The 120,717-nt window shown below is 36.8% G+C and overlaps 3 protein-coding genes across 6 annotated transcripts; 2 read left to right on the forward strand and 1 right to left on the reverse strand.

Moving 5' to 3' along the window:
* Positions 1-1,360: 1,360 nt before the first annotated feature.
* On the forward strand, positions 1,361-14,919 carry LOC117327738 (nucleoporin Nup43-like). 2 transcript variants are annotated; one of them, XM_033884861.1, is made up of 8 exons: positions 1,361-1,500; positions 3,201-3,344; positions 4,250-4,327; positions 4,820-4,982; positions 7,444-7,579; positions 8,651-8,802; positions 10,561-10,704; positions 12,267-14,919. In XM_033884861.1, exons 1-8 carry the CDS (start codon positions 1,381-1,383, stop codon positions 12,509-12,511), a joined length of 1,182 nt encoding a protein of 393 aa, XP_033740752.1. In that variant the 5' UTR covers positions 1,361-1,380; the 3' UTR covers positions 12,512-14,919. The 2 variants fall into 2 exon arrangements, with proteins under 2 accessions (XP_033740752.1, XP_033740754.1); XM_033884863.1 differs by having other exon boundaries at positions 10,561-10,698.
* Positions 14,920-26,776: 11,857 nt separating this feature from the next.
* Positions 26,777-74,485, forward strand: LOC117327739 (AT-rich interactive domain-containing protein 2-like). 2 transcript variants are annotated; one of them, XM_033884864.1, is made up of 21 exons: positions 26,777-27,286; positions 27,384-27,477; positions 48,111-48,208; positions 51,061-51,215; positions 51,522-51,740; positions 52,104-52,171; positions 52,632-52,701; positions 53,666-53,745; positions 54,540-54,616; positions 59,013-59,094; positions 59,849-59,942; positions 60,884-61,093; positions 61,376-61,525; positions 62,021-62,096; positions 62,787-62,924; positions 63,268-63,386; positions 66,474-70,323; positions 70,622-70,757; positions 71,151-71,327; positions 71,849-71,940; positions 73,441-74,485. In XM_033884864.1, exons 1-21 carry the CDS (start codon positions 27,195-27,197, stop codon positions 73,544-73,546), a joined length of 6,183 nt encoding a protein of 2,060 aa, XP_033740755.1. In that variant the 5' UTR covers positions 26,777-27,194; the 3' UTR covers positions 73,547-74,485. The 2 variants fall into 2 exon arrangements, with proteins under 2 accessions (XP_033740755.1, XP_033740756.1); XM_033884865.1 differs by having other exon boundaries at positions 26,778-27,286; positions 66,636-70,323.
* Positions 74,486-76,461: 1,976 nt separating this feature from the next.
* On the reverse strand, positions 76,462-96,933 carry LOC117327740. Of its 2 annotated transcripts, XM_033884867.1 has the most exons (5): positions 96,595-96,933; positions 88,994-89,053; positions 83,323-83,483; positions 80,878-81,113; positions 76,462-79,013 (listed from the first exon to the last, which is right to left on the reverse strand). In XM_033884867.1, exons 1-5 carry the CDS (start codon positions 96,674-96,676, stop codon positions 78,875-78,877), a joined length of 678 nt encoding a protein of 225 aa, XP_033740758.1. In that variant the 5' UTR covers positions 96,677-96,933; the 3' UTR covers positions 76,462-78,874. The 2 variants fall into 2 exon arrangements, with proteins under 2 accessions (XP_033740758.1, XP_033740757.1); XM_033884866.1 differs by lacking the exon at positions 96,595-96,933 and having other exon boundaries at positions 88,994-89,370.
* Positions 96,934-120,717: the final 23,784 nt, after the last annotated feature.

Genomic DNA, 120,717 nt, shown 5'->3' on the forward strand with positions numbered 1-120,717 from the left:
ATATATATGACAAATGTATTATTAATTTTGTCAATATCAGTCCATAGCCTATATCTACATCAGGAGACGGATTAATATAAGTACCAAGTACAGTACTTGTTTCTGTATCCTTATATTTGTATTATTTGTATGTACCATTGCTATAACCAAATAAAATACAGTTTAAACCAAACATTTAAATATACTCCCTCCCTATAAGGCACTGTTTTACTCTTTATTCGCTAATTTTAATATAAACATATCTTTGATATTACAATTGAGTCCTTAATATAAAAGAAATCAAACATATTTTCTGATTTCAAAAGAACGTGTCAAAAAACGATTCCTTATATAATGAGGGTGATAAAAAGGTGCCATATTACTATTTATTTAAATGTTTATATCATATTTTTTTTTTAATTTATTTTGATATCAAGAAATCGTTTTATTTATTTTTTTATCTATTTTTCTATATATGTCAAGAATTCGAATTCGTTGTTTTGATATCAGAAAATAAGGTAATCTTATAGGCCTATATCAAAGTTCGAATTTAAAAAAGAATATATTAAAAAAAATCTTGATATCAGAAAATAGGATTTATGATTTAAAGAAAAATGAATACACTGTAAAACGGTACTTCGTTACCACCTGTTTTCTAATATCATTTGATAATTATATTTTTATAAGAAGAATTCGATACTTTTCATAGATGTATATGTATCACATATATATATCATATGTCTCTGATTCTTCTATATCAAAAAGAAAGAATTCTTCTATATCAAAAGAAAGAATTCTTCTATATCAAAAAGAAAGAAAGAAAATATACGCTTGGATAATGTATAGTGTGGATTTATAAGAATAAGAAATGTAGCACATTTTCTAATATCAGAAAATGAATGCTTGAAATATAAAATAAAAATCATTCTGGTGTCGAAAAATCGTTAGGATTTTCTTATATAAAAACCGAATTCTTGTTTTCAAAAATTCTTGATATTAGAATTGTTTTAATCATTGCGGGAATCTTGAACTAAAATTGAATCACATGATAAGTTAAAAATCTGTCAGCGGAAGTTTTATAGTTAAATGGTTTTAATTTATTCACTAAGTTAATATACGGACTTAAAGAGTCTAGAGTCCTAGATCTATCAAGGATCTTACTAGGCTGTTAGCCTTAGATTATCATTGAAATAATCTTCTGATCTTAATCATAATATATTTTAGATGAGGTACAACACAAGTTGCAGTTTAATAATTCACTTCTCGTCTTCTGTAATATATATACACTATAATATAAACTTTACTGTCAAATACGACTCTTGAAAACTTTAGTTGTAGTTATCTCCCATATCAGACTTCTGTTGCATGCCCGGATGTTCCCGCCATGTGCAAAGATTCAAAATGGCGGACACGAGGGCAACATTCGTGTCTCACAAAATCAACAAAATACGATGGAGACAGCAGCAAAAACAGTCTCTTCAGGAATCAGATGTTTTTGCAAGCGGAAGTTGGGACGATGAAGTACGAATATTAAACTAGCATGCTAGTAATTCCATATTCCTAGCCGACATGTACATTTTGTTGACAGTCTTGAAACCGGTCTGCCGACAAGGCTTCTTTCGTTTTCTGGTCTTCCTCACGTGCTACATTGTATTATGAATTATCCTTATATCTAAGTAATATGGAGATAATAATCTTTAAGAACAGTTAAAATCCGATCGAATAAAACAACAGTCTCTTTTTTGTTAAGATATATGTATTTAAATGTAGATACTTTGACATAAAAATGCTAAAAATGAACAGGATCTTGATTTCCCCATTTGTATATAAATTCGTTCATTTTTATATGAACTATGTTATGTTAGACTTTCAAAGGTTGGTTTCAGTGAAATTTGCCGGAGACGATGTCCCAAAGCAAGAATGTGTATCGTCTCGAAAATGATTTTATTTTAGATAATCAGGTCTAGTCTAGTAGTTTCTTTTGTCCACAACACCAGACATTTCGACTGACAGAAGTCTGGTAGGAGGCAAGAGCACACCCCTGATATAGCAGGACATTTAAGATGACCGCCATGATGCAGCTAACTTCATTCACCCAGACACCAGTTTCATTCATAGAATTCTTCTGATCATTGAGTAAGAGATAAATGGTCTGATGTGTGTGTTGTCATATAAGGCCCCCCCCCCAAAAAAACTGTATTTCCACTAACGTGCAAAAAAACCCATGGTAGGTAGGTTGTTAATACTTTTTATTGTATTTGACTTCTTTTTTTGTATCTTAAATTTGATTACTGAATATGATGTTATATAATGCATAATGTAACATATAAATGTACATTTTATATTTAGATCGCTTCCCCCGATGATTGTTTTACATGATCTAAGTAATTAAAGACGCTTGAATCGCATGTATTTTAGTCAATAAAAACTACAGGGTCAGGTTACCGAAAAAAAAAGCTTTTTTTTTTAGGCCTAATTCAGAATTGATGGTGGTACATATATGCATGTATATAGCTTTTTCCCTGAACAGAAAGTTATGCACTGCACACATATATATATATATATATGCATCTTGGCACACAGTGGAGGCCGTCCAGTTAAATGACCATAGCTGTTGATAGGACGTTAAACAATACAAAAACAGAAAGTTGTATATGGAGACATAACTTTCATCATGAAAATCATGTTTCACTTTGTTAAACAGAATTTCTGGACTGAATTACAGCAGTATGGACGTTTGTGTATAATATGTGCATGGTCCAAAGATGAGAAATGAAATTCCAACAAAATAATCTGCCTTAAAATGTTTGCTGTCTTGTGAAAAATAATTGATCTTGTCATGTCATGTGATCAGAATTAATGGTTCTAACTGAAATTTGGACCCGTGTAACATTTACCTGGTGAAGTAGCCATCAGCCATAATATTATATGTGAGTGGTCTCTGTAGTTTTAAACTTTCGTGAGCAGTGTGACAGGATACTTTTTGTCGGATAGCATCTAAAGGTTCATTTTTTAATTTTTGAGACTGATCAAAAGGAAAGAAAAGATTGGTCAGCATTCACCTTTGATTTAAACTGTTGACGATATTTTATCTGTGAACCTTGTAATTTAGTTCTGATCAAACTAACCCTAATTTAATCATGACTGACATATATGTAGTATTGTAAGTAATGATACTTTGAACTTTCATTTTAATTGTTGTTTTTTTTATCTCCATGCAGCAAAATAAGGTATGTCTGTGGAAGGTTGAGAGACAGACGGCACAGAGTGGGGAGATGGATGATGGAGGAGGGACAGGCTATGTGGAGAGTGATCCAGTGATCCTGTGTGAGGCCCCACATAGAGGAGATGTCACCGGTTTAGAGGTCAGTAGCTTACTAATGCTATGGTAGGATATTTGTCTTGATGCAGTGAAAGAGATGTTGCTTTTTTGCTGTCATCCAAGCAAATATTTATTGAATTGAAGCTCATCCCCACTTCCAGGGCTTGAAATTAACTCTTTATAAATAGCAAAATGCCAGTTAAATTGCAGGAAAATGCAAGTAAAGATTTTGTCTACTCATACATTTTTGCTGGTATGTTTTCCTCTATAATCTGTTCATATACATGATGCACAAGCTTAAATAGTGAAAATATGAGTGGAAAATGCATGCCAAACATTAGAAATTGTGATTTTATGACGAATGAAATCTTTTCTATAAGTGGTCGTGATTCCTGTATTTTCTCTACTTATTAATCAAAACACTACTGCTATAAAGTTTGCTAGATAAATATTTTATTTTGCTGGTGAAAATTTTAGGCACTTGCACTGATTTGCTAGTGATGAAAATAGTCAATTTTGATCCATAACTTCCAACTTTTTGAATGTTACACTTTGTTGATATAGTAGGAGTAGGGGCAAATATTTTTTTCTATAAATACTTACCAGAAGCAGACATGCGTACACTTGTGCATTAATTAAGAAGTCCTGTTTTTATTGTTTGTTTGGTGCATTAATTAAGAAGTCCTGTTTTTATTGTTTGTTTGAAAGTATTTATGCTTTAGAAACTATGTTGTAATTTACAATGATGAAAAATAAAAATTTTGATGCAATTAGGAGAAATTTTAGTTTTGAAAATTGATTTAAGATAAACGGTCAAAAAGACAGTTAAATCAGGTTAGCAAAGCACATTGTCGCATGAAAATCACTTTGATTGGTTTTATGTAGATCGTAAATGTTATATAGTCCACAGAAAGTTTATGAATATTTGGTTTGATCTTTTGTTTCCAGTACATGGATCAAGAACATATTGTTGCATCTTCTTCAACTGGAACCATTACTATTTATAAACACCATACTAACTCACAGGTAAGTAGTCCTTCATGACAACATGTTCAAATGAACAGTTTATACTATTTCAGAAACATTTTCAACCTACACAGGACACTAAGTGACAATTTCTATAGGAGTTTGCTGGATAGGAAAGTGATATTTTGATGCTGTATTGACCAAAAGGTGTCCGAAATGTCAAAGAACTAATATAAGTATACATGGTTATTGTCAAATCTGAATATTCATGAAATAGCGTCATACAGCAAAACTTCCCTGGAATAGTTAAATAAAATAGATAAGATAGAACTTTAAATGCTTAAAGATAATTTTAATCTCAAGATTAACAAGAGTTTCTAATGTTTCTACAAAGTAAATGTCTTTAAAATTTAAACTTTTTAATTGAAACTTCCTATAACCTGCTATTGAAATACTGTTATTGGGAAAAATTATATTTGGTTTGCTTGACTGGTACTCATATTAAAAGACCAAACAAAAAGCTATGTGTTTGACAGATGTGTTTATTTTCAGACCCTAGGAGTGTCTCAACAATGGGAAAAAGTTCATAATCACTATGGACAGCTTTGTCCTTGTACATGTTTGGCCATCCGTGATGATGTGATTGTGTCGTCGGGAGAGGATGGACGTGTCAATATAATACAAGTGGGACACAAAACACCCAATAGAGTTATAGGTATGTGATATAGACAGACATAGTGGTACAATGACCCCAACATCCTATATTACCAATAATGACTTGAAGGTCAAATTCTGTATTCTATCCCAGTAAAGTAAACATTTCATAAGTAAATTGTGTAATAAACATAGAAAGACCAAGAAGCAAACCTACGCACATCAAGCTACATCCCCTGATAATAAACCGAAAAGCATTGGTTGGTTTATCAAATGCCAAGAAGTTCCACTGCCAATTCATGGGGAATTTTCACGTTAATCTTATTTTTTGTCAAAAAGACTCGCATTGACTGCAAATTCATGATAATTTAATTTTGCCCACTTCTTTTTCTTTGCCTTACAAGTATGTCTGATTGACTTCGGGCTATAGATGTGTGGTATTCATAATTGATTGCCAGCCCATGTTCTTCAAAGCAAACTAGTTTGCACATGCATGTATGTCATATTTTCTGCAGCTCATTTAAATAGAGAGTGGAGCACCTCATTGGAGATTCCACATAATCAGTGGGTAGTTTCCTCGTTTTGACTGCAATTATGAAAAACTACAGTATTAATTCTCACATTATATCATCATTACAGTATATATACTCTTATCATTCTGTCATAATTTTTATGTTGTAAAAACATAGAGGGGCTTTAAACAAAATTGAAACAAAGACTAAGTTTCAGGATAGCAAAAAGTTATTATCCTTTTGTATGATTAAACATATATGTACTTACAATCAAATTACAAGAGCCTATATGTACTTACCTAGCATGGTGGGCTGATGAGAAACAGCGTCTTGTATGGGTACAGGAATAAGTGTCTTATTGTAAGTTAAGGGACTGCAATAGCTCAGTCAGTTGGAGCACCAACAACATAGCAACCAGTCAACCACAAGAGAAAAAACACACACTGAATTGAGTATTAATTAATTGCCATTGAATTTAAACTAGGTTTAATTCAAATACAGTAAGTTTGTGTAATTCAAATTAGATCAGATTTTCAAAATGCCTTAATTTATTTGAAAAATAATAGTTTAATGTCTGGTAGGAGATGGTATCCAACCTTATTTAATCGGTTAAAAGCACTTTTTGATAGTCCAGTATCTGTGAAACAGGGCAGACTATAGGTTTCCTCACCTTCCGTCTGTCCGTTCACTCTGTTTTCTGCATTTTTCACAGGTCAAATTCAGGTTTCAGTGTTTTGGGTCAAGGACACCTACTTTTTTTAGGTCACCTGAGACAAAGTCAAGTTGCATAAACTTAATGGTATGCGCATATTGGCCCTGACTGATCCCTTAGACTGATGGGTCAAGCCAAAAAGTGTCAATCAAATTTACTGAAATATTTAAAAAAAAAAATCAGGTGACCGTTAAGGCCAATGGGCCTCTTGTTTAGAGGAGGGCTGTAGGGGACATGCAATACACAGCATGCTTGTTTAAACTGACACTTTACACACAATCTGCTTCAAGAACAATTCTTTAACCTGTTATGTTATTCACAATGAATTTTACATCCAAAACACAAACTATGAAAACTTGGCAAACTTCCGTACATGTATTTGCAAATCTACTCCAAGACTGTCCATATTGCTCCCTGACATATGGCATTGAAAGGTCCGGTGATTATAAAATCATATTGTGTTTTTTTTTAGGTCCCTCTGTTAAAATTATTTGTCAGTAGCACCTGACAGGAGACAAATTGAATGTTCCACCATAGGACATTTTTGCCACACCGGTATCTTTGAATTTTCACTGCCGCCTTGAAATGAGGGGTCATATAGTGTTATCTATGCCCGTCCTGTCCCATCCCCTCCCATGCAGATGCATTGTACCTAGCTTATATAGGGAACTGCTGATGTGATCTTCACCAAACTGTTTGAGGGTTGGTGGACAAGTAGCAGCGGCGGCATTTTATGTCAGAGACAGTTTCTAGTTCTTTGAATTACCTCCCCTGGACCAAGCACACTACTTCATTTTTAATAGCCAACTGGGAAGAAAAATGCATGTCAGTTTCCTGTTTTATTTCTTAATTTCCTTACATAATATGAAATGGCCAACTTATATTTGTTACTGAAAACAAAATACTTTTTAAAAAGTAATTATTCAGTATTTTTAACCCATGCACACATTTGAAATAAATGCTTCGTCAGCCACCCACAAAAACCTATTGACCATACCCAATAGGCATAGATAAATGCTATACCTAGGATCTTTGAATTTCTTATCTACCTGTGTGTTAGTCTCTCTCACACTGTATCTGTTTTCCCAATTTATAAATGTGACTGTATGACTTATCGTGACTAGAAGCTTAAATGACAAATTACCAGGGTAATTAGATAGAAAATACCAGGTATGATGCTCCCGATAAGCTAGTCTTTGTTATGAAGGTATTTAACTTGGTAATGATACCTTTTACTTTATAAATCAGGAGTTAATTTGACAGGACAAACTTTTACTTGTCTGATGTGATACTTGCAGATAAAGCAGATAGCAGCACTGTAAATAGTATTACCTTCCTGAAGCAGACAGAATTCATCACAGTCAATTCTACAGGACAACTGAAGATATTTGATCTAAGGACAAATTCTGATGAACCAACACAAACTCTTTCTGTGTAAGTAAAAATGATACAATTTGAGAGGTCTTTAATTTTTTTTCCCACAAAATATTCTAGGTTCGATTAAAATATCTACCTGACCCCGGGACTCCAAAATAAATCACTGTTGGATTTCCTTCCTGTAAGTTCTTTTGTTAAATGAATTCTATCGATGGTACTCCTCTACAAAACCTGAAGTCCTGGGGTGCTTTACTGGAATAGCCCTGATAGGACTTGCCTGATAATTGTTGTAAAAATATGATCACCTGAGATGTATTTTTTGATGCACGAAAATGTCTGTCTATTTAATTAAGTTTGAACTCCAGATAACTTAGATAGCATGCAAAAACAAGAGTGTACACGAGGATCCCCTTGGGTCCAAACATACTAGGGTAAATGTTTCACCCGTGGAATTCGTTTTCATTTGAATATATAGCTATAGGTATACTTTATTTTGAGATAACATGTATCAAATCAAGAAATAAGCCAGTTATAAAATGATGGCAGAACTAAATCTCTAGTCCAACTATGGAAGGCAGAGGGTAAAAGGGTAAAATATTGGGATGACATTTCCTAGCCTGTATAAGTGTTGGTGGCTTCTGTAGACGGGGTAACCCTGTAAATTTCTTAATAGATAATAACTTTTTGAGCCAACAAGTTTGTCGTTGAGTTTTGAAGCCTATTAGTTTTGAAGAAAACTTGAGAAAAGTATTTCCAAGCATATGTACTCTGATCTGACTTTGGTTGGCTTTCATAACATGTCTATCCAAACATAGCAGATTACAAATCTTCCTATGCTTATTGTGTTAGTTTGTATGGCCTGTGTGTGTTGATCTGTAAAACTAATTATATATAACCACAGATTACATTGGTAATGCTGACAATACTTTTCTTATGTTTATTACTTTCAAGTTTTATTCTTTTTAAATGTGGAAAGATAAACACTAAATATGTTGTATGGAACATAGGGAAAAGTGGAGCGATATCTTGAAAAGTAATGTAAACAAGCTAAACAGTAAAACAGATTAACAAAACTGGTTCACTCATACCTTATCACATTGTTGTATTTGACTTTCATCTCGATTACAGAACAGGGGAGTTAACTCCTCTCCAGTGTATAGACAAACACCCAAGTCAGGCTCACATAGTTGCAACAGGTGGACAGGATGGTGTGCTGGGAATGTGGGACCTGAGACACGACAAGTTCCCAGTCTCATTGATGGAGGCACACTCTGGGACAGGTATAAATATACCATACTGATACTTACCACACAAGTACATTGTTATCTAGGTAGTTTTAACCTAAATAATGAAACAATACCATGGAAAGGTAGACATCTTTCTCTTGGTTTTCTTCTTCTGTAAATAAGAAGAACCAATTAGTTGCCTTCTCATGATTTTATGCTAGATATGAAATTCAACATGGTCCCATTTCAATGAATAATTCATTTGGAAAATGTTAAAACTGCCAAAGTTATAAAAATCCACTAGCCCGACATCAGGAGCTACCAAATGTTCAGCTTTGGGCTTGTGAAAATTATTGCCATACTATTGAGGGGCTGGTGATTTGCGTATAACATTCTCAGCAGAAAGAGAACCATTCAATTCAATTCTATTTATGGGGGTGACCAAACACACTTGTTAATCTCTAAGCAATATACTTACAAATATAAATCTGAATAATATGGAGTCATTTGTGCGAAATTGATCATGCAAGACTTGTTATAATGATTATCATAGCTTTTTACATGTATGCTAAAAGTTCAAGCAGGCAGTATTTGTAGCATTAATTATTTAGAAAGTTAAACAGACCTTATTTGGTATGCTAAAAGTTCAAGCAGGCAGTATTTGTAGCATTAATTATTTAGAAAGTTAAACAGACCACCAAATAAGCAGTCTTTGTTACCAAATCAATGTTTTGATTGACATAAGAATGCTGGCTTAAAACTGAAGTCCATCTATCAAAAAGTCAGCAATAAAATAAAAGCCATGCTGGCAGCTGTATTTGTTATGATGCCTTCTTATACTTGATAAAGAATTCTTTTCTGCAGAATTCTTGTGTTATGACCGACCATTTGTATATATTCTATATGAAGAGTTGATATTCAATATGAAGAGCAGAACATTGCATTTGAATGTATGCCATATTCCCTATTTCTCTCGTGGTGAGAATGTTGGTTTTCCTATTATGAATTATAGAAGTTACCTCAGTATATGTATAACATCCCCCTTTATCAACCCTTTTAAAGTGAGACTAGTAGAATCTGTTATATGTATGTGTTCATGATCAGTTATTTATCTCCATTGAAGGCTGATATTCTTAAAGTAAATCTTGTTTCTTGTCAAAGTCAGTAGGGTGTTACAGTATATCTGTCCAGAACTGAAATGAATTGCTTTTGAACACATACTGGTAATAGAATCTTTTTCTCATGCATATACTCAACTGATTTCAAAATAAAACCTTTTGAATTATCATTTTCAAATTCTTTCCATTTGATGCAATTAACTCTATGGGGGAATAATCTTGGGTGTGGCATCCTAAAAATTTCCATCAATTGAAGTCAAGTTCCCACTCTCATAAAATATTTGCAGGCCAAAGGAAATCTTGTATGGAAAAAGGATTGTCTCCTGAGTCCTAATATTTTATCATCATATGCCACAAGTAATTAAAGACATTTGATTTCTCCCTAAACCAAGCAATATGTTGCAAGACCAGCAGAATTAAAAATGACAAAGTTTCTTCCTGCATACTTTTGGAATAGGATACTTTATTTATTATGCAATACAGATCCTTTGATTTATTAATCTTGGATCTTGGTAACTGGTGTAAAGTTCAAGACTACATACTGAGAAGTACCTGTGTTAGTAGGCATTTATATGTTTGCCAACAGACATCTCTATGATTTGAGTTATTAAAGTTTGCAGTTCATGATTGAAATTGTACCTTTTTTCGTGTTTAAAATATAAAAAGATAATAATAATATGTACACTTGTTTTAGTGTGGGAGGTGAGGTTCCACCCATCTGCACCCGACCACTTATTCACCTGTTCCGAGGATGGCTGTGTGTGGCACTGGGATGGCTCACAGGTCAATGCTACACCTATTGGCATGGTGGCAGGCATCAACCAGATAACAGGTACAGGTATGTTGTATCTGCCTTGCCAGGTCACTTGTAACTCACCTATCTGTTTTCAGAAAAGCCTGGTTTCCTCATGATATAAGAGAGTCACTCAGTTCAGCAATGTTTATGAGGTCACCTCAATTTTTTTTTATCTGTCTTCATCTGTCATCTTTTTAACAATTTCACATTTTTAGGTCACCTGAGACGAAGTGGTCTCTGGTGACCTATTCTAATCGCCTTTTGTCCGTCGTGCGTCTGTAAACAATTTACATTTTTGACGACTTCTCCAAAGTCACTGAACCAAATTCAATGGAATTTGGCGGGAAGCTTCTATGGCTTAAGCTCAATAAAAATTGTGAATTATATGGTCCTTTCCCCGAAATTGACTAAAACTTCAAACATCTTCTTCTCTACTCTCAGATATGTCGGAATCAAACACTCTTCATAGATGGAAGGATCTTAAGGTCCTTTACCAAAATTGTGAAATTGGTTTACCCTAGGGTCTCGCATTTGCCATTGGGGACTAAACTTTGTTACAGTTTATATAGCGAAATCACAATTTTGACTATCATTTGTTTGATTTCTATTGTTAACATTATCAGCATTAGATAACAGCTTGATGGTATGCAGATGTTGGCCTTGACTGACCCCTTGGGCTGATGGGTGGGACAAAAAACGGGCAGTTAAATTAACCTAAATATTTCAATACTCCGGTGACCGTTAAGGCCCATGGGCTGCCATCGGAAATAATGGGAATGGACAGTAGCTTGATGGTATGCCCATAAAGGCCCTGACTGACCCCAATGAGCTGATAGGTGGGGTCAAATTGACTAAAAATATATTAGAACTCGGGGCTCATGGGCCTTAAGTTTTTACTATTTTTATGATGGTGGGCTCACCTTACTTCCATGATCCATCATCTGCCTGTCTTCCGTCCATAAACAACCATTGCTATCACTATGTCTTAGGAAGTACTAGAAGGATATTTCTCAAACTTCACTTATTGGTTCCCCTTTGTCCGTAGTTGTGTCTATTCAATTGTGAGCTTGATTTGGAAAATAAAATGGCCAACAGGTGCCATTTGGATTTTGACATCTGAAGTTTGTTATCGATAGCGGATACTTCTAGGAAAGTAATTGAAATGTCACATGTAGGTTCCATTTGGTCCTTAGTTGTACCAATTCAGTTTGGAGTCTGATCAAGAAATCAAATTGGCCAACAAGCTGGAGTCGGATCAAGAAATCAAAATGGCCAATAGGCGCCATCTTGGATTTTGACAATTGAAGTTTATTATTGCTGTTTCTTGAAAAGCACTGGGGGATATTTCTCAAACTACACATTACTAAGTTCTTTGTAGATCTTCCTTAGATTTCATATGAAGGCTATTCTTGTTATCAGATTATTAAGAGGAAAAAAAGTTAAAAGTAGAGAATAGACCAGTCGTACATAGAACCATTAAAGATCATTCAATGGTGAGCACTGAGATCCCCCTGGGATCTCTTTTTATATATCTGTAAAACAATAATCATATTAATAACACCAAATTGTATTCTAGTTAAAAGCAGTAATTGTTTTTTGCACAGGTGCAGGATCCGGGGGAGGTAATTTATCAACACCACGACAGTTCCAGTATGGCGGTAACACAGCTGCTGCTGGTCTTTCTAATCCTTGGCTGGCCACTGACATTGCCAAAAACAAAATTGAGATCACCTCATTACTTGATCAAAAATCACTGCCTATAAACACTGTAGATGTGGCAGGACACACACTGCTGTGTGGCACAGATGGAGAGACAATATTCACAATGAATCTTGGCAGCCTTCGGTAACCTCGCGTGTGTTTAGAGTCCAGATAGGTTGATTCATGTGGAAAATTCCGGTGTAAAAGATGTGGATGAAGATGATAGTATTTGGCATGGATGGAGTGAATGGTAGACCTGAAAATATAAAGGTATCAAACAAATGTTTTGGTACCAGTCTTTGTTTGATACAGATCTATGGGTGCTTGGTGTCTGTTAATTTTCTTTTTTAATTTTTTATAGAAGATTGGACAGTGGTGCAGTCTGATCAGTTCACTAAGTAAAATGACATTTCTTTTAAATAACAATCAATTATTATGCCTTATATGAAGCCTAGAGAGATTAAGCATTCAGTAAATCCCACTAGACCACCACCTCTTGGTTGAGTTCAAAACCTACGTGGGGCAGTTGCCTGTAGACCAGTGGTGTTTCTCAGGGTACTCCAACTCCACCTCCAGAACCAGGGAGGTCTTTAAATGACCCTGGCTGTTAATAGGATGTTAAACCAAATTAACCAAACCAAACCACTAGAACAATTGTCAGGGGCTAGTGAATGTCAAACCTGACCATCTCACCAAAGGTAATCTAATGTTAATTGAAAAACAGAAATTTTGACATGTATTCAGAAATGTTTATCATTAATAGTAGCTATTGGGCAAGTTAGCATGTTCTAGAATGGTACATTTGTTTCGTCCATTTAAGACAAGTCTAGTACTTGCATCTCTTTATATTCATCGGTAAAAGAAATTTTAAGAGTTGATTTAAACTTTTGAGTGTCACAAGGAAATAGCATCTGATGTTTGGTTGTATTTACAGGGTTTATTTTAACTTGAGTGGCAGATGTGTGTTTTAGATAATACAAATGATTACATATAGGCTTAGTTGATTGTTTGTAATATTCATATTAAAAATCTGACATTTATCTTTACTTTTCAAAACTGGTTTCATTTTGGGAAGGTCTTCATCCATTGTAATGATTTTCTTTGTTTAATGTTGATTATGTGCAATATATTACCTGTCATTGTTATTGGTTACCTTTGTTATTGTTTATCAATGGAGAGGTAAACAGACATGACAATAAAAATCATTGTTTATCTTGTATGTGGTGCTTATCATATACACTGAACCTAATCTCACTGATTATTATTTGACAATCAAAGCATTTCCAGCAGGGAACATTTTATAAGGGTGCATTCCCAATGTCACACAATCTGCCAGGCTGTTCGTTTGGGTTTTCGTGTCCCTGGTGTACTCTGAAGCCAAAAGTTAATACTGTTTATATATTGGTGAAATTGGGTCTAAATTTAGAGGAAGATTTACTAATCTATTTAGCAAGCTTTTTGTTCTGCCACTTTTATCATATAAATGGATTTCATAAAATAGTTAAGAAATGGTTAGGTATTAATAAAATTGTTCAAAAATGGTGTAATATGTATTTATAATGTAATGGCGTTACTGAGAGCAATGTACTAGGTATGGGGAGTGTTAGTACTACCCTCGGTAAGTAGATGTATGTGGATGCTGATTAAGTTATGAAATTCTCAAAATGTTATTAATCTAATCAAAGTAACGCAGTTAAAAGTTTTTAATGATAATAAAAAAGGTGAGTGTCCATTAAAAGAATTGATCGAATATAGAGTTCTGGCCTGAAAAGGTTATGTATATCAGTAACATCATATGCATTAAAGCCCTACAGCAGTTTGATACTGAATAAAGTTCTATGTTTTACTTTTTAATGTAACCAGATCTAGGCAATTTACCCTCTATTTGAAGACCACGTATTTCAATATGCAAAATGGTGCCATTAAGACATTAGATTGTGTGTCATGTGGAAGTTTTCTCACCTACATGAAATACTGTAAAATCAGTTATTTTGAAGGTGCAAATTTTTTGCAGTTTGTTAAAAAATAAATTTAATTTGTTAATAGTTGAGATTGGTTTTTAAAGAAACCATGCAATCAGAATGTATTATGGTGCAGTAATGTCTACACAACATGATATACCAAACCACCTGTACATGTGCTTAGAACGCTGCATCAACAAACATCATCATGTAATCCTTATATACATTAACCAACAAAGTTGGCAGTAAATTTAATTTAAGAGATGACCAACATGCCATGTCACAGTAGAGCTGTACAAATCATAATGTATATGCATGCCACTAGGTTGATTTGAACATAGACTGGTTACAACGTTTTGTTTGTGAAAGATGTAATTTTGTGTATGCTCAGTAAGATATTTTTGTACTTTTCTGTGATGTGGTGAGAAACCTGGACTTGTTTGAGTGTGTGCAAATGGAATTGTTTGTGGGTATGACAAGAAATGTATTGAAATTCACATTATCAGGTCTTAATATTGTGTATGAAAGTATAGCTGTGCAACTTAACAGACTGCAAAGTTGTGCTGTAAATACAAGCATTTGAAACTGTTGGAGACACATTTGTTGGTTTTTTTTATCATTGTTTTTGAATGAATTTGTAAATTGTTTCTAGACATCCTGATATGTGGCTATAATATAAAAGTCTGAAGTGACCTGTCTTTTTTCCCCGAGCTGTCCATTGTAAACAATCAACATTTTCACTTCTCAATAACCAAAAGGCCCAGGGTCATGATATTGGGCCAGTAGCATAGTAGCATGAAGGGCTACAAGGTTTGTTCAAATGAAGGTCACAGGGGTAAAATGTATTTAAATCTTTTAAACAACTTCTATTGTGTTATGTTGTAAAAAAAAAAATTTGCACGACAGCCATTTTGTAACATGATTAAGCAATCATAGTTTTCCTGAATGACACCAATTTCAAACTTCTTCAGTTCCACCAGTGGGATTCAGCTCAAACTTACCAGAAATAATCCTGAGATGGTCCTGACCAAGTGTTATCATTTGGGTTGATCCAAAATCCAAGATGGCCGCCATGACCAACAGAGCCACTATACTCGCTACAGATAATGTATACTACAACAGGTCTTTGGAGTCAGATGGCCATTTAGGCCCATGGGCCTCTTGTATAACTGTTAGATTACAGCAGCAGGCAAAGTATAAATTTTGTCAGAGCTCCGGTCTATGGGCCTCTTGTTCTGCTTTTCTGTCCTCTTTGAAATATGAAGATCTATATGTCCAAGACATCCAGATTACCAAATGACATTAACGAACCCCTAAACAAAATGTGCTCACATGACAACATCATCTGTAGCAGTCCTCTTGAATGACCCAAGACGTCCAGATTTCAAAATAGCAACGACATTGTAGAATAAAGGTGTCCGTCGGGTATGATTTCCAATATCGGAGACTATAGGATAAATTTCAAGTAAAAAAAACATAGCCATTATACCTTGAATTGCCAAAGACATTAATATGCCACTAGAATGTCCGCTACTTACAGACAGCATTCCCAATATCAGTGAGAATATGTTAATGATTCCAATGTCGCTATCAGTTTTTTGCAACTCGGCCCATGTACTGATTTCAGATGCCGAAAAAATCCACATACCAAAGGGTATCAAAATAACCAAGACAAAATTACCACGGGAGTAATATTTCTAATGACTTTTTCTTTTATTTTTACAAGTTTTCAGACAATTAACATGCCTAGTAAGTAATACTTGGAGATGGCATGCAGTATTCATGTGTCAAAGGCATCAAATGTACCACTGGCCAACTATGCTCACTGAGCAGCATTTCCAGTAAGTCAAAATACCACCATTTTCAAGTTCAAAGCTTCCGTACATAACAGTAGAGGGCTTGTTCTGCTTTTTAGCAAACCTGCCTGGAGGGTTTTCAATAAAGATCTATGGATGCGAGTATAATGCATGTTAACACCATAGGTAATGTATATAGGCATGACAAGAGTCTGAGGTTCTTATGCACTAATATGTGGTTATCTGGCCAAAAGGAGCTGGACTATTCCAAATTATACGTTGAGGAATCGACGGGAAGTTGCTAAAGGTATGATATATTCTTGACTACAAGTTAGCAGTTATTTGCTAGTTAGGGTTTGGAATACCTGAAATCTATAATCTGCAATCAAAGACATATGTTTGTGTTTATTGTGTCAATAAAAAATCTATTGACGCATCTGCAGGTGACTTCTCAGACTTTGGTAATGCATCACTCTTTTGTGTATCTGATACAATTAGTAGCCATCTACAGAGGGTCCAGAACACTGCAGCACACCTGGTAACCAGAACTCGAAAAGAGGGAGCACATCGCAGCAGTGCTTTATTCAGTACATTGCCTATCTGTGATTCAGGTCACTGTGACGGGAGACGGAATCCTTGTTATTCATTCCAAACTTTGTACTTTATTGTAAGTGAAGCTTCAGAAAGATAGCAGCCACTTTGTGGAAAAGCTTGCTATCTACTACCAGGAAGTCGGAAAAAAAATTTAGAGTCCCATGCATGCAGACTTCATGTATTAATATTATTATATCATTGTTATGCACATTAGAGTATTTTTGAAAGTTAGATAGTGTGCAATATAAATCTTGAATGATACCCTTTTGTTGTATAATTTATTAACATTAAATGTTTAACTGTCCATTCTGTACATGGTTAGCATGTCTTTACTGTAACGGAAATATATTGGATAGCATTCTTGACAAATGAACATGTCAATTGATTTGAATACCTGTATTAAAATGAAGACCCCAAATGACAAAATTCAGCACAATAGTAAAAATAACAACCAAAACTGACATGTAAACAATACTGATGTTTAAACAATACTGATGTGTAAACAATGCTGACGTGTAAACAATACTGACGTGTAAACAGTACTTATTTGTAAACAATACTGATTTGTAAACAATACTGATGTGTTAACAATAATGATGTTTAAACAATACTGACGTGTAAACAGTACTGATGTGTAAACAATACTGATTTGTAAACAATACTGACGTGTAAACAATAATGACATGCTAACAATACTGACGTGTAAACAATACTGATGTGTAAACAATAAAGACATGTAGACAATACTGAACGTCGGAAAAAAAAATTGAGTCCATGTCATTGACGTGTAATTGAATATATACATACTGTGTTATGCAACATTGAGTATTTTTGAAACGTGTAGAACGTCTAGTGATAAAATCATTGAAAATGATAACATACTGGTGTAAAATTAACTGAATGTTAAACAGTACGATTGTATACATGTTAGCATGCTGATTGTAACACAGTACTAGTGTAACATCGATTGACAAATGAGAAACATCTGATTGTACAATAATGATGTAAATAAGACCGCGGAAATGAACAAAGATGTCACACGAATGTAAACAATATGAATAACAAACTGACGTGTAAACAATACTGACATGTAAACAATACTGATGTTTAAACAATACTGATGTGTAAACAATGCTGACGTGTAAACAGTTCTGACGTGTAAACAATACTGATTTGTAAACAATACTGACGTGTAAACAGTTCTAATGTGTTAACAATAATGATGTTTAAACAATACTGATGTGTAAACAGTTAACAATACTGACGTGTAAACAATACTGATGTGTAAACAATAGTGACGTGTAAACAATGCTGATGTGTAAACAATAAAGACATGTAGACAATACTGACGTGCAAACAATACTGACATTTAAACAGTTCTGACGTGTAAACAATACTGACGTGTAAACAATACTGATTTGTAAACAATAATGACATAAATAATACTGACATATAAACAATACTAACGTGTAAACAATACTGACGTGTAAACAGTTCTGACGTGTAAACAATACTGACGTGCAAACAATACTGAAGTGTAAACAATACTGAGGTTTAAACAATACTGACATGTAAACAATACTGACGTGTAAACAATACTGACATGTAAACAATACTGACGTGTAAACAGTACTAACGTGTAAACAATAATGACGTGTAAACAATACTGACGTGTAAACAATACTGACGTGTAAACAATACTGACGTGTAAACAGTTCTGACGTGTAAACAATACTGACGTGTAAACAATACTGATGTTTAAACAATACTGATGTGTAAACAATACTGACGTGTAAACAGTACTGACGTGTAAACAATACTGATTTGTAAACAATACTGACGTGTAAACATACTGAGTGTTAAACAATATGAGTGTAAACAATACTGACGTGTAAACAGTAACTGACGTGTAAACATACTGATGTGTAAACAATACTGACGTGTAAACAATACTGATGTAAACATAGATGTGTAAACAATATGACGTGTAAACAATACTGAGTGTAAAAAATACTGACTTAAACAATACTGACGTGTAAACAACTGACGTGTAAACAGTTCTGACGTGCTAACAATACTGACGTGTAAACAATACTGACGTGTAAACAATACTGACGTGTAAACAATACTGACGTGCTAAACAATACTGATGTGTAAACAATACTGATGTGTAAACAATACTGACGTGCAAACAATACTGACGTGTAAACAATACTGACATGTAAACAATACTGACGTGTAAACAGTACTAACGTGTAAACAATAATGACGTGTAAACAATACTGACGTGTAAACAGTTCTGATGTGTAAACAATACTGATGTGTAAACAATACTGATGTGTAAACAATACTGACGTGTAACAATGCTGAAGTGTAAACAATACTGACATGTAAACAATACTGCCGTGTAAACAATACTGACGTGTAAACAATACTGACGTGTAAACAATACTGACGTGTAAACAATACTAACGTGTAAACAATACTGACGTGTAAACAGTACTGACGTGTAAACAATACTGATTTGTAAACAATAATGACGTGCTAACAATACTGACGTGTAAACAATACTGATGTGTAAACAATAAAGACATGTAGACAATACTGACGTGCAAACAATACTGACATGTAAACAGTTCTGACGTGTAAACAATACTGACGTGTAAACAGTACTAATGTGTAAACAATACTGATTTGTAAACAATACTGATGTGTAAACAATAAAGACATGTAGACAGTACTGATGTGTAAACAGTACTAATGTGTAAACAATACTGATTTGTAAACAATGCTGATGTGTAAACAATAATGACGTGTAAATAATACTGACGTGTAAACAATACTGACGTGTAAACAATACTGACATGTAAACAATACTAATGTGTAAATGGGGCCGCGGTGGCCGAATGGTTAAGGTGTCCCGACACTGTATCACTAGCCCTCTACCTCTAGGTTGCGAGTTCGAAACCTACGTGGGGCAGTTCCCAGGTACTGACCGTACGCCGGTGGTTTTTCTCTGGGTACTCCGGCTTTCCTCCACCTCCAAAACCTGGCACGTCCTTAAATGACGCTGGCTGTTAATAGGACGTTAAAACCAAAAAAAAAAAAATGTGTAAACAATACTGATGTGTAAACAATACTGACGTGTAAACAATACTGATTTGTAAACAATACTGACGTGTAAACAATAATGACGTGCTAACAATACTGACGTGTAAACAATACTGATGTGTAAACAGTACTGACGTGTAAACAATAATGACGCTAACAATTCTGATGTGTAAACAATACTGATGTGTAAACAATAAAGACATGTAGACACTACTGATGTGTAAACAATATTGATGTGTAAACAATACTGACGTGTAAACAATATTGAAATATAAACAATACTGACGTACAAACAGTACTGACATGTAAACAATACTGATGTGTAAACAATACTGACGTGTAAACAATAATGACGTGTAAACAATACTGATGTGTAAACAATCCTGACGTAAACAATATTGAAATGTAAACAATACTGATGTGTAAACAATATTGACGTGTAAACAGTACTGACGTGCAAACAGTACTGATGTGTAAACAATCATGACGTGTAAACAATCACGACGTGCAAACAGTACTGACGTGTAAACAGTACTGACGTGTAAACAATACTGGCGTGTGTACTGATGTGTAAACAATAATGATGTGTAAACAATACTGGCGTGTAAACAATAATGTGTAAACAATGATGTTTAAACAATACTGACGTGTAAACAGTACTGATGTGTAAACAATACTGACGTGTTAACAATACTGATTTGTAAACAATACTGATGTGTAAACAATAATGACGTGCTAACAGTACTGACGTGTAAACAATACTGATGTGTAAACAATACTGACATGTAAACAATACCGTGTACTAAGTACTGACGTGTAAACAATACTGACATGTAAACAATACTGAAGTGTAAACAATACTGATGTGTAAACAAACCTGACGTGTAACAATACTGAAGTATAAACAATACTGAAGTGTAAACAATACTAACCTGTAAATAATACTGACATGTAAACAATACTGACGTAAATAATACTGACGTGTAAACAGTTCTGACGTGTAAACAATACTAACGTGTAAACAATACTGACGTGTTAACACTAATGATGTGTAAACAATAATGACGTAAATAATACTGACGTGTAAACAATACTAACGTGTAAACAATACTGACGTGTAAACAATACTAGCGTGTAAACAATACTGACGTGTAAACAGTTCTGACGTGTAAACAATACTGACGTGCAAACAATACTGACGTGTAAACAGTACTAACGTGTAAACAATACTGACGTGTAAACAATACTGACGTGTAAACAATACTGAGGTTTAAACAATACTGACGTGTAAACAATACTGACGTGTAAACAATACTGACATGTAAACAGTACTAACGTGTAAACAATAATGACGTGTAAACAGTTCTGACGTGTAAACAATACTGATGTGTAAACAATGCTGACGTGTAACAATGCTGAAGTGTAAACAATACTGACATGTAAACAATACTGTCGTGTAAACAATACTGAAGTGTAAACAATACTGACGTGTAAACAATACTGCCGTGTAAACAATACTAACGTGTAAACAATACTGACGTGTAAACAGTTCTGACGTGTAAACAGTACTGACGTGTAAACAATACTGATGTGTAAACAATACTGATGTGTAAACAATACTGACGTGTAAACAATACTGATGTGTAAACAATGCTGACGTGTAAACAATACTGATGTGTAAACAATCCTGACGTGTAAACAGTACTGACGTGTAAACAGTACTGCCGTGTAAACAATACTGACGTGTAAATAGTACTGCCGTGAAAACAATACTAATTTGTAAACAATACTAACGTGTAAACAATACTGACGTGTAAACAGTACTGACATGTAAACAATACTGACGTGTAAACAATACTGACGTGTAAACAATACTGACGTGTAAACAGTACTGACATGTAAACAATACTGACGTGTAAACAGTACTGATGTGACCCATGAACACATACAGGGAATATTAGGCGGTGTGTTCAGGAAGGGTAAGCGTCTTGTGTTATTCTATGTTAAGTAATTGTGTGATCTCGAAATAAGAACCGGAGTAATTCATACAGTACAAGAAATCTAAAGTAATTATTAAAATATCGCATCTTCATAAAGGCAGGATACCAGATATTTTGACACTTTTAGTTCACCATCGTGAGATGGTTGGCTGATCAAATCGCCAACCGTCCGAGACGGGTATCTCAAATCATATGTAGGTAACAAGTGGTCCGTAATTGTGCACGTTCAATTTTAGGATTGATCAGAACACAACATGACCCGACAGGCGGTCTTTGCAATTTTGACCGTTGAAGCCTGTTATAGCTACATGTACTACTCATTTTAAAGTTCTTCGTGAATCTTTATCAAACTCCAAATGCAGGTTTCCCTTGGTCCTTAGTTGTGCATGTTGAATATTGAGACTGGTTGCAGTAAAAAAAACAATAATCGAACTCGTGTAAAATGGCGAGTCTGTGGAAAGTGTCGGTTTACGTGACAATGAGTCATTCTATGTAAAGTTGATGGGTTATGTGACAATTAGTCAGTCTGTAAAGTTGCAGGTTACATGACACTTAGTCAGTCTGTAAAGTTAAAGGTTACGTGACGACATATTAGTCAGTCTGTGTAAAGTGGCGGGTTACGTGACAATTAGTCTGTGTAAAGTGACGGGTTACGTGACAATTAGTCAGTAAAGTGACGGGTTACTTGACAATTAGTCAGTCTGTGTAAAGTGGCGGGTTACGTGACAATTAGTCTGTGTAAAGTGGCGGGTTATGTGACAATTAGTCTGTGTAAAGTTGCAGGTTACGTGACAATTAGTCAGTCTGTGTAAAGTGGTGGGTTACGTGACAATTAGTCAGTCTGTGTAAAGTGGTGGGTTACGTGACAATTAGTCAGTCTGTGTAAAGAGGCGGGTTACGTGACAATTAGTCAGTCTGGGTAAAGTGGCGGGTTACGTGACAATTAGTCAGTCTGTGTAAAGTGGTGGGTTACGTGACAATTAGTCAGTCTGTGTAAAGTTGCAGGTTACATAACACTTAGTCAGTCTGTATAAAGTTGCAGGTTACGTGACAATTAGTCAGTCTGGGTAAAGTGGCGGGTTACGTGACAATTAGTCTGTGTAAAGTTGCAGGTTACATGACACTTAGTCAGTCTGTGTAAAGTGACGGGTTACGTGACAATTAGTCAGTCTGTAAAGTGGCGGGTTACGTGACAATTAGTCTGTGTAAAGTGGCGGGTTACGTGACAATTAGTCAGTCTGTGTAAAGTGGCGGGTTACGTGACAATTAGTCAGTCTGTGTAAAGTGACTGGTTACGTGACAATTAGTCTGTGTAAAGTGGCGGGTTACGTGACAATTAGTCAGTCTGTGTAAAGTGACGGGTTACGTGACAATGAGTCAGTCTGTAAAGTGACGGGTTACGTGACAATTAGTCAGTCTGTGTAAAGTGGCGGGTTACGTGACAATTAGTCAGTCTGTGTAAAGTGGCGGGTTACGTGACAATTAGTCTGTGTAAAGTGGCGGGTTATGTGACAATTTGTCAGACTGTAAAGTGGCGGGTTACGTAACAATTAGTCAGTCTGTGTAAAGTGGCGGGTTACGTAACAATTAGTCTGTGTAAAGTGGCGGGTTATGTGACAATTAGTCAGTCTGTAAAGTGACGGGTTACGTGACAATTAGTCAGTCTGTGTAAAGTGGCGGGTTACGTGACAATTAGTCAGTCTGTGTAAAGTTGCAGGTTACATGACAATTAGTCAGTCTGTGTAAAGTGACGGGTTACGTGACAATTAGTCAGTCTGTGTAAAGTGGCGGGTTACGTGACAATTAGTCAGTCTGTGTAAAGTGGCGGGTTACGTGACAATTAGTCAGTCTGTGTAAAGTTGCAGGTTACGTGACACTTAGTCAGTCTGTGTAAAGTGGCGGGTTACGTGACAATTAGTCAGTCTGTGTAAAGTGGCGGGTTACGTGACAATTAGTCAGTCTGTGTAAAGTGACGGGTTACGTGACAATTAGTCAGTCTGTGTAAAGTGGCGGGTTACGTGACAATTAGTCAGTCTGTGTAAAGTGGCGGGTTACGTGACAATTAGTCAGTCTGTGTAAAGTGACGGGTTACGTGACAATTAGTCAGTCTGTGTAAAGTGGCGGGTTACGTGACAATTAGTCTGTGTAAAGTGGCGGGTTACGTGACAATTAGTCAGTCTGTGTAAAGTGGCGGGTTACGTGACAATTAGTCAGTCTGTGTAAAGTGGTGGGTTACGTGACAATTAGTCAGTCTGTGTAAAGTGGTGGGTTACGTGACAATTAGTCAGTCTGTGTAAAGTGGTGGGTTACGTGACAATTAGACAGTCTGTGTAAAGTGACAGGGTACGTGACAATTAGTCTGTGTAAAGTTGCAGGTTACATGACAATTAGTCAGTCTGTTTAAAGTGGCGGGTTATGTGACAATTAGTCTGTGTAAAGTTGCAGGTTACATGACACTTAGTCAGTCTGTGTAAAGTGGCGGGTTACGTGACAATCAGTCAGTCTGTGTAAAGTGACGGGTTACGTGACAATTAGTCAGTCTGTAAAGTTGCAGGTTACATGACAATTAGTCAGTCTGTGTAAAGTGGCGAGTTACGTGACAATTAGTCAGTCTGTGTAAAGTTGCAGGTTACATAACACTTAGTCAGTCTGTGTAAAGTGACGGGTTACGTGACAATTCGACAGTCTGTGTAAAGTTGCAGGTTACATGACAATTAGTGGGCCTATATGTAAAATGGCGGGTTACGTGACAATTAGTCTATGTAAAGTGGCGGGGTACGTGCAAACTAGTGCGTCTTTGTAAAGTGTCGGCTTTCGTAGCGAGTCTGTAAAGTTTCGGGTTTCGTGAAGCGTGTGTAAATTGCAAAAATGACTTAAATGTTCAGAAATATTATTTGAATTTTATTGAAATGGCTCTAAAGGATGGCATGGCCCCAGACTGAATTGGTACTCAGCTATAATTGTCTTTTTTTTCTACAATAAATTGTTGGTTCAAAGTTTGTGTTATTTTCAGGTTGCGATCTTATGCAAGTGCTCCTAATAACTTTAAAAGGTAACTTAAAATGAGAGCCGCAATCCAAAAAGTTTTCTAGATGGTACTCTGAAAAGATTTAGTCTACATGGTCGTGTGTGATACGAACCGAGCAGACGAGAGCTGGGTCTCGACTAGCACGAGGGACCCAAGGTGTACTTAAAGTGTGGCTCTGTCAATGGACACAGTGTGACTGCCTCTCCGTGCATACGTATCGGGGACTTTTCAGCTGAGAATCAATGAAAACCCAGAAAGCCAGGATACTGACGGTGGGCGTTTTCAAGTGTGCGATACAAAAATATACGGCCACGTGGAAAAGTGGATACACCGCTATCGAACCACGTGGATCGAATGTTTAGCTCCTGTGCTGGCAAACAGAAAGTAGGGTTTGTTGTTGTCTCCGAGTTGTAGGCTGAGGTATCGACACGGTTATGCGCGGCCTCGGAGTTAACTGTTGGTCCAATGGTTGGACTTACATCGTCGTTTTGCTGAGGAACAGTTGGCAATATCGGAAGCTGCTGGGCGGACGTCTTGGATGCTGGAGTATGCGAATTTTTATAAAATGGGTTTTTTCTTCATGGTGGGACACATACATTTCATTTTATTACCTATTGTCAGTGTTGTATGAGTTCAACATTTTGCTCTTCCATGCAGTCACCCTGGGACGATTAGATTCCCAAATTAATCGAAGTATGGAGGAGTAGAAGCCGCGAACTTCTCACTGTAAGTACCATTTTCAAATAGACAATTAATTATTGATTATGGAAAGTTAAGACTATTTTAATTCATTGTCCTACATTTTAATCAGAAATGGATAATAGTAGAGTTGGTATTAATGTTATAGCAGAAAACAAAATAGTGCCATATATATATACTTAGTCAATCTGCATATATTCAAATAAAGGTATGCAGAGATTCTACAAGTTTACCTCGAGATTTAGAGTTATGGATTTGTATTTTTTTTTTATTATTATTATTATTTTCTTTTATTGTTATTATGCATATTATGATTTTCCTTTTCGACTCCAGCATCAAAAAACCCAAGGTGATGAATGAGCGATGCTATATAAACCAGGAATAATAAATAAGCTTTTACTGACACAACTATCTATATAACGGCCTACATACATGTAGGGGTCAGCATCTGGACTGTGGATCGCCAAATATAGGGAAGATTGCTTCTATACAACACAACGTTTTCGTGGCCATCATTAACCCAAAACCCCATTTTCTCCATGAAATGACGATCGAAAATTAGCCTTGGACCGCATGTTCACTTTGCCTAAATATCCCGGTTAAACCGGCAATTTGTAATATTCCGCCTTGTCAGTCGATCAATAACTCATTATCGGTATTGTATGATAGATTCGATCAATAATAAATCTGAGTCTTTGTGTGCTACATCCTTTGTTTTCATTCTCGACAATGTACTCCCTCGCACCTGTATCATGTGACGCAGGTACGGCAGTTACACAGGTAAACTGTGGCCACGAGTTATCGTTCCTGGCTACAGAGTGAACAAAGAAGACCGACAAACATCCTTTCGGCGTATATTGCACGCTACAATTTCATCAGTAACTCTTTCTATGACACTGAATTAACACGCTCCATTATTTTGTAATGGCAATGTGCCTTATTTCCTGCAATATCGCTAAATTCATATAGTACTATTTTTCCTATTGTGCGAGTTGAAGGACAACAATGGCGATGCGGCAAGATCAAAAGAAATGTTGCTAAATGATGGCAAATAACCATTCCTATAACTCATTCACCCAAGAAAGTTAAATACTTTTTATTCAGAAATAAATTGGCATTTGCAATATCGATATATATAGTGAAAACGATTCGCTAATTTCATCCAAAACCACGTCATCCGCGTGCTCTCGTTGTGTTCCAGTGGCCGCCATATTGAATAACTATACCGAGGCAATGCTTCATTATGCAGACCCCTCTAGAGAGCAATGCTGGTTAGGCATGATCATTATGTTTTTTGTTACGATTTTCCTTGATTTTATGCACGTATGGTCAACTATGAAGCCTCAAGGTTGAGCTACGGACTGCTATTTAGGGAGTTATACTCCTTAACTATCATCGGGAGTCATTACAAGACCTCGATCTTCGTTCTGAAGATTATTCTGGGTGTATTTTAATGTTGTGTTAGCGGTGTCATTGCAGCCGACTCGGATGTGGATTCCCCAAATTATCGAGGATTTTCCGTTCGTCTGACCACCCTTGTGCTGTGTTTCCGTGTACGCTGTGGTCACAGAACGATTGTTATCGTTTGTTTGGAGCGCATGGGGTTTATTTAGTTTCTGTTTGGTTCGCGTTTGCTGATATTATGGCTGGGATTTTGAACAAAGACCCGTTCACTTACCAGCAAGAACAAAATGACTTTCTGAAGGAACTCAAACAATTCCACTGCAATCGAGGGTACGTATTTTCATCTATTTCCCACAATATTGTCCTTTTTATTTGATATCATTTTGTTAAATGATTCTTACGATGTGTCATTTGTTATATCTTGCAGAACCCCAATAACAAGAATCCCTCGAATAGGTGGAAAAGAAGTCGACCTGTATTTGCTTTACCGACGAGTGATCGGCTTCGGTGGATGGCGAAAGGTAAACTCACCAGTGTGTTTGAATTTACCTCCGTTCTGAGTCGTTTATATATCAATTGCAGCCACGCGCGTCTCTTGTTGTTGTTGTACTATCTGCATGATAATATTCTCGATAGAATTATGTGTGACAGGGTCAGTTTTAGTGGGGTTTACGGATTTCGCTTTTTATCAAAGATGGCTTCCATTGCTTGGAAGGGGAGGGGCTGTTGTTTTCTTCATAAATGGCAGATTTTCATTTCTGTTATATTTTATGTTATTCATTGTTTTGTTGTCATTTTTTACAGTTTGTAGTGATATTGAAGTGATTGTTTGTAATGATTGTGACGCACTTGATAATAATATCAAATGTAAACAGTAAATATAGCTAGATGTTTGACCTGATTTTGAATTTATGCAATTAAATGAATTATTAGAATCTCAAACGTTCATAAAAATGTTCTTGTGCTATTCTCTTTGGTGAAAAAGCAAAATACTGTCACTTCACTATGCTATGTGGAAAAGGACCACATATATATTAAAGTAATGTCCAATCCAAACTAATAAATTTAATGGGAAGTTTCTTAAAACTTAGGCTATATTTTTTGTAAAATAAATCAAACTGATTGGTAGATTTATCAAATGCATCCATGTTCTTAATTTTTGTTGAAATAACTTACTAATTTATTTGACATATGAAATTTTCTATGTTTACTTTACTTGTTTTAAAATATATAAAGGATATTGAATGGTTTTCCGTATAATATTACATAAATTTCACGAGTATGACAGAATATTGATATTTTCACGAGTGCGAAGCACGAGTGTGAAAAATCGAAATATTCTATCATAATGTGAAGTATATGTTATATTAAAATGGGAAACCTTTCAATTTTCTTTTTATTGCATTTTATATACTAACTTCAAAACAAAATTAAAAACATCGAAAAATTAATAGTGTCAAGAAGTGCAGGAATCAGTAACATAATTCATGACATCATCTCTTTGTGACGTTACTCCACGTAACTTGACAGCTCCATTTTGAAAGGACTGATCAACGCAATTTAAGTGTTTTCTAGTGTTAACGGAGAATATGCGTGAATAGCTAACGTCAAGTGAGTATTTTGTCAAAAACTAGTCTTGATTATTTCAGAAATACAGCAAAATAACCAATTGATCCATCTTCACTTTGATTTGAAAAATCGGCAAGTTTCAATGAGGTGAATACAAAGGTTCGCTCTGATTGGTCAAAAACGAAAAATGCATATTTTCACTGCCCATCGTGGCAGTTAAAATATCAGTTTATTAGTTTGCTGAATTTCTATATTTCACTGGCAAAAATGCAATAAAAGCATTTTTCTGTCTGTACACAGTATAGTGACATGGAATATCTCATCTGTTGCAAATCTGTAATCGATTATCATAAGTTGATCATCCATACCATTAATTGATTATCATTTGCAAATCCATATTAAGATTATCATTTACAAATCTGTTTTAAAATTGACGATCAATTTTAATTGGAAAGGCTTTGTGACGTACAGTAAAACTCGGATAAGTCGAAGTCGACGGGACCAAGCAAAATATTCGACTTATCCGATGGTTCGACTTATCCGTGTTTGTATACGGTGACAAAATACCCGACTATCATCGGTTGTATGCAGAACAAGTGCTTGCATAACATAGTCAAAAATAAGCAATAAATAATAACAAAGAAATTAATTAATGGTACATGATAACAATTATTCCTTTATCTAATAAACAATATTGTGTACAGTTATAATTACAGATCAAAACAAAGTTCATGCCTAAAACTCATCTTTGACATAGACACACGATCGATTTACACACGGAAGTCATATAATGACAACATAATATTCTATGAAAACGTTACATACACTATAAGATTATAAATGTATATCTTGTACTCGTATTATTTATGTTAAAATCCATTTACATGTATATTGTTCTACAATTTAAACAATAAACAGTCCGGGAAAATTGATCGACCGTACACGTGCTGATTTTGTATCAAAGGTGAAGGCCGCGGTCAGTGTTTATCGGCTGCATAGCATTGCCACAATCTTTTGAACAGAGTAAAAACATCCCGCATATCATTGTTACTATTGGATCTTCGTATTCAGAATTTAGGCATATATAAATAAATCAATGACATACAGGTATTTTTTCTTTGTATTTTTCGATGGAAGATAATGTAGTTTATCGTTTACTTTTTCCTTATTTTTTTCGGCGGTCATGTGTATCAAAACAGTAAACAGAACACATATTGGTTTGTAGACTAAAACGTGCACATTTTATTCTTAGTTATGTATACCTGAGCGTTTTACTTCACCTGTGCACCTGTATAAACAATGGGATGGTGTGGGACCGACAGCCGGAAACTAACAATAGGCTCTGGTAACACCGTTACGGGTGATCGGTTACACTCGGTCATTGAGACGAGGCCAGCAAATTTTACCTGAGACGGTATGACGCCTCGATGTTCGACACAAAAATGGAAATTTTGGTATAGTTTAGAAGGAAGGGACCACAAAATATATTCGACACAACCGCGGTATTCGATTCAACAGTGTTCAAATCATCCGTGCTTAATTTACTAAGATAAAGAAGGGAAAAAATCGTGACCGAACGAAATGTTCGACTCATCCGATGTATTCGATTCAACCGTGTTCGACACAAGTGAGTTTTACTGTACTGAATTTTTTACTTGTCTAATAAGGTTACATACTTAAGCGGCTTATGAAATTTACTTGTTGTAATCCAAGAACAACCTGATTATTGATTACATATGAAAAAAAATCACAATTGAATACATTAGTTGATGTAAAAAGTAGTGTTGGGAATCGGTTGAAGACAACTTACTAATTATCGATTATGTAATCGGTTGGGACGGTTGCTATTAAATAGTCCAACATAAGTTACAACTTAAATGAATGAAAGTTACAACAGTGAACAGTCATTCTTTCTGTCAACATTCGCTAAAAATGCATAGCAGAAAAACAACTGAGCTATGTTTCAGACTCAATTCAGAGAACCCGGAGCAAAAGTGAAATTGACTTCAATTCGCGGAACACCGATTGTAAAACGAAACTAGTTTCGTGCACTTAGTCTTACCGTTGTTGGCATATGACCGTCTGCACAGTTTGCATATCGCCTTCTTCATATCCAGATTTTCTTTGGTTGGCCCCCCTTCTCTTATTTTATAGAACCCGAAATGGGTCCAAACCCGCGACCGGGCTTTGCTGCCTGGATAGGGATAGATTGGGACAACCGCATCCATTTTATTTTACAGCGGAAGTACCTTCGGAAGGTTACACGTTCGGAACATTTTTGTTACTTTCGTTTTCAATGTACCAAATCTACCACCGATGGACCAAAACCAACTACGTTACAACCGTTTCATAATAAGGAATTCACAATAGTTTTCAATTAAGAAAAACAGTTCTATAACTGTTAATAACGTATTTCTTTTTGGGATATGATGTGTTATATTCACTTGATAATAATAGTACATGTAGTTATGTATGAGTTACCTCCCGTCCTATATAATCGATTGTTAGCATTCATAATCAATAGTCGCTACCAGGACAAGAAACAATCAATTATCGATTATAATCGATAATCGTTCCAACACTAGTAAAAAGGAACAATATTTTTTTTTATTTTAAAAAGCATTTTTTCATGATTATCTGAGATTAATGACATACGGTAAGAACATTGACTACGGTAAGAACATTGACTTCTTAAAATGTAGTTTTTCCAAATGTCCAATTGGTCTGACTATTAATCAATACTATTGTAATAGGAATGAGTAATTAATTTACCCTACCCGTGTCGGGCTTCGAACTAGCAACCTTTCGCTCTCAAGGCAAACGTCCTACCGCCAGGCTAAAGGGAAATTCCTGCTCGTCTGAGCTAGTAATTATATAAGGTGACCTTACACTCTCTACTTTTGCACTACTCCCTCCTTTACAAAGTCTTCACCCCAGAAGACAACCCCAACCCAGGTTCTTTATCTCCAAGGAAGCCTCGAGCTTGAGCTCTCAATCTCCAATAGCTTTTGCTTGGAGTGGTCAATGGCACCAAATCTGTAACAGGAAGAAATAATGAAAAATACCCTACCTGTCAGTGTGCCAGGCTTCAAACTAGCGACCTTTCACTCTCAAACATATCCTACCACTAGCTAGGCTGAAGGGAAATTCCCACTAGTCTGAGCTAGTAATTAAGGTGACCTTAAGCTTATACTCTCTACTTTTACACTAGTATCCTGATACTGAAGTAAATTGAGGATCCTTATCAAGAGTCTTGAAATATCGTTGGAATTTGTTTGGATTAAAATAATTGTATAACCAAGGATATAATATAATTGCGCCAACATAATTATTTGCCAAGTTTGAATTACTATTATACTGATTGTTTGCAGCAAAGTTTGAGATACCAGACAGGGTCTTACCTCAGTGTTTAATGCTGTAATCTATTGTTTGTCAATCTCATTAAAAATTTTGTTTGGACATTTGCACAGAACACAACAAAACTATTAAGTTGCCATGGTAAATAGAGTGGAGGCCTGATTTGTCAAAATTAAGTCATCAAGTAGAGATGAAACGGCACACTGCAGTAAAGTTGAACCGCAGTATTTTTCTTCCAGTTTGGTATGGTATAGTAGGACAAGAAAAACCCCAGGTCAGATAGCCCAGGGCCATTAGATTTGGTTTTGGTTAAATAAATATAATTAATGAATACTTTGCCGATCGGCAAATGCAAAATTTCTCGTAATTTTTACTTATTCCTTAGAGCAATTCAAGATACTACTGAATCACTTTAATTGGACCATGAAGTTTCACATTTGGGCCAGTGACACTTTTTTTTGTATACATAGTCACTTCAAACTACAGTACGTCATGCAATGTGGGTGGTAAGTTTCATCATGCCCTGGCCATGGTATATCCAAAGTGTAATAATTAAGTGAGTTTCTGATTGGCCTACGGTTTGAATGATACCCAATCGCAAGCGGCCTTAAACTGACCCTGTGTTCTGTTGGGGAAGACGGAATCAGACGAAACAGTTTGGAAAGATGGTTCAGCTCCAAACAGTTCTGTCGTGTGTACACATGGAAAAAGCATTGGTTTTAGAGTATTCTAGATATGACATTGTCAGAGAATCACACAGTCGACACATTGTAAGATAATAAATCGGCTGACCACTGTTAGAGAATCACAGTCAACATAACATAAGATAATAAATCGGCTGACCACTGTTAGAGAATCACACAGTCGACACATTGTAAGATAATAAATCTGCTGACCACTGTTAGAGAATCACACAGTCAACACATTGTAAGATAATAAATCGGCTGACCACTATTAGAGAATCACACAGTCGACACATTGTAAGATAATAAATCGGCTGACCACTGTTAGAGAATCACACAGTCGACACATTGTAAGATGATAAATCTGCTGACCACTGTTAGAGAATCACAGATTCACACAGTCAACATAATGTACGATAATAAATCGGCTGACTGGAGTTATAGGCTGCTATATATAGCTACAGCCGAATATGTTTTACAGACATAAACATTTGATTCGGAAACAAAGCATTGGTGCTTGCCCAACTTTAATCTGAAGGGTTCTGGTGTTAATTATACAGTTCTAAAAACTACCTTATGGCTATATATAGCAAGATCATCAGAAAATTCGGACTAGCAAACTTGTGAAACAAAATCGTAACCTCAAGTAACAAGATTTATATATTTTGCTCTATGCTGCTATTGTGTGTTATTCAATACACCTGGAGCATGAAATAAGTTGACAGTGCTCAAAAAGCCTCCATAGTGGATTAGTAGCAATAGTAAAATATTTTCCTGCATACTAAAGGACAGAAGACCCAGTTTACACTGCACTGATCATGAATGCATACCAAACAGTGCTGAAGGTGTAATGATTCACCCCAATAATCTAGCAATTGGCCTGGTAGGTAAAGGATTTTAGGAATGGCAAGTACAACTGCTGTATATATGATAACTGCCATCATCAAAATTGATCAGACCTCTTCATAGTTGGCAGGTTCAGGATTAGCACCTACATGTGGTGTTGTGTAGTTATCAAGAATTTCTTTTGTTAGATGTGCTGTGAATTGGTCAATATTTCAAATTGATTAAAGTCTTGCCATCATATGATTGAATATCGCTTGAAATCAAAAAAGAGTTGATATAACATGTAATCTTATCATAATGTTGAACTTCTCATCAAAATTGCCCAGTTTTTCAGCTAATAAATATATAGTATTTGTCAAACATTTCACTGATGCTAATAGGGCTGTGTATCGCAGCTGGGTGGGTAGCGAATTCGTATCCAGATACATGGGTCACAATATGATACGTATCACGATATATGAGAAACTGATGACCTATATCTGGTATTCCATTCATGTTTTTTGTGGCATTTCCAGAATATTTTGAGTCTTTGTCTACATATTCGTTAACAAAAAAAACATACGCTATGTCTGTTTCCCACAAACCATTCTTGAATTTTGATATGAGTTTAAAAGAACTCCAACAGTCGGCTTTAATTTATAGGCCACAGGAACAGCCTTGTCAGCCATGTTGTTTACTACAAAACGTAAGCTAACATTGGTCAAGGGAGATAACTACAAATTTTCAGGTATTGCGATACAAATTTAAAATCAAGGATAGACAATGCAATGCACCGATGCACCATTCTGCGATTCAAAGCATCGGTGAATCGTTACACCACTAGATGGTATTAAAGCATCCATGAATTACATGGCTACAAAACATCTTTAGTACTTAATTAATCTTTTCTTAGCATTTCAATTTTAGCAGATTTTTGTTTTCAATTAATCTCTTTCAAACTTTTGTGGATTTATATGGTGACATGTTGTGTTGACTTTTACTAAGCGGATACTTGTAATGTATTTGTGGAGTTTACATATTGCACAAAAAGTTAAAGGTGAAAACCTTTAGAACAACCTATTACAGTATTTCATAACTCAATGTATTGTCATCCATTGCACGCCAAACATGCTAAATATGCCACTTCTGGAAGTTCACAACAGGATTTCCCCGCACTTGAATTCACCTGCTCTGCAGAAAGCTAAAGGACATAGAATTGTACCTGGTGCTGATGAGATGAAACCTACCAATAGATGAAATCATACTCATAGGCTTTAAAACACTATAGAATGGCATGATTTGTAAGAGTCAACTAAATTTGGGACCTTTTTTCTCCTTTTTCTAAGCAACTTTCTTCTTTCTAATGCCTCCTTGATCCTGCTTCACATTTGGCCTTTATATTTGTGTCATGAATGGGACAGACCATGCGAAGCATTTTTGGAGTTGGTCTGACAACTGATTCACCCATTGTCAGTATAATGAGACTGGGCAGGGCATCAAATAGACCTTTGAGAATATGTTTTGACTCCCCAAAATGGCATTTGACTCTTTGGATTGAAGGGGCAGACGTCTATTTGACTTTTCTTAAATTTCGCTTAAACTATCTTTGCTTGTTTTTGTTCTCATCTTTGCTTTCCTGCTGAGGTTTTAAGGCATCTTACCAATCATTCTTTTTGCTCTTGCACCTCTTGATCCTCCTGAGGTTCCGTCTGTCATTCTGCTATCCTCAAGCTCCAGAAGAACCTCCAGAGGGTAAATTTTGACTGTTGGTTGATTCATGATCCGGGAATTTGAACTTGTGCGTTTTACCACAGATAGCCATATGCCATATACTAAATCTACAACAGCAATTTTTCATGACATCAGGCGATCTTTGTGGATCATCATCAACCTGAACAATATCTCCGGATCCCCCTTTAATCACTATGTACACATTAATATCATAGTCATTATACTGCCTGTTGCATGGCGAAATTCTTGTAAGAAAGTAGGGTATTCCCTGCTGTTATTGTTTCCAAAAAGGTTCTATTAGCTGGAATCTTCTGTCTCCTTGTTGAGAGTTTCATGGACGTCCATGATCATGTTGTTATTGCTGTCATTTCTTTAGAGATTCTTTGGAGTGTGACTGAACCGCAATATTTTCTTTCGGTTCGGTACATGGTATAGCATCGGTAAATTACGGTACATGTGTCATGAGCGGTAAATTTTTATATGGGTGTCTATTTCACTTTATGCTGGCGGAAGGTAGACCGACCACATATATAAAAGCTGGTTTCTGATTGGTCAAGCAAATTTGATGAGTCCCAATTTGCTGATTCTCTGGCTTCTTTTTGATCTTCTGTATAAAATCATTTTGGTTTCCGATAAAGGATGTGATGGCAGCTACTTGAAGAATATGTTTTACAGATATTCCACATCAGCTGTTCATCTATTTGTATTTTAGGTTTATTTAAAATAAACTAAACTGAAAAAGCAAAGCTGAACTGTCAACACGTACACTTTACCGTTATACGTACCTAACTGTGCTGAAAGTGTACCATTTCACCCCTAGTGAGTATTGGTGAAAGTTTTCTAACATCTGTGCTGATATATGTTAGTGAAAAACTCTGTATGACCATCACTATCAAGTCGTAATTCACATACACAATGTCGGGTCTGAGTACCTTAGCAAACAATATTTCATAAAGCCAATGAGTCTCTCCCACAGTGCGACATACCTTGGTGCTCTCTTTGAAATAAAATTACATTTTCTATAATTACCTAGTGAATGATGGATGAGTTTTGAATCTATCAGTTTCCTTGTTTCTTCAGCAGAATTAATAACATCATTAAGTTGTCCATGGTTTTCTGCTTATGAAACATCGGAAGGCCATGAGAACAATTTCTGGGTGTACTGCTCGTGTGTTCGCTCACATATAGAGACAAAAAATGTTCTTGTTCTGTTCATTGTTTCACATATAAATTGCACAAGTAAAATGTTTGCCCATGACAGTTAGTGGCTTTCCATGAAACACAAACAGCAATGGGGAGGAAATGTCAAACCAAGCACCTCTTAGCTTTCCATGAAACACAAACAGCAATGGGGAGGAAACGTCGAACCAAACACCTCGGGGTTTTCACCTGAGGTTAACGTTATCACTCTAGCTCTAACCAACTGGGCTATCTTGGTCCTGTTGTCGTAGTAAAGAATTTGTTGTACCTTTGTTGTCGTAATCAAGTTATTTTCGGACCTTTGTTGGAATGCATGTTTTGTCTAGGAGTGTCCATGATCAGAAGTCTGCGGGTAATGTCTCGCAAGTGACAATTGCATGATATTCGCAACAAGTTGAGCAATTGCCACTGTGATGAAGGCCTTGTATTCTGCCCCTTGGCAAAAGCTTAGTGTTTTGCTCCTTATTGAGATATACAAGAGTTAATAAAGTTGGTAGTTATGTTCCTGAATATAATGCTAAGCATTTTGGGAGTGGGACTGACAACTGATTCACCTGTCGTCAGTATAATGTGACAGGGCAGGCCATCCAGTAGACCCTTAAGCAGATGGTTTTGACTCCCTAAAATGAGATTTGACTCTTGGTATTGAAGGGACAGTCTATTTGACTGATGTTTTAACCCTACAGATTTCTGAGAAATAGTGATTTCACTTCTGAAATTGCTAAAAATATCATCATGATCATTCATCATTTCCCTACGTATGATAGGTGTTACCATACTGGTTGTCTCTCTTAATGCCAAATATTTGATTTATATAATGATATTAAAAAGAGGTCCTTCCTCTGTCATCTTGTTTACATTATCATTGTATATAATGAATAAATAAGAGCATGGATTGAAATAGGAACAATTTTTAGCAAATACTGCTCTAACAAATTTTCATTTCTAAAATATTTTATTTATATCAAAGAGAGCCAAGCTTCATTCAACAGGTACAATTAAGGAAACTTTGAAAGTGTCTTGTCATCTTTAATTGGGAGTTCACCAAGGATCAGCCCTTGGATCATCACTTTTTGCCATACTCATATGCAACTGATCGACCAGATACTGTAAATTCAGATGATCTTCAGAATAATAAGACAGGGGATGAAATTAAAATTCCTGAAAAAGATAAGTAGTAATTTTGATAATTTATTTAGGTGAATAGCTATAGGTGTGAAATGCATGAAATGTATTGAAATAGGGATCCAGCATACATTGGAAACATCAATTTTCCTGGTGCAGAAATGTTGTATAGTGGTGAGTTTTCCCCAGTTGCATGAAATTTGTCGGAAATATTTCTGATCATTGAAACATTCCATCTGATATTGATTGGGGTGTAGCATGACGTGATGTTAACAGATTTAGTAGAGAGTGGAAGACTATACATGTGATATCGCTATACATACCATCATGCTGGTATAAATGTAACTTAGGTAGAAGGTTTGGCCCCAATGGGTTGCTTCAATAAAGGCCTATATCATGACTGTCAGTCGGGAAGTATTGTCAAGTCTACTAACTTTCATCATAGCTATACAGTGAATCTACAGGGACCTGTTTTATTGCTAGACTTCCAATGAAGTTGAAATCTAATTCAATGTATTTTTTTTATATGACATTTGGTTCTTGTTAGTTGCTGCATCAAGTAAACTTGACTGAGGTAAGTTTGGTTTGTGCTGACTTGATGTATTTTTCAGTTTAAGATATGGGCCACTTAATTTCTAAAATTTGCCTTTTTGTTGCTCAAAATTGGTTTCAAAAATGGTAAATTTTCTTCCAAAACACTTAATTTCTAAAATTTGCCTTTTAATCCTGTTTTGGAAGAAAATTTACCCTTTTTGAAACCAATTTTGAGCAACAAAAAGGCAAATTTTAGAAATTAAGTAAAATATAATTTCCCAGTTTGACCCATCATCAGCCAACAGTGAGAGAGTTAACGAAAGTTACTTATTAATAGTGTTATTCAATATGATACAGTACAGAGTATATTATACACACATTATAAATAAGTCTCCAGATAAGGTATCGTTGATGAACCTGTACACAGTAAACAATCGAAAAATTCACCCGGATAGTAGCTAATATCAAGGTATACTGTGATACCTAAAGATGTATCTAGTAAAATAATGTTCATGTCGACGTCCTTACTTGCTTTCACAAGTTCACTAGAACAAATAATTAAAACTATTGGATTGTCAGCTGGGAGCAATATCTACATATGATAGCCTAATTTAAAATGTGTAGTTGATTATATAATGCAAAGATTGATAAGGGAAAAAATGGATACCAGCTGGTGAAAACCTAGATTTTTAATTGTTATATGTATGTATGGCAAAGTAAATGAATAATGTAATTATTAAATGGCATCAGTCTCAACCAAGACAACCAAGAAATGTGCATCTGCATTAATACAGTACAAATATCGGTTAGTATGATGAATGCCTTGGCATAAAAATGAAAAAATGTCTTGACCTAGATAATTATACAATTAATTGAAATTAATGTTCATAATAACGTTGTACTTCCACATCAGTGTCCCATGTACCCATGATATGTTGTACAATTGCACACCGGTTCATGTGAATATGATGTGATGAAAATGATGTAAAATCAATATAAATGTTGTCATGGCTGGAGAATTTCTGATGCATTTTTTGCAGACATGTAATAAATGTGTTTTTGTCTCTACATTGTGTATTAGGGCCAAATATTGGTATCTCTAATTCTCTCTCCAATATACAGAGAAGTATGATAGTACTATCATTATGAAGTGATTGTGTTACAGCTGTGCAACACGATAGAAATGACTAATGTGGAACTCCTTTCAGGATTGAAGGTTCGGTGTGAGTCCTAATTGATTCTCAGATGAAGCACACCTTGACAAAGAAACAAGATTTTGTTCAAAGAATATATTTCAGATGCTTACATTAAAAAATTCCTTTCAATCCGAAACAATGATAGTATGCATACGTCACTTGCATGATTGTGTGCATATTGGTGGAAATATATAACTTCCAGAAAGTAGAAAACAAAGCACTGGTTACAAGATAACAACCATTTTCGAATATCATAAAATGTAAGACAATTAACCGTGTTTAAATTCAGTCGGATTCATTTTATGGAAACAGAAAATAACCAAACAGTGGATATAATTTGGTGTTAAATGGCTACAAATTTTGGCCTAAGTTACGTTTTCTTACCCACGGTTCCTGGCAGAGTAAGTGAATCGTCTTGGCTGTTTTGTCTGTAGTAAGCACACACACACACTTCTAGGTTAAAGGAAGTAAACCGTCAAGTGTAGTGGTGAGAAAAAAAATGGCACATCTGCCAAAATCAATTGAACGTGCCTGGCATGGAATCAATTTGCTTAGATCCACATATGTTGCGGGTCTGTGTAGCTATCAAAGCATGTGCATATCTGATACATGTTTGACGGCAGTAAAGCTGGTAAGATGTGCACTGGAATTGATGCTTTATTAACACTGCTTCTGTTGGGTCTGTAGAGTCGTTATCTTGACATTTAGTCGGCTGTACAGACTTTTGTTTTGGTTTTGGAGGTAGAGCATTCTGCTGTAAACTCTGTTTATTGGTTAAACTACTGTACATTGATTTACTGTGATATGGATGTATTAGCCTTGGCTTGTAGTATTTTACATATGTATTATTCAGGTTAAACGAAATTCTTTATAGATGGCAAAGTTCATTTCAGTCTTGGTAGTTATAGGATATCTTGTATAGGCACCTGATACAATGTCCATATGGCATACAATGTTTAGTTGGTTTCAAATTCTCAATCATCAAGTATGCGCTGACCCTTTCATGATCTTTACCAATATGAATTTAAGTGTAGTATTTGGAATTTAAAGTCACATTTCACTTATTGGTAAAAGAGTAGCTGTACATGTGTGTGCATACAGACTTATAACAGAATGTGGTAGCAGACTAGTAATGGATGCCAGGGAAAACACATACAATTAATTATAACAGTTTGATCTTTAATTAAAAATTGATCCCCACCATGGCCTTCATATACTGTACATGTGTGTGCATACAGACTTATTATAACAGAATGTGGTAGCAGACTAGTAATGGATGCCAGGGAAAACACATACATTTAACAGTTTGATCTATAATTAAAAATTGATCCCCACCATGGCCTTCATATACTGTAGTATAGCTATAGTACATACATAAATGGTTCTTGTGTCTCAATTCTTTACTTTGGCTATACCAGCTGTACTAAAATGCCGGAGTTGGATCGTTTTTTTTTGTATTTTTAGTTTAATGCATTCTTGGCAATGTGTTGTATACTGTGGAATTATTCAGCTGTTGTAGTGAATCCACATAATCTTGTTTATTGCATGTGCAACTACGATTGTTCCCAACACGACTGGCAGCTTACCTGTCAATGTGCAAGTGTAATTATCTATTTTATTCCTGCACATTTATTTCCTCTGGCAGAGTTTCAATGAACTTGGATCAGTGATATTAAAGGCTGTTTTCAAAGCATACGAGAAATTAATTGGTACTTGATAAGTCAAAAACTTGATTGTTGGCATACTGCCAGAGTATACATTCTCTCCTTAAACAGCTAAGTATCACTACCTAGACAACTCCAAAGGACCGGGTAGACATATTCTTCTGGGGCAACTATCATAGCTACTGGTCAGTCTATGCCTTCTATCGTAAAGGATACTCCAAATATAGGTATTTTTTGTCTCCCATACAGTTCATTGTTGTCTCCCGAAAACAACATATTAATAACTATGTCATTCCACAGTGGGATCACTTGTATAGACTTGTCTCTGCTTTAGGGATGACTGTCAAAGAAATTTCATGGAACACTTGGTAATTGCTTCCAGTTCACTAGCTACTAAAGAAATTGATGGAATATACTGGTATATACATATGTTATGGCGTACATCTAAAATAAATCTGTGGTTGTCATAGTAACTGTGATGTAAAATTGGTTAAGTGATCTCTGCCAGTGAAATTAAATTGTAGCATCTTATTCTGTGGCATGCATTAGTTCGTGTTGAAGAAGGAATATCGTTTGTCTGTGCCATACCGATACAATTGATAATGAGTGGGATGCTCTCCAATTCCATTATATTCATTTCAGCTTTCATTGTGCAACTCAAAAAGATAGCATTTGTTTTGTTTCACTGATGAGAGTTATACAAGCTACTAAATGCCATGACCTCATCTGATATGGTAAAGAAATAAGAAACTTTTGGAATTTTTTTTTTTTATATACCAGTAGATCTCTTGAAGGGATTTTAATTCCTGGCTTGCTCTTATTTGTGGTAATCGACATGTAGTGATTCTTTGTGATTGAAGACTAGTATACAATTGATGTTGTTGCAATAATGAGAAATTCTATCACACACAAAGTGCTTGAAATTTGGTGTGAAAAATCTGTACAAACCAATTTGAAACCAGTTTATATCGGGAACTTCAAACTGAACAGGGGTCAGATCGTATTTTTGAGAAACTAAGCTGGTAGTGTTATAAAGTCATTGTCAGTTTGGTGCTATGCCAAGGAGACAAAGGTGAGCATCAACCAACATACCCCAGCCTTTCAAAACACACATGTTACACTACTGAAATTGAGAAAGGAAACATGGAGCACATGACGTCTGAGTGCCACCACTATCCAGGTTATACAGTGTTGGTCATGGAGTGCAGTGTAGTAAGGCTGTAGTAACTGTCTGGTGGTGTTGTATAGTGTGTGTGTGTACTGTATGAATGGTCCACAGCCCAGGTACCACAGCACTGGAGCACTCCAGTATAAATAGATTTCTGGGATTTCCCAGATCAATGATCATGACCTATATTTGCAGCATACCAGAGTCTTGTGGTATTTATTGAGGTCACCTCTGTGTCAACGTGTGTACTATAAATAAGTGTGTGTACACATTAGTACAGCTTGACCCGATAGGGGACATACTTAGGTAATACATTGCTGGATCTCACTATAAACATCGCTGGATCTCACTATAAACATCGCTGGATCTCACTATAAACATCGCTGGATCTCACTATATACTTACTATATCTGGTAAGCTGTGTTTCTAGTCTTTCACACAGCCAAGAATTTAGGTCAAGATTTTGTTTGGGTTCTACTAGCAAGTATTTAGTATTTCATTGTGATATAATTAGATATCATTTGAAATGAATTTTTTTTTCATATTATGGCTCCATGTACTCATTATACTATTCAACTTGGGGAAGGCATTTTATAAGGCATGCAAATTTAATTTGTCTGTTTAGTAAAACAAGGCAAAACATCAGGAACATGTAGTGTATGAATATTATATTGATTTCCAAAAAATGCATAAAAGTTTTAAGTTGTCTCAAGATCAAATGCAATGCCACAATTGCATTGACTTATTATGATCAATAACATAGCAGGATTGTATCCAATTCGTTATCGACTACAGATCTGAAGTAGTAAGTAGTTTCTCATCGTTCATTCTATTAGAAATTGAAGTAGATTATCTGGATACTTCTTGTGGATTCAGTTTTCCAATGTCACACTACAATCCTCATTCCTTTTAGTTTGATATTTTTAATTTGTCTTTCCCAGGTAAGATGGGGAGTGAATTCAGGTTAATGTCTTGTTGTGACACTTTCAGTTTATAGAAAAGCTGACGAGTGATATTGGCCCATATAACCTATAGGAGTGTTGTGGGAAATAAAATTTGAATTTATTACTTTGTTTGGTGGGATCTACGTACGTATACTTATATGTACCATTGGGCGGATAACATGTAGACAAACAGTAATGCTCTAATATAACCAGCTGACAAGAGTGTTCATTAAACCATCACATCCTCACAACCAAAGAGCTTAATAATAGATTGAGATGGGGCAATTTAAGGAGCAAGATATAGATTTTTTTGACATTTCGCTGATAACTTTGTGAAACTTTATAAATATTTAATGAGAGACTATTGAAGAGGCAGCTGCTATATAATGTGCCTGGTAGCGAAAGGTAAATAAGATGTTTCCATCAAAGAGATTGAAGCTAAGGGAGATATTTTAAAAGCTGGATGAAATATTGATCGGTACAAATTTAAGTACACTCAATTTACCATATACCACAACAGTTCACAGCCTTCATACCACTGTATATGGCCCATATCAAGCTTCAACATTATTTAGTAGAGATGGAGAAAAATCAATTAAAAAGATTGGCATTTTGCAGTTTTTCTTCTCTGATTGGGTTGAATGTGACTATTTATTAGTCAGATAAAAAGGAAATAAAGAACTGAAAAACAAAATTGATAATGAAATTGTGAAATTTGAGACAATATATGACATACAGAAGTTTTATTGTTAAACCATAGGACAGAGAACAGGTTTTGTTTGGATCTTTATGGCTGTTGGTGATGTTTACAGCTGTGTCACAAAAAAAGGGATATCTGTATTTACCACTACAAGCTAGATGGAAAGAAGTTATGTTAGAGTTTTCAATGCTAACCTATCAATGTAATCCTATAATGATAATTTTTAGAACATATGTGACAACCATTTGCATGATATGAGTGAAAAATGATCTGAACGGATTTGATCAGACCAGTTTAATGCATGTATAATGGTGGTAAAAATTATTTCATACTAGTTGCTGGAGTTTAATTATTTCGGAAATGTGAATGTTTGTAGTCTGTACAAAGGTGCAGCTGTGTCAAACTTCAGTGTGCATATAAATATAAATGATGTAATAGGTGATCACAGAGTTAAATCAAGTTTAGATAGATACATTTATCTTTGATGTTGGAATGAACATTTGCATTGCCTAAAAATAATGTGTATGAGAGAGCTGTTTTCCGAAGAGCATTGACAAAGGGCAATATTGGCAGGTGCTCCAACGGAGAGTCTATTGGATGAATGTTATAAATGTCAATGTATATCAAAATTAAGTATGCATTAAAAACAAAATGCATTCATAAATATACATAGTATATTATAATTTTATAGGATTATTTAATGTGTTGTTTTTTTTTTCTTTTTTCAAGGCAAGTTATTTGAAAGCCAAAAATGTATTCTGACATTTTGTGCTGGTTAAACACGTACTATAATGTTAACTTTATAATGTATCAGAAAATGTAGTCTGTCTAAGTCTTATGCTTTATCAAATACAAAACAGTGTCATGTTTTTAAGGATGAGTTATAGGACCTTACCTGGCTACACACTGTATATGTAATAAGAATCCCTAGTTTACTAGATGTACAGTGCTGACTAGACAGTAGGGAAGATCCAATCTGCCTGACAACATCAGGGACACATACTTTACTGTGACTATAGGCTGTACAAGTGATTGTTGATGGAATCGAGATGTCACTATTGATGTTTGCAGACCCACAAGGTTAGCGTTTTATGTTGTTATTCAGATGGAGTCTAAATTCTCTACTCATTCCCACATCCAACTCTACAGCTCTGCTGCCAGAGGAATTGCTGTGTTTCCAATAATTGCCCATAAGCTAGATTTGATACACAGAGGGGTTATTGTAGAAGTCGCATTGTCATTTTATACGGTATGTTGTGCCAAAAGGATGCTAATGAATTGTTTTTGATAGTAGGGAATATATAGCTACGCATACGTCTACTGACATTGATTGCATTATATAAACGTTCATTGTTTGTCAATTAATGAACATATGATAATCATTGCAATTCAGTTTTAATTGAAAATATTTATTTTGGTTTGTACTGGAAGACAATCATTTGTTATCTTTAGTTTTTGGCATCCATCCAAACTGTTGATCTGATGTAGGCTGTAATTACATTATGTGGCAGAGATTTCTGTACTGCTGGCAGGGAAATCTTTTGTAATTTTACTGTAAAATTCTGGTAGAATCTGACTGAATATTGATGAAATGCATCAAAAACATTGTTAAAATCCTGACATTAATTACAAAGATAAAAAAAGTTCATGATAGATGTAATTGCTTTAACCAAGTCTTATTATGTTTCTAATGTCTACTAGCTATATAGCCAGGTGATTTTAGAGGGTGAAACTATATAGCTAGTGTACATTGAAGGTATGAGTAAGGACATCAATTTAAGTAAACACTGAAATTAAATTTGATCACCTGGTGTTTTCTGATTAACACCTGTCCATGCTGTAAATTGTATTGAAGCTTTGATCAATAGTACCCACTGTAACCAGCTAACAGAGCTGTGTACTGTCGACCATTTCTTTGGTTGAGAGCGATCATGAATGATTCATTTACGACATAGATATCACATCTCCATGGAGGAATGTAGGTTTCATGGTTTGTCCATAGTGATGAATTGGAAAATCCCACTTTTCTGCTTGAAATTCTGATATTCAATTGATGATTTTGGGGAGCTTTGAGGAAAAATGGGATAAATAATCACCACTTTGCACTTGAGAAGATTCTGAATGCTCTATCTGTGAGAGTGAATTCCGGACATGTTTTCCCGGGTTTTCTCTGTGTTTAAGTGACTAGTATGGAGTAGTTTGTTAGGAATGAATTAACTAAATGTATACAAGTGTATTGAGTCAAATACAAGTGATTGACAAAGTGTTTAGCCATGTGATTTGTAGAACTGTGATTAGAATCTCCAGGAAATACTGGAGAAGGGAATCTGAGAGAAAACTCCATTACTTGTACAAGACATTCTGAGTAAGTCTGAATTGAAGCAGATTAAAATCTCTCTTTGTAATATTCATGTATGCAAAATTGATTAAAGTGTCATTGGTTGTAGCATCTTGTTGGAAAATTGTTTTAGTTTGCAATTCCATTCGTCAATGTCGGATGCTTTATGCTTCTTCCATGGAGGAAGTTTAGAAGGAATTGGCTTGTCGCCATAACAAAATGGAGCCCAAGGGTGGGTTTTGTTGAACATAATAAGTCATTACGATGCGACATATTTGTACTCTTGTGAGTGGAGGGATGAATTCTGATTGATTGAAAACTGAAATGATATGATTACCCTTTGATCTCAATACAGTATGGAAAATTGAAATAAAAATTGCTTGTTCAATAAGCATATTATTAACTTTTTAAAAAAAGTCACTGTTGACATCAAATCTGCTGATAGAAATTTAAAAGAAAAATGAAGTGAAAGGGAAGGTCTCAATTTACAAAAAATTGAGGAGTTTTCTGATTGGTTAATTTTGAGCACATTGAAAATTATATACATGATAATAATTGAGAGTTATGTGGGAAATGGAGCCAGGATGGGGATATCATTTATGGGTATGTAGATGTTTTTGTCACATCGATATGTAACATGGACAGACAACTTCCATCCAGCTGGTCAATTCATGGAAATGAGACCAATGGGTTTTGTCAGACTTAATATAACAAACCAAATATAGTTCTATGGATTCAAGTTTCTGTTCAAGTCATTATTGCACTGGAGATGAAGGACAGAATAAGAATTGATTTGAATAAAATTAAGATTAGAATGTTAAAATAACTGTTTTAGATATTGCAAGACAATGATGAGCTGAGAACAAGTGAATATTTCATGGCTAAAAGATTACACTGATGGAGCTAAAAGTGTTTACGTAACTGCTAATGTATCCTGTATGGTTGTGACTAGATTGTGTCATCTTTTCATTTGTATAATGAAAACTCTCACCAGCTCCTATTACGTAATGACATCCCACTTCTCTGTGGCTAAACACTGACATTGATGAGGTGTACATGCATAAAAATGCTGGCTCAGAATGAATTTACATCAGATTATGGAGTAACAAAAAAAAGCTTTTCATGTATATATTGGGTTAATACGAAATCATATTTGTTTTGACTAAATGTCATTAAATATAAGTTGACAATAGCAATGTGTATGCCTATAGTTCGGTATATATTTCATGTGAATTAAATAGCATGCCAGGTACAAACCAGGGACGTATTGAGCAGAAACATAGTTACTGTTTATAGTGTTAGGAAGTTATACAGTATACACATATATGATATGTATTATCAATAATTCATTCACCAGTATTCATTACAGTATACACATATATGATATGTATTATCAATAATTCATTCACCAGTATTCATATGATTGTGTCTGATCTCAGATGGCAAAAATTATTTGAAGTTTTTCTGTGGTAGACTGTGTACACATGTCAGAATGTTAAGCTTCTATGTAGCAATGGACACAAAAACCTAGGGTTACACATTGATAGCCTAATCTTGTTGTGGCATTTGTGAATTATTGATCAAGTACAAATGATGTGGTTATGCTACTAAAGCTTTCGAGTAGCTAACAGCATTTCTGTTACTGGCTCAGTTATTACAAGTGCATCATCAATCAGCTTTACCAGCTGAATGTTGGTTATAAAGTAATTGAATTTTCAGATATAGATGGTTTTCACATTTAATGCTGTTGAAAACATAAATGTACATAATGTATGCTGAGAGTGATCTGATAAATTCCTGGAGTGTGGCAGCATTTGCATATGAAGGGGACAGGAATACATTTTTCACTCTCCAGAACGGAAATTATACATATTGTGAATAGAAAGTAATCAATAATTTCTTTTTCTTCAATGAACATGTTTGCAGGAGTGGAAGGAATGCCCTGAAGGCCTTTCTTTTAATATGTATTCATGGTTATAATGTTGTATAAAATGTATGTCTGTGTTACATTACAGAGGAAGGCTATCCAGTATAAAATATATGTCTGTGTAAGCAGTACAGAGAAAGGCTATCCAGATGTAAAAACTTGTGTTGTAATTGTGTATATTTTGATGTTGTAGGTGAATGATGAAGATTTGTGGGAACAGATCCAAGGTGACTTCCACATCCCCAAGTGCTGTAGTAATGGAACCCAGGCCATCAAGCAAATCTATATCAGGTCAGTTGTTATAACAAACTTCAATTCATGTCATCCATAAATGTTGTGGACCTTACTGTATTCTCTCTGTATGTATTTATAGCTACCACAGGGACTAGTTTTATATCATTGTCAATATATAGTGAACAGAAAGACGAGAACTCTAAACAGATTTTTGTGTGACATATAGGTATCACCATGTCAGCAGCGTTGTCCCGCTCAACTTATATAATTAAAGTCCCTTGGGCTGATCAAACTCAAACTTCATGCAGGTCTTCCTTACCACAAGTGCTTGCTTGAGATTGCTTTTTTAATGGTCCAAAGGTTGAAGGTCGATGTTACTGTATTAATAACAGAAAATCTGTTTCCATGCAATAACCCTTGTAATCACCCCCACTTTCCACTTCCATGGAATTTTTGTATAATACAGAGGTGTAATTAAAGAAATGGCAAATTTAAATAATATAGACAGATAGATAAATGCCTGGTATCTTTGTCCATGAATTTTAAAGTCCTAAAACAGAATGTAAAGCTTATGATTCTGTGTGAATTAGCAAGCAATATAGGATTTATGACCAGCTCAGCCTCTTTAAAATACATTCTAGGCCAATTTTTGTTAAATGATTATGCTCTTTGTGTATGGAGACTCCAGAAATCTGTACATTCCATCATGATTTTAAGAAAATGTTTTAAATATCCAGTATTGGTTCATGATTTGGTATTGATTAAACCATGATTTCTGGTTTTACACTACAATCATTATAATGCAACAGAAAGTCCTAGAATTTCTTTATATGCAAAACCATGAACAGAGCTATGTACTATGCAGATGTAGTTAAAAACAGCTAATTATCAAATATTTACCCACACAAAATGATGCGCAAAGACCCAATAATTTATAAATAGCCCTCATGGATATGTAGTAATCCCTGTGTCTTTAAATGCGAATGTGAATTAAGTCTTTCCATATACAGTGCGCCAAGTATGTGTATATATATATACATATCTGGTGAACCCTTCCAACAGATTTAGTTCAAATTCACACCATAGATTCATAAATTCACTTCATGGTGTCATAAATTAACACCATAGTATCACAGCATCAAATTCTACAATTAATTAGATTTTAGTGGACTGGTTCATCTATTTGAGCACCTGCTAAATTTGCTTTTATTACATATTAATGTACAAGAAAGAAAATAACCTAAAATCATAAAGTAGCATTAAATGAATCGTGGAAATACAGCTGTGCATACATTAATGCACACAGCCTTTTGATTAACATATAGAAAGGTTTTATAATGTAGAAAAAAATAATGCTATAGCTAATAAGTCATTATTCATTTGTCTATGAACTGAAATCACATTATACTTAACAAAGGCATCATTATGTGAACAAAATAAATTATACTATAATAGTCATCATTATGGGAAGATAAAAAATGTCTGGTAGAGTATGTAATTATCTTACAAGGTACAGCAGTTAACTGTTGGGGAATGTATTCACTGTCAAAGTGTTGTAAGATTTAAATACATGTCTTTATTATAAAAGCGGAGTGTAGGATGGAGGGTGAACCTACAGATATGTGCTGAGGCACGTTGATTGATTAAGTGTAAGGCCTTTATATAGTATAGTGGGGCAGTGTTGTGTGGAGGAAGTGCCGAACCCTTCAGACTTCACAAAACCTTTTAACATTGATTTTACTATCATCAAAGCAATACACTGTGGCAGGGCCAGTAAAATTTATTTATATTTAGTTTACATGTACATGCAAATATTTCTGTCAGGGGAGGCCGAGTCAGTGTGTTTAATGGCGCTCCTCCTCACATTTCTCTGCCCGTCAGCAAATTGTCTGAAATGTAAATTGTTATCGGAGAAACACTAACTGATGAAATAGCAGTCTTGTCTACACAAATTTGGTCATGTGCATTATGATTATGATTAAATTCACCACTTTAAATTCCAATATACTCCGAAGGCAATTAAATAAGTTTTACTAGATTATTCAGAGTATTATAGTCGTACTATATTATAGACATATATGAAATAAATGAATTTATACACAAAGGAAAGAATTTGTTGATAAAATTTTAACGAAAATTATTAAAAAGGTGAAATGATAAGGATTTTGTTTATGTTCTTTGTATAATTTGAGTGAAGATTGTGGTCTCTCTGTGAACAATTCCTGCTAGTTTCTCTCTATGAACGATTCCTGCTGAGATATTTACAAAAAGTAGTAATAATAGAGAAATCTGTAACCCTAGGTTATACACTAACTAGGTAGCTTTTTACAAAAAAATGTTTATACACTTTGACCTTGATATGTACAGGACCTTGATATGTACAGGATCTTGTATAAACATGTTTTTGCTTATGGGCTGAGGTGCTAGTTTAGGTACAGCTATATTTATCACAGTAGTAAAATTGACCAGACTTCAGGTAGTTCATCAACTGTAGACTTTTATTTACAAGCAATATAATTACAGTGTGTGGACAGTTTCAAAGGTTTGAAATGACGAGTTCCATATACAAACCTGATTTATCTTACCAACAGATGTTGCTATTTGTAGTGAAATTTAGAATGTCATTCTATGTTAAAATGTGGATTTGAGAACTGTATTGAACCTTTTGAAGATCCTTCTGTAAACACCACATCGATCATTAGTTAAAGCAATTCATTTCTTGACATCTGTTGTTAGGTGTTACTGTTCATTATCTAGTTTTGATTCAGGGTATATATTTTTTTTCAGGCTATGTGGTTCTTTTTAGCTGAATATAATATAACTGTTTATCATGTGTGTGATTTAGTTTCAGAACATGAACAGAACTTGGTATATGTATGAACTTTTTTGAGGAAATGTTTGTTTTATAGACATCTGGATAAGTATGAGAAGGTGCATTTCCATGGACAAGACCCAGACAGCAAGTATGTTGAGGATGAGGGTGACACTCCCGCACGTAAGAAGATCTGCCTGCCAATCTTTGGTATTCCCAACTCTTACAACTATAGTCAACACAGAGTACCTGGTAGGTGGATTGGGTACACAGGCTATGTTTTAGAATCCAGACGGAGAGGCCAGTATTTTCAAACATATGGTTGAATATTGTACTGAATTGTCTCCTGTAGGAAAATAATCATCTAGTGCATAATAATTAATTACTATGTTTTTATTATGGGTAGCTTACAGTCCGAGCATGTATCCAAAAATAAAATTTGGGAAATGGATATCAATCAAATTTCTTACACCTTCACATGTGATAAGATAACTGATCTTAAATTCATGATCAATGTTTCTGTCAATAACATGAACTCCTTTTTTGGCAATTTAACAGAAACTCTTCGACAGTCACATGGATTTTCAACAGATTACGTCACCATCAGCGATTATGAAAAATTGGAAAAAGCTCTTATGTCGGGCCTACCAAATGAGGTTGACTTTGTCATCAATGTATGCACACTATTATCCAACGAGGGGAAGCATGTGTTACGATTGAAAAAGTCCCGCAATCTACTCAATCTGCTCATGGCCCATATTGGCATATTCGTACCAGGTGAGTATTAGGCTAGTGAACTTTTCCTTGGATACCTCTGTTGGAGTGATATGTTGTAGTTATAATCTTTATGAATTATCTTGTTTTGGAATGTTAATAATTGATAGGTTTTAAAACATCATTCTCAAAAATCATTATTTGGTTTATCTAATTTTCATATCCGTGGACAAGTTATGTGATATAAGAAAAATGATTGTTATAACAAATTCAACTTATACTAGACAGGATTATATATAGATATGTAAAAGGATTATATATAGATATGTAAAAGGATTATATATAGATATGTAAAATAGATGTAGAGCAAGATCATGTTGTGTTTATGTAGTCCCACAACACATTTCTCCTCTTTTTCTCAATTAGGGAGTGAAACATTAGAAGATGTCTATGAATCCAACTGGAGAAAATTCTTGCATCGAGATTTTATACATGTAAGTCATTAAAAAAAAATTGAATATTATTTGAAAATATTAGCTGACCTGTTTTAAGTATGGCCTGGACATCAATAAGCACAATCATTCTAAAATGTTCATGTTGAATGATATCAACATTGAAATAACTCACACAATTCCTTTATTTCTATGATTAATCTGATCTTCAACTTTTGGTTGTTGTGGTAGCATGTCTAGACAAACAAATGTCTACCCTTGAAATGCTAGATTTGCTGCCTGCAGTGTATAATAATAATTCGGCACAAGCTTCTTATTACAGTAATTAATGTGTGAAAGTAGAGATGATGTAGAATTATCTTCCACATCCTGATTACCTTGGGGAAGTATTGATGTTATCTACTCAGAGAATTTTTAGATTTTATTTTCTCGTTTCATGATGATTGATTGTTGGTTTACATTTCTATCACTCATTTACATGACATTTCTGTAATGTTTACAGTTTTGGTATGATACAGTCAAAGATACAGAAGCTAAGAAATTGATTATAACCTCACGGAATTATAATAGAAGTAAGTATCCATGGCAACCTAGCAGTGAGTGATGCTGATGGTGGTGCATTGACAATCAAGCTTTACTCTTATAATGGCAAATACATTAACTTGATACATTAAGCTTTGGTGTAACTTTATACTGTACGCTTTGGTGCAGCTAATGGCTATCAACAAGTCACAATGTAAGGATTCTTTTATGATTGCAGTGGAGCCTCGTTAGTTTGAATACTTCAGCTATTTATACATTGAAACCTATTAAATCTTGATTTATTTTCTTGTTTACCTTAATTTTCCAAACATGCATATTATCCTTCTATCGACACTAGACAACTAGAGGCTTGTAATCCGTCCATCTGTCAATACATCAATTTTGGTCAAAGGGAAATACAATCGCCTATAGATAATTTTGATGCTATTACCTCTTCAGCTTGCAGTGTTGCATAATATACAGCTCAAATACTTTTAAGTTCAACTTAACAAGTGGATACATCCTGTAAAACAATACACCATTGTATCAAGTGTGGGTCGCTATGACCTATTTTTTCCATTTCGCTGATCAAGACGTTGTTGCACTTTGTTTGTGTCAACTTTGCCTTTACCTCTTTTTCCATTAGAATGGGGATTTTTTTGTAGTTTGTGGTTTGACTGGAAGTATAAGACTGTGGACCGAACATGCTGTTATACTATGCCTTATTTCTGTATTTACTGATCTTCTTAATCCGATATGACTGGATAGCTCAATAATTATTACAAATATTGAGTTAAAGTACAATGCCTGCTCTTGTAATTTTTATATTGCAATATAAAATGTTCTTCATAATTGTGATCTTCCAGGGCCCAGTTGTCCAAAAGGTGATTATGCTGATCACATTTTAACAACAATTCTTAAATAATTTCAAGTAAATGTCTAGTGTCAGAATGTGTGGATGATTACATATGAAATTAGATTCAACTTAATTCTGTCCTTTTATTTACCTCTAAGAACCCATGATCGGGGAAGGAGTACTAAATCTTGGTCGTGACAAGGGCAGACATGACTTGGAGGGACAAAGAGTGCTACAGGTAATTACTAGCTATCAACTTTTCTCTCAACTTTTACTTCATTCCGTCTACCTGCTCTCAACAAATATTTGATCACATACTTTCTGGCTTACCTATTCAGAGAATATGGAGAGCTCAAATTAGGAATATTTTTGTGCATCAATTGTGTAAAATAATGTGGGAAATGGGAAGCATAGGTTGTTTTATTTCGTGAACTTGCATAAGAAATAGCAGATTGGAAGATTTCAAATAAATAGGTAAGAAAAATACTAATTGTCTTGGCAATAACTGTCAAACTGTTAATATATATGGTAAAACAGATTATAAAGTATACTATATATCAGTATACACAGGTGCACACGAAACTGCCATTAGATCATTGTAATTTCACCTTTAGGTCAAAGGTTAAATAAGTGCACCATTTTCAGTGAAGATACCAACTAAACAGGAAGCTTACCTGCAGTATGTAAACATTCGCTATAATGAATGTATATAGATCACTTTGACTTTCACTAAACAGGCCAGGCTGGTATAAAGCAGATATGCATATTATACCATTTATAGTTTGCATGTTTCTACAGGTGTTTTTGATGTAAAATTGTTCACATTTCTTGTTCATTATTATTTTACTTTGAAAACACAAGCTATTGACTTATCTGTCTATCCTGCATCATCTTCATTGTTTTGATCTGCTCAATTAACTCATTCTTCATGCTCTCAGAGGGTTTTGTAATTTCAAAGACCAAACTTGTAATTAAGCTGTTATCCTGTTAAAATGTGAAATATATTTAACATCTAGTCTTTTACTGTTTCAGCTGGCAGTCATTCTGAGAAATTTATCTTTTGAGGAAGAAAATGCCACTTTTATGTCTTCAAATGATCTAGTCTTCAGGTGAATATCACATCAAATTATCTTCTTTTTGTTACGAAATGGCTTGATACATTTTTATGGAGGCGTTTACGCCTGCCATATTACAATCACCTACGAGTTGTGACGTCACAATCTCTCACTTTCGTTTTCGTTATATTTCCTTTCACAGTTTATTTTGTAGTTTCTTTCGGTTCATATATGATGCAGTTGAACTATATATACATTTATGAAAACTATCAAGACTACAAATAAAGTGCTATTACATGAAAAAAGGTATATTCAGTATAAATTTCTCTTCGGCGGAAGTTTGGAATTTGAGACCTCTGGTGGTAATTTTTGTAACTAGGGGTAATGATTCGCTTATAATTAGTTCCAAGTATGAGGCACGTCATTGTAGTCCGTCATTCAAAGTAGATGTGCACAGAAATGTATTAACTATGCTGATAATGTTGTGAACATTTCAGGAACTATTTTGAATAAACAATAAGAATAATGTCTTGTAAATATCTACACCTGCATCGATTTTTGCAAATCTATATTGAAAATACTGTTTGAAGGGAGATAACTGCGATATTCTGACGTTACCTTACAGAGGACACTTGTTTAACTACAAGAAATAAAGATGACATAACAACCAAGCGCAAACAAATTCCCGATTTTCATATTACCCTCCAGGTTTTGGCTAACAACATTTCTTTTGTTTACAACTTGGTAGTTTTTTATGATTTTATGAGATTTGGTCCGATATATTGCGATCACGTGTTCCGTCTGTTTACGTGAGCGAGCACTGTCAAAATGGAGGCACGTGGACACGGGCTTCACACGAAGCATCAAGGTGTGATGTTTGTCGCTAGAAATTAATATCTATCAACATGAATTAAAGGCAAGTTGCTTACAAAGTTTAAATCTGTTTGTTGACCCACTGAAATAAGTGTTTGTTTATTTAGGACGAAACTGTTTACGATAAGTTGTTCAAGCCTGGCCAGACCACAAATCACAATATCTACTGCGATTATAGTCCGAATTTTCTGACGATCTTACTATATACTATATGCAAACTTTAATTAGCTTTAAGGCGATATCAACACCAGAACCCTTCGGATTACTGCGATAACTGATCGAAGTCCCTGTGTTTCAAATCCATGAATCGATAGATCTACGTGCACGTGATGGCGTGATGGAATTCGATCGTTTATTTTTTAAAACTAAGAAAACTGGCACATATCTGTCGTGGTGGTCATTTGTGCTATACCTTCCCCGACAGAGACAATATACAGAATCTGGATTTTTGTGATAAGATTTACTGCAGTAGCTAGTCGCACTCGGAATATATATGAAAATACTAAATTATTATTGAACCAGCTTGTCTTATTTATATATTATTCATCTCACGATTCAACCTTTTCAAATGTTTTCATGTAATATATATAAATACATTTGTATGCACCAAGATGTGAAATGTTTGTATTACATAGAATATTTAAACAATACAAAGTAATTGTAGATTAACAAAATGTATACCAATTGCATTTTAACCTATTAGTACAACTTTTTGTTGTTTTCATGTATAACTTTTTGTTGTTTTCATGTAAAATGATAAATACATGTATATCTATTGGCAATCGATATCAAATCCATATAATATAAGACTTTCTCAAATATCAATATTCCTCATAACTTTCAAAATAAATCTATATTTTTTTGAAATTTAATTAAAAATGTTTGATTTTCATGTCACGAACAAATCCCTTAAAATAATCATCAATCTCCTTATCGGTCTCCAGAAAGTGTGAAAATAAATGAAACTTTTTTGTCAATAATTCTATTTATTATGAATTCATGTATAACCATTTAGGTATTTTCCAATGTTGACCTTTAAAACTATATATATATACAAGCAACAATCTGTGGGATGTCAAATATGGAAGGCTGTTTCAGGATAAATTGCCAAAAATGCTTATAAGTACTGTTTCTTATCACTGATCACATATATTAGGGTTTTTGACTATTATGTGTTATTGCTACTTAAGTGTGAATTTTTTCGGCTTAAGTGATAATGTATTTCTTTGTACTTATGTGCAACAGACATCGCGAGAGTTTAATTCTCGTACATATAATATTGACTCCTACAAAAAGAAGTTGAGTGATCATGAGTGGTTGACCTACGAGAGGCATTTTATCAAATCTCCTATTGACCATACTGATTGCTCATGATCATATTTCATCCGGCCTAGTGAACTCTAGAAAAAACATCTTAATTGATGAAAGTAGCTAACTCCTTTAATGTATGTGTAAAAAATAAGTATATATATATATCGTACAAAACATCAAACTTCTAATATGGTAGGATATGAAACATACATTTAGGCTGACTGCCTGATAATATAATACAATTTGTACAGAGTTTACCATCCTTTGACATTCAGATTATAATATACACCATTATAATTTGATCTGTCGTCATGCGTCGGTCTTCTTCTTAAGACCAAGATATCGCAGAATGGTGTACAAAAGGTTCTTAAGCTGTTTTATCAAAATTGTTAATTTCATGGCCCCCTATGTGTCGCATTCTCCCTGGGGAGAGGATACATTTTACTATAGTTTATATAGGAAACTCATCACACATATTTTAGCATAATTTGATTCATTTTCATTGGAAATTGGTTAGCACGTGGTTAGGGCAAACTTTTCTCAATGACATATTGTCAGAGAATGTCAAGGCCAACGACTTGTTATGGGTTCGAATGTCAAAAATAAAAATCTCAAATTGATTATTTTTTTCATTTCATATGAAAGAACATAGTCCACTGAAACAGAATGTGCATATTTTATTGTCATCAGATAAAAAATATGGCAGAAAGATATGGCACTTGGAAAAGAATCATAAAGCTATTTTCTCCAGCCAAAATTAACAAATAATCCAAAATTGCAGGATAAAGGTTTCTGCTCTTTTATCTATATACACATGAAGGCTTGATGTTTGGCAATCTAATTAAAATATAGATGGTCATTATCACTACGTTACATGAACATCTAACAACATCCCATAAGGGGTCACGTTCTGATGACCTCTGAGATGTGTGTATTTCACTTTTAGGGCGAATTGGCATTTTGTCGATGTCATCGAAGCAAGACATTTCGTCACAGCATGCATCTGAAGCAAACCATATCGGCACAGTACATAGCTATATGCTTTATGTGACGAAATGACTGGAAACAAATTGACAGATTATACAAGCTATGCACTCTAGTCATGCTAATTCGGACATATAAAATTCACTTCCAAGATTCTGGAAGTAGTTATTTGATTGGCTAATCAAAAAGGTCACCCTGACGTGACCCCTGATGGGATGTTGTTAGATGTTCATGTAACGTAGTGATAATGACCATCTAGATTTTAATTAGATTGGATGTTTGGCGCATCGATAACGTATGGCTTGCTACAAATGTTATATTTATATTTGACCTTGACCTTCATTCAAGGTCACGGGGGTCAAATGATGAAAAAAATTCAAAGTTCTTTCAAAATTATTAATTTGGGTCACATTTTAAAGAATCAGCCCTTTTAAAGGTGTGTACAATGTATCAAGGTCAAATAATCAAAATGACGCAGATATGGCACTTTTAAAAAGAAATTCCTACCAAAATTAAAAAATGACCCAAAACTGCATACACATACACATGAAGGCTGGATATTTGGCAAACAGATACATGTAACATGTGTGACTGGCTACAAATATTGAGTTTATCTCTGACCTTGACCTTCATTCACATTTTAAAGAACCGGCTCTTATGAAGGTGTGTGCGAAGTTTCAAGGGCAAATTATTAAATATGATGCAGACATGCCCTTTAAAGAATGTTTTCTTGCCAAAATTAAAAATTATCCATAAATTGCAATTCAATTGTTGGCTCAAAAGGGGTCAATTTGGCTTAATTGGGTCAATTGGTTGGTTTGACACACTTAAGTGGAAATGTTTAGTCATGTTGATATCAGTTTAATTTGTATTCTTGCTTTATTTCAAATATCTCTATACATCTGACTAACGCCTCCTACAGTACTTTCAGTACTTTGATTTGCTTTCAGTGATGATAAATTAAAAGAAAATTCATGTTTACAGCAAAGCAATATATGATTATAATGTAAATTGTAAAATACAAACCATAACAGCACATAAAAAGTGAGAAAAACTGTTTTTAATTGAAAATATGTTGATTTTCATGTTAAGTCACAAGAGTTAATACTGGTGTGCTGTAAAAGACTTGCATTTCAAACATTTCTGTGCTTACAGAAAATTTGGTTGTCTGGCTTCCTTGATTATTTGTGTTATTTTTAAACCAGTCACCATCAGTTTCTAGCAGACATCTATCGTGTAAGGTTTTGTGTCTATGTCATCAGGGCTTTTTGAATCATTTCAGATTCCTGATGTTGTGTATACACAGTAGTTATGGATGTTTGCGACCGTTGGCACTGGATACCCTTGGGAATCTGGCTGAAAAGGTAACCAATGACTTTTGTGATTTATTGATTTCTTGTTGACAGAAATGACAGAATTTTTGTGATTTATGCACTTTTCAAAAGAGATATGTGCATTTGTTACTCTGGATTTAGTAGGTATAATGTAATTTCTTGTATTTGCTCTACAGGTCTTATTTCAAGTTGCATGCTGATGCAACATTGTGTTGATGTTAAATATGGTATCTGATATTATCAGTCTCAGTTGTAAAACAGATAACTTGGCTTGTCATGGCTGTAGATTGTGCATATCAGACACGTTTTCTTTAAACATGGCATTGACGTTGAGGATAAACAACAAGTTTTATGACCAAAGGTTGGGGATACTGGGATATTATATATTAAAGTTTATTGGTGAATATCATGGCATGGATAAATTCTAACAGGAAGGTACCATACAGTAAGGTTGCAGTGGTCAAAGTTTAATGTCACCAGATCCGACTTCATTGATATAGGCCAGATTTGTTTATGTTTAAATGATTGGCAGGTATTGGTCTTTTGCTTCTTATTGAATATTTATTATGAAAATATTTTTTAGGTATTAATAAAACCTTGATATTATCAACATTTTATTTCAGGTCAATCATTTTTACGAATACCACTTCAGTTATTTCAGTAAAATTACATTGCAAACAAATAAAAGTAAATTACTTACCAAAATTGTAAAATAAAGCAAGAAGTTCAAATAATATTGTAATTTTAACATGTTTGAGACTATTGTTGATTGTGTACCTTACAGATGGTGCTGAATCCGGACAAGGAACAAACAGACATGGTGCTAAATCTGATCTGTAGATGTTTGTCTGCTGAGGATAAGCTGGATGTTGTCCGAGGTAATTTGTCTGAAATATAAATCATCACCAATTATTCATCCAAAAGGTGTTTATTGTGAATTAAATCATATTTGGGATCAAGCAGGTAACCCAAAAAGATATCAATACATAGGGTCTGGTTGATGTTAACCCGTCGGGCACCTATAGCTTGTGCATGACTAAAAAAGTTTCATCAATGTTCCTTAACCTAAGGATATTCATTTAAAACTTAAAATTTTCATAGGAAAGAATTATTGGATTTAAGGAAAAATCACAGTTACGGAAATTTCCTTAATTCTGTAATACTTTCTTTTGGAAAATTTTGAATTAAGGAATAGTGATAAAACTGGGGTAAGCTAGACTATCTGGCGTATGTTTGGTAGGTCGGTTTTATGAGAGTGACAATATCTGAAGTGGTGTGTCAAAAGATGTCGGCTGATGTAAATTTTCCTCAATGCTAACAAACTTTCAAGACTTCTTTTGAAGCAAAGGGTTCCATTGTGCCCCAGACATGAAATGGGGCTAAGACCCTGGGTTTAGTCACCTTTTCATACAAGATGTGCTCTCACACCAAACATACACATATCCAAAACAGAACATTTGTTCCTATCGACAAAGTATTTTCAAAATGTTTGCAATTAGGCATTTTAATTTTAGCAGCTCACATACAATTTTATAATGTTATTTCTTATTGTTCAGGGCTTGACATTTAACAGCACAATCAATATCTTTGTCCTTTTCATTTACCACCTAATGGTATAAAGCAGTGCTATCTTAACTCTAATGTAGATACAGTTGAAATGTTTTATCCCTTAGGCTGATGTACAGCTTTATGCTATGTTTAATCCATCACTTGATTTAGATACCAACTAGTCATTTACCAGCTTGCCTCCTCTATTGAAGTGAAACTTAAAATGACTTCAGGGGTACTTATGAATTAAAAAAATAATGTGTTTATGCAGGTCTGGAGATCTTGAGTAAATTCTGTATGAAGGATGAAAATGATGTGATACTAGAGGAGCGCCTGGATGATCGTATCTACGAAGACGTGATTCGGCTGCTGGGAGTGTATGACATACAGATCATTGTTCACAGCTTGGAAGCCCTGTATCAATTGTCTGAGATTGGCGAACACTCTGCTACCAAGATTGCTGCTGTCAAAAGAGCTGTTGGTGTGTTGAATTTCCATATCAGTGTGATTACCAAGCACATTTTTCTGTTAATACTACAAAAAGTTTGATAATTTATATGACTTTTGTTTTCTCCATTATTACACATCAATTTTTTTTAGAAGAGGGGTATTTGTTTATTTTTGTAATGAAGTTGTTTTAGTGAAGTTCTTCTGGGGAATAAAAGTTTTATTTTAAATGTTTCACATTACTTTTGGTGGCCTTAATTACTATGGTGGTAAGGTTTATGTTATTAAGGTTTCTGTCAATATTATTTTGCTTCAGATTTCTTGGTGACGCTGCTGACAATAGAAGCACAAGCATATGGACCTAACTCATTAGTTGGAATCAAGGTTGTGGAGTACTGTCCCCCTCCCCAATCTTCAGGGGATCAGTCGGTTCCAGCCAGCTCACAACCGATGCTTCCTTCACAAAGTATGTTTATTCAAAGTTTTTGTAAAAAATGACAATTAATGAAAGTAAAGCAAAAACTAACTGTTTCTCTGTAAGTTTTTAGCTGCATATTTTTTCAAGGCATCTCAATATATAGATTAATGCTATTGTATAGGGTTCAAAGTATTTTCTTCACAATGGTGACTGCCTTTGACAAATTGCTGAGCTCCTGACTGCCTACTGGCAAAAAACAGCTGGATATTCAGGTTTGAACCAGCTACTGTTTCAATATGAGTTTATATAGCATGTGAATATTTATATAGATTTTAATTCTTCCACCTGTTTAAGCTGTTTCTTTAATCAGTTTCATAATAACTCACTAGATAATAAATGTATAGATTAATAATATACTGACAATTTACTAGATAAATATTGTGATTTTGGAGGGGCATGGTTAAATGTCGTGCTTAAACCCATAGTGATGAACGAGAGAAATATTGCTCAAAATGTCTCACTATTTCAATGGTGTACTTGCAGAAAGTGCTCCCCAAGGTGCAGCATTTAAACAAAGTGTACCACCTACCTGTGATGTCGAGTCCACAACGTGCAATTGGTGAGTACGTCAACCATAACATTTATAAAATTATAAAGAGAAATATAGGAGGAACACTTCTAACAATAGGAATGCATATAAACTTCAACCATTTTGGAACACTGGGTAGAAGTATGGAGGAGGACTTTATTGTTGGAGAAACTGGAGAGAAACACATGGGGTCAGACAGGTGGTGACCTTCATAGATTTTGCATTCAATCAGGGAATCAAATTCAGATCACCTTAGTGATAAGCGAGATTATTGTCCCCTTTGCTACTTTTGTCAATAGACAATAATGTAATGAGTCAAAGATTTTTTTATGTTGGTGTGTATGGTATTTTGGTATATGTACTTTAATGTTGAATGTCACTTCTCAATATAATGAACTTTGTAGACGACAGACAAATTTTAATTCATCAAAGAATCCATCTCTTTACTTCATTGTATTGAGCAGCATATTCTATTGTTTAAACACAATTCGATTGGGCACATGTTTTTAACAACTTGTTAAAGTCCTCTCCATAAATATATATATTGCAAAGATTGTGATAGCGACTCAGTATACTTATAACTTATGAAGAAAGAAAAGCAAAGAAGAATGGAAGGAAGAAAGGCAGATCGAGAGATCTAAGAGTACGATGACTGTTGCTACATTAGGATATACTACACATTAAAGTCCTTCATTATTGTACCATATTCTATCATTTCAGGTTACAAAATGCATTTGAAGTTAAAGACAGCAGTGATTCCTTGTCCCAACTCCATCTCTACGCAGAGTACATTACCTTTTCTAAGAAGTACACACTGCCACAGCTGTTACCAGCCCAGGCCTTCCTCAACTGTGTTAAGTATGTTCACCCCAGAGTCAGTCAGGCTGAAAATCAAATTTCAGAGATGGGCATAATGTCGGACTTCCAACTTTAGATCACCTTTTAGTTGTGCCATTATGACGCCCTTAAACACCGCTGGCAAAAGTGTATAGATACTGAAGGGGGTTATGTTGAAAAATAATACAATATGTCCAGCAAAATTTTCAAATCCTTTGATATGAGACTCGCAACTTATCAATCAGCCCTCGTAAATGGACATTTGATACAACTGACCTACTGTAAAGATTTATACAGTTGTATGTGGGACTGTATAGCTGTCATAACATATATTGTCTGTACAATTCAGTTGTCTGTATTGTAGAATTGTGTTCCCGAAGATTGAGATGGTGACCATTGGTAAAGAGGATGGATCACAGGAGATAGTGTACAAAGGTCTCATCAAGAAACTTAATCCTCCACCATTTACTCTTCACAGTTCAGGTAAATATTCAAAATAATGATAACTGGAAGTTAAAATTTACTTGCTCAAATTTAAAATTCATATGTATAAGAATTTTGTAAATACTTTGAAAGAAAAGTTACATTAATAAAATAGTTTGTTTTATCTTTTTTTTTCAAATATTTGCTTTTTCTATCTGAAGGCTGATTCTTTTTATATGTTTATCTGTTTCATCTGATGAATCATTGACATGTGACATGCATCTTTTGCCTGTTAATAAACTCCCCTGACTTCTGACTGAGCATGTTTACATGTGACCATTTTGGAAAGGCAACTCTGACTGTACACAAAAATGCACATTTAATGTTTGCATGGCATTTTGGTTATTTCAATTAACATGTAGTGTTTCAACTAGAAGTTCTGTACTCTATGTATATCACAATTCCTTATATTTAAAAAAAAATGTTCTCAAGTAATATCTGGGAAATAGTAACAGTCAGCTTTACATAAGGTCTTCTTGTCTTGATAGCCCAGTTATCATTCCAGTCTTGATAGCCCAGTTATCATTCCAGTCTTGATAGCCCAGTTATCATTCCAGTCTTGATAGCCCAGTTATCATTCCAGTCTTGATAGCCCAGTTATCATTCCAGTCTTGATAGCCCAGTTATCATTCCAGTCTTGATAGCCCAGTTATCATTCCAGTCAAAATAGGTTGAATGTGATATGGCTGGATTCCTGTGGCAGTTTTTGTATAGAAAATATCCAATGAGTTCCCTTTAGAGAATTCAGATTATTAAGGGGGCACAATTAATGTTCTATGGACCCTATTTGCTGGTACACAAAATCTTTATAAGAATAATGTACTTCAGAACTCAATCCTTTTTAATAGCAGTCTACATTATTTTGTAATGGATATTTTCTTAGAGAAAAATCTTTTAACTGTAGTTTATAACCAATCACATATTGCTTTTGTCATTGTAATTTAGAGTTAGCAGTATCTACATATGGGATTGTCTTATACAATGTTGTAAACATATGTACATGTTAGAAAGTAGGGCTGCAGTTTCACCAGAGTATTATTTGATAGCAATGTAGATGGTATATATATCCATTTTACTATAGTAGAGCAAAGATATAACAATCTGTTTACTAACATCATTGATTGTTCGTATGATTTTGAGGGGAATGTCATTGGAAGGCCATCATGCAAAAATCTTGTTAAGAGAGTTGAACTTGAAATGAATTATAATTTATGACATCTATTAAGAGCAGCAACATATAATCAACATTTATTACTTTCTTGTAAGTATCATTGCTGTCCTTGCTTACTTATCCAATCTCATATCATGGCCTTGATCTATGCAGACAGTAACAATTAAATTGTTAAGAATGATGTCGCTGAATCATCAGACCTAGTTTAAAAAATTTGTCATGAAGTTTTTTGGAGGAAGAAAAAAGAATTAAGTTCTTTCTTTGGAATAATTTTGATAAAAATTTAAAAGAGAATCATGATAATTTCTTGCAAGTTGTCAATTATTTGACCAAAATTTGATAATTGAAAAATGTAAAAACTATCCATTAAAACTGGCACCAGATTTGTGTTGTATTTGGTCTTACATGCAGTGAACTTCGGCCGCTGTGTATAATGTGGGGTGAATAACAAAAATCAGTAGAACTATCAGTTTATAACTTCACTGAGCTTGCCAAGAGCTTGTAATGCTATATCTATAGATAAGTGGTGTAGCAGGGATATCTTATTACAAAATAATTGGAAAATATGTAATACAGGAAAAATTTGAAAATGTTGTTATTTTGATGGAAAAAAAACCCATAAAAGTATGAATGAAATTTTGATGACATGAAAGCATGAACAGGACACAATTTACATATCTAATCAACTACACTGTCACGAATAGCTGTGAATGTTGTTTCTCTGATTACCTACCTTTGTTGCCTTATGTTGTGCTGTATGGTCACACATTCTTCCCTGTTGTAAAGTTGTTGTGAAGCATCACATTCAGCATCATTTCTGAGAGCAAACCCTATAGTAAGTAGTACTGTAACATCCAAATTATGTACCGTATGTAGGTCGATCATATGAATTACTCAAATCAAGACAAAAAGACATTAGAATTCATTGATCTAATTTTTGGGTGAAAAATATGAAATTATGCTTAATTTTGAAGAGGACAAAAACAACTTAAAAAGGCTCATTTACTAATTTACTTAAATTTTTTAAATGTCTTCAATAAACAATGCACTTCCACTTATGAATCATTCATTCCACCACATTTTTTATGACATTTGGCTTTTTGTGAACTTTTTGGACTTTTTGTGTCATCTTTGTTTCTCCAAAAGTTTAGGTTAGTAACTAAATTTAACCATTTTAAATTAGTTAATTGTACTGCTTAAAACAGGTTAAAAAATCAATTTGGAATCATTTGATCCCTTTTTAGTTGAAAAGCTTCAAATTCAATCGAACATTGAGAATTGGCACTAACTCCTTCAAAATATTTTCAAATTTATTTATAAAATTTAGAAAACATATCTTCAATCAATACTTAAACTATAGAGTGCGAGACATTGTACTGCAACATGAACTAAGGAGTGAATAAAAAATAATCATGGTAAGAGAATTGATTAATGCTTTGATTATACATCAAACATGATGGTTTAGAAGAAATTAAAGTTATACCAAAAACCAGAGTATGAGAATATTTCAAGATTGGAAAGTATGGTTTATGTAAGGATTTTTGTTAAACACCCTATGCCAGATACACATGCTGCCCTGGTCATTTGTCTGATGAAGGTGACAGTGTACATATCACGTTAGTCATGGTAGAAACATTCATTTGTTGTGTAACAAAAGTCCTTAACGATTAGAGTATCAGAAGTTAATACACTTTTCTCTAACCTTTGAGTAAAACATTACGAAAGGGAAGAAATTTAGCTCTTAGCACAAGTGATCATAGAGCAGAAACAGGGCCATATTTAAATGTCTGCTGCACCTGAACATATAGCTATGTTTGATGTTGTATTAAGAAAGCTTTGCATGCATTTTCATCTTGTGGTTTTGCTAATTATTTGAGTATTTTTTTAGTTCTGTGTTGTATCTATTTTGCTTTCAGTTAAACCTCGTAGTAGTGTTGTGCACCCATCAGCCTTTCCTTCGACAGCATCTAATCCATACGCAACTGTTGACCTAACTCAAACTCCGACTCTGAGACAGCGTCTCATGGAACCTCCCCGGTTATCTCCTTTACAAGCCTCTCCATCCCTTCTTCCTGTAGGTGGTGCACCAACAGCAGCAAAGAACAGTGCAATATCATCGTCCACATCCATGTTGTTATCATCCAAAATACAAGCTCATCAACAAGCCATGACTCCTGTACAGCAGAGAACGCCAAACCGGCCAACTCAACAGCTGAAACAGATCCAACCGGCTCCCTCTACTCATCAGTCACCTTCAATAACCGTCACTAGTAATCATGCATCTACCCCAGTTATGTCATCTTCATCCACCATGATGTCAGTGGGCAATGCCCAGGTTATTCAGTCTCGCAATGTGTCGGTTCCACAACAGCAATTTCAACCACAGCAAGCAATGGCTACTGGAGGACAGAATCTTCCTGTGCTTGTCATTCAACAGGTCTGTCAGTCAGACCCCTCACAACAAAGCAACTTCCCTGTATTTGTGCAGGAACCACAACAAAAGTCTACAGAAACACGCATGATAAAAACATTATTGGCTAAAAAACTACGACACAACCAGTCTGGGCCAGTGCCCATTTGTCCCAAGATGGACCCTAATAACCCAATGCAGCTACTGACCTTTACTACCCAGCAAAGCACGGTTATCCAGGAACAGTTGCAGCATCCCTACATGGTGAGTAGTCAAGGCACCTCTGCTGTTCTGCCACAGTTCGACCAGCTCAGCCAGATACAGGCCCAAGTACAGGTCAGTGTGGCATTGGACAGTCCACAGTCGTACCAGTCTCAGTCGTCACCTTCCTCGGGAACCATGTGTGTTGTCCAATCTAGTCAGATGGGGATCAGTAACCCTACCTCACAACAGGTGGTCACCTCCCATCAATCACGGCCAGTGAAGTCTGATCGTGCAGCAAAGAAAAAGAAGAGTGGCAGTAGCCCAAGTTGCACAAAATCATCAAGTACAAACTCATCTCGATCATCCTCACCAAAGAATTTCTCACCAAAACCTATGGTCACAGCAACCCTTGGCCAAGCTCCATCCTCCCCAAGCCCAGAATCTCCCCATCCAGTGGATAGAGACCTAGAGGTGTGTGGCGAGGTGGAGTGTGCCAAGGACGTGGTCACTGTGGGACAGGAGGCCATGATAGAGCGTGTGGAAAACAAATGTCTCGATCGCATCAAAAACATGCAGAAAACCACAACCCCTCAACCGTCCATTCAAAATGCCCATTTGGAATCTGGCACCTTGCTAGTCCCTAATGCTACTGTCAACACCAGTCCATTGTCCAGTACCAGTAACCAGGTGCTGGACACAGGTCAAGGAAGGAATAGCATGCTAAGTGACACTGGTCAGGTCATCTCCAGTGTCCGAAGTGAGGACCAAATTGTGAACCCACCTACATTAACTTCCAGTGGTGGTAACCCGATCTCTTCCATGGTTTTACCTGCTGGTTCAGAATCTGCCATGGCTAATGTGGAAAATCAAATTCATGAACAAACTTTATTTCATCAAAACCACAATGTGCTACAAGAACCACAGAACAATTTCTCAAACATTTTACAGACTGAGAAACTGAATGGTGATATTGGAGATTCTGAGGATAGCATGTCGTCCGACATAAACAACGCTAACAACAATCACGCAACAGAGGGGAACATAGACAGGACCACTACAATCCCATCTATCGCTAAAGACTGTACGAGTGAAGACGATAATGTGTCACAGTTGGAGAGTGTGTCAGACATGTCGGAAACAGCTAGGGCAGCTTTAAACCTAGAGGCAAGCTACAATGACATGGAGACAAACAGCATTGACGATTGTGTGGGGGAGGGAGTGGACAATAACTTCCTCTGTGATGAAGGAGCCATCGAGAAATATGATAATATGGATGACAATACTGAACAGATCTTGGAAAATGGAGGTGAAGGATCTCTACTTAAGGGCGACAGTGGCGTCCTTGCAAACCCTCAAAGTGAGGACAGTAATCTGACAGACCTTCCTCACAAAGAGGAAGGGGTGGTAAAGGACAAACTTGTGGAGGAAGTGTCGGCTGTGAATGGTATACCAGAGTATCAAGAGGAAATCATCCCATCTCCAACTCCAGAACCTATTCTTACTAATGGTATGGATTCCGAAGACAGTTGCTCTAGCATCAAGGAGGATATTCAGAGCTCTGTTGAGCTAAAGGAGTGCATAAGCAAGCTTAGTGAAAAAGTCATGCCAAAAATGAACGGCATTATGGTAAATCATGTCACTAATGGTGAGATGGACCCTTATGAAGGACACAGCAATGGTATTGATTATGAGCTTAGCAACGATGGGTTAATGGGCATTGGACAGGAGAATGGGCGTGTAGAAAAGTCTTCCGACAGTGAGGAAGTGAAACATGTTGTGATTCATACTGGTGAGGGGGACCATGTGGTTATTAACTCGCAGGGCTGTCTCGAAATAAATGGCAAAGTTACGGATGTAGAAAATCTACCAACAACAACTGTACCAAACTCGACTGAAGATGAGGACTCTGAGCAAGTCCTGGCTATAAAGAGCATTCTAGAAGAGGCCAGTGAGGAGGATGAGGATGGGTACAACAATGTGGGTGAACAGGCGTCGTGTTTTAACATGACACAGGAAGGGCAGACAATGGACACTGAGGAAAACAGTGCTCCACGTGAATCAACAGGGGATCCTGATGAAGTTATTATCGAAAATGAAATGTGTTTGAAACCATTAGGCCAGTCAGGTCAGTCTGGTCCATCACAGACACCAGAGGAAGTAGCAGAGGTACCAATGGAACAGACTGCTGCTGATCAATGTCCAGTTCAAAATTCAGACACTAATTCAGTTTTAATTCTGGAGCCAGACAGTTGTTCTCAGCCAGAACTTCCCATGAATGAGGATTCAACCGACAGTTTACCTGTACTACCACAGAACGGCCAGGATAGCAAAATAGACATTGTGGAGGCTGCTGTGGCCTCATGTGATCTGAAACCCCAGGATGGTATGGATGATATTCCCTGTGCTAATACCATGACTGTGGGTAGTATCGTACAAAGCATACAGGTGATGCCCATTAGTATAGGGGACATGCCAATAGGACAGCCAATCTTAGGTCAGTCCATTATGGGCCAGCCGTTGTTAGGACAGCCTCTTGTAGGCCAGCCTGCCTTAGCCAGACTGCCCTTCCCAACTATCATGGATATTAACATGGGAAATATTTCCAATGACAATATGTTCAAAATGACCTCGAGCGGTGTGAAAGTGGAGACGAGTGGTAACAACATTGTTTACAGTCGTCCCAGCGGTCATTTGGACTTGGGTGGTGGGCAATTTGTAGTGTATGAGGATGACAAGTCTCGGACATCGTCAATGCAGGTGACGGATGTGTGCAACTCGCGGCATGTACCCACACCGGAGGCTTCCCGCGACAGTGAACTCAGTTGTGATAGTGTTGCCTCGTCACTCACAGACTCCTCCACAGACAAACATTCCATGAACACTACCATTCAGGGCATACACTTGGCAGTAGCTGCCTCCACCACCACCTCTATCAAAAGTGCTGCAACCCCCATCCTCACCTCATCCACGCCAACCACAGGCGCCAAAAAATCCAGTCATACCTCCCGCTCAAAGTCAGGTGAAAAACGGCCCAAGAAACGGAACCGAAACACATCTGGTAGTGCTGATTCACGAGGGTCATCCACTTCATCCACCGCCAACACTAGCCCACCCAGTCCAGAGTTTGTTTGTGAATGGGCCAACTGTAAAAGGTAAGTTGGTGCCAAAAGCTACATTTACATTTCATTCCTGTTATTAACAAGCATTTAGTAGTCCGAAGACCAAAGTAAGAAGTGAAATTTCTGAAAGAAGAATTTCTTAACACAAATTTATTCTCAATAAAAAAAAAACATATCGCAATTTTATGGTTTGCAAATACAAGTAAAGAAGCTAATAACTAAATGCTTCAAAAGAAATCTCATCAAATTCCGTTATTTTGATATGGATAGACATTAAACAAACTTGAGTAAAAAAAATTACAGGTTGTAATGACACCTTGGTATTTTGTAGATGTTTTGAGAACTCACGGAGTGTGTTTGCTCATGTGTGCTCCACCCATCTTGTGAGAGATGTGGAAGGAGTGTGCCTGTGGGAAGGTTGTGAAAGACTCCAGAGGAAGCGATGGTCACTGTACACACACATACAGGTAAATGATGTATACCTATATAGGAAATAATACCATCCATAAATCAAAAATGAAAAATGTAGGTTCCTGAATATTGCACCCAACATGGCAAATGGTCAATTATGTATTTTTCCTATAGAGTGGAACTGCTACAAGCAAGGCATGCACGAGACAGGAACATTTTGCCAGTTTAGGGAGGGCTGGATTTGCAAATGTTAACTGGTCAGGTTAAAAAAACAATAATTTCAAATACTATTTTGTATATTACTTGAAAAGAAAAAAACAAACAAAAAAACAAGTGCTTTTGAGAATAGCGAACATATATACCAATTATGTGGCAATGCTTATGTATAATGCTTGGTAATGTAACTGAAGAATGTTCCGGAAAATTAATGAAAAACAATGTGTTTACAGGATCATCACTGCTCTGAGTTAGCATTAAAGGCAGCTAAGTTACGCCGACATCAGGCCAAAAATACAGGCACCACCAGTACAAAACCTCACACTGTACCGGCTTTGGTCTACCCAGGGGATGCCGCCTGGCAGGCCATACGCCGCTTCACACCTAAACCGCCCTATCCTGCATTTGTGGTGAGTAAACAGGGTCTTCCACAACTAAAGATTAAAAATGTATTAAATATGAAAATAAACAGACTTGTAAAGAAAGATTTGATGGTTTTCAACGATAATTTCTTTAAACTAGACTTTCATATTCAGACAAGATAATTCGTGAAATTTTCAGTTTCTGGTGACTAAATATTAAATGACTGGTTTGATGGAAAAAGGGTTTATAATGTTTTCTTGTGTGTCAGTGATGTCGTCCATTCAAGTAGTTTCCAAAGTTATTCTCATAAACTCTTTTTTATCGATCAAAAATTTTCACTTGGATGTCATTTTACCTTTTCACATAGTATCTGTTTTGGTACAATTGATTCTTTCTAATGTAAGTAAATTTATGTTGTTTTTTTTGTAAAAATTGGAATACTGCTCATTACGGGTTATTGTACATCTGAACAATTGAAATATTAATGTTGATATTAACTCTTCAGTATTACTATTGTTTAAAGATATTGTATGATGGAACATTTTGTTATTTCTGTGTTTATTTGTAGGAACAAAGAGAAGGCCCAGTTACCAAACATATAAGACTTACAGCAGCTTTAGTACTCAGGAATCTAGCCCGATATTCTTCCCTGGGAAGGAGGTCAGTATCCTGGTCTCAATGATAATGCACCATTAGAAGATAGTCAACACATTTTCATTGATTGATAGGAGTGAACTGTACTGTAGGAGATATATTTATACTAATAACTTAGTGAATGAATTGAGGGTGAGGTTATATATATGTAATTCTCTGTGCAAAGCTTGCGAAAAGAACATATCATGAACCCCTCTGCAAATTTAGATCATATTCATACCATTGCATAATGCAACAAAGTTCTATACCTGGTAGATTTCAAAATATATGAAAAAAGAAACATGTTTGAGAGATTTCATCATGAGTGTGGTCGAGGTCATCGTCAATTTCCCACAGTTGATTGCTCTACACTGCGCTACTTTTATTACCCGTGGGTCAACTCGGTGAAAAATCCTCGTTTCAATGACGCCACTCTATAAATAGAAACCGATCAACATAACCCTGTCTTCATTGAAGACGGGAAAATATTTCAAAGTACATGTAGCAATATTGGTGCGCCCATGAAGGCGTGCAGATAGTGTGATAAACATATAGTGGACAAGTCCTACAGGTCTTTAGTGTTTAAAACGAGTATAACCTAGTAGTCTAGTACAGCAGTGTGTTTTGAGATGTTAGGAACAGCCCAGGTGTGTGTAGCAAGTACTTTGTGCATCAATCAGCTAAATGGAGTATTGAACCGTTAACCAATGACTTGACGGTGTTCACATAGGATGGTAACAGTCTTTGCCACCACCTAGGCCTGTTTTATTTAATTGATGGGAAGATATCTCTGTCAAGACAAAAGGGCATCAATTTATATTCTTCTGAAATGGTATAAACCAGTTGATGTTAAATTTCTGAATGACATTTTCGATATTGCTCGCCCTCACTTGTTGGTATGCAGCTTCTATAAAGCATATGTTATCTTCAATCTGATTGGCTCACTTGTTATAATTTTTCCCTTCATCTGTTGTCAAATTGCATCAATTGACTTTTAAAAACACCACAATCCACACAGCATATATCATAATATTGCTCGCATATACTGCTAAAATATTGGCAGGTGGATATTTTGAACAGGTTCTTACATAAAGTATCTTGATTTTGGCACATTCCCAATTTTACGGCATTACTGAACTTAGAAAGGTTTAGCGTGAAAATGAATTAGCACAGTATTTAACATAGAAAACAATATACAGAAACTGCAATTAGCGCAATTTACTTTACACTGGCTGACCTGACTGCAATATACATATATGAAATGTAATGATAAAAAGAAAAATATCTTGAAGTTATATAATTATCTGAACACATTGAAATTGTGAAAAAAAATACCCGACTTCTGAAATGAAAGAAAACTGTTTTCATCATCAAAGAACAGTTCTTTTACATAATAATATGCCAAATTTGACTTCAAATTAAAAAAATGTAATGATATGAAAGTAAAAAAAAATCATATAATATTTCCATCATTTTCCTTTATGTAGTTTTGTATATTAATAACAAATTTCATGTAATTACTTGCAGTTTAATCAAGAAGCACGAGCGCCACATCAACTACACAGCAATGAGTGCCCTGGAGTCATCCAATGCTCTAGCTAACTGCCTTTGGGAGACCATCCAACAGCACTGACACATGCCCTGATCTTACTCTTCATCCTCATCACAGAACGTCGCCAACTCACAAACTCGCAGCTTAATGTGTGTTTAGCCACACGATCATTAGTTGTGGACAGATGACCGCCATCCATCATCAGTCATTACCGGTCATCTTGTTTTCACTGTCAAGTGTATCAAAGGAACAATGTCAAGCTACCCAACCGCTGCTCATGCATTGTCAGTGATAATTTGTTGTGTATTCGTGTCGTAACCGGCACAACCGAACTTCTCAGTTCATAATGGCTGTTTATCATGTGTTCATTCATGTATGTCTGTGAAATACCAGGTGATCCTGTTATTATTGTATAAATGTTTCCAGATGTTGTCTATGTACTGAGAGGAGTATATGTTACAGAAGTGAAAGTCCAACAGAGATAAATGTATTTAATATATTGTTAAACTGGGGAGTATGATGAATCTATTTTTCTTACGTGTGGCTAGCTTGTATTAAATTTGTTTCTTTTTTTGCATATTTAATTAACCTTGTCGTTGGAAGAAAATAAGATATATGATTATTATACAGGAGGGTTCATTCCTTGGAACTGTTTAATTTATGTTTAGATATAGTTTCAATAAAATATTTGTTTTGTAGATGAAACATTTGAAATGTCACTTGGTATCAATTCTATTATTTATGAAGCAATTACATTTTTTCTCAACTCATGAAATTCATGTCTTTAACCTGTAGTACATTTTTTCAATTTCACAAGTAAAAGAATGTGTCATTGTTTCAAATATAAGTTTCAAATAAAAATCTTTCTGTATCTGTTGGTTTCTTTTACTATTTTGTTAATTGCTCACATACCTTATTTTTTCATTATCATTAATTTATGCAGACTTTAAAAGCAGAATTCTTACAAGTTCCAAAGCTACAAATCAAATTTTCCATTAAAAGTTTCTCAAACCAGGTGAATTCTGTTTGTGTTTCTGTTGTCATACAACAATCTCTGTGATTGTGAACCTGCATGGCTTAACAAATTGTTTTGTAGCTTGTTGTCAGGATAAATCCGTTTCACTTAACCAGCATACTCGTCTATAGGTCCTGCTCAGGGGACCAATACAAGCCAGGTGTTATAGACAGGCGTCTGTACAGGTGCAATCTAACAGCTGATATTAGGACAATCCACTCGCAGAGCTGTCGATACATTGTCATATGTGATGAGTGGAATGATATAGAATTAAAAATCAATGTACTACATTTCAGTTGGATTAAATCATTTCATGTAAATCACAAATAAAAATGATGTACAGTATGCTCTAAATCGAAGAAGTATCTATCATTATGGATATGAGAATAAATGATTTCTGTCCTGTGCGAGCCCAAATTTACATTATGAATTTAGCGAGATGGTTGTAAGTCCTTCATTGATCTGTATACATTGCTTTATACACATGAAATGTCTTCTAAATTAAATGATGGCATTTTAATACTTTGTGGACCATTGGTGTGCTGCTTGTTTTGTTTATCAGAAATCATGGTCCCTGGTTATTCACAGCTCTAATTTCAGTTTGAGTTAATAGGATGTGGAGCGATTCGCTATCAATCATATCTAGGTAATGAGCAATGATTTAAGCGGGAAAAAACCTATCAATATATTAATTCTGTGTGTGTACCCTAATTGTGTTATAGTTGAGCATGCAGGGGGAAATGTTTGATTTGTTTGGAATCATCTGATAGGTGTTCATTAATAACAAGATTCGGTCAGTCTCTGGACATGTGTTGTTTAGTAATAGTAACTGACCATGGCCACTCTTTTACTGAGAATGAGATAACAGGTGACTGTGAGCAATCAGATTTTCACTAGATATTAGCTCGCCTCGGTGAGAGCTTATGTTTTCGCCCTGGCATCGGCATCGTCGTTAGCGCTGGTTTCTGAATGTTAAGCTTTTGGTGCAAGTGTTGAAAGGCATCAGTAAACTCTTTTTTCATTATACTAGGGTTCTAAAAGTTGGGTTTCATGGTTGCTATGGGTTAACTATTACTTTGTGAATTTTTTTATTTTTTTTTATATTTTGGATTTAGACTTTTAATGTCAGATCAAATGTTAAGCTTTTGGTGCAAATGTTGAAAAGCATTTGTAAACTCCTTTACAAGTGTACTTATATCTAATACAAAATCTAATTTAAACTGTTTGTTCACCTTTTGATATTTCAATATTTTTTTGTTAAAATATCAGTATGTATGTATTGCAGTATAGATTCCAGTTGAACTTGCCCTCTAATTGTGTGAAGTATAATGATATTCAATTTGAGGTGAGCTTTGTACGAATGATGATGACGGTAGTCACAGAGAAAATTGAGTGTCAGGCTTTTGTTTGGAAACTCTGTGGTTGTTATCTAGTGTCACAGTACAAATGCTTGGGACTATTGGTCATTACAGACAGGACTGAATCTACAAGTGGTAGTGAAGACAGGTTCCACTCGACTTAAAATATAACCTGTTATCACAAGAAAATGACAACTGTTGTCTGCTACATAGATTTTCAGCTCTTTATAAGGACAACAAATCCTTCAGAGGGAATACTTTGAGGTTGTGCTATGGTGTAGTTCCAGTATCGGTGTTTTCCTTTTACTGTCTCAATGAACGAGAGGTGTGGGGTAATAATGTTGATATTAGGCAGTAGTCTGTGGGATGAAAGGCTACCACATTTGTTTAAAAGTCATGACTTTGGCCTACTTTCAAGATCACAGTGGTCAAATGTGTGTTTAAAACTTGAAATCTTAATTAATAATGCTGGGGGGGGGGATACAAATATTTGTATCTCCAAAAAAACAAAATAATAATAAAAAATCTCGTCTGACCAGTGGTCCAGTTTGTCGAACAAAGTCCATTGGATTTACAGTGTTTATTGGTAAATTTTAGGGGACGAAAAACAAAACCAGAACATCGCTTTTTGTTATATTTATTGCAAAATGGGACGACTTTACAAGAAATAATTTGTCCTATTCCTCTAAAATGTTGAAAAGGCATCTAAGAGAGTTGTTTCCCCTGGAACAAGATTACAGGAATTGTCTTAAAAAAAATAAAAGAAAAACACAGCATGCACAACAATAATGAGTGGTATAAAAATATGTCAGTGGTTCTTCAACATATATGCTGACCTCTACACTTCAAATTTAGTAGAAGACCATGCAGACTAACTAGCAGACATGTGTTCGGGAGTGATACAAACGGACATGTCTGTATAAGTATAATCATCAGCATCTAGGGAGCTGAAATGCCAAAAGGAGATTAGATAGCGCTTGTGAAATACCTAAACGAGACAGCACTGTATTGTACCAAAACGGGACCAGATAGCGTTGCTGACACACATAAACGGGACCAGATAGCGTTGTTGAAACACATAAACGGGACCAGATGCCGTTGTTGACACACCTAAACGGGGACCAGATGCCGTTGTTGACACACCTAAACGGGACGAGATGCCGTTGTTGATACACCTAAACGGGACGAGATGCCGTTGTTGACACACCTAAACGGGACCAGATGCCGTTGTTGACACACCTAAACTGGAGCAGATGCCGTTATTGACGCACCTAAACGGGACCAGATGCCATTGTTGACACACCTAAACGGGACCAGATAGCGTGGTTGACGCACCAAAAACGGAACCAGATAGCGTTGTTGACGCACCAAAAACGGGACCAGATGCCGTTGTTGACACATAAAGGGGACCAGATAGCGTTGTTGACACACCTAAACGGGACCAGATAGCGTTGTTGACACACCTAAACGGAACCAGATAGCGTTGTTGCCACACCAAAACGGGACCAGATGCCGTTGTTGACACACCTAAACGGAACCAGATAGCGTTGTTGACACACCTAAACGGAACCAGATAGGGTTGTTGACACACCTAAACGGAACCAGATAGCGTTGTTGACACACCTAAACGGAACCAGATAGGGTTGTTGACACACCTAAACGGAACCAGATGCCGTTGTTGACACACCAAAACGGGACCAGATAGCGTTGTTGACACACCTAAACGGGACCAGATGCCGTTGTTGACACACCAAAACGGGACCAGATGCCGTTGTTGACACACCTAAACGGGACCAAATGCCGTTGTTGATACACCTAAACGGGACCAGATGCCGTTGTTGACACACCTAAACGGGACAAGATAGCGTTGTTAACACCAAAACGGAACCAGATAGCGTTGTTGACACACCTAAACGGGACCGGATAGCGTTGTTGACACCTAAACGGGACCAGATAGCGTTGTTGACACACCTAAACAGGACCAGATGCCGTTGTTGACACACCTAAACAGGACCAGATGCCGTTGTTGACACACCAAAACGGGACCAGATAGCGTTGTTGACACACCTAAACGGGACCAGATAGCGTTGTTGACACACCTAAACGGGACCAGATAGGGTTGTTGACACACCTAAACGGAACCAGATGCCGTTGTTGACACACCTAAACAGGACCAGATGCCGTTATTGACGCACCTAAACGGGACCAGATGCCGTTATTGACGCACCTAAACGGGACCAGATGCCGTTGTTGACACATAAACGGGACCAGATAGCGTTGTTGACACACCTAAACGGGACCAGATAGCGTTGTTGACACCAAAACGGAACCAGATGCCGTTGTTGACACACCTAAACGGGACCAGATAGCGTTGTTGACACATAAACGGGACCAGATAGCGTTGTTGACACACCTAAACGGGACCAGATAGCGTTGTTGACACCTAAACGGAACCATATAGCGTTGCTGACACCTAAACGGGACCAGATTGACCAGATAGCAATGCTAAAATACCAAAACGAGACTGCACAGTATTGCTAAAACACCAAAACGAGCATAGGTGAAATTCCAAAATAAGACTAGATAGCGTTATTGAAAACACCAACATACGACCATATTGCTTTGCTCCAATGCAATAATGAGACCAGCGATGCTTGCTTTTACAGATGACAATGAATGGGTTTCCAGTATGATTCTGCTTGGTTCAGCTGTCGTTACACTTTGTATATACAATGGGGCAGCAGAACTACAAATACACAATACATATTTACATACGCCAGCTTTAACAGTTAAGGATATAATGATTAAATTGCAAAGTCTTTGTTAACCACATTCAACATATGTTCCAATTCGAGGCTGTGTTGATCATTTTCGAAAATAAATGTACTGTATGACCTGTTTTAACTTTGATAGTTCACATCTTTGTCTCCTCGTATCGAAACACGACGATTCCAAATCTGCCCTGGCGATGGTCAGTGTTGGACACTTTAATATAATGTTTAAGTGCGGGTCATCGCGACTTTGTTATTGGACGGACTATGTCCCCGACAGCGGAGACACAGCACAGCTGCAGCTGGTGGTTAGTTGAATCCAGTTCCAGTCGAATGTGGCATCAGGAGAGAGCCGTACCAGGGCCATTACGAAGGACTTTTTAGGCAGACACCGAGATGCGTACCTGTAGATAGAAAACGTCGCTGTTTTACATCAACCTTTCCCTTACTGCGTACAAACACAACCAGATCTAATTAAGGAATGAACGTCATTTTAAATGCGTATATCTCTACGAAACTGAGTTAGCAGAGGATATTAGCGCTCCATTAAGAATATTGTCGCTGCCAACAACGTTTATACTACCATATACGCAGTCAAAATAATGTGCAATCCTTGCATTAATATTCAACTAAAGAAAATGCAGTGTTGACTATGGTCGCTTGGTGAAGTAGTTTAACACAGTCAACACCACTATAATAAGCTTTGTGTAATGGGCTATTCAAATGTTCGTCCGTGGTCCGTCGTCAGTCCGTCAGCAATCCTTGCTATTTTCTGAGAACTATTGGGAGATATTTCTCTCTCTCTCTCTCTTTTTTTTTTTAAAGATTCCATTGTTCCCTAGTTTTTGCCCAATTTTGAGTCGGATAAGGAAAACAAAATGGCGGACAGGCGGCGATCTTGCATTTTGACAGTTGAAGTTTGTTATCACTATTTCTTGAGGACTGAAAGGATATTTCTCAAACTTCATATATAGGTTCTTGAGAAGTAATGGGATTGTAGAAGAGGAAATGGGGATATAAGGGAAACAAGAAATGACCTTTCTTACATTGAACTGATAATGATAATTCAATGATGGACGATCAGATCCCTCTGGGACCTCTTGTTTGACGAGTAATTAAACCAAACAAAAGTTGTTACATTTGTATAAATACGGTTGGAGCCCATAAACACAAATTGAAAATGTTTTGAGGTGGATTGAAATTATATTTCGGTTTTCACAAAAGTCTTTAAACGTAATCGTGGAATACTACACTTGTTGGTATGTACCAAATGGTGCGACATTTAGGTAAGTAATATAAACACTTAGGGTTCAGTTTGTACGAAAATAGCACTGTTCCTTAGTACAGCGGCTGCCTGTACAACAGACTTTGAACTTAGACACGGATTCCATTCACGTTCGGTAAGTGTGACATAACCACATATCATAATGTATCATAACAGTTCATTCTAACGAAAATGGACGTCATTTAAGGTAATTACGGAATGGCCACGTGCGGTGAGTTATTAGACACTTTCGAAAGTCATCCATATGAGTATCCAAAACCATCCATGCGGTTACATTGTTTGTACGAGAGGCCAATACCACAAGCGTACGTCACCATTTCTACACGTTCCCCCAATATGCCCAAGTACGTTCCGTCTACGTTATGTTGGCTCGGCGGGGCACTTCGCTTTTAAGTGTTTGAGTTTAATAACACCGAGTTGGGCACTACATTTGTGGAGAAGATAAACGAGCTCTGTCAAGCTACTTCAGCAGTAAATACATTGAACATGATACTCTATATGACCTTGAAGATGCTAGTTTCAACTGTTTGACATTTATACTGAACAAAACAGCGGTGTTTATGGAATCCAAACTTATGGTATGCTTAATATGCGAAAAGAACATGTTAACAACAAAAAGTTATTTCTTTTCTATTTTTTCCCTTTCGATGTTTAAAAGGCCAAGACATGCTGTGTTCACAAATACTTCTAAACCTGGCGACAACATAATGCGTGGGTGGTATAAAGGTCGTAGTCATTTTCTGAACGATCCCGTGAAGCCAACCGAAAGCTGTAACCGTTACTGTTTCAGCATTACTGCCTTTTAATTGGCATTCATAGTCAGTATAAATCATCACCGAACTACAGAGCTAGCATTGTATGGTAATTCATCTTAGGTGGTTTGATATTGAGACATATCCGTTTGCGAACTTAGGTCGTTTATGGTGAAGTACATCTACAGAGGTGCTCAGAGTTGTGACGTCATGAGGAGGAGGACTACCTACCTGCGGTTATTCACCCCTCGGCAGCAGTTGTTACATCCGGGGTTTTCTAGTTTTAAGAGATCTGTGTCGCACGTGACTGTGTAGAACCACTGTCTCCCTGATATATCGGAACCTGTGGGTTGAAAAACCTCTACGTCTGAATCGTTGATGTCCTTTGCCTGATAGATGAGGCGCCAGTCGGTGTTATACGGGCATGCGGGCTGGGCCATCCCGGGGACGAAAGACCCGTCTCGTTTCTACAACAGTGACACTTATAGTTACATTGGTACCACGACGTGTCAAGTGACACATACTAATCGCCATTTTTTCGTCGTCGTGTGTCCTTCAATATCATTTTCAACTTCTTCTAAAACAGAACCTGAACCAATTTCAATGAAAGTATGCATGTATCTTCCATAATCAATGACCCAAAATAGAGAATTAAATGCCCACAATTAACAAACTACTTGATACTTGAAATTAAATACTACAATAAAGAAAATATGAATAATTTAAGTAGAAATGGCCCCCTTTTAACAATTAACGGACCATTTTAACTTGTCCGATTAACTTACAGGTAGACCATTGTCAGATAAAGAAATTGCTGTAGAAACAGGTTTGTGAAGCCATGATCACTGGACATGTGTGGCTGTATTACTAAAACGGTTCTAAATGCCACATAAACTTTATTGTAGGGACGTCTCTATTGGAGATCGACGTGGTGTGTTGTTATATTTAGAAAATTTGATCTTGCTTGTAACAAGCATTTCCATTGGCTTAAAAATGTGCATATTATCAGCCAATCACGTAAAAAATGACGTCGCCGTTTGTTACGCCGCTTTTGATTGGCTGATGCAGTGGCGCAATGATTTCGTAGAGAAAAAAATCCATATGTATAAGTAGATTTTCACAGTGATTGTGTACAATTGATTGAATTATAAGATTAACTTGACTTGATGTTTAGACCACCGTCATCGGATGGTGGGCTGTTCAATTCGTCTTACTTTCGTGGTCCGTCCGTAAACAATCCTTGCTATCGCTATTTCTTGAGAACCACTGAAGGAATGGTTTTAACACTTTATATGTTGGTTCCTCTTCGTCCCTAGTTGTGTCCATTTAATTTTGAGTCTGATTTTGAAAACAAAATGGCCGATAGTCAGCAGCCATCTTGGATTTTGACGATTGAAAATTGTTATCACTTTTTCTTGAAAGGTACTGGAGGGATATTTCTCAAACTTCATATATATATCATGTTCCTTTTGATCCCGGTTGTGCCCACTTAATTCTTATTCTGATCAGGAAAACAAAATGGCCGATAGGCGGCCATCTTAAATTTTGACAATTGAATATTGTTATCGCTATTTCTTGAGAAATACTGGAAGGATATCTCTCATACTTCACATATGGGTTTCCCTTGATCTCTAGTTGTGTCCATTCAATTTTGAATTTGGTCATGAAAACAAAATGGCTGGCAGTCAGCCATCTTGGATTTTGATTGTTTAAGTTTGTTATCACTATTTTTTGAAAGGTACTGGAGGGATATTTCTCAAACTTCACATATAATGTTCTCTTTGGTCCCTTATTGTGTCCATTTAATTTTGATTCGGATCGGGAAAACAAAATTGCCGACATACGGCCATCTTGAATTTTGACAATTGAAGATTGAAATCACTATTTCTTGAGAAGTACTTGAAGGTTATCTCCCAGACTTAATATATGGGTTTCCATTGGTCTTTAGTTGTGTCCATTCAATTTTGAATCTGATCAGGAAATCAAAATGGCTGACAGGCTGTTTTTGGATTTTGCTAGTGTAAGTTTGTTTTCTCTATATCTCAGAAAGCTCTTTTTAGGTCTTTCTTAGATTTCATATAAAAGTTTAGCTTGTTATCAGATTTTGAATAGGAAAAGAGGAAAGAATGGCATTTTAGAGAGAAAAAACAGTCTTACATAGAATCAATAAAGATCATTCAATGGTGGTCGCCAAGATCTCTCTGGGATCTTTTGTTTTATGATATGGAGCTATAACACGCACACAAAATGGAGTGTTATCTCATCATAAACATTTTATTTATACTCCGTTTTTGTGTTATGGCTTCATGACATTAATATAAATTAACCCTTTATCAAAAGTATATAATAGATCAAACTAAAAATACAATTACATTAGGAGATACTTATGATGACATGTCTACCTATCTATGAGGAAACCCCAGGTATTTGTAGTTTTATATTGAATAATTAAAGTAATTAAAACATAGGATAGGTCTTAATAAGGTACATGTACTTCTTATTGAATTGATATTTCATAAAGACTTATACTAGGTATTTTAAGCCGACCATCGTCAGAATGGTCAGTAGTTTTGCATGCATGTTCAATTTTGAGACTGAACTGAAAACAAGGTGGAAAATCAAAACCAACTTGACACCCTAATAGATATAGAATTAAAAAGATAATTCACCATTTACCTGTGTATGAGAGTTTGACTGTGGAGGATGTGAGCCCACGTGAAGCCTCCGTTCCATGAGAACAGGGTGGTATTTGAGATGTGTGTAGATACCACGAAGTATCTCACTTCGACTTTCCCGTTCTATAGAGTAAACAGGGTTACGTATAAGGTCGACAAGTGCTGAAAAATAAAACACCAGAATGAAAATCCACAGCTCAAAATAGGTATATGGATATTCGAATAATAAGGGCAAGCACGGGCAAATATGTACGTGTATGTCGTACCCACTGGGCGAATAGGAACGCGTGTGTCGTACCCACTGGGCGAATAGGAACGTGTGTGTCGTCCCCACTGGGCGAATAGGAACGTGTGTGTCGTCCCCACTGGGCGAATAGGAACGTGTATGTCGTACTAACTATGCGAATAGGAACGTGTGTGTTGTACCCACTGGGCGAATAGGAACGTGTAAGTCTTACCCACTGGGTGAATAGGAACGTGTGTGTCGTCCCCACTGGGCGAATAGGAACGTGTATGTCGTACCCACTGGGCGAATAGGAACGCGTGTGTCGTCCCCATTGGGCGAATAGGAACGTGTGTGTCGTCCCCACTGGGCGAATAGGAACGTGTGTGTCGTCCCCACTGGGCGAATAGGAACGTGTATGTCGTACTAACTATGCGAATAGGAACGTATGTGTCGTCCCCACTGGGCAAATAGGAACGTGTGTGTAGTACCCACTGGGTGAATAGGAACGTGTGTGTCGTCCCCACTGGGCGAATAGGAACGCGTATGTTGTTACCACTAGGTGAATAGGAACGTGTGTGTCGTCCCCACTGGGCAAATAGGAACGTGTGTGTCGTCCCCACTGGGCGAATAGGAACGTGTGTGTTGTTACCACTAGGTGAATAGGAACGTGTGTGTCGTCCCAACTGGGCAAATAGGAACGTGTAAGTCTTACCCACTGGGTGAATAAGGAACGTGTGTGTCGTCCCCACTGGGCGAATAGGAACGCGTATGTTGTTACCACTAGGTGAATAGGAACGTGTGTGTCGTCCCCACTGGGCAAATAGGAACGTGTGTGTCGTCCCCACTGGGCGAATAGGAACGTGTGTGTCGTACCCACTGGGCGAATAGGAACGTGTGTGTCGTCCCCACTGGGCGAATAGGAACGCGTGTGTCGTCCCCACTGGGCGAATAGGAACGTGTAAGTCTTACCCACTGGGTGAATAGGAACGTGTGTGTTGTACCCACTGGGCGAATAGGAACGTGTAAGTCTTACCCACTGGGTGAATAGGAACGTGTGTGTTGTACCCACTGGGCGAATAGGAACGTGTGTGTTGTACCCACTGGGCGAATAGGAACGTGTAAGTCTTACCCACTGGGCGAATAGGAACGTGTGTGTCGTACCCACTGGGTGAATAGGAACGTGTGTGTTGTACCTACTGGGTGAATAGGAACGTGTGTGTTGTACCTACTGGGCGAATAGGAACGTGTATGTCGTCCCCACTGGGCGAATAGGAACGTGTAAGTCTTACCCACTGGGTGAATAGGAACGTGTGTGTCGTCCCCACTGGGTGAATAGGAACGTGTGTGTCGTCCCCACTGGGTGAATAGGAACGCGTATGTCGTACCCACTGGGCAAATAGGAACGTGTAAGTCTTACCCACTGGGTGAATAGGAACGTGTGTGTCGTCCCCACTGGGCGAATAGGAACGTGTGTGTCGTCCCCACTGGGTGAATAGGAACGTGTGTGTCGTCCCCACTGGGTGAATAGGAACGTGTGTGTCGTACCCACTGGGCAAATAGGAACGTGTAAGTCTTACCCACTGGGTGAATAGGAACGTGTGTGTCGTCCCCACTGGGCGAATAGGAACGTGTGTGTCGTCCCCACTGGGCGAATAGGAACGTGTGTGTCGTACCCACTGGGTGAATAGGAACGTGTGTGTTGTACCCACTGGGCGAATAGGAACGTGTAAGTCTTACCCACTGGGTGAATAGGAACGTGTGTGTCGTACCCACTGGGTGAATAGGAACGTGTAAGTCTTACCCACTGGGTGAATAGGAACGTGTGTGTCGTCCCCACTGGGCGAATAGGAACGTGTGTGTCGTCCCCACTGGGCGAATAGGAACGTGTGTGTCGTCCCCACTGGGCGAATAGGAACGTGTGTGTCGTCCCCACTGGGTGAATAGGAACGTGTGTGTCGTCCCCACTGGGTGAATAGGAACGCGTATGTCGTACCCACTGGGCAAATAGGAACGTGTAAGTCTTACCCACTGGGCAAATAGGAACGTGTAAGTCTTACCCACTGGGTGAATAGGAATGTGTGTGTCGTCCCCACTGGGTGAATAGGAACGTGTGTGTCGTCCCCACTGGGTGAATAGGAACGTGTATGTCGTACCCACTGGGTGAATAGGAACGTGTATGTCGTCCCCACTGGGTGAATAGGAACGTGTATGTCGTACCCACTGGGTGAATAGGAACGTGTGTGTCGTCCCCACTGGGCAAATAGGAACGTGTGTGTCGTCCCCACTGGGCAAATAGGAACGTGTGTGTCGTCCCCACTGGGCGAATAGGAACGTGTAAGTCTTACCCACTGGGCGAATAGGAACGTGTATGTCGTACTAACTATGCGAATAGGAACGTGTGTGTCGTCCCAACTGGGCAAATAGGAACGTGTGTGTTGTACCCACTGGGCGAATAGGAACGTGTGTGTCGTCCCCACTGGGCAAATAGGAACGTGTATATCGTACCCACTGGGCGAATAGGAACGTGTGTGTCGTACTAACTATGCGAATAGGAACGTGTGTGTTGTACCCACTGGGCGAATAGGAACGTGTAAGTCTTACCCACTGGGTGAATAGGAACGTGTGTGTCATACCCACTGGGCAAATAGGAACGTGTGTGTCGTCCCCACTGGGTGAATAGGAACGTGTGTGTCATACCCACTGGGCAAATAGGAACGTGTGTGTCGTCCCCACTGGGTGAATAGGAACGTGTGTGTCGTCCCCACTGGGCAAATAGGAACGTGTGTGTAGTACCCACTGGGTGAATAGGAACGTGTGTGTCGTACTAACTATGCGAATAGGAACGTGTGTGTCGTCCCCACTGGGCAAATAGGAACGTGTGTGTAGTACCCACTAGGTGAATATGAACGTGTATGTCGTCCCCACTGGGCAAATAGGAACGTGTGTGTAGTACCCACTGGGTGAATAGGAACGTGTGTGTCGTACTAACTATGCGAATAGGAACGTGTGTGTCGTCCCCACTGGGCAAATAGGAACGTGTGTGTAGTACCCACTGGGTGAATCGGAACGCGTGTGTCATACCCACTGGGCGAATAGGAACGCGTGTGTCGTACCCACTGGGTGAATAGGAACGTGTGTGTCGTACCCACTGGGTGAATAGGAACGTGTAAGTCGTACCCACTGGGTGAATAGGAACGCGTGTGTCGTACCCACTGGGTGAATAGGAACGCGTGTGTCGTACCCACTGGGTGAATAGGAACGCGTGTGTCGTACCCACTGGGTGAATAGGAACGTGTGTGTCGTCCCCACTGGGCGAATAGGAACGTGTAAGTCTTACCCACTGGGTGAATATGAACGTGTATGTCGTCCCCACTGGGCAAATAGGAACGTGTATGTCGTACCCACTGGGTGAATAGGAACGTGTAAGTCTTACCCACTGGGTGAATATGAACGTGTATGTCGTCCCCACTGGGCAAATAGGAACGTGTGTGTCGTACCCACTGGGTGAATAGGAACGTGTGTGTAGTACCCACTGGGCAAATATGAACGTGAATGTTGTTACCACTGGGCAAATAGGAACGCGTATGTCGTACCCACTGGGTGAATAGGAACGTGAATGTTGTTACCACTGGGACATATAAGTACATGTACTTGCATGTTCAACCCTATGTCTGACCCCAGTGTAAATACCTGTGTTTGTTGACGATCGTTTTACTCATAGATGAGAGATGAATGAAAACCTGTTGATCAACTCGTTACACTGTCGATAATGACTATTAGTCAAATCGATCCTAAGTACTTGATGGGACCCACATATAGGACAGAAGTCCGGAAGTCGGTCAATAAACACTAACTTTACGCCATACTGTCATTGGTCAGATGAAAACGATACATCGCTAGTCTAGGCTTGTTGAACATACAGAAATTGTGAATTTAGCGATAGACGCATGCCAAACAGAGTATGAAACTGGACCATACAGCTGTTTTGTCCTTGTAGGAATCGGCAGCAATTTTAGGAGCCAACATTTGGAAATTCAGATTGAGCTTAATACATTTTGAAATATCCTTGTGCAGAAAGATATACACTGTATTATAGAAAGTATTATGTATGTGTATAAATGATCTTAGATGATATTTTCTTTTTTTTTTTTTAATTTTTATTTCATACCAGATTTTATGAAACGTTTCTTAGATTTTTTTTTTGCAAATGGGCAAAATCAAAACTTCAAGAAAAAAATCATAAAATCTTAAGAAATGGAAACATCTTTCATGCACAGTTTCTTACATACCCCCTTATATTTTGACAGGTTTAAAGTAAAAACGTAGAGGGCAAAAATCAACCGGAGGCAGCCATTTTGTTGCGCCATTTTCAATTTCTGTCGTAATGTCATTGTCGATAAAACGACGTCACAGCAGATTTCTGACAGGCACGTCCAATGAAAAATAAGTTACCATTATTAGCGTACCGATAATTATTATTTACCGATTTTCAACATACAAAAATAGCATTTTTCGAGAAATATTTAAGGTAACAGAAAGTTTCATACGTTGTTTCAACGCATAGAATTTTTGATATTTCCTCACAGAAAACATTGTTTGAAAACATATACATGTGTAATTACCAACGATCTAGTAAAATAAATAAAGGAGATGGTGTTTTCGTGGATAAGTATCATAGATCATATGTGTTTAATGTTTCCACAGTAATTAAGTAGAATTCGAATGAGAAAGTGCGTGCAAGTTATGTCCCCTCTATTCTGCCTTTAGACATTATTTATATGATACTTCTAACTATATTGGACATATACAAATGTAGAATTACTTACGTCTGGTGGCTCTAATATATCATTTGATGATAATGAATATATTTTAACCAAAGTCAATAATTACATTTTATCTAACAATAGATTGACTGAAAACTAATATATATTTTAAATTTATAAGTACATTCATCTTTGTCCTTTTTTAAGCCGGGTATGGTGTGAATGTCAGAGTGGGTGTCAATTGAATGAATGTGTAGTTATTGATGTTATGTCAAGTATATTTAATTTACTTTATGTTATTTGTAATGTTTGTAATGTATGTATTGTGTGTCGTGTTGTAAATTTCTTCAAATTTGTTATGTGTTCTTCAGTTTTATAGGAAAAGACTTATGTAGGCTTTCCTGTTGTCTAATCCTTTTGTATTATTTATACAATGAAATTTGTTGAAATGAAGTTATGTCATGTTTGAATAGTTAAATTGTCAGGAAATGAACAAAAAAGGCAAGGATGTGTTCCAAAGATATTATGGAAATATAATACAAAGAATGAACATTTCATTTTAAAACTAAACGACGGAAGTCGAACGGAATGACCTAAATGAAGAAATAGATAACAGACATGGCATTACGGAACTTCAAAGATTTAAATGGAGATTAAAAACAAATGTGATAATGCTGACTTACCATTCATAATTAAGCGATTGGAAGCTGTGGTGTCCTTTTTCAGTTTTTCCGCGACTATTCCTGAAATCAAGATGAACAGTAAGATAATAGGAGAATAAACACAGAACATGACTTGGTATACCGGATCACCGACCCCGCGCGCCACCATCAGTGTTGTTATATACATGTAAGCATACCGACCATTTTCCAATGTTTTACGTTTAGCAAGTGATTTATGGTTCCCGAAAGTGCCGAACTTCGTCCCATATATCGAGTAAGTTAAATGTCCAACGACGCGACAAAGCTTGTGACGTCATGCTTTCAGCAGCGGTATCTAAATCCAGCCACCTCGATGGCTAGTGTAAGCGAACTCTCGTTTTATGTTCGTTTTGTAATGGTTCGTACTATAACCTGTGTCATTCATTCAACCATGAACGTCAGTTATATAGAATGTGATCGATGGTATTTTGTTATCAGATCCTTTAATTCTAACGTACCATTAATGCAGGACTAACTAGTCGGCCTATCAATGTAAGGAAATCGATAATAATATTGTCTTTAAAGTAACTATTTATGATGAAGTGTTCGCTGAGAGAAAGTCAAAATTTGATATATACCCATTGAATATAAGTGACGAAATTCATTACATAGAGGTTACACAACGAGTGGTTGTTGGATATGGAATTTATTTCACACGAGTAAGTTATTTTTTAAAAGTTACAAAAGACACGAGCTTTAGCGAGTGTTTTTTGCAACTTTTAAAAAATAACTTACTAGTGTGAAATAAATTCCATATCCAACAATTTCGAGTCGTGTGACCTGTTTCTACCACAATAATATCGGCTTGAATCAAAGGGAAACGTGGCCAAGAATAATTTCGCGTATGCAAATAAAGTGTACCGGTGACGTCCGGGACCCGGTGATTTGACGTCATTAGATTATTGATGACGTCAACAACAATTGCAACTTGGGTCAAAGTTCACCGTGTTAGCCAATCGAAATGCGTACAGAGTTTATACCACGTGTGGTATAAGCAGATTGTTAATCAACAGCTGTAATGATTAACTGATGGTCTGAGAGTTGAATAACACGGCGTATTGTGGTAGAAAGATTCGTATTAAAGGCCAAGACAGTTTACAAACATACATATTCCACGATATCAGATTGGATGCTTCTTATTATTTTATTTTATTCCCATGTCATTTACTTTTAATTCTGAAAAGTCATTATTTCCTTAAATAAACTAAATATGAAGTGCCCCCACTTTACCTTAACTGTTAACGATATTCAAAATAAACCAACCAAATACCATTTCTATCAAACTAAACCAATCAAATCGAAGCTCTTCACGATGTTTTAAATGACATATCCAATCATCGCCGATGGTGTTGATCAGCTGAGCATGCGTAATATTATTTTCACGCAGATTACGAAGTATGCTTTTAATTGGGTGTTTGGAGTTAACATTCTGGTATTTACAGGACAAACCTTCATTTCCACATTGTTAATATATTTGTGCTCCTACATGATGATGTCCCCTTATAAGACTGGTGTATACAATATTCCTCACACATTACTGTCAACTTTACTTCCTATGTTCACGAGCTAGTTACGAATATCATATTTCCGTGGTAGATGTCGCATCCTGACGGTCAATGAAGGTTAACGGAGGTTGATGAAGGTTAACGGAGGTTGATGAAGATTAACGGAGGTTGATGAAGGTTAACGGAGGTTTTATGAAGGTAAATGGAGGTTGATGAAGGTTCACTGAAGTTTTGAAGGTTTCAATTGGCTGATGAATGTTCACTGAGGTTGTGAAGTTTCACTGAGGTTGATGAAAGTTCACTGAATTTGATGAAGGATTCCTGAGGTTGATTTGGATTAACCGAGGTTAATGAAAGTTCGCTAAGGTTGCTGAAGGCACGTTGGTCTAGTTTTAGGACGCATATCTACGTGACTGAAGGGTCGCTAGTTCTAGTCATGACACGGGTACTGTATTACATTCTAGAATAAGATACTTGAGTCCGCTGTGTTTTAGTCAACTCAGCTATAAATGATCACGTGGTAAGCCAGTACAAGAAATGTCATGTGTAAGCTGTGAGCGCCGAACTGGCAGCTCCGGCTGTATGCTCCCCAGATAGTTGAGGAAGAAATTCGCTTATTGCTAAAGGCCCAACAACCATGGATGATAGCTTGTGAGCGGCTTTAAGGCGGCTATGTTGCTGTGATATATCGGTATATCAAACTCAATCAGTACCAGCCCCAGTACACTATTCACGTGACAATAACCCCAGTACATTATACACGTGACAATAACCCCAGTACATTATACACGTGACAATAACCCCAGTACACTATACACGTGACAATAACCCCAGTACATTATACACGTGACAATAACCCCAGTGCACTATACACGTGACAATAACCCCAGTACACTATACACGTGACAATAACCCCAGTATACAATACACGTGACAATAACCCCAGTATACAATACACGTGACAATAACCCCAGTACATTATACACGTGACAATAACCCCAGTACACTATACACTCGACAATAACCCCAGTACATTATACACGTGACAATAACCCCAGTACACTATACACGTGACAATAACCCCAGTACATCATACACGTGACAATAACCCCAGTACATTATACACGTGACAATAACCCCAGTACACTATACACGTGACAATAACCCCAGTACATCATACACGTGACAATAACCCCAGTACACTATACACGTGACAATAACCCCAGTGCATTATACACGTGACATTAACCCCAGTACATCATACACGTGACAATAACCCCAGTACATCATACACGTGACAATAACCCCAGTACATTATACACGTGACAATAACCCCAGTACACTATACACGTGACAATAACCCCAGTACATCATACACGTGACAATAACCCCAGTACATTATACACGTGACAATAATCCCAGTACATTATACACGTGACAATAACCCCAGTACACTAATCACGTGACAATAACCCCAGTACACTATACACGTGACAATAACCCCAGTACACTATTCACGTGACAATAACCCTAGTATATTATATACGTGACAATAACCCTAGTACACTATACACGTGACAATAGCCCCAGTACATTATACACGTGACAATAACCCCAGTACATTATACCCGTGACAATAACCCCAGTACACTATACACGTGACAATAACCCCAGTACATTATACACGTGACAATAACCCCAGTACATTATACACGTGACAATAACCCCAGTACATTATACACGTGACAATAACCCCAGTACACTATACACGTGACAATAACCCCAGTACACTATACACGTGACAATAACCCCAGTACACTACACACGTGACAATAACCCCAGTACACTATACACGTGACAATAACCCCAGTACACTAATCACGTGACAATAACTTATTGCCGATTGAAGATTGTTTTGTATTGAGATATTTCTTTGTAAGTAAATTACTTAAGTGTTTTCAAAGACCAAAAATAAAACGGAAATTAAAGTCGCCTTTCCTTAAATAATTTACGTTTAGAAATCTTTAGTGTTTTGCTTGACCAATCCTCCATCTAGTTGAGACGTCCAGCTGTGTATTAAGTACAGCGGTAGTCGCCAGTCTCCAACAATGAATAGATACCCCAAAATAAACATCCTCATGTTAGGCGTAAGTATGACTAAAAACCATTTGTATTTCACTGTTTCTTATAATTGTATCTACGATACACCAGTCCCTTTTTGTTTTTTTGTAAAGTTATTATATCAAAGTCTCGTTGTTTCAGAGGACAGTAGATTTATTGTACAAAGAGAAAAATCTGTGCAATCACTATATTAACATTGCTGTCATGTTCTATAACCCTACTGGCTTGAAATTTGAACAGAAACCAACATTCATGACAGCGAACGATTTTGATCCTATAATACGATTTGTCCCCTTATTGGCTTCAAAGTTACAATAGCACCTCCTCTAATTCTACATACCTTTGTTGACAATAACCTTTCAACTGCATTGAATAGTTGACCTTGACCTTGCAATTTGCATTGATTTTTTGTTGACGTTGATATAGAAAGATGTATTGATTGTTGACTTTGACCTTCTAATACCCATTGAATATTTGTTAAACTTGAACCTTCAATTTTCTTCAATTCTTGGTCCTTTTATTGACATGACTTTACAATCCGCACAGACCCTTTTTTACCTTAATTTACAATACCCACATACCCTTTGTTGAACCTTACTATACAATACGTACTGACCCTTTGTTGAACCTTACTATACAATACGCACTTAGCCTTTGTTGAACCTTACTATACAATACGTACTGACCCTTTGTTGAACCTTACTTTACAATATGCACTTAGCCTTTGTTGAACCTTGATTTTACAAAGCACACTGACCATGTTATAACCTTGATTTTACAATAAGCATTGACCCTTTGATGACCTTCATTTTACAATATGCTTTGACCATTTGATAACCTTGATTTGACAATACGAATTGACCTTTTATGACCTTGATTTTACAATACCCACTGACCATTTGATGACCTTGATTTAACAAAAGCACTGACCCTTTCATGATCTTAGATTTCACAATACTTATTGACCTTAGATGACCTTGAATGTACAATACGCATTGATCCTTTGATGACCTTGATTTTACAATACGCATTGATCTTTTGATGACCTTGATTTTACAAAACTCACTGACCCTTTTATGACCTTGATTTCGCAATACTTATTGACATTAGATGACCTAGATTTTACCATACACATTAATCCTGTGATGACCTTGATGTCACAATACACCATGGTCATGTCTTAATCTTTGTCCTTAAAACGTCCTTAAGTTCATCAACTGGAATTCAATTATTCTTTCAATTCGATTTCGCTGACTCCGAACACGACACACTAGAAGACGTGTCCATTAACGCCGCCCGTACTGTATGTTGCGGGGGTGGAGATTTGTCAAAGTTTCACATTACCAATCGTACCACTGTTTCTGCGCACTGGTTTCTATATAAATCAAGGTTAGCCTATAGGCAACTATGACATAGAGGTCCCAAGAGGCCGCTGACTGTATCGGTCGCCATCTTTACTTGATTACCGAGGATACGTATTTGACCAGAGGACGAAACTCATCCTGATTTGATTTCATAGCAGACACATATATTATTGCTAAACCCCTCTGATATGCGTTATAACTTGTCCAAATTGACAATGGTTTACTGACATTGTGCAATGTGTATTGTCTTAACAAGACATTGTTGTAAAAAAAAACTAGAGATATTTCGGAATCTGTTGAAAGCAGGACCTTTTCCTTAATTGTATGTATATGTCAAACGTAAGTAATTAATTTCGCCTGACCTGTAAGGAACATCGATGAATGCTTGGTCATTATCACCTGATGTTTAATTAATGACCTAAATATTTAATGAAACAAGTTGGTGTAAGCCTAATTTAAGTGTCAAGTTTACCTATGGATGACACGTGCGGTAATTTCGACTATAGAATGGTTGAGGTTTTACTTTTCATCTTATTCGCTCTTAAAGTTTTTATAACTTTCGAAAAAAACAATTTCTCTCGGTGTTTCAATTCTCATATTAGTTCTGTTTGTCACACAAATTACTGTCTAGTTCCAAGTGTCAATGCCTGTCTAGTTATGTTTGTCACACAAATTACTGTCTAGTTCCAAGTGTCAATGCCTGTCTAGTTATGTTTGTCACACAAATTACTGTCTAGTTCCAAGTGTCAATGACTGTATAGTTATGTTTGTCACACAAATTACTGTCTAGTTCCAAGTGTCAATGACTGTATAGTTATGTTTGTCACACAAATTACTGTCTAGTTCCAAGTGTCAATGCCTGTCTAGTTATGTTTGTCACACAAATTACTGTCTAGTTCCAAGTGTCAATGTCTGTATAGTTATGTTTGTCACACAAATTACTGTCTAGTTCCAAGTGTCAATGTCTGCCCAAATATGTTTTTTTTCTGTCTAGTTTTTGTACATCCTCAAGGAATAGAGAGGACCTGCGTCAGTGTGGTCAGATTTTCCATTGGACTAAGTTAGTCAATAAATAATGAACAAGTTTAAACCGAGTATTTGAAAATGCTGGAGAAAGTTGATAACTCGAATCTTGAATGAGGTAATAGTTTAGCAGGTTACCATCATAGTCTCCATATTTGGTTATTTTTGAATCATCCTGTTTATCAATGAAACCACATCGAAATTTTAGAGTACTTATGTACTTCGGTAAATAGTGATGTGTTAATATTTCCCTAGATTACACCTTTATGTTTACGGATCCAAATCGAGTGAACAAATAATATTTAAATAATTTTATCTTGCCTGAATTAAACATTTTTATTTCCTGTTATTTTACGCAAGTCTATATTTTTATGCTACAGGTACCCTAGAGTTAGTTACCGTATATTTGGACCTACCCCGCGTCCATGTGGTGTAACCTATTTTCTACCACAATACCCTGTGTTATTCAACTCTCAGACCATCAGTTAATCATTACAGCTGTTGATTAACAATCTGTTTATACCACACGTGGTATAAACTCTGTACGCATTTTGATTGGCTAACACGGTGAACTTTGACCCAAGCTGCAATTGTTATTGACGTCATCAATAATCCAATGACGTCACATCAACGGGTCCCGGACGTCACCGGTACACTTTATTTGCATACGCGAAATTATACTTGGCCACGTTTCCCTTTGATTCAAGCCGATATTATTGTGGTAGAAACAGGTCACACGACTCGAAATTGTTGGATATGGAATTTATTTCACACTCGTAAGTTATTTTTTAAAAGTTGCAAAAAACACTCGCTAAAGCTCGTGTCTTTTGTAACTTTTAAAAAATAACTTACTCTTGTGAAATAAATTCCATATCCAACAACCACTCGTTGTGTAACCTCTATCTATATCGGCCTCATGTAACATGAAAAATGTCGCCTTTGTTTGTAACGTTGCTTTTGATTGGCTAGTGTAGACGAGCAATAATTAATCACGAGGAATGAGCCCATTTAAGAAAGTGAAGTTGGTGTGTAGAATTTTTGCCAGGCTAAATAATAAGACAATTATTATGGTTCATTCTCGTAAACAGTACAGCACAGAAAATATTAATACAAACAAATGGATAACGATAATGCATGGTAAAACCAGTTTGGTCATCAGTATTTTGAAGAAATGTTTCACAAAATAAAAAGATTATGTTAAATATGAAATAAAACGAATCCAGGAGGTTGTTCAAAGTTCAAAAATGGTTGTGTATCTTTTAACAAATGAATATTTGCATATCTGGATTATGTTAAAATCTCTATAATTGTGAAATAAAACATTTCTCGTGTTCTCAAATATCCATTTGTTCTAAGTTTATATGTTTTACCGTGTAATAAATTACTGTACGTTATATCATCTGTCAGGTGCGCGCGCGGAGTGTCCCAACCCTCATTTACACTGCCTGGGCACTCACCTCTACGAACTGTTAAAATAAATCTTATTTTACCATTCTATTTCTGGTCGTCTGATTCGGCTACATTTACTTCAATTAAAACAACAAAAATGTTAAAAACAATGTTTCCTTACCTGTAGATGGCTCCCATAACATCGGAAATAGAAACGCGCACCGTAATAAGCTGTTCCGAGTCTTCGTTTTTAATGTTAACATGGCTGTTTCTATAATCGGAAACGTCCAGCACCAGATTTTAACTAACAACTGACGACCTCGGTTCTTAAATAAAGCACTGAAGTGATTCTTCAAGAAAATTAGTCTGTATTTAGTATGTGTAATTCAATTCTGAGTTAAATATCACTTGGTGGAACATTTACATCCCCATATATATACACGGACGCGGTAGAGATGGTCATCCCGGGACGGTGTCGTCAAGCACGCGCAATACCTCACCACATTTAAGATTCACACAGATAACAGACGTGAATTGATGGCATTTTAATACATACATGATTACAATTTCACGCACGCTTTTATTGGTAATATTCAATCCACGTACCATTATGCGCTTGGAGCTTATGTCTATTGCGCATGCTCTCAGTATGCTTAACAAACCGATAATTCGTTGATTGACATGCTGTGCTATCGCACCTGAGTACATAGTGCATGGGGATAGCGTGGAAATAACGTAATAACGGAATCGTATTAGTCTTCGCCACGGAATACACACTACTTCAAACCAACAATATATGGAAGAAATCAAGAAAAAATGCATATGACATAGATATACATTAAATGGAATTAAAACAAAAAACCCCCAAAAAACAGAAAGAAAAAAACAACAACCCACAATCAGTTCGTGAAGCGGTACCCACACACTCAACACATAACGACATATAGCTAGGTTTACATACTGTCCAGCGATCGTTTGTATGTTCATAAGATTTTGCTTTATATTTTTCATGGTAACCATTGAAACTCCTTGCGAGTTATTTTACGATACCTCTGTTTTAGTATGCTCAGTGTCACAGGGAAATGATAATCTATAACAACTAATCTTGTATGTATAAAGTGTGGGGGTGTTAACCTTGTATGTATAAAGTGTGGGGTGTTAATCTGGTATGTATAAAGTGTGGGGGTGTTAATCTGGTATGTATAAAGTGTGGGGGTGTTTACCTGGTATGTATAAAGTGTGGGGGTGTTAACCTGGTATGTATAAAGTGTGGGGGTGTTAACCTGGTATGTATAAAGTGTGGGGTGTTAATCTGGTATGTATAAAGTGTGGGTGTGTTAACCTGGTATGTATAAAGTGTGGGGGTGTTAACCTGGTATGTATAAAGGGAATTTTAAAAAAAGGGATGGTTTCCCAAAGAAAATTAGGTCTTTATTTAAAAAGGGGTTTTAAATTTGGGGTTAAAAATTCAAATTTCTTAAAAAAGGGGAAAAAAATTTTTAATCCTTTTTTGGTTTTGGAAAAATTTAAAAACCGGGCTTGGTTATTTTTTATTTTCCCAAAGAAAACTTAGCTGCGGTGAGATGGTCGGCAATACGGGAAAAAGGGTGGTCGTAAGCCGCCCAAAAACCTATTAAAACCAAAAATTTAAAAAATTCAAAGAAAAGCTAATTGACTTTTAAATACTTTAAAGGGGAATTTAAAAAAAAAACCCAAAAACCAGGAAAAAAAAAAACAAAAAAACCCAAACCAATCATTCTTTTAAGGGGGTCCCAAATCCAAAAAACCAAAGGGGGGCAAAGGGCCGGGGGGGGGTTTTCATTTTTTGCTTTTTTTGTTTAAGTTTTGCTTCAATTTTTGGGTAAACCCAAAACCCCGGGCGGGGGATTTCCCCGGAATAAAACCTCTTTTAAAGTATTAGGGTCAAAAAAAAGGGAAAATGATAATCATTAAAAAACAAAACCCCCAAAAAAAGGGGGAAAAACCCCAAAATAAGTTGGGGCGTTAAAATCGGAATTTAAAAAAAAGGTTGGGGTGGGTTTAAAATTTTTGGTTTAAAAAGGGGGGGGTTTTTTTGGTTTTTTAAAATTTTGGGTTTAATTTTTTTTAAAGGGGGGGGGGTTGAACCTGGAGTTTAATTTTAAATTTTTTAAAAGGGGGTGTGGGAAATTGGAAAATTAAAAATTTCCCTTGTTTTAACCGTTTTTTGGGGGGTTACCTTTGGGTTTTTAAAGTGTGGGGGTGTTCCTGGTTTGGTTATAAAGTGGGGGGGTGTTAAGGGGGAGGGATAAATTTGTGGGGGTTTTATTGGTATGTTAAAGTGTGGGGGTTTTAAACCCTTTGGTTTTAAAGTGGGGGGGTTTTAAACCGGGTTTGTATAAAGTTTGGGGGGTTTTAACCGGGTATGTATAAATTGGGGTTGGGTGTTTTTTAACGGTATTTTATAAAGTGGGGGGGTTTGTTAACCTGGTTTTGTATAAAGTGTGGGGGTTTTTAAACCTGGTTTTATAAAGTTTTGGGGGTTTTTAAAACCGGTAGGTATAAAGTGGGGGTGGTTTAATCTGGGGGGGTTTTCAAGTTTTTGGGGGTTTTTAAATTCCCGGGTTTATAAAAAAAGTGTGGGGGGGTTGTTCCCCCTTTTTTGGTATAAATGGGGGGGTTTTTAACCGGGTTTATTTAAAAAGGGGGGGGTTTTAAAAGCTGGTTTTTGTATAAAGTGGGGGGGGTTTTTAAAACCGGGTATGTATAAAGTGGGGGGTTTTTCCCTGGATTGTATAAGTGGGGGGGGTTTTAACCCGGGTATGTTAAAATGTTTTTTTTTTTTTAATTCGGGAATTGGTATTAAAGTGGGGGGGTTTTAAAATTGGTTTTAAATTGGGGGTGTTGGGTGTTAACCTGGAAATGTATAAATGTGGGGGGGGTTTTTAATCGGTTTGGGGGTTTTTGGGGGGTTTTAATAGGGGTTTTGTGTGGGGGGTTAACCTGGTTTTTTTAAAAGTTTTGGGGGTGCCCCCCCTTTTGGTTTTTTTAAAAATTTTGGGGGTGTTAACCTGGATTTATAAATTTTTGGTTTGGTTTTTTAAAAATCTGGTATTTGGTAAAAAAGTGTGGGGGTTTTCATTTTGGGGGTTAAAGTTTTTTGGGGTTTTAAACCTGGTTTTGAAATAAGTGGGGGGTGTTAATCTGGTATTTTAAAGTGTGGGGTTTTAAAACTGGAAATTTTAAAGTGTGGGTGTTTAAACCTGGTATGGTATAAAGTGTGGGGGGATTTTTTCCCCTGGTTTTTGTGTGGGGCCCCCGGGGTTTTTTTCCCTGGGTTTTAAAAAGGTTGGGGGGTTTTTTGCTTTTTGGGGGGGTTTTTTGTTTAAAATTTTTTGGGGTGTTAACTGGTATTTTTATAAATTTGTGGGGTTTTTCCCCCGGGTTTATTATAAAGTTTTGGGGGTGTTCCCCTTTGTTTTTTTAAAAAGGGGGGGTTGGGGGTTTTCCCTTTTTGGTTGTTAAAGTGGGGGTTTTTTCCCCGGGAAATAAAGTTTTTTGGGGGGGGGGTGTTAACCTGGTATTTTAAAAATTTGGGGGGGTGAAAAATTGGAAATTTAAATGTGGGGGGGGTTTTCTGGATGTTAAAGTGGGGTTTTTAACCCTGGTATTTTTAATTTGGGGGGGGGTTAAACCCTGGAAATTATAAAATTTTTGGGGTTTTTAAACCTGGAAATTTAAAGGGGGGGGTTTTTTTGTTAACCTGGAAATTAAAAAAGTTTTGGGGGTTTTTAAACCTGGTATGTATAAATTTGGGGGGGTTTGTTAATTTTATTTTTCCCTAAGAATGGGGTTTTTAAAACCCCGGTTATTTTTAAAATTTTTGGGGGTTTTCCCCCATGGTATTTAAATTTTGGGGGTTTTAAATTGGTATTATAAAGTGTGGGGGTTTTAAATTTCGGGTTATATAAAAAAAGTGGGGGGTTTTAAAAACCCTGGTAGGTTAAGGTGGGGTGTTAATTTTGGTATGTAAATTTGGGGGGGTTTGGGTTTAATTAATGGTATTATAAAGTGTGGGGTGTTAATCTGGTATGTATAAAGTGTGGATGGTGTTAATCTGGTATGTATAAGTGTGGGGGTTTTTAACCTTTTATTATAAAGTTTGGGGGGTTAACTGGTATGTATAAAAATTGGGGGGTTTTAACCGGGTATATAAAAAATGTGGGGGGTTAACCTGGTATGTTGTGGGGGGGTGTTTCGGGTTTAAAAATTTGGGGGTTGTTAACTGGTAATGTTAAAGTTTTGGGGGTTTTTACCCGGGTTATTTAAAAAGTGGGGGGGTTTAAACCCTTTGGTATGTATAAAGTTTTGGGGGTTGTTTAATTTTTGGGAAAGGGTTAAATGTGGGGGTTTTTTCCCCCGGGTTTATTTAAAAAAATTTTTGGGGTTTTAAATCGGGTTATTTTTTTGGGGGGTTTAAGGGGGGTATTTTTTTCCCCGTGGGGGGTTCCCGGGAGGGGTATTGTGGGTGGGGGTGTTAAATTTTTGGGAAATTTATAAAATGGGGGGGTTTTAACCCCTGGTATTAAAAAATTTTGGGGGGGGGGTTTTTTGGTGGGGGGGTTTCGGTTTATAAGGTGTGGGGGTGTTAACCTAGGTATGTATAAAGTGTGGGGTAGGTGTTAAATCTGGTATGTATAAAGTGTGGGGGTGTTAATCTGGTATGTATAAAGTGTGGTGGTGTTAACCTGGTATGTATAGAAGTGTGGGTGGTGTTAATCTGGTATGTATAAAGTGTGGGGTGGTTAATCCTGGTATGTATAAAGTGTGGGGGTGTTAACTCTGGTATGTATAAAGTGTGGGGGTGTTAATCCTGGTATGTATAAAGTGTGGGGTGTTTAATCTGGTATGTATAAAGTGTGGGGGTGTTAACCTGGTATGTATAAAGTGTGGGGGTGTTAACCTGGTAGGTATAAAGTGTGGGGGTGTTAATCTGGTATGTATAAAGTGTGTGGGTGTTAATCTGGTATGTATAAAGTGTGGGGTGTTAATCTGGTATGTATAAAGTGTGGGGGTGTTAATCTGGTATGTATAAAGTGTGGGGGTGTTAACCTGGTATGTATAAAGTGTGGGGTGTTAACCTGGTATATATAACGTGTGGGGTGTTAAAGTCTGTATATATAAGTGTGGGGTGTTAATCTGGTATGTATTAAAGTGTGGTGGTAGTTAATCTGGTATGTATAAAGTGTGGGGGTTTTTTAACACTCCGGGTATTGTATTAAAGTGTGAGTGTGTTAACCTGGTATATATACAGTGTGGGGCGTGTTGGTGTTGTAATCTTGTATGTATAAAGTGTGGGGTTTGTTAATCTTGGTATGTATAAAGGTGTGGGGGTGTTAATCCTGGTATGTATAAAGTGTGTGGGTGTTAATCTGGTATGATTAATAAATTGTTGGGGTGTGTTAATTCCTGGTATGTATAAAGTGTAGGGGTGTTACCTGGTACTGTATTGAAGTGTCGGGTGTGTTAATCTGGTAGGTAATAAAGTGTGGGGGTGTTAACTTGGTATGTTCAAGTGTGGTGGGTTGTTAATCTGGATGTATTAAAGTGTGCGGGGGGTGTTGGTGTTAATCCTGGTATGTATAAAGTGTGGTGGTTTAATCGGGTAGGGAAAAAAGGTTGGTGGGGTGTTAACCTGGTTTAAAAATTTTGGGGGTTTTAAAAACCTTTGGGGTATTTTGGTGGGGGGGTTTTTCCCTGGCTGTTTTAAAGTGTGGGGGTTTTTGTTTTTTTTTTAAGTTTAGAATTTTTTTTGGAATTGGGGGATTTTAAATTTGGGAGTATAAATGGGGGGTTGTTAAACCCTGGTTGTAAAATGCTGGGGGGTTTTTTTAAAACGGGGTATGTAAAATTTTTTTAAAGGAAAAACATTGTTGCCTTTTTTGGGGTTCGGGTTTCCCCAAAGTTTTTTGGGGGTTTTTAAACCCGGTATTAAAAAAGGGGGTGGGGGTGTTAATTCGTATGTAAAAAGTGTGGGGGGTTTAAAATTGGTATGTAAAAAAGTGGGGGGGGTTGTTTAACCTGGTATGTAAAAAGGAACGGGGGGTGTTCCCCCGGTATTTTAAAAAGTGTGGGGGGGGTTAAATTGGAAATGTATTTGGGGGGTGTTAATTGGGTTTGGGTTAAAATTGGGGGTGGAATTTCCGGTAGTATAAGTGTGGGGGGGTTAATTTGGTTGTAAAAGTGTGGGGGTGTTTCGGGGGTTGTTAAAGGGTTAGGGGGTGTTCCTTTTCGGTTTTTCAGAATTGTGGGGGTGTTAACCTGGAAATTATAAAAGTGGGGGGGTTTTTTAAACCCTTGGTTTATAAAGTGGGGGGTGTTAATCTGGTAGAAAAAAAAGTGTGGGGTTTTTAATTTTTTTGGTATGTTTAAAGTGTGGGGGTTTTAACCCGGTTGTAAAAAGTGTTTTGGGTTTTAAAGGGGTTGAAAAAGGGTTTTGGGGGGTTTTTAATTTGGGTTTATTATAAAAAGTGTGGGAGGTTTTAAACCCGGGGGTATTATAAAGTGTTTGGGGAGGGGTGGGGGGTTAACCGGGGTTTATAAAGTGTGGGGTGTAACCTGGTATATAAAAAGGGTGTGGGGGAAATGGTTTAATAAATTGGGGTTTGGGGGAAATCGGAAAAATTTGGGGTTGGGGGTTTTTGGGGGTGTTAATTGGTAGAAATAACTTTTTTGGGGGGGTGTTTAATTCGGGTATGTAAAAAGGGTGGGGGTTTTAACCGGGTATTTTTACGTTGGGGGGGGTTAACCTGGATTTAAAATGTGGGGGTTTTTAAACCCCCTTTGGTATTTTTAAAGTGGGGGGGGTTTTTTAACCTGGTATAATAAAGTGGGTTTTGGGGGGGGTTAAAACCTTGTTGTAAAAAAGGGGGGGGTTTTAACCTGGTTGTTTTAAGGGTTGGGGGTTTTGTTCCCTTTTTATTTACAATGGGGGTGTTAAACCCTTGGTATTATAAATGTGGGGGTTTTAACCCTTGGTATTTAAATGTGATGGTTTTGTTAATCGGGTTTATATTTTTTTTGGTGGTTTTTTCCCCGGGGATGTATAAAGTGGGGGGGTTTTGGGGTTTTTTAAAATTGGGGGGGGTTAACCGGGGTATTATAAAAGTTGGGGGGTTAACCTGGAAAATGTATAAAGTTTTGGGGGGGTTTAACCGGGTAAAAAAAAAAAGGGGGTGGGGGTGTTAACTGGAAATTATAAAGGTGGGGGTGTTAACCGGGGAAAAATAAAGTGGGGGGGGGAAGGGGGGGGTAAAACCCCTTTTAAAATTTGGGGGTTTTATTTGGTTTTAAAAATTTTGGGGGGTTTTTAAACCCTGGTTGTTAAAATTGGGGGGGGTTTGGTTAATTTTGGTATTTTAAAAATTGGGGTTGTTTATTGGAGGGTAAGTGGGGGGGTTTTTTTTTAATAAAAAGGGGTTTATTGTTTTTAAAGTTTTGGGGGGTTTTAATCTGGTATGTTTTAAAGTGGGGGGGGTGTTAATCAGGTTTGGGTATAAAGTTTTGGTTTTGTTAAATTTGGTATTTATAAATTTTTGGGTTTTTGGTTAATCGGTATTTTAAAAAATTTGTGGGGGGTTTTAAAACCGGGTTTGGGTTATAAAGTGTTTGGTTTTTAATCTGGTTTTTGAAATAAAGGGGGGGTGTTAACCTGGTTTTTTATAAAAGGGGGTGGTGTTTTAATCTGGTTGTATAAAGTGTGGGGTTTTTTTAAGGGGGTATTTAAAAAGGTGTGGGGTTTGGTTTTGGGTTTTTAAAAAAATTTGGGGGGGGTTTAACCCCCGTTGAAAGTGTGGGGGTGTTAATGGTTGTAAAAAAGGTGGGGGTGTTCCTTGGTTTCTATTTTTTTTTTTTGGTTAGTTTTGTGTTGGGGGTTTTAAATTCTATAATTTTGGGTTGGTGGTGTTCCCCCGGGTCTGTTTAAATGGGGGTTTTTAAAAACCCCCCTGGTATGTTTTAAGGGTTGGGGGTTTTTTAAATTGGTATATTTTAAAATGGGGGGGGGTTTTAAACCGGGGATTTTAAAAGTTTTGGGGGTGTTAAGGGGTTATTTATAAATGGGGGGTTTTTTGTTTTTAAATTGGGGGGTTTATTTTTTTAAAGGTGTGGGGTGTTAATCTGGTATTATAAAAGTGTGGGGGGGGTTTTTTGGGTTTAATAGTTTTTTAAAAGTGGGGTGGTGTTTAATTCCGGGTTATGTATAAAGGGTGGGGTTTTTTATTGGTTTTAAAAAGTTGGGGGTTTTTTTAACCTGGTATTTATAAATTGGGGGTTGTTGTTAATTTTGGTATGTAAAAAGGGGGGGGGGTGTTTTTCCTTTTGGTATGTAAAAAGGGGGGGGGTTTTAAACCTGGTAAAATAAAATGTGGGGGTTTTAAAACCGGGGAGGGTTAAAAAGGGGGGGGGGTTTTGGGTTTTTTTCCCCTTGGTTTTAAAGTTTTGGGGTTTTTTTTTAATCTCTAATTGTGGGGGTTTTAAACCGGTATGTAAAAAATTTTTGGGGGTTTTTTCCTTTGGTTTTGTTGGGGGTTGGTGTTTTTTGTTTTCCCTTGGGGGGTTTTTCCCGTTTTTTTTTCTGGTTGTTGGGGGGTTTTAAACCCCCTGGTTGTTTAAAGTGTGGGGGTTTTCCCTTTCCCGGGTTTTGTTTTGGGGGTGTTAACCTGGTATGTTAAAAATTTTTTGGGGGTTCCCTTTTGGTATGATAAAATTTGGGGGTGTTAACCGGGGAATTTATAAAGTGGGGGGTGTTTTAAAAACCTGGTATTATAAATTTGGGGGGGGTGAAAAACCCGGGTTTATAAAAATGGGGGGGGGGTTAAACCCTGGTATTTTAAAGTGGGGGGTTTTAATTTTGTATTTATAAAGTTTTTTGGTGGGGGGGTTTAACCGGGTTTATTTTATAAAGGTTGGTTTTTTTTTAATTGGGTATGTATAAAAGGGGTGGGGGTTTTCAAGGGAAAAAATAAAAAGGGGTTTTAATGGGGGAAAAAATGGGAAAAATAAAGTTTTGGGGTGTTCCCCGGGTTTGGGTCGGTGTGGGGGTGTTAATCGGAAAATGTATAAAGGGTGGGGGGGGTTATTGGTATTTAAAAAAGGGGGGTGGGGGTGGGGTGTTTAACTGGAAAGGGTAAAAGTGTGGGGGGGTGTTAATCTGGTATGTTTTAAAATTTTTGGGGGTGTTAAAGGGGTTTGTTTTGTGTGGGTGGTTTTTCCCCGGGTTTTGGTTGTGGGGGGTGTTAATCTGGGTTTAAAGTGGGGGGGTTAAACCCTTTGGGTTTTGTTTAAGTGTGGGGGGGGTTAACCCTTGGTAATTAAAGTGGGGGGGTTTTAAATCCTGGTATTATAAATTTGGGGGGGTTTTTAACCCCTGGTATGTAAAAGTTTGGTGGTTTTAATTGGTATATAAAAATTTTGGGGGTTTTTAATCTGGTTTTATAAAGTGTGGGGTTTTAAAACCTGGTATTTAAATTTTTGGGGGGTTTTAATTTGGGTATGTATTTTTTTGGGGGGTTGTTAATTCGGTTTCTTTTTTAAAAGGTTGGGGGGTGTTCCCTTTTATTTATAAATTTTGGGGGTTTTTGTTAATTTATTTTTTAAAAAGTTTTTTTTGGTTTTTCCTTGGTTGTTTTTGTGGGGGGGGTTAACCTGGTTAGAAAATGGGGGGTTTTTTAAATCGGGAAAGGGGATAAAGTGTGGGGGGGGTTTGGTAATCGGGGGGGGTTTTAAGGGTTTTAAGAGTGTTTGGGTGTTTTCGGTTTTGGTATAAAGTGGGGGGTTTTTAAACCTGGTAGGTATAAAGTGGGGGGGTTAATCTGGTATGTATAAAATTTTGGGGGGGTTTTTAAATTGGTAGTATAAATTTGGGGGTTTGTTAACCTGGTAGGGTAAGTGGGGGTTTTTAAATCTGGTATTAAAGTGTGGGGGTTTTTAAAGCTGGTTGTTGGGGGGGGGTTGTTTTCGGGGTATTGTTTGGGGGGGGGTTTTCCCTGGTTTATTTTAAAAGTGGGGGGGGTGTTAACTGGTAGTATAAATTTGGGGGGGTTTTAATCTGGTTGTAAAAAATTTTTGGGGGTGTTAACCGTTTTTGTAAAAATTTTTGGGGGGGTTTTAATTTCTGGAAATGTATAAAGTGTGGGGTTTTAGGTATGTTTAAATGGGGGGGATTTGTGGGGGAAACCTTTTGGTTGTAAAAAAGGTGGGGTTTTCCCCGGGTTGTATAAAGGGGTGGGGGGCCCCTTAAAAAAGGGGGGGTTTTAATCGGGTTTGTAAAAAGTTTTTGGGGGTTTTTAAATTCGGGTTTATTTGTTTTGGGGTTTTTTTCCCCCGGTTTTGTGTTTGGGTGTTTTGGTTTTTTAAAAAGTTTTGGGGGTGTTAATCTGGATGTATAAAGTGTAGGGTTTTAAACCCTTTGGATGTAAAAGTGTGGGTTTTGTTTAAATTTCTGGTATGTAGAATTGTGGGGTGTTAACCTTTTATTTAAAAGTGTTTTTTTTGGTTTTTTTTGTTAATAAAAAATTTTAAATTTTTTTAAACTCTTTATTTTATAATTGGGTTTTTATTTATTTTTTAAAAAGTTTTTTTTTGGTTTTTGTTTAAATGTGGTATGTATAAAGTGTGGGGTGTTAATCTGGTATGTATAAAGTGTGGGGGGTGTTAATCTGGTATGTATAAAGTGGGGGGGTGTTAACCTGGTATGTATAAGTGTGGGGGTGTTAATCTGGTATGTATAAAGTGTGGGGTGTTAATCTGGTATGTATAAAGTGTGGTGGTGTTAACCTGGTATATATAAAGTGTGGGGGTGTTAACCTGGTATGTATAAAGTGTGGGGGTGTTAACCTGGTATCTATGAAGTGTGGGGGTGTTAATCTGGTAGGTATAAAGTGTGGGGGTGTTAATCTGGTATGTATAAAGTGTGTGGGTGTTAATCTGGTATGTATAAAGTGTGGGGGTGTTAACCTGGTATGTATAAAGTGTGGGGGTGTTAATCTGGTATGTATAAAGTGTGGGGTGTTAATCTGGTATTTATAAAGTGTGGGGTGTTAATCTGGTATGTATAAAGTGTGGGGGTGTTAACCTGGTATGTATAAAGTATGGGGGTGTTAATCTGGTATGTATAAAGTGTGGGGGGTGTTAATCCAGTATGTATAAAGTGTGGGGTGTTAATCTGGTATGTATAAAGTGTGGGGTGTTAATATGGTATGTATAAAGTGTTGGGGGTGTTAACCTGGTATGTATAAAGTGTGGGGGTGTTAACCTGGGTATGTATAAAGTGTGGGGGTGTTAATCTGGTATGTATAAAGTGTGGGGTGTTAATCTGGTATGTATAAAGTGTGGGGTGTTAATCAGGTATGTATAAAGTGTGTGGGTGTTAATCTGGTATGTATAAAGTGTGGGGGTGTTAATCTGGTATGTATAAAGTGTAGGGGTGTTAACCTGGTATGTATAAAGTGTCGGTGTGTTAATCTGGTATGTATAAAGTGTGGGGTGTTAACCTGGTATGTATAAAGTGTGGGGTGTTAATCTGGTATGTATAAAGTGTGGGGGTGTTAATCTGGTATGTATAAAGTGTGGTGGTGTTAATCTGGTATGTATAAAGTGTGGTGGTGTTAATGTGGTATGTATAAAGTGTGGGGTGTTAATCTGGTATGTATAAAGTGTGGGGGTGTTAATCTGGTATGTATAAAGTGTGGGGTGTTAACCTGGTATGTATAAAGTGTGGGGGTGTTAATCTGGTATGTATAAAGTGTGGGGTGTTAATCTGGTATGTATAAAGTGTGGTGGTGTTAACCTGGTATATATAAAGTGTGGGGGTGTTAACCTGGTATATATAAAGTGTGGGGGTGTTAATCTGGTATATATAAAGTGTGGGGTGTTAACCTGGTATGTATAAAGTGTGGTGGTGTTAATCTGGTATGTATAAAGTGTGGGGGTGTTGATCTGGTATGTATAAAGTGTGGGGGTGTTAATCTGGTATGTATAAAGTGTGGGTGTGTTAACCTGGTATATATAAAGTGTGGGGGTGTTAATCTTGTATGTATAAAGTGTGGGGGGTGTTAATCTGGTATGTATAAAGTGTGGTGGTGTTAACCTGGTATGTATAAAGTGTGGGGGTGTTAATCTGGTATGTATAAAGTGTGGGGGTGTTAACCTGGTATGTATAAAGTGTGGGGGTGTTAATCTGGTATGTATAAAGTGTGGGGGTGTTAATCTGGTATGTATAAAGTGTGGGGGTGTTAATCTGGTATGTATAAAGTGTGGGGGTGTTAACCTGGTATGTATAAAGTATGGGGGTGTTAATCTGGTATGTATAAAGTGTGGGGGTGTTAATCCAGTATGTATAAAGTGTGGGGTGTTAATCTGGTATGTATAAAGTGTGGTGGTATTAATATGGTATGTATAAAGTGTGGGGGTGTTAACCTGGTATGTATAAAGTGTGGGGGTGTTAACCTGGTATGTATAAAGTGTGGGGGTGTTAATCTGGTATGTATAAAGTGTGGGGTTGTTAATCTGGTATGTATAAAGTGTGGGGTGTTAATCAGGTATGTATAAAGTGTGTGGGTGTTAATCTGGTATGTATAAAGTGTGGGGGTGTTAATCTGGTATGTATAAAGTGTAGGGGTGTTAACCTGGTATGTATAAAGTGTCGGTGTGTTAATCTGGTATGTATAAAGTGTGGGGTGTTAACCTGGTATGTATAAAGTGTGGTGGTGTTAATCTGGTATGTATAAAGTGTGGGGGTGTTAATCTGGTATGTATAAAGTGTGGGTGGTGTTAATGTGGTATGTATAAAGTGTGGTGGTGTTAATGTGGTATGTATAAAGTGTGGGGTGTTAATCTGGTATGTATAAAGTGTGGGGGTGTTAATCTGGTATGTATAAAGTGTGGGGTGTTAACCTGGTATGTATAAAGTGTGGGGGTGTTAATCTGGTATGTATAAAGTGTGGGGTGTTAATCTGGTATGTATAAAGTGTGGGTGGTGTTAACCTGGTATATATAAAGTGTGGGGGGTGTTAACCTGGTATATATAAAGTGTGGGGTTGTTAATCTGGTATATATAAAGTGTGGGGTTTTAACCTGGTATGTATAAAGTGTGGTGGTGTTAATCTGGTATGTATAAAGTGTGGGGGTGTTGATCTGGTATGTATAAAGTGTGGGGGTGTTAATCTGGTATGTATAAAGTGTGGGTGTGTTAACCTGGTATATATAAAGTGTGGGGGTGTTAATCTTGTATGTATAAAGTGTGGGGGTGTTAATCTGGTATGTATAAAGTGTGGTGGTGTTAACCTGGTATGTATAAAGTGTGGGGGTGTTAATCTGGTATGTATAAAGTGTGGGGGTGTTAACCTGGTATGTATAAAGTGTGGGGGTGTTAACCTGGTATGTATAAAGTGTGGGAGTGTCAACCTGGTATGTATAAAGTGTGGGGGTGTTAATCTGGTATGTATAAAGTGTTGGGGGTGTTAACCTGGTATATATAAAGTGTGGGGGTGTTAATCTGGTATGTATAAAGTGTGGGGTGTTAATCTGCTATGTATAAAGTGTGGGGTGTTAACCTGGTATGTATAAAGTGTGGGGGGTGTTAACCTGGTATGTATAAAGTGTGGGGTGTTAATCTGGTATGTATAAAGTGTGGGGTGTTAATCTGGTATGTATAAAGTGTGGGGGTGTTAATCTGGTATGTATAAAAGTGTGGGGGGGTGTTAATCTGGTAGGTATAAAGTGTGGGGTGTTAATCTGGTATGTATAAAGTGTGGGGGTGTTAACCTGGTATGTATAAAGTGTGGGGGTGTTAACCTGGTATGTATAAAGTGTGGGGTGTTAATCTGGTATGTATAAAGTGTGGGGGTGTTAATCTGGTATGTATAAAGTGTGGGGTGTTAATATGGTATGTATAAAGTGTGGGGTGTTAATCTGGTATGTATAAAGTGTGGGGTGTTAATCTGGTATGTATAAAGTGTGGAGTGTTAACCTGGTATATATAAAGTGTTGGGGTATTAATCTGGTATGTATAAAGTGTGGGGGTGTTAATCTGGTATGTATAAAGTGTGGGGGTGTTAACCTGGTATATATAAAGTGTGGGGTGTTAATCTGGTATGTATAAAGTGTGGGGGTGTTAATCTGGTATGTATAAAGTGTGGGGGTGTTAACCTGGTATGTATAAAGTGTGGGGGTGTTAACCTGGTATGTATAAAGTGTGGGGGGTGTTAATATGGTATGAATAAAGTGTGGGGGGTGTTAACCTGGTATGTATAAAGTGTGGGGGTGTTAACCTGGTATGTATAAAGTGTGGTGGTGTTTACCTGGTATGTATAAAGTGTGGGGTGTTAACCTGGTATGCATAAAGTGTGGGGGTGTTAACCTGGTATGTATAAAGTGTGGGGGTGTTAACCTGGTATGTATAAAGTGTGGGGGTGTTAACCTGGTATGTATAAAGTGTGGGGGTGTTAACCTGGTATGTATAAAGTGTGGGGGTGTTAACCTGGTATGTATAAAGTGTGGGGGGTGTTAACCTGGTATGTATAAAGTGTGGGGGTTGTTAACCTGGTATGTATAAAGTGTGGGGGTGTTTACCTGGTATGTATAAAGTGTGGGGGTGTTTACCTGGTATGTATAAAGTGTGGGGGTGTTAACCTGGTATGTATAAAGTGTGGGTGTTAATCTGGTATGTATAAAGTGTGGTGGTGTTAACCTGGTATGTATAAAGTGTGGGGGTGTTAATCTGGTATGTATAAAGTGTGGGGTGTTAACCTGGTATGTATAAAGTGTGGGGTGTTAATATGGTATGTATAAAGTGTGGGGGTGTTAATCTGGTATGTATAAAGTGTGGGGGTGTTAACCTGGTATGTATAAAGTGTGGGTGTTAATCTGGTATGTATAAAGTGTGGGGGTGTTAACCTGGTATGTATAAAGTGTTGAGGTGTTAATCTGGTATGTATAAAGTGTGGGGGTGTTAACCTGGTATGTATAAAGTGTGGGGTGTTAATCTGGTATGTATAAAGTGTGGGGTGTTAATCTGGTATGTATAAAGTGTGGGGTGTTAACCTGGTATGTATAAAGTGTGGGGTGTTAATCTGGTATGTATAAAGTGTGGGGGTGTTAATCTGGTATGTATAAAGTGTGGGGGTGTTAACCTGGTATGTATAAAGTGTGGGTGTTAATCTGGTATGTATAAAGTGTGGGTGTTAATCTGGTATATATAAAGTGTGGTGGTGTTAATCTGGTATGTATAAAGTGTGGGGGTGTTAACCTGGTATGTATAAAGTGTGGGTGTTAATCTGGTATGTATAAAGTGTGGGTGTTAATCTGGTATATATAAAGTGTGGGGGTGTTAACCTGGTATGTATAAAGTGTGGGGGTGTTAATCTGGTATGTATAAAGTGTGGGGTGTTAATCTGGTATGTATAAAGTGTGTGGTGTTAATCTGGTATGTATCAAGTGTGGGGTGTTAATCTGGTATGTATAAAGTGTGGGGGTGTTAATCTGGTATGTATAAAGTGTGGGGTGTTAATCTGGTATGTATAAAGTGTGGGGGTGTTAATCTGGTATGTATAAAGTGTGGGGGTGTTAACCTGGTATGTATAAAGTGTGGGGGTGTTAACCTGGTATGTATAAAGTGTGGGGGTGTTAATCTGGTATGTATAAAGTGTGGGGGTGTTAATCTGGTATGTATCAAGTGTGTGGTGTTAATCTGGTATGTATAAAGTGTGGGGGTGTTAATCTGGTATGTATAAAGTGTGGGGGTGTTAATCTGGTATGTATCAAGTGTGTGGTGTTAATCTGGTATGTATCAAGTGTGGTGGTGTTAATCTGGTATGTATCAAGTGTGTGGTGTTAATCTGGTATGTATCAAGTGTGTGGTGTTAATCTGGTATGTATAAAGTGTGGGGGTGTTAATCTGGTATGTATAAAGTGTGGGGGTGTTAATCTGGTATGTATAAAGTGTGGGGGTGTTAATCTGGTATGTATAAAGTGTGGGGTGTTTACCTGGTATGTATAAAGTGTGGGGTGTTAATCTGGTATGTATCAAGTGTGGGGTGTTAATCTGGTATGTATAAAGTGTGGGGGTGTTAACCTGGTATGTATAAAGTGTGGGGTGTTAACCTGGTATGTATAAAGTGTGGGGGTGTTAATCTGATATCGACCCATGTCTCATTAACGTTCTCATTTTTACGGAAGAAAGCATTGCAGAATTTAAGGATGGTTCCTTAACTAGTATTTTTCCATAAATCAAATTGTTTAAAGTTCTATAAGGAAAGGAAAGTTGATGAAAACGGGCTCAGATATCCCGAGCTTCCTGTTATCCGGAATCTGGAATATTCATACTGTAGTAAGGGTAGTTATTCTGGCAAACTGCCCTGGACAGGATTTGTTGTAACGAAGTTGTGTGTGAGGCATTCTATTTTTGTCTGATCACGATCTTTAAATTCATTAAGATGACTATTGTGTGACGTTGATAACAATGTCGCCAAACCCAGTTGCACTTTTCAATTCAATACGGTTCTATTTAGAGATCCCGAAGTTCCATTCCAAAAATGTCAATGTCATACTCGCTGTACAGTCTTTAAAAAGCAACAAATATTTTGTAATGAATTAAAAAACAACCATTGTTACCTGAACACACCCACTGTCCTTCTTTTTGTGTCTCCCCACCATTCCTTCCGCTCTGTTTTCAGTTTTTCGTATAAGTTGGATTATGTACGTCTGCAGCACCAAAATATGGGGTTCGACACGGTGAGGTAATGTAATACCGTGGCGTCCGGCGTCCGCTGTCAGGCGTCCGTTATCCGGCGTCCGTCCGTCAACGATTGACTTCTTTTTCTTAACCGCTAATCAGCATTTAACTAGATTTGGTAGGAAGCATCCCTAAGTGGCTGGGATTCAAATTCTTACAAAGGATAGGGCTGACCTCTAGGGCCCTGAGAGATGGGACCAAAAGGGGTCCATTTGGCAATATTGATATTAACGTTTTCTTCTCTGGTTTTTCTATTTCAAAATTTTGATTTAGTATTTCAAAACTTCGGGTTAGTATATCAAAATAACTAGTTATTTAGTCGAATTTGACAGTATCTCAAAATTCGGGTTAATTTCTCAAAATTTTGTGTTAATTTCTCAAAAGTTTGACTTATCTCAAATTTTTGAGTTCGACACATTATCTTAAACTTTTGAAGCATTGCATGTATCAGCATTATCAATAATATCATAACCTTGTCATCAAAACCTTTCATAGATATAATGAACATGGTTTAATTGGGTCAATGTGTCCTATATTGTTACAGCATGGCTGAGATCGCCATCCATAATGTGTTGTGCGAACTTCTATTGATTATTCTTTGTATACATTTTCTTCGAAAATAATAAAAACAGCATCTAACATTTCTGATCAAGTTTCTGTTGACATATTTTACTTATTAATTAAAAGTAAGCGTGTTTGTGTGTCCATATTTATAAGTTTTAAGGTTCCCTGTAAGTATAAGATAGGGTAACCATGGTCACTAATGTCATAAATCAACAAAATCACTCACATATCATCGACCACCTCCTGTATAACCCACAACTGTCAAATAATGGTGATTTTATTGTTAGTATTTCATTTTATTTTAGTTTTGTCAGTGAAATATAGAGATTTATCAAACTAATAAATCTGATATTTTCACTGCAGCGATGAGCAGTGAAAATCTAAGATTTTGCAGTGAAAATATAAGTTTTGCAGTGAAAATATAAGTTTTCCGTTTTTGAGCAATCAGAGCGGACCTTTGTCCTTTCGTGCGGGAATCAGTAATGACGTCGTCTCTTTGTGACGTTACTCTACGTCAACTTGGCGGCGCCATTTTCAAAGGACTGGTCAACGCAATTTAAGCGTTTTCTGCTGTTATAGGTTAATCTGTGCATGAATAGCTAACGTCAAGTGAGTATTATGTCAAAAACTAGTCTTTAAATTTCAAAAATAAGGCAAAATAACCAATTTATCTATCTCCGCTTCGATTGGAAAAAATCGGCAAATTTCAACGAGGTGAATACAAAGGTCCGCTGTGATTGATCAAAAACGGAAAACTTATATTTCAACTATTTCACTGCAAAATCTTATATTTTCACTGCCAAATCTTACATTTTCACTGCTCATCGCTGCAGTGAAAATATAAGTTTTATTAGTGTCATAAATCTCTATATTTCACTGGCAAAACTGCAATAAAGAAATTTATTATTATTATGGCTTTTCGTCCTATCCTTCTATGTATCAAGTCGTCAGGACATTTCAATATTCTAATATGTTTGAGAATCCGTGACAAAATAACCACATGCGAGTACTAAATTAATATTTCTCCTTATTTGCTGCATGACTTGATGTACACACAGAAGAATGTCTTTATTACATGAGGAACTGTTAAAATGCATTGTATAGTGAAATAAAAACAAGTAAATAGAATCAGATTTAAGTGTATTATCAAAAAACAGAGCACTTGGGTGTGAAATTGTACCAGTTGAAAATGTCAGGTAGTGAAAACCGACAAAAAGCCCTGTTAAGAAGGTACTGACCAATGCATTGCAGTACGATTTTTTGCGTGTCATGTCACCTGTTAAATGGAATGGTGTATGTACCCGGTTACCTTTGTACGTGACTTGTTTAAAGACAATGGTCGATGAGTCACGTTATCTTGGTCGTCTATCAATCCTAGTACCTAGGCCTACATTTTACCTCTCCAGATATCCAAATGTCATTGTCTATATTACCATTCAGGGCCATCAATGGAAGGACACATCAAACGTTCAGCCGACCTAGTCCACCCACGATCTGTGAAAATAGGCAAAAAATACTTTTAAATGATACATAAATTCAAACAATAAAAATAAGTCACTGTAATAAAATGGCCGTTAAACATAGCTGGTATGTAAGCGAGAACAGGTGTGACAATGCATTGGAACAGTTAATTAGTAATAGCATACTGCAGCAGACCGTTATGTTACATTGGAGGGTAAAAACCCCGAGAAGCAGTGATGTAATTAGCTACATTGTTTGTGAAGGGTACATTTGTTTCTTGCACAGACGATTCCGTTGATATTTATAGATCAGTAAATACATTAGCGTATTCAACCTTATGAAAATGGCAGTATTATCATCAAGTTTTAATTCTGTCATGAACAAACGACTATAGTCGGAGTTCCTTTTCTCCTCCAAACTGGAATAGCGTGGGAGGGTCAGAACTATAAGGGCGGAAGAGGATGTTGGTGTGGCGGAAGGGGTGTTGTATGGTGTTCCATTAGGGCCAAATTTCCGATATCGATCCTGCGCTTCTTCGTCCTAAACGCGAAGGAGCGACGGAGCGAAAACACGATGGCGTAGGAGCGAAGAAGCGAAAATACGATGGCGAAGGAGTGAAGTTCCATATGTGGCGGGAGATTATGTTTGTGCTCTAGAATGATGAACTATTTTTGTGCGAGAGGGAAAAACGTTTGCAATAGTTGTGTGTGCACCAATATTAATAAGGCAGGCGTTTATGGATAAAATACTATAAAATCTACAGCTAGTTGACGTGGTCATTTGCCCTCTTTATTGTCGAGTAAGTGTATTGATTACATATGCACTTTTAACGTAGACGGGACGATAGACCTTACCTTACACACATTCAGCAAAGCCTCCCCTCCCCCGGGGAATGGTCAGTTAGGTATCCATTGTCTACCGGTCTGATAACCGGCGAAACATGTCCGATCTCTTGATACTCGGTCACGTGTACTCTCAAAATAAAAGGTTTCTAATAAAATATGGTAGGTCAACTGTTGGGATGATCGACTAAATGCAAGTATATATGTTTCGTGACCTTGGCTGGTACGAGGTCACAATACCTAACACCTTGTACATAGAGGTAAGAGAAAAATAATCATTCACCCCGTTTCGGGATGAGATAGGGGGATCTCAACCCTCGAAGGCAGATTGTTAAGTTCCCAAACACTCGGCAAGCCTTGTGTTTGGGAATTTAACAATCTCCCGCCTCGGGTTTAGATCCCCCTATATCATCCCAAAAGGGGTGAAAGATTCTATTAGCCCATAACCGAGGACATAAACCTTGGTCGCTACAAGGACAGAACATCACGAATCGAGCACATCGTCAAATGACCTTGGCTGTTACAGGTCACAATACTCAAAATCGAGCACATCGGCATATGACCTTGGCTGTTACAGGTCACAATACTCAAAATCGAACACATCGTCAAATGACCTTGGCTGTTACAGACCACAATACTCAAAATCGAACACATCGTCAAATGACCTTGGCTGTTACAGACCACAATACTCAAAATCGAGCACATCATCATATGACCTTGGCTTGTACGGAGTCACAATACCAGAACAGAGTACTTTTGGCAGATGTAATGCGACAACTGCCACTTGGCTGTTGTAACGGAAAACTGACGTTATAGTAGGCCAGACTGGCACGACTTCTGCTCGACTAACGATGCTTATCATTTAAATAATGATGTGCAGTTGCCATTGGAAAATTCAAAATGCCAAAAGTTCAAAATAATCTTGTAGTACGGCCCCCTGCGATCAGGACGGGGTGAAGTGGTGGGTTGTATGACAGTACAGTGATAAAGGCGAAAATGTTCGTTTTGTTTCTTGTTAACGAAGACAAAATATTAATGAACATCCCTACTAATTAAACGTGAATATTTCATGCAAAATGTTTTGAAGATGAAATGTCCAGTGGTTTAGGACGGATGAGTTACCGGTAGAGCTTGTGAAATCTGTTGTAAGTTTACTCTGTTCTTTCTCTAACACAAAATCCATTTTTTCTTTCAGACTGTGTGACATTAGCAGTGATGCATAATGGCGCTTCCTGCAAAGAGCCAAGGTCCAACCAGTAGGAAGTGAGCACGTGACGTACAGGACATGCTTTATAGATTTCGTAGTTATAAAATACAGATTGATCAGCTCATTCATGATTGTTTCTGCATAAACAACGTTGCTGGGATTTGACAAGAGATCTCTTTCTATCCACGTTAAACGAATCAAATTCAGTCGTCACGGTTGTTGAATGAGTCCCAGCCTATGTCGATTTCAATGCCACTGACTGATTGGGATAGATTTTACAACTTCCGCCAACCGTATGATTTAAACTGTTGTGTAAACAAATAAAGATAATGGCTATTTCACGCTTAATCTGACATAACCGCCTACTCTAGTAGTGTGTATCGCAAGACGTGGTGTCAAAACTGAACCCAAGGTCGAATGCTGACCCCTGTTAGATGTTTTCCCATTAACTTACACATATCGGCAATTAATGCACTATGCCAGTCAAACGTTAACGGTGCGTATCCCCTATTTGATGGTTATGACGGAGACAGTTACATCTAAAATGCAAATCTACCCGATCTATTCAGTTGACTCCACTTAAAAATGGAATATGATATAAAAAGTCTATAGGCAACGATCTCCGGTAAATGAGGATAACAAAATCAATTATACACACTGCATTTGAACACTCCCATGTCGACAGTAAAATAAAATAATCAAACGTTCAGAACTTTCTTCTATGGAGAATAAAATTTGACAAAACGTGTGCTCAATAACTATCAACAAACTTATCGTTCACAAAAGATACGACACAGTGTAACACACCCTAACTGAAGTTTGTCGACAAACGACTATTGATACCATTTAATACACATAGTGTAACACACCCTTACTTAAGTTTGTCGACAAACGACTATTGATACCATTTAATACACAGAGTGTTACACACCCTTACTTAAGTTTGTCGACAAACGACTATTGAAACCATTAAATACATATAGTGTAATAAACCATACAGAGGTTTGTCGACAAACGACTATTGATACCATTAAACACATATAGTGTATCAACACTGAAGTTTATCGACAAACGACTATTGCTACCATTAAATACACAAAGTGTAACACACCCTTACTTACAGAAGTTTGTCGACAAACGACTATTGATACCATTAAATACACATAGTGTAACACACTTACTTAAGTTTGTCGATAAACGACTATTGATACCATTAAATACACAGAGTGTAACACCCTTACTGGAGTTTGTCGACAAACGACTATTGATACCATTAATACACAGAGTGTAACACCCTTACTGAAGTTTGTCGAAAAACGACTATTGATACCATTAAAACACATAGTGTAACACCCTTACTTAAGTTTGTCGACAAACGACTATTGATACCATTAAATACACATAGTGTAACACACCCTTACTTAAGTTTGTCGACAAACGACTATTGATACCATTAAAACACATAGTGTAACACCCTTACTTAAGTTTGTCGACAAACGACTATTGATACCATTAAATACACATAGTGTAACACACCCTTACTTAAGTTTGTCGACAAACGACTATCGCTACCATTAAATACACAGAGTGTTACACCCTTACTGGAGTTTGTCGACATACGACTATTGATACCATTTAATACACAGTGTAACACATCCTTACTGAAGTTTGTCGACAAACGACTATTGATACCATTAAATACACATAGTGTAATAAACCATACAGAGGTTTGTCGACAAACGACTATTGATACCATTAAATACATTTAGTGTAACACACCCTTACAGAAGTTTGTCGACAAACGACTATTGATACCATTAAATACACATAGTGTAACACCCTTACTTAAGTTTGTCGACAAACGACTATTGATACCATTAAATACACATAGTGTAACACCCTTACTTAAGTTTGTCGACAAACGACTATTGATACCATTAAATACACATAGTGTAATAAACCATACAGAGGTTTGTCGACAAACGACTATTGATACCATTAAATACATTTAGTGTAACACACCCTTACCGAAGTTTGTCGACAAACGACTATTGATACCATTAAAACACATAGTGTAACACCCTTACTTAAGTTTGTCGACAAACGACTATTGATACCATTAAATACACATAGTGTAACACACCCTTACTGAAGTTTGTCGACAAACGACTATTGATACCATTAAATACATTTAGTGTAACACACCCTTACCGAAGTTTGTCGACAAACGACTATTGATACCATTAAATACACATAGTGTAACACCCTTACTTACGTTTGTCGACAAACGAGATACATAGTGTAATAAACCATACAGAGGTTTGTCGACAAACGACTATTGATACCATTAAATACATTTAGTGTAACACACCCTTACCGAAGTTTGTCGACAAACGACTATTGATACCATTAAAACACATAGTGTAACACCCTTACTTAAGTTTGTCGACAAACGACTATTGATACCATTAAATACACATAGTGTAACACACCCTTACTGAAGTTTGTCGACAAACGACTATTGATACCATTAAATACATTTAGTGTAACACACCCTTACTGGAGTTTGTCGACAAACGACTATTGATACCATTAAATACACATAGTGTAACACCCTTACTTACGTTTGTCGACAAACGACTATTGATACCATTAAATACATTTAGTGTAACACACCCTTACCGAAGTTTGTCGACAAACGACTATTGATACCATTAAATACACATAGTGTAACACCCTTACTTAAGTTTGTCGACAAACGACTATTGATACCATTAATACACATTAGGTAAACACATCCTTACTGAAGTTTGTCGACAAACGACTATCGCTACCATTAAATACACATTAGGTGTAAAACACCCTTACTTAGAGTTTGTCGCCAAACGACTATTGATAACATAATACAATAGTGTAACACCCTTACTGAAGTGTGTCGACAAACGACTATTGATTACCATTAAATACATTTAGTGTAACACACCCTTACCGAAGTTTGTGCAACGACTATTGTACCATTAAATACAACATAGTTAACACCTCCTTACTTACGGTTGTCGACAACGATACATAGTGTAATAAACCATACAGAGGTTTGTCGACAAACGACTATTGATACCATTAAATACATTTAGTGTAACACACCCTTACCGAAGTTTGTCGACAAACGACTATTGATACCATTAAAACACATAGTGTAACACCCTTACTTAAGTTTGTCGACAAACGACTATTGATACCATTAAATACACATAGTGTAACACACCCTTACTGAAGTTTGTCGACAAACGACTATTGATACCATTAAATACATTTAGTGTAACACACCCTTACCGAAGTTTGTCGACAAACGACTATTGATACCATTAAATACACATAGTGTAACACCCTTACTTACGTTTGTCGACAAACGACTATTGATACCATTAAATACATTTAGTGTAACACACCCTTACCGAA

Source organism: Pecten maximus, chromosome 5 (genome assembly GCF_902652985.1).
Source record: "Pecten maximus chromosome 5, xPecMax1.1, whole genome shotgun sequence".
Lineage (NCBI taxonomy): Eukaryota > Metazoa > Mollusca > Bivalvia > Pectinida > Pectinidae > Pecten > Pecten maximus.

What these genes read in the sequence shown, in the direction of transcription:
- LOC117327740 (XM_033884866.1), bottom strand. Translation starts at nt 89,159, where the DNA reads ATGTATATAACAACACTGATGGTGGCGCGCGGGGTCGGTGATCCGGTA. An exon ending in CAATCGCTTAATTATGAATG is followed by an intron (nt 83,484 to 88,993) that starts GTAAGTCAGCAT and finishes TTTATTTTTCAG; the next exon opens with CACTTGTCGACCTTATACGT. An exon ending in CGAGGGGTGAATAACCGCAG is followed by an intron (nt 79,014 to 80,877) that starts GTAGGTAGTCCT and finishes TTCTATCTACAG; the next exon opens with GTACGCATCTCGGTGTCTGC.
- LOC117327738 (XM_033884861.1), top strand. Translation starts at nt 1,381, where the DNA reads ATGGCGGACACGAGGGCAACATTCGTGTCTCACAAAATCAACAAAATA. An exon ending in AACACCATACTAACTCACAG is followed by an intron (nt 4,328 to 4,819) that starts GTAAGTAGTCCT and finishes GTTTATTTTCAG; the next exon opens with ACCCTAGGAGTGTCTCAACA. An exon ending in AACACCCAATAGAGTTATAG is followed by an intron (nt 4,983 to 7,443) that starts GTATGTGATATA and finishes TGATACTTGCAG; the next exon opens with ATAAAGCAGATAGCAGCACT.
- LOC117327739 (XM_033884864.1), top strand. Translation starts at nt 27,195, where the DNA reads ATGGCTGGGATTTTGAACAAAGACCCGTTCACTTACCAGCAAGAACAA. An exon ending in AGGGACAAAGAGTGCTACAG is followed by an intron (nt 53,746 to 54,539) that starts GTAATTACTAGC and finishes TTACTGTTTCAG; the next exon opens with CTGGCAGTCATTCTGAGAAA. An exon ending in ATTTACTCTTCACAGTTCAG is followed by an intron (nt 63,387 to 66,473) that starts GTAAATATTCAA and finishes TTTTGCTTTCAG; the next exon opens with TTAAACCTCGTAGTAGTGTT.